This window comes from Poeciliopsis prolifica, unplaced genomic scaffold (assembly GCF_027474105.1).
Source record: "Poeciliopsis prolifica strain line A6 unplaced genomic scaffold, Auburn_PproV2 SCAFFOLD043, whole genome shotgun sequence".
NCBI classification, from domain to species: domain Eukaryota; kingdom Metazoa; phylum Chordata; class Actinopteri; order Cyprinodontiformes; family Poeciliidae; genus Poeciliopsis; species Poeciliopsis prolifica.
The window spans coordinates 3,162,481-3,306,659 of NW_026562418.1; the positions used below are offsets into that span (position 1 = coordinate 3,162,481).

The 144,179-nt window shown below is 40.8% G+C and overlaps 2 protein-coding genes across 4 annotated transcripts; one reads left to right on the forward strand and one right to left on the reverse strand.

The window, feature by feature from the left end:
* Nucleotides 1–28,845: 28,845 nt before the first annotated feature.
* On the reverse strand, nt 28,846–75,490 carry fam135b (family with sequence similarity 135 member B). Its single transcript, XM_055055877.1, has 20 exons — nt 75,102–75,490; nt 66,019–66,115; nt 60,359–60,438; nt 56,020–56,159; nt 53,474–53,544; nt 53,176–53,349; nt 51,550–51,676; nt 46,412–46,571; nt 45,339–45,388; nt 44,885–45,040; nt 43,565–43,638; nt 43,329–43,483; nt 41,405–43,253; nt 39,945–40,111; nt 39,759–39,850; nt 39,580–39,677; nt 37,261–37,412; nt 35,045–35,155; nt 34,322–34,435; nt 28,846–33,446 (listed from the first exon to the last, which is right to left on the reverse strand). Exons 2-20 carry the CDS (start codon nt 66,093–66,095, stop codon nt 33,241–33,243), a joined length of 4,053 nt encoding a protein of 1,350 aa, XP_054911852.1. The 5' UTR covers nt 66,096–66,115; nt 75,102–75,490; the 3' UTR covers nt 28,846–33,240.
* A 3,812-nt stretch (nt 75,491–79,302) lies between these two features.
* LOC129376260 (collagen alpha-1(IX) chain-like) lies at nt 79,303–105,558 on the forward strand. Of its 3 annotated transcripts, XM_055055814.1 has the most exons (38): nt 79,303–79,452; nt 82,259–82,344; nt 84,097–84,168; nt 84,567–84,696; nt 88,063–88,459; nt 88,867–88,947; nt 90,285–90,302; nt 92,304–92,393; nt 92,483–92,518; nt 93,663–93,734; nt 94,009–94,053; nt 94,141–94,176; nt 94,254–94,277; nt 94,385–94,438; nt 95,078–95,149; nt 96,247–96,285; nt 96,478–96,534; nt 97,705–97,758; nt 97,842–97,895; nt 97,994–98,047; nt 98,114–98,167; nt 98,246–98,299; nt 98,394–98,447; nt 98,531–98,584; nt 99,093–99,146; nt 99,885–99,929; nt 100,078–100,131; nt 100,228–100,281; nt 100,541–100,594; nt 101,003–101,074; nt 101,171–101,206; nt 101,289–101,333; nt 101,420–101,452; nt 101,688–101,834; nt 103,018–103,072; nt 103,163–103,357; nt 103,807–103,893; nt 104,892–105,558. In XM_055055814.1, exons 1-38 carry the CDS (start codon nt 79,424–79,426, stop codon nt 105,092–105,094), a joined length of 2,850 nt encoding a protein of 949 aa, XP_054911789.1. In that variant the 5' UTR covers nt 79,303–79,423; the 3' UTR covers nt 105,095–105,558. The 3 variants fall into 3 exon arrangements, with proteins under 3 accessions (XP_054911789.1, XP_054911791.1, XP_054911790.1); XM_055055816.1 differs by lacking the exon at nt 96,247–96,285; XM_055055815.1 differs by lacking the exon at nt 90,285–90,302.
* Nucleotides 105,559–144,179: the final 38,621 nt, after the last annotated feature.

A 144,179-nucleotide genomic window follows, 5' to 3' on the forward strand; every position in this document is an offset into this window, starting at 1 on the left:
AATGCAGAAAATGATTTGCAAATTTGAAAATATAATCGCCAAATTGTTTTTTTTTTCTTTCCCAACATTGTTTTCAACATTTATCTGGACCCTCAGCTATTGAGAAATTATTGATTTCTGGTGGCGCAGACTCTATCAAAGTTTTAAATTTGACCCAGTTTCAAACTTTTGGCTCTGACACATGTAACGCACCAGTTTGACTCTATAAAGCTTAATGGAAATGGACTACACTGTAAACAACCAGCTGGAAGTGCTGAGCTGAACGAGGAGCTTGTTGATGTTGATTCGGTTTTTGGAGGCGTGGCCAACCATTCAGGCATGGACTTCCTCCACTGATGTTGCTAAGGTTACAGGACGACTACAATTCTAAAACAGCGCACAAAAACAACCTCATTGTTCACAATGTCTCCTTCGGTTTTTTGATTGGCCTGGAATAAATTCTACTGGAGGAATCCAGCTCAATGGGAGAAATCCCATTTGGGAATGTTGAAGGCAGAAGATTGACTAGAATTGTGTAGGAAGGCGACGGCTAATCTCAACTCTGGCTTCGCACAAGGACGTTTGCTTAACCTCGTACTGCACACTACTTCCATTTTACTGTTTTTTGAAGTATCTGAAAATTCTAATTATGAGGTTAGCAGATGCTAATGCTGTTGAATTCATCTCCAGTAATGATGAAGGTTCAAGTCGTTCATGAATGTCACTCTCTGAATTGCACTTAGAAATGAGTATGTGTGTGGGTGTGTGTGTGCATGTGGGCGTGTGCATGTGTGTGTGTGTTTGTCCTGTGTGTCTTTGTCTTGTCCTGTGACAGACTGGCGACCTGTCCAGGCTTTACCCAAAGCCTCTTCAACTGGCGTTGGATAAAGACTGTTAAATCTCACAAGCAGTAAAAAATAATTGCTAAGGTTAATGAATGAAAACAAGGTGTACATTTGGCCCATACAGCCAGTCATTACCGGCTTCATTAGTTACCTTTATGGTAATTGCTTCCAACCTAAGTCTGATTTACTCATTCAACTGTTTTAAATTGCAAGCATTAGCCATCCACTACCATTCTCCGCTTCCCACTTCACACAGCAAGTTTAATCTCAAGCAGAATCAAAGAAACGTCATGCATTATGGAAATAGTCACCCTTCTTGTGCAGCAAAGTGATTTTAAAAGCTACCTTTCCCTTTTGCATTGTCGCAGTACAATGGCGATGACTTAAAAAGCAGCAGAGGAAGAGAAAATGCCAAGTCCATTAAGTGTTTACAGCTTCTGTTAAGAAGAGACAAAATCCAGCAGCGTTTGACGTCTGAATGTGTTTGTGTGAAAACCGGATCTTCCAATATTGATACAGAAATTTCATTGATATTTCATTCAAACTAATCAGGAGATGTGGGTTCACCAAAAACCCACAGAATTAAGAACAACTGACAGTTTTACCTTTAACCAGGACCTTGATGCCTACAGAAAAATATCTCAGTTTCTCTAAACGTTAACTAAAATTGAAAAAAGGTTAGCTGGTTTCGGGGTTAAAAAAACAAAGCAACATAAGATATATTTTACTCTCTTGTTCTTGGATGCTCCACCCCTTACTGATGCCGCCCTGGTCAACTGCCCATATCAAAAGTCGCCACTGTATGCACATTTTGAAAAAAAAAATGTTTTACTGTCTCAAACTAAACATTTTCCAGTTTACCAGGATTTTTTTACTCAGGTGTAAATGAATTTATGTAGTTTTAAACGCTAATTTAGAAACATCCCTCTGCAATTGCCTCGTGTGAAACTTTGAGCTCGTACACGTAGACATGCACATGCTGGCCGGCAACGCAACACAAGAGAGTTTTACGTTTTGTTGCCGTCGCGGAAAACTCACCTTTCACTGTCGTCCGACGCTCTGCTGTGAACTAGGTGACCTTCCTGTTCATCTCTGCGATGCAATATCAACGCAGTAAAATTTTCAGATTAATCGCATGCATTAAACATCATTAGGTCTTCATAAGTGCAGGTATAAAAAGTAACCTCTTGACGTTGAATATTGTGGGAGTTTTAAAGTCTGACAAAGACGACCGTCAAAAGTAGATCTCAGACCCTCCGTCATGGCAGTTTAGGTTGAAATATTAAAGGAATATTGCTCCTCTCAAACACCCTAAAGTGTTTGAGAGGTGATTCATGTGAATCGCTGTTTGGAAGAGCAAAAGACCACAAATCAGATGATTCACATTTGATTGAGGACGTAAGAGTGGCAGAGTTTTAAAGAATGAACTTGTTTTGGTGGTGTTCGTTTTAAGTGTCCATTAAATCCTCTCGACTCAGGAAGGGGAAGAAAAACAGAAGCGGCTTATTATGTATGACTGTCAGCAAAGTAGGTGTGCACAGACTCTTTAAAACGTGGCTTGCTCTGTAAGAAAGACGTTTTTAAGGTGTTAGAGGACACGTTCGACCAAAGTAGTGGAGTCAGGCTTCAAACCGTCATGTTGTAGGGGATTCAGGACATTTAACATCTTCTCAGAGCTTCTCACAGGGGAAAATGAAATGATATTCACTTTACCTACAAAGTTTGCAGAGCTATTATTTAAGCAAAGCATGTGAAGACTGTGCTGGAAGATAATGTGGCTCAGAATTTACTATGGCAAACAATTCATTCAGGAATTAACACTCCATCCAGCTAACGAGAAACCAGACATGATGTTTGGTTTGCAGGAAAGAGAAACATATCTAGCAGCGTTTCTGGGGGAGACATGACAGTTCTATTTTTAATAAGAGACTAAAAAAACGTGTTTCTTTGAAACAGTTCAGCTTTGATCGGGTTAGAGTTTGAACTAGAAGTGATTAAATGTGGTGTTCAAAACTATAAAATAGCCCTTTATTTTATTATTTTAGATTTTGAAGCAGATGCTAACTTAGCATTGCTAACATCTGGTTGCAGTATTGCCACAGAAAAAAAAAGGAAAAAAGTAACAATTTGGACTCACAAGCTTCTGGTTTTTCTCAACTACTGGATCCATATGACTTCAAAATAACATGCAGCACTGTGAGAAACCCACCTTGGAGATTCTTCTCTTTTTAGCTAAAACATTTTTCCGATGGCAATGATTGAAACAGACAGCAGTTATGTAACTACTTAAAATTGATTTGATTGTGCTATAAAATGAGGCAATGTAGCAGGGAAAGAAATAATACTCAGGCTTGAATCAACAAAACGGCAAAGGAGAAGGGTTAAGAAAGGTACAGACCTTCTGAACTAACCAAAACATGGTTTACCAAAGGGACCACAACAAACTTCCACGTTTTTCCCCAAAGCGACAGCCGACATTGTGTGACGTGAACTTCCCGTCACACAATGTCGTACTAGAATTTGGTGTGAACACCTCAGAAGAGCGTGTTTTTTGACTAAGCATGTTGTATGTCTGTGTTTATTGGATTGACCCGTTTCTAGCAAGTCTGGCAACCAACCAGTTGAACATTTTGCTGTGAAAACACCTACAGCTACAGATTCCAACATCTGAGTTAATCTGAGAGGTAAAAACCTGACACGCGAAATATCCACCGCATGACTAAGCTTCAGCTCCCAAAGGGAAGCAAGCGTTTCAGCTCAAGCTTTATCTACCTGGCTGATTTTTCTGGGGGGATTTTGTTGTTTATTTTCTAGCGTGGATTAGACTCAGCTGCAGACGTCACTCACAAGTGTAACCCTTCAGGTCATAACTCTTTTCTCCTACACACTTTAAACATATCTTTAAATAGTATGCATTGAAGGCCTTTTCGCCTTAAACAGTAATAATCACCTTTTACTTAACCTGGTTAATGTTTTACACTCACATATTGGAGGCTTGACACACGGTAAAAGTCCATGACAATATAGTGCACACAGGTATTTTCTGTTGGCTTAAAACACGCAATAAATGTAGCGTTTTGTTAATAACTGTTATTTACAACCACCAGTAAATGCATCAATTTGACTTGTCTGTACCTTACTAGTCAGTCAAGGGCAAAATCAAGTTGAAACAATTTGATTGGTTGTGATGGGTGAGAACGTACTGGAGGTGCATGTGTCCACTGCTACATACTGGCAGCCGTTCATGGACGAAGTTGGACTTAAGCTGCTGTGGACTGTTGTGTTTTTACATTTTTTGCTAACCAGGAGTTAAGTATTAATCACAGGAAGTGCTACAACTAAATATTATACAGTGGTTACACAAGCACTTTGAAAAGACAACTGCCAAGTTGTGAATATTGCATCCCACACTACGCCGTACTTTGCTTTCTGGGATGATTCCTCTGCTGACATTATCTTCCTGCTACAAGAACACGCAGCAGTTCTTTCTAACAGGCACTTTGAGTGCTCGCCTAAATGACACTGTTGGGGTCAAAGGCAATAAAAAAAAAGGCAGCAGAAAGTGTTCAGGCTATCAGTAAGTGATGCCGTTATGTGGACATTCACAAAGTGCAAGCAGGCGGAACCTTCATCGGCCGAAGCAACAGTCAGAGAAGTGACCGCACAGACGAGGGCAGCGTGAAAGCATAACAGAAGCTGGAGTAACAGAAGCAAGTCACTATGTGGAAGGCTTAATTCGGCCAGTATTTTTTTGGCTACTGTACAAACTCGGCACGCTGAACAGAAGAGCATTAAAGTCTCATCAAAGACAAAACAATTACTTCAAGTCCACATATCACATGGTTTTCAAAACAACAGGATATAGGCCAAAATACTGGCTGCGTTTCCATTACAAATTTGTGCAAAACTCTGTTGATATTGCTCCAATTTCAAAAAGCTCTTATTTCACAATTGCGGCATTTCCTCTAAATGAGAAACGCAATTAAAATCACATGTGAATAAATTTGTTCACGTTACAGGTCATTGGAAAAAAAGCATGCCGCCCCATCATCCTCCAACTACTTCCTGTCGTTTTCCTCCTTGTGGTTTGCGCCAGCTGCAGTGTCGCTCATGCAACTCGTGGGATACGAAAACCAGTGTTTTCGTTGCAACTTGTTGGAATAAACAAAAAACTCCCTCCTTCTAACTTTTTATTGAACAACTTGAGTTTTTTTTTTTCGAAATTGCCTTTTTTCCATTGAATGACAGCAGTTGGTTGGAAAAAAACAATCTTAAAGATTTTCTAGCTCTGTTCCTCTGCCTGGTATTCCTAAGGATGAAAAGCTTGGATACTATGTGTTATCCACTCACATAGTCAACTATCAAGTAATTATGTTAGGTTATGGAGATGCTGTAGATATAAAAAATAACTTAAAACAGTCAACTTACTTATCTATAATATTATAGTTGTTTATTTCAGCAAATGACAGGTTATTATGACCTTTTTTTTAATATTTTGGGCTAATTACACATTGAACCAATCCACTATTGTTTGCTATTGTTGTGACAGTTTTCTTTCTTTAGCATAAAATGCTTAAATTCCTCTTAATCCTCCATCTACAGATATTTGGAGTGAAGTTTGCCGTATGCAATTTATCTACAGTAGCATCAGTGAATCTGTAATCGATCTCATGGCGTCTTTAAGAAGGCCGTGGACACACATTAATCTAAATTACTGAAGCCTGACTCAACATAGCTGCACCTCAGGAGCCTGATTTGGCCTTTTGTGAATCTGATAAAGCCAGAATGAACTGATGGTGCTATGTCAAGTATGGTTTTATCTCTTTTTTTTGGATTTCTGAATCCCACTTTTGTGAACCAGCCCTCTGGTAAATCAAATCTAAAGACAAGGAATAAACATAATCTAACTAAAACTGGACAGAACTAAAAGTGTAACAGAAACAAGGCTAAAACAATAACTGGGTTTCTTAACCAATGAACATAAACCCAGAAAAAACAACAAGACAAGATCCTGACACTAACAACTTTCTGCTTTGTTTCTAATTTTCTCATATGTACAACTGAAGTTGTTTATTGTCTAAAAATTGAAGCAGTTAGTTGGATAGAAAAAACTAGTGCAGCAAAATGGCCAACTTAAGAGAAGGTCACATTAGCATACGGTTTCCTTCAGTTGACTCTTAATGTGGACAACTGAGGAAAGTAGAAGTGAGTATTCCCACTGATGACAGAAACATACTTGGCTGCTGCTAACATCTGACCAGTTCCAATTAAGCTAATCACACATTCCAGCCATTGTTCTTATAGGGGGGGATCATGTCCCATTATAAATATTCTCTTCTCCATCCAGACACTCAGAGATTCCCTGTAGGGTTAAAGAGTAAGTGATTAATTTGATTGGCTTTCCCCTCTGGCAGTACAGCCACAGACTTGGCGTGAGCGTTCTCATTGTGCCGAACAGATGGGAGCTGTCGTTGAACTACTGATGAAATATTATGCAAGTACAATCTCACCTCCAAGCAGAAGCCAAAAACACCATACACTCTTTTTTTCCCTCCCTTGTTCCTTTCTTTCGTGCATCAGCTCTAAATGCTGTCATTTTCCTAATGACCAAATATTTTAATTACTTTACATCATCTTAATCCCTGCTGTGCATGTAGAAACAGCAGGATGAATACAAAATTAGGGTTATGCGAGAACCTTACCGATGTAGTGATAGCAGAGCAAACAGTTATGTAGTTGAGTAAATAAACTGCTTTTTTTAAAACTTAAATTTGTGCTCAAACAAAAATAAGTACCTTCCTAGAAGTTGCTTAGTTATTTTAGCAGCACTATCTGTCATATTTCATAAATCCATAGAAATATCAGAAACTAAAGTAAGTGAAAGCACGCTGTGATACAATGTTTTTATATAGAAAGTAAACTGCAAATTGAATCTCATTGAAATACGTTATCTTAACTGATTGGAGAGACAAATGGCAGAATGTTGGTACAGAATGGAGACAGGAGCTAGAAATCAGGATTCGTAAAAACCAACTTGAAGCCTGGTGTGAACACCAACTGGACCAGGCTACTGTCCGCTGTCCTGATAGACTTAGACACACTACCTAAGTGGACTAGACATTAAACCACTGTTTTTATTGATTGTTAAATCCAGGAACATTTTAATTTGTAGTTATTTTTTTGGTTTATCTTCTCATGATGGGCTTGTATGATTTGGTTCAATTAATCTTAATATGATTGAAAAGTTCATCTTTGTCAAAAACTCAATTCACTAAGTGAAATATAGGATCTGAATCAAATGAATGGGTCTTTACAGGCAAAGTTGACATGACCACGAGAGAATTCAGCCATTTTATCCAGAAATGCATCTACTAGTTGCAAGCTGGACGTGTGCACTTCTAGCATAGAAATTGTTAATGTGGAGACATTTCTTTGATGAGAAATGTTATGCCATGTTGATATTATAAAATTGTAGAGTTTGATCCGTGGTATCCATGCCTCTCATTTCATGGTAAAAGTTTGTCATTTACCAAGAACAAAATGTTACATTTACTATTTTTATTCTTGCTGAAGCGGTTGCATAACTAATTCACAATTAAGCACATAACGTGAACAGAAATGTTTGTGCATTATTTTGTTTTATTTAGTGAAGACACAGAAAGGCTTTATAGTAATGTTTTATTGATTTTAAATGTAGGACATCCTTAAATAAATGTTTGATTTGTGCTTTTAAATGTTAAATAAGGAGATGCTACTTCTGCTTAGAACTTGATTTGATTGCCTTTGCTCCACCTTCATGTTAACCATTTTGTGCTTTATATTTTCACTAAATATGGTATGCAAATTAGCAACATGACAACTTCAATGTAAAGTGGCGACAGAGAGAAAGAGACACCTGCGTCTGAGCGTATCCCATTCATCTTATTTTAGCCCTGTCCTCGTTCATACTGTTAAATATGCATTAAGAAAGAATGGAGTCATTGAGTATATTTGGCGTATAAAAGATATGGGCTCATCATTAAAAATCCATGTAAGTCCTTTAAAGCTGAGGAGAGGTGATTTCATGCTTGGCTAGGTGCTACCCTCCACTGCCACAATACAAAAAAAAAAAAACCCGGCACCCACCAGAGAACACGGTCCGCATCAGACGGTGACGTCCTTCGTTGTGCCTCCTCTGCGCGTGCCCGTCCGTCCATCCGCCGGGCCGCCAGCCCCCTCTCCCCCCCTCCCCGTCATGCCCATGTGATGCTGGTGGGCGATGGATGTGGTGTCTGAACTAATGGAGCAGGGAGAACACGCGCTGCCTCCGACTGCGAGGAGGTTGAGGAGAGATCAGGGTGCTCTTGAAGCATCGCTTGGGCCGTGCGCGCTCCAACCGCTGTTCTCTGTCGTCCCGCTTCTTTTGGACGACGGAGTATAATTCACCAGGGGGTGGATTGGGGGGGGGATAGGTGTCGGAACCCGGAAAGGCTCCCCTTGGGGGAGTGTTTGAGTGGAACTTTTTAAAAGCACCCCCAACCCCTTGCCTCTTTTGTTTACATGCGACTTCGCTGCTCATTCATCAAGCCGTTGCTGGAACTATGCTGCTAAATCCGCCTAATGATACAAATGTGCCAAAAGAGTCCCCCTAAAGAGCATCTGCGGCTCCGGAACCATAAAAACATTTTCCCTCTGATTAATGTGGTATTCTTAGACTCATGGCTCTCCTTAGCAGACCACCAGACGAGATGTTCAATCAAGTATGCATGACTTGACCTTAATGGATTTTTCACTGGGAGGCTTGGGTTGGTTATTAGAGAACCAGCTCATGTGGAACAACCTTGTCCCCCTGGGAGGGGAATTACACCAGTTCAGAGGAAACCCACATTATGGCATGAGGAGGAAAAAAAAAGGGGGGGGGGGGGGGGGGGAAAGTGCCATTTTCCCTGCCTTCATACATCTTTTTAGTTTAAAATGTGCCAACCGGGTGATCGAGTAAGAAAACATACCTTGGATCTACGTTCCTTGTTCTTTCTGTTTACTTAAGAGTTCCAGCTGTTCCTACTTATTACTTTCAAACTCATCCGTTTCTCACAATGAAATCTCAAGTTTTGGATGAGCTTGTGCTCGCCTTGATTGACAGGAACGGTGCTGGAAGGAGCTGGATCACAATCACACTCTCGAATCAAATCAGTTTCATCGCACGCTTTGCTAAATTGATGACCATCCCCGCAACGCCAAGCTAGGGCTCTGATCATCAGGCTCTGTTTACCCCTTTCCAATTCATGCTCATCAGTAAATAAGCAAACAAAGTGGTCCGGTGTTGAATTAATTTCCTCCTCCAGCTGTGTGCTCTAATTGGGAAAATAAGCCCAAAGGTTATCAGCGCTCCGCCTGCCATTATTCAAGCACCTTGCAAACGCTCCATCCTCCCTCCCCCTTGGTTTCAACTGCATGAAAGCACGTCTGTGTTAGCATGTGGAAGTCTTTAAAGGGGCAGCGTTATGTGTTTTGAAGGCACATAGTGCCAGTTTAAAGCACAATCAAGTAACTATGTTGACTTTAGTTAAAAAATGCTGTTTATATCAAATATAGACTACTTTATAATTTAAAGCCTTACAATTGGTCCTCTGTCTCTTTAAAAATTCCTACTCTTTCTGGAACTCTGCTTTCAGAAAATTATATCAAGCTGTTTAAACCCCTTCACAATTTTTTTACCAGCATTGCCCTGAAAAGTATCTCCTAACACTTCTATGAGGTGTTTGCTCATTGCTGCTGACTAGTCTGAAGGAGCTGAATGGGGGAGTCGCAGGGCCGGGCTGCTCTGTGAGGAAGAATATCGCATGCTTGAAAACTGCAACTCTTAGGAGGAGCTTCAAGATCGAAGGCGGGGCTACGTGCACCAAGGCGTTTTGCGCGGCTGACTGGTTGGCATGGGAGACAGAGATTTCTCAAACATGCATGAAACAATGAAACAGTAAAATCTTTGAATGAACTTAGTCAAAAACCAGCTGGACCTTACAACTAGCTCACTTTATAAACATTTTGTCACCCAAAGAACCTGCAGCAGTCACTTCAATTTGATGAGTCATGTAAGAAATCATAGATATCCAGTTCTTAGTGTGACACGTGGATTCCGAGAAATTGAATTTCCAAATTTATCCTTCATGCAGCTAGACTTGTCGTTATGGTAACATGCTTCAAACTCAGTACAGACCCACTCACTGAAATAGAATATTATTGAAAAGTTCATTTATTTCAGTCCAGTTCATTAAGTGAAACACATTATGTAGATTAATTGGACTCAGACTGATGTTTTCAAGCCTTTATTTCTGGTAATTATCTGGAACAAAATGTTTAAGATTAAAATATTACGTCAAACCACAAGAATAAAAGCTTTTTCAAGGCCTTGCATTTTTACAGAAGCATGTAGACTCTCTCCATACCTTCATTTTCAACCTGGTGTATAGAAATTAGGCAGATCTGCTTTCTGCTTAAAAATATCTTAAAGGCAGGGTTACGTAAAAGATACTTTTATTTTCGTTTTTAGTTTGCAACACGTTATAATGTTATTCGCTCAAGGATAATATACCTGGAGTGTTGTCTTGATTCTTTCATATATGTGGCTCACAGAGTAGCTCCTTCAGACTAGCCAGCAGCAGTTAGCAACACCTGATGGAACTGAGCGTCTGCTGAGCTCATTATAGGAGCGACTTCTCAGAGCAGGTCTGGTAAAAATGTTGCTAAAGAAATAAAAGAGGAGAAATGTTGTAATGAGTTTCAGAGAGAGCAGCAGTTTCTTCAAGAGACACAGGCCTATTTTCAAGAAATTCAATTACGAAGTAAAATTTCTTCTTAGACATGTTTGATATAGATGGCATTTTTGTCCCATTTTTAAAACTAAACAGGAGATTTGAGGTGGAGGAGAACTTTTGTTTGCGTTGGGAAGAGTTTCGATCAAGTGGAAATCCTCAGTGCAGAGTAATTTTTTTTATTTTTCCAAAATTTTGGAGTTCACCTATCTAAAGTGAATTCAAATTAAATTCTCTAACCCCAAACTAAGCAATTCTTTGTTATGAACATGTTAGCCATGTCTCACGTTGTACTGTTTCTCAGAAGCGCCAATGACAGCACATCTGTTTTCCACTAACAGCATAAGAGACCACCCAGAATGGAGTGCATGATTTATGAAAAGAATTTGAGTTCGCTCACATTACATGATACAGATCAGAGACATGGCATCCCCCCATCTCCCAAATACCCGTGTCACTGTAATTATGCTCCGCAATGGTGCCAATGCATTTAAAGCAGCCGCATTATTACAGCTGACACCAGACTCGTCTCTTCATCACTTATTCCTCGCGAGGCAATTTTCCAAGGCTTCCCCGGACGGTTGTCAATTCGAAGCAAAATGGAAATTAGATTCAGTCGAGCCGGTTCTCAAATTAATATCTACGCGTCGCGTATGCCGGACAGCTGTTTGAAAGCCTCGAAATAAAGTACGGGGGTCTTGTTCTCATCTGTCCGACAAAAGTGGAGGGAAAAACACACGTTACACAGAATTCTTTTCTCTTTTTTTATTTCCTCTCCTCAGACGGACAACAAAAACATCCTGGATGGCTTTTACGGAGCCATTTATTCCACTTTAACATCTCCCACACTTTCAAGGGTCACCGAGGTTGCGTTAAAAGCGGCCATTAGCGCGGCTTTCAGAGACGAGGACCTCTTGTGCGGAGAGCTTTCTTCATCTGGTCCCGCTGTCTGAATACGGAGGCCTCAAACGTGTCATTATAAGGTTCAATTAGAATGCCTCCAAATAAGTGACCTCAACCTTTCAGAAACGCATTAACGCATTTGCTTTGTTTACGTTCCGCTCCGTGTAATTGCTGTTTTCATTATCATTTTGCCGTCGTGATGAGCAACGGGACGTGTGTCGTGTTCTTGCCGCATCACTTGAGCGTATCTTCTGTGGCCGCGCACACGGTCGTTCCTCTTCCTTCTTTTGGCCTCGGTTTTGTTTGTTTGTCGTGTTGGAGTCCACTTGCGGTCAACGTCTTTGCTTAAAAGCCTCTGATGAATAGGAGGATCGTGACCGACCCTCTGTTTTACAGCGTTATCAGACTGACGTGTAGTAATGGGATCTTCAATAGCCTCGTGGATATATAATAGTTGCTCTAAGTGATGTTTGTAGAGCAACATCACATTTACTTAAAAGAAAGCAAACTAAATACACTAAAAGGTGATCTGTGTTCCACAACTCTGGCTCAGGGTTCAACTACTAAAGTGTTACTAAATTTCCACATTTTGTCATTTTACACAGGGTGTCAGAGCATTCTTAAAAAGTCTTGAAATTAATGTACCTAAAATTAAAAATTTAATTTTTTTTCACATTTATTTACATATGATGGGGGAGTATTATGTTTTCCACATAGTGTAGAAAACATAACTTTGTGCTGTTATTTGAAAGCAAAATCAAGTAAGTGCTAACTTCAGTGGTTAAAAAAAAAATCATACTTATTGATAAGTATGACTTAAAAGAAATTTTACTTTATAATTTATCACCTTGAAATTGGGCCTCTGTCACTTTAAAAACTCCATCTTTTTCTGAAACTCTGCCTTCAGGAAGTAATCAGAATATTTCTCTTTCTCCAGGATTTTTCAGTCAGGCAAAAGTTTGAGTTGTGCTCAAACATCTTCATGGCGTTCTGTGACTCGAGGCGGTTAGTTACTGCTAACTAGCTGCTATTATACCGTTCCTAGCTAGTTTTTTGTCATCTACTATGGGTAAGTGCAATTTATAGCCAGTTGACTGGACAAGGTTTGTCTTTGTCACAGAAACATTTCTGTTACTGTCCCATATAATGCTATGTCACTTCTGTTCATAAAAGCCTGGCGAGTTAAAATGTTTGCGCAGTGCGAATAGCACAAAGCTGCTGCCAAGAGACAGAAAATGACCCCAGAAATGACAGTTTCTGGGGTCATAAATAAATCACTGCTGACCAAAAACACAAAATGTCTCACATTCAGCCTCCAATCAATGGGTTTCTTCAAATCAAAAACTTTGAATTCACGAATTCAATTCTGAAGGCAGTAACCCTGAAGGAGAATGTTCCTCCATCAGTTTGCAACCTTGAGCTAAGGCACATTGTACACCAGGACGATGATGGAAGCACACAGTGAAGTCCACCTATAAAAGGCTGCCAAAAGCACGACAAAAACTCCCCAACTACATGAGGGTTTTGAAGTGGCCTATTTAAAGCATAATCTTATTTAATCTGACTTTAAAGCAAGAGTATGCAAGTTTTTTGAAAATACATAGATTTAAGGTATGAGACAAATAATCTGAGAGAAAATATCTGCCAAATTCGACCACATCGACATCATTGATGGACGAAACGCTAAATGGCAGCTGTTGAACAACTCGGTATTGCGTTTAGGGGGCAATTACTTTTCCACATACGGCCATGTTGGTTTGGATAGCTTTTTTCCCACAATAGATGAAATTTTCATTAGAAACATATTTGATAGAATTTGTTTGATGATGTCTTGAAAAGGGTGCCAATACTTTTTCGAGGTATTATCTGTCGGGGAGAAGCTTGGGTTTACTGTTGTGCCTCAGTGGTTTTGCGGTGATGAAAGGCTCTTCGACACAATGACTGGAAAAGATTTGATACCTTTTAGTTTTGATTTATTATCTACCGTCCCGCGTAACTGTACCTACATTTGAGAGGTACATATTGTTCACAGCTCGACCTATCGATTTTTCTGCAGTTTAATGGATGGCTTTGTTTAGCAGTGAGAAAGTGAACAATTTTGCCCCCAGTAGCGAGCTGTTTAACCATCCCAAATCTATATTTCATTAAAACGATGACACGTCGCACCCCTCGCTCCTCTCCTAACTCCTGTTCTATTGATCTCCATGAGCTTGGGCCTGGCAGAGAGCAATAAATCCTCTCAGGATTGGTCTTTTTTCTTTTTGAAAAAGTCACCTTTTATTATACATGTAATGAAGCACCAGCATTACTCTGACAAGCAGGAACTCATTGTGCCATGAATCTCCATCACAAAAAAAAGTATTATAGGGCAATTTTACCTGTATATAATTGGAAGGTACAGCGTGTGGACGGTAAATACAGCCTTAGCAATGTTCTCTCCTGACATAATGCATGTGCTCAAGCTGAAGTATCCATCTCACTTAACTGTTGATAGCTTTCCTATTTTTTTTTCTGTTGACAAAAGCAAGGAGTTGATTTTCTTAATGTCTCTCCACTTGCACACTTTCTCTTTTACTGCAGTGAATAAATACAGATTAAGTCTGCGCCCAATAAGCTCTCGCTGTTTGATAATTCATGAAAAAGATTACCGTTATTGTCCCGGAGCACCCGAAGAAGGCGCCGGATGATTCCAGTGTCTAATTTGTCTGGATTTCCATCTCTCAAACAAACCAGATGAGTGTATCTGAGCAATTCAAAACGGGGCAAGGGAACGATTCAATCATGGAAACCTGTTGGGTTCCCATCTGTCTGCCTCTGAAGGGTAAACACACATGGCATTCGGTGATGACCTTATCCCTTCTATTAGGCTGCCTGTCCACTGACAGAGATGGATAAGTGGAGGTTTTCCTCATTTCATCATGTACAGCAGAGCTGGTTAACAAGGTGTCCTTGTTACTGTAGGTCAGAGCCTAATCTCTCATCTACATGTCCCACTGGGACTGACATGTGTGTTTGTCTGCTAAAATAAACAGTGCTTATTATCTGTCCACTAAATATGTAGAGTAAACGCCGCAATCATTTTCTAATGTGGAGTTGGTCCGATCACATCTCTCTGAGCAGCATCTTTCCTCCATCCCTCATCCTAATCTGGTTCTTTTGGGTTTAATCACATCAGTTGAAGTGAACACTTGGTTTACACCTAGTTTATATTTGCTGTTTCCTGCCCTTGTGAATTGAGACTTGCTCCAGAAGAGCACCCACTTTGGGCCAGTTCAGAGTGGCGTGACTTGGCTAGACCCTTCAGCCATTCATACACATCTGGTTGCAGACATCTTTGGATAGTCTGGTAGAGTCGGTTCAATTGGGGACCAAAGTTGCAAAATCTGTTACATTTTCAACTGGGTGGTTCACACTGCACTGTGTCATCTGAACCAAATCCTTTGAAAAGCTTGTTTACCCCCTCGTCTGTGGAAGAACCGCTAAAAGAACCGAAACAAAAACCTCTGAAGAAGACACTGAGCCAACTTCCTTAATTATGTAATGTAAACAACAATGGACTGGCATGAGATTTTTGTGGTTGTAGGATTTGGCTTGTCCTTGATAAGACCACAAGTTTTTTTTTTCCCCCATTTGCATTGGACACAGGCATTTGTTTTGGTTATATTTACGGAGAATACCCTGCGCTATTGTCTATTTCCTGCTTGTGGAGTGGTCCTCAGTCCTCTCTGCATTCACTTCAGCCAAATGAAGAGTTTGATTATGCCAGTGGTTCCCAAAGATTTTCTGGGCCCCCCTACGAATTACAATAAAATCCCCCCAAAAAAGAAAAAAAATCAGCTGGGCAGACACATCGTTCAACCAGACATAAACCTATACACATATTTTGTTTTCAAACTCCACTGAAGTTTATTACACACTTCAGGTTGAAACAAAACAAACTATAAACCACCTTTACAGAGAAACATTTTGTGTAATTGTTTTTTTTTTTAATTCATTCATCCATACCACTTCCTGCGCGCCCTCTAAAGGGCGCCCCCTACACTTTGTGAACTACTGGATTATGCATTCACATCTCCTAACAAATAAAAACCAGACTTAGTGTTGTATCGTTCATCCCAAAGTTTGGTGGGTTATTGTCAAGACTTAATGGTTTATAGTTTGTTTTGTTTCAACCTGAAGTGTGTAATAAAATGGTTTAGATCAAAGTAAAGCCAGGTGTCTTATATATAGACATGGCCCAGTCAAAGCGCAGATCTCAATGCAGTTGAAGACTTGAATGCATGGGCCAACGTTTTGTCACAGTCCAGCTCTAAATGAAGACAGTTTTGTTGTGGAACAACATACGACAGTTTACTGTTACGCACTGAAAGTCTCTGAGTAATTAAGAAAACTCTTGAGACAGAACTTGATGGATGGGTGACCTCTAGGAAGTGCTCTGCATAAATGTCGCAGGTACATACTAATCAGGATCACCAACTACGGTTTTTGGTTTTGAGTGGCACACTAATGAAATAAACAACCGTACATAACACAACATTTACACAAGGAGCCACCCAGACTAACGGATCATCCATCACTCGTCGGTCCGGGCAGATGGCTGCTCATACTGAGCTGGTTCTGGTGGAGGTTTCTTTCTGTTCAATGTGAACTGCTCCTTTCCGTTGTCGTCATGCATTGACGTGTCAAGATTGGCCTCTTCAACCACAAGATAGTTGAATTCCTCTGCTTGAAGACCCCAACATACTTCATCAAAAGCCAGTCAAAGCTCAGTAAAACACGACAACAAATTTCTGGCCAATCACACAACACTTCGCTCTGCCGGAATAGTTTGACCTGGTTGTGATATCGACTCACAACAGGCAGCTGCCTCTCTGTGAACAAAATTACGTCTCTACGTCAAGGAGAGTGGATTTTGGCACTTCTGATGAAGCACGAAAGGCAGCAACTGAACTGACAGGCGACAGCAGTCCAACTAATATACTGTCGTCTGATGCAGTGTCACATGATGTGTTACATCACAGCATGTGGATGGGGCACTTTTTACTTGCAGCAGACTTTGATGTACAGAAAAACAATGCATCGTTGCGCTTAACCCGAGTTCGGTTTTCTAGAGATTAGACTGTTCTTTATGCTGCACATTTTCTCTGCAGGCCCAACCCAGCTGCAGTCATTTCAGCCATGTTCATTGTCCTGCCCAAGGACGTATTGACAGACGGAGGAACTGAGTATTCACACACTGACCTTCTGATCGCCAAACACCTGAGCCAACACAACCGCACTCCCAGCTCCGCTGTGTGACGGCCAAGGTTACCGTGACTGATTCTCTTCTTCTTCTTCTTCTTCTTCTGCAGGCTCCTTAAGCTCTCTGAATGATAAATATCCCTCTGATGTCAGTTCATAGACTCCCGGCCCCCAGGAGAAATCGCGGCAGTGCCCGTGCCTCCACCTGAAACCCTGGCTTTGATTACAGGAAAGAGCAGGTGTGAATTAAGCGACAGCTACTGGACGACTTCCTGTGCATAAATGCATTTTGATTCTGGGCAAACATTGCCCTCCTTTGGCCCTCATTATGCAAACGAGGGGATTGTATTGTAGGGGAAGGCTGGGTATGGAGGGTGATGGAGATCTGTTTGCAGGAGGACTCTGTGCAGCCTGGCAGTCATATGCCGTTGATTAATGGACTAATGGACAGGCAGCCGGGTAGGGTGAAGTAATTTCATACCAATCACTATTCATTACTTAATGAGAGATGATGACTTGGGACTCTCTCTCCAGCTCAAACGGGAAGCAAAAGGCAAAGTTGATGAATCATAATAAAATAATCATATCATTATTTGCCTCTTTAAATTCATCGGGTCCAGGGAACGTAATTAAAAGGCACGGAGGGAAGAGATGGGCTATTGTCTCTCTCAGATAATCATTTTTAACAAAATAATAGGAGTTTTGTTTACAGCTGAGTCTGTCTCAAAGCTGCAGACCTTACCTGATGAACCAGAACTTCATGGACTGTGACAAAGCCCACATTTCACTCACTAGCTGCTTCTCGCCAACTTCAACATAGACGAACCAGGAAGAGAGGTTTAATGATTTTGCTTAATTAAATTTTGAAGAATTTTATTTTAATGAGAAGTTAATTCTACGGTTTGTGTAGCTGCTAATGAGAGGACTGTAACCTTAAAATAATCACACGAGGTGACATTTATTTGAGCTACAAGGACGAGCAGCTTGGAAAACGAGTGGAGTCCAAAATTATTCTGCTGCATAACGGTCCTATCAAAAGTATGATGGCATATTAGGGCCGATGTTTGTAGAAAGAAAAGTACATTTCTGACAAAAAAACGGAGATTGCCTTAGATAGAAAGCATTTCTATCTAAGACAGAACAGGCTATATTTAGCCTGCTAACAAGCTAAATTTGCCCGTTAGCAGTGGACAAATTTTACCCAACTGTTAACGTTTGCCCATGACTTTTGATGTTAGGAACTTTTCACCATTGTAGAAAAGCCCATAACCAGCTTTTGCTTTTTCTGTGATATTATAAGCAGAAATCTCAACAATTTGCATAACACACCAACATAAAGCATGTAATAATGGTAAAGTGGAAGGGAATAAGTATATTTTATTTAGGAATTTTAAAAATAAAAATCAGTGGTTGTTGACTTATCATGTATTCAAGTACAAATAGTTAGTATGAATATGGTTGAATATTTATTTCTCTCCTCTGTTATGCATATGTCTTATTTTTTTTATCTGTGTGACTTTTTTTCTGAAAAGGCCAATATTGATGACTTACTAACTTAGCAGGTTAAATAAAAAGAAAAAGGATCAAGATATACAAGTTATTTTGAAAGGCTTAAATACTCACTATTAATATTTCTACCATATCATTACATTGGTACTGGAGGAGTTAACAGTTTTCACGCTGACATTAAAGTGTTTATTTATTTTTTTGGCAAAAAATCCACATTCTGTTTGATTATGATTTGGGCTTTTTTTGCTTTTTTTCCTCTGCCGACTTTCCTCGATGAGATGTCAAAAGTGTTTGCGCCCAAAGTTGAGATCCATATGTCTGGAGATATTCCTCAGGTAAACATCTAATTAAACACGCTCTCTCATTTTCCTCAGTGTTGATCTATTAACACTGAACAGGTGCCGTTTGAGTTGTGAGATGCGTTCAGTCGTCTCCGTGATGAAAACTCTGGTTAAAGAACGAGAAGGGGTGCTGGGTTTGTTCTAAGAGCTTTATAGTGTATCTTGCATTCATTGGATTACTTTGTCTTTACACAGGTTAGTGTTCAACAAATATTAAAGCTGACAAAGCCAGAGTAATTTAATAAAAGTCTAAACTCTATACATATGTATATATATGTATTGCACATCAGTACTCTTTTCTGAGATTTTTTTTTCTCTCAAAAAGGTTTTTCTTTTTATTTCAAATGACTTTATTGATTGTCATTCGGGCGGAAGTGCTGTGCTCAGCATGAACCAGTCAAATTCTTTATAGAAAGCCGTGAATTACTGCTTTTAAAAACCACAGTAAAAGCCGTTCACGGCAAAAGAAAACGTTTAAAACGGTGTCCAGACCAAATGGAAATTTGGCAAACGGAACTATTGAGCTCAAAGCGCCACTTGCTTTCATGTATTTCTCAGTGTGTGCTTTATTTTTGTTCACATTTAGTCTTCATTTCGTTCTTTATTGACTGCAGTGAAATCACCGAGCCGAATCTGAGCAGCTATTGCTGAAGTTTAAAATTTTACCCAACTCCTAACGTTTGCCCATGACTTTTGATGCTGAGAGGTTTTTCGGAACTGGTCTGCTGCGTGAACAGCTTTCCTTCACCTCAAAGAGAGAAGAACCAAGCTGAACCAGTCGGCTGTTGATGTTTGTTCAATATTTGGAGGCGTGGCCAAAACAGACTGAACAACTTCTTTCACTTCCTCCGCTGCCATTGCTAAAACTACAGACAAACTACAATTGTAAAATGGCACAGAAAATTTATATCACCGTTCACAACTTCTATTCACGTAACCCTGATTGGTAGAAATACTAGCGGAGGAATCCAAGTCAATGGGAGAAATCCTGAATAGACCTGGCAAGACTACAGCTCACCATGTTCCAGGCTCTTCTGAATCTTGACTCAATCTTCCAAGATGAACACTTTTATTTCTCATACTTTGTTTTGACATTAAAATGTAATCCCGTCAGTCAGAAAGCCTCGGAGCTCCTTTTTATTAAAACCATTTCCCACCAGAACCATGGTCAGCATTTTCATGAATGCTCTGGATCATTTTTTCTGACCCACCCAACAGTGTTTTCACTTTCATCCTCTTCTGTTCTCTGACTCTGTGCTATCTCACGTGGCTCTGCATAATGAATCTGGGAGTGGTCGCAGCAGGCTGCCGTACCCGCTCCCTCTCAGACTGCATGATGTGAGCTCACTCCAGATTTCGGCAAGTCGCTGCGCTCTGTGGGGGTTCGACGAGGCCGATGCAGCGGAACGCCCCCATCATGTCTTTCCTCCTTCTGCATTCATGGAACATGCCTGCTACTCTGTCCATGCTGGAGTCCTGGCTGGATGTCTGCGTGGAAGCAAACTCTGACCTCATATTCCCAAAAAAAGGGGAAAAAAAAACATCTACATTTTGACCCAATATTTCAATTTGATGGCTCAGTAAGGCATTTCCCTCTGGAAATGGACACAGAATTCAACAGTTCTCCTCTCAGTCCGGAGGCGTTGCACCGTTTTCAGTTTCCACCCTTACTCCACATGTGCCATCGATTAAACGGCTCAGCGGCTTTTAAAAATTAGCTCAGAATCATATTACTTTTTTATGTTCATTAACAGGCTCCTTCTCCCTCTCAGTCTGCAACACAGGAAACTACGTCTTTGCTAAATGAGAAGGGTGAATAGCCAACTCCTCAGTTCAATTCTAAAATTTAATCAAGTTGCCAATTAACTGTACCGTCTTGGGAGACTACATGTTTAGAATTGATGGGTCCCAGTCGCTCCTCTTCCTCGTTAATGAGAGTGCAAGGCGGCCGAACTCTTCAGAGGATGACCTTCAGCTACTAATCTGCTAATTAACTTTGAATTAGACTTCAATGATTAGATATTTACCTGCACATGCTAAACTAAATATTTGCAGATTAATGTTGAAAGCATAAATAAAGATGAGCGAGTCTGCGTCCTGTTGTCGCAGACTCGCTGTTGCCCTCAGGATTGGCTGAAACACTGGCAGAACTTCTGCTCACCCATCTGATTTGTCTCTCAATCTGAAGGTCTAGCTGTGATCTCTGATTGGTTTGAAACAAAATCTAGAGAGAGAACTAACAAAATCTTCATAAACATGTTTTTAAGATGTCTTGCGATCCATCCACCGTATCAGCATACACAGACATGAGTACGGCATTAAAGGGACAGTGTCATGTAATTTCCAGGCATATACCATCATTTTATAAAAAAAAATTTAAAAAATCAAGTAATTATGCCACCTTAAGTTTTCAGAATGATGTCCTATATGTAAAATATGACTTAAAAAATGTACTTTGCAAGTTAATGTCTTGAAATTGGGCCTCTATCTCTTTAAGAAACTCCTGCTTTTTCTGAACCTTCGCCGTCAAGAAGTCATTGCATCATGGCTCCTCCATCAACCATTTAACATTTTTACCAGCGTTTCACTGAGAAGCAGCTCCTATAATGAGCTCAGCAGGCGTTTGCTAATTGCTCCTGGCTAGTCTGAAGGAGCTGAGTAGCGCCGTAGTGGGGGAGTGGTGTTCTGTGAGGTTGCCACGGGAAATGTAAGGATTTTTTTTAAGCGTGCATTTTGATGAGGGAATAACATCATAAGGTGATGTAAAGCTCAAAACGGCCCTTTAAGAAAAAAACGTGCGTCTGGACTGGATGCAGCGCCAGGGAAAGCGCTGCACTAAGCATGGCGGGCCAGAGACCATGTGATTTAGAAAGCAGATGCAGTCGGGTTGCACTTAACTTGTGCTTAACTTTTGGCCCTGTGACTGACTGGCCCCCTTCTAATGGCTTCTGAGACCAGAGAAACGCAAACAGGGTAAAATGTTTTCCATTTCCATTTTAATCTTTAGTCATACATAATCTTTTTCAGCTGAAGAAAAGTTTCACTTATTTTTTTAATTCTCATCCTGTAACACAGCCCTCAAAGAAAACTTTCCCGCGCTGTATTTGTTCATACCTTTGAAATTCAAATCTCCTGCCCTTCTCTCCAGTCTTCCTTGCATTGTTATGAATTCTTCTGAACCAATAAACCCACTGATACCTCATGATCATGACTTGTGCTTTCTTTGTTTGCAGGTGGAACAGACCTGATCTACTGACACACACACTACCTTTATGGATTTCATGCCAGGTCTGGCACCGGGCGGTAACACCAGACGCTTCGGGGGTTTTGATGAGGCGTGTGGATGAGACGGAGAGTTTAAAGGTGACTCAGCGCCTCGGGCTAGAAGTCATGTTTGCCAAACTATTTCAAGGGTTTCCAAAGAAATTCATTGTCCTGAAGGGAAAGGATGCCGCTGCCTGCGAGGCGCAAGGATTCCTAGAAAGGCACATTTACTTAGACTCTCCAGCACCACTCATGAAGAGAAAAACGCTACAGATTTAAACCAGGGCTGTTTTATACATTTATAGCTAAAGCTCTTTACCTTCTTAGTCAAAATGTACAGCAGGTATCACATATTTACTGTGCCACACAGTGAAAACCATAAACCAAAACCTGAAGGAACAAGAATCATGACAGACAGGCACCACAAATCACCACTGACTGGAATATTCACACACTGGACACCAAGCAACGTGGACTCTGCATCTTTCACTCTTGTTCTCATTTTCCCAGACCTTGAGTTCTGGATTTTATTCATACGCTACAATCATCAAAATCACAAGAAACAAAAGCTTGTAGTGAATCTGTGCAACACAGTTGTCCCGGTATTCTATTTTTAAAAATGATTTTGTTTGAACTGTTCTCTGACTCTGAGTGAAGTTCTTCTCATAATCCATTGGACTAAATGTCCCTGTTTGGAGCCGCAGCAGGTTCTGATCTGTTTGGAAGGATTTTCATGAAGTTTCCAGGAATCACGTTTGTGTGGACAACGATGGATGTACAAGCACTGGAAACTTCCTCTGTCCAAAGAGGTCAAGTCTCTCTGCGGGGAAGGTCAGTTCTTCCATACCAAATTTGCTCATGCACATCTTTATGGACCTTGCTACGTATATTGTGCTACAGTCATCTTACAACAGCATGAGCCCATCCCTCGAACTTTCTGTCAAAGTCTTTGGGTACTTTGCCAAGTCTACTGCCTCACACCACGATTCCCTCTCTACATTTGTACTTGACACGTTCAACAAGTGTCGGCCAAACATTTGTAGGGTTCCAAATTTTTGGACGAATATTTGCTTTTACCTTGTGACTTTAGGATGTTTGCGGATGGAGAGCACAAACGACACAAAGAGCAGAGAGAGAAACAGGATGTTCAAACCATCTCTTCTGTCACCATGGCCAAGGATCATACTTCTCCATACTCCCGTCTCTCTAACCAAACAGAAATTTAAAGAGGAGCGGCAAAAGCAAACGAGTTGGATTAGCAAAACTTGCCTGTAACTGATGATGTCGCCCAGAGCACATCCTGAGGGAAACCATCTGATTTGATGACTGGAGGACAGTCAGACTCCATCAGAGCCTGATATGTAAAGATGTTTTATCTTATCCTGATCTGGAATATGAATAAACACAGCAGTGACAACAGATCGGGATGCATTTCGGAAAAGCACACCATAAAGCACACCATATGCACTTGTGAGTGAGTGGATAATCCTGAGATACGGGGGGAGATCAAGGTTAATCTGTAGTTAAAAATGAGATGGATTGGGAACATATCAAGAAGTCTCTCTCGCTTCAGCATGTTTGCACTTTTTGCTAGTGCAGCACATTTGAAGTTGAAGGGCGAAAGTCATGATGACTTATTCGGGAAGCGCTGACATTCTTTTCCTTTCACCTTTGCTTCTCGGCTTCTCCCGTCCGTGATAGAGTGGACCTTTGCGAGGATCATCTATCATTACGTGGGATTACCATTTCTTTGCATGCAGAGATCTCGTGGGATTACAACGGAGATTACTTAACATTTTTAAAACCCACCCCGTCAGATCTGGCTTTATCTCTCCCGTCCAGCGGTTTGCGGTGATGTGCTGAGTCTCCGCTCTTCGTGCTCCCGCCTCGGTCGAGCCGAACGCGTGCGCGCCCTTCACTTCTACGGCTGCATTTGTTCAGCCAAATGAGCAATGTGTTCTTCACTCTTTACATTTTCTGACGCCAATTAGCTAAACAAGCTTTCAATTTCCCCCAAAGACTCGCTTGTTCTCCGCTCGAAAAAGCCTTTGAAGAGTCGAGGGCGCTGCGGCGCGCGGGAAACGGCAGATTTTTTATCAAAAACACTGCTGGGAGCCGAAACGAGTAACTGTGGAATCCATGTTCTGACTGTATCGCCTTTAGAGGACCAGACACATATACAGGAGCAATGCAAAACAGAATGAAATCCATCTGCTGGACCTGCTTATCCACACAGGGCCGCAAAGGGGGGCAAGATCCGGAACACAGATAGAAGAACGAAATGAGATTTGTGAATGTTTTCAGGATATGTAAAGCTGTTTCAGTGCATCGCTGGATATTTTGTACAATAGCTATTTATTATTCCAACTGCATCGTGTTGTTTATTTTTCTGAAGGTTACAATCGATTTTATTTCGGGGTGGCAAATCTACAAAGGGCCCAAGTATTTCAGGCATTTTGAAAACCACGAGTCATGTATTTTCCACTTCACAATTTCATGCTACTTTGTACGTGTGAAACACAAATAAAATACAACAGAGGAGTAAAGTTGACTTCCTGTCCACCACGTTTTCCACTTTCACTCAAGACTGCAGTGACTTTCATCTACATGTAAAGTGATTTGGTTGAAAATGGACATTCGTCATGTTACAGCATGACCACCAGCATCACTTGCAAATGACCAACTAGGAAAAGTCAACAAGAAGGAGAACTTACTGAAAAATACAGATAAGGATGGGATTTCACTGGGGACCAGATGTTTCTGGATTTAACATCTTTAAAATCAGTTTTGACTGAGCTCCCCGTCTTCTCGCAGTCGTCTCGTGATGCTGCAGGAGATTTGTGATCGTCATCGACTTCATGTGTTGGTTGTTTCTGGGAATGACTGAAGGAGCTACTGCACAGTGAGATGCAGATGATTTCCTGCATCCCTGGTTCTGTGTTGTTGACGTGCTGGAGACATGAGCAGCCTCACCCGTTGCCTCTGCAGTCAGAGTCTCCTGATCAATAACCACGGGTGGATCCCTGCACGGCTCTTCTCGTTCAGGCGTCTCTGACCTCCAGTTTTACATCAGATTAATTCACCGCTGCACATTATGCCGTATAACAGCTGAATCGTCATTTAAAGAGCACTGCGGGGTTCTCATATTGACAAAATGGCCTCATTGCGGAGTCTTTAAGTAAGGGATGGTGTTTCATGAGGGAGTGGCAGCGCCATCTGCTGGACAAAGACAAAAACATGGATTTTAGAGAATCTTTTTATTTTGAATACAGTAACTTAAACGTATTCATCCCACATGAAGGTTTACATATTGAAACACAATCTTCACTGTATTCTGCTTTGATTTGATGTGATGGACCAAAACACGGTAGTTTATGATTGTGTTGTGGATGAGCGTCATTTGACTCATGAATAATAGATAAATAAAACATCTGACATGTTTATAGATATTGCATATTTTTCCCCCTTTTTTGTATTTTCTTAGTTTTATTTCTCTATTTCTGCACCATTATATCAAAGCAATTTCCTAACCTGTGAACTTGTTCACTGCCATTGACAGTCACGCGAATCTGATTCTGTCAAGATAAAAGTCAACTTTTATTTTATACTCTGTTTACTTTGATATCTTGTGATATCCAAAAACACGAAATGCAATCCTAAATTATATCTTTAAATGTACAAACACATATTTATGCATCCGAACCAACAGGCAAGGAAGTCACTGATAGCTAAATATAGTTTGCTGCAAATCAATCATGATCTACAAAATTAGTCTTTTTTTTTATGTCAAAGTGAGTGTCAGTGTACCGTCACATGTCACACGGTGCAACGCTGATGGAAACGCTGTCAAAAAGTTTGACGCAAAACTTTTTACAATCTAATGTCATTCGGCTCTCGGCTGGGTTTGTAATTTGCTGAAAACGTCTTGTTAAAAGTCGATCCCGTCTCGACACTGATGACTCCATCTGCTCTGTGCTGTCGCAGCGCAGGAAGGCTGCACAAGTCACGCATGAGGAGTGAAGAGAGAAATGTTTTCATCGAAAGCTGCTTTCTTCCTCTTCTAATTCAGACCGGAGTCCCTGACAGGTTAACTGGACGGCTTGTTTGTACAGTACAGCTGATTTATGCGAAACAGAAATCTGCTACGCTAACATGAGTTTGTAGATCTTTATTGTTTCATCCTGGGCCAGACTTAAGAAAACAGCCTATAGGGTAGTTGAACAGGGACACAGGTTGTGGGGTGTGTCCAACATTTATTCCCTTTTTTTCTATAAATGTCTGTTTTGCCAACCATCAAATTACCTGGAGTGTTACTTGAATTGTACTTGCCTGTTTGAGAAATCCTTTAAGCTTCACATGCAACTTCCCCTCTCAGCTCCTTCAGACTAGCCAGCAGCGATTAGCTACACTTGATGCTAACTGCGTATCAGCTGAGCTCATTATAGCGGCTACTTCTCAAAACATTATTAAAGTGTTGATAGAAGAGCCATGCTGTGATGACTTCCTGAAGGCAGAGTTTCAGAGAGAGCAAAGGCTTTTAAAGAGACAGAGACCCAAGGCAAAAATCAGGAACTAAAAATTCTTTAGTCATATTTGATATATATATATATATATATATATATATATATATATATATATATATATATATATATATATATATATATATATATATATATATATATATAATTTTTACAACATCTCGATTGTGCTATAATCAAGATGTTCCTGAAAAATGCATAACACTTCCTCTTTAAAGTAATGAATTGGGTTAATTATCTTCATAAAAGTTTTGTTCTGATTTTGAAAATGCATAATAGAGATTTTTTTTTGTGCTGGAAATGAAGGGTGCCATATAGGCAAGAGCCATCGGTGCCGATGAAGTGAGCCTATTTTTAGACGTCTGCTTTGTATTTGATTGACAGGAAATTGCACAGACGCTTATTGAAGCCTTTTGGTTCCTATTTCCACCTCTCTCTCGGACTCTCTATCAAGACCACTCTGTTTTGGAGCTTGAAGTTAAAAGGACTCCTTTCCTCCGCTGTCTGCTCTACATAATAACACACCACACTTGTTTTTTTTCCTTTTTTTTTTGGAACGTGTGTACTTTGCGCAAACCATTAGTGTTGTCATCTTGAATCCACCGCTTCAAAGAAACACCTTTTAAAGTAAACATGGCCGCGACAAGAAGCACACTTCAGGCTCCCTCCACCCCTCCTTTGCAGGAACAACTAAACGGACGCACAGATGTGGCTCAAAAGAAGTCCAGCTCAGAGTTCCTCTGTCTTCCCCTGATGTTTAGGTGTGAAATCCTGCGTCATGGGAGATAATGAGACCATGAGAGATCCTATTACCTTCCAGCAGCAGACAGTTTCACGGCGGCAATAATTACTCCCAGTGGCGGCTGGCTTATTGACGACGCCTGCCCAGAGCATCACTCTGGGACTAATGGTTTCCATCCCTCACAAGGCAAACAGAAGAACGAACATCGCCTCAATCAGTGGCGAGAGATTCAATGACAAAATGCATTTCTCCTACCAAAGCGGAGCGACACATGTTAAACAAAGACATGTTGTTTGGTCTGTGCAAGCTCGCCTGTTGGAAGGCCAGCTTTTATATATAAATATATATCTATATATTTCAGCTATAGGATTTCTCTGCGTTTGACGATAACCAAATGTGAGCAAGCGACTCGCTGATAACTTGGAGCAAATGAAAGCCAGCTCTCTGCTTAGGTTGGTGGTGACAAAGTGATGTCTGGAGGCTCGGGGCGTCGGGCAAAAAAATGAGCTCCATTGATTTCAGGCAAAGGAGGAAAAATACAAGGAGAGGGACTCCGACAAGCCCCGGTTGGCTCGTGTGTTTCAGCATGTGGTGACAAATCGGCCACAGAAAGAGAAATTGAGTATGGATTGTTTGAGGGTTTGGGTTTATGGCTCCCCAGTATAACAAACATGAAAGTCAGAACGCGATGCAGGTCAGATGGGGTGTCGGTGGAGAACTGCCACTGGGTTTCGTGTGACTGGCGACTGAAGGCCGACGCTAAAGACAAGTCGCTCTTGTCCCACAAAGGTAGAATATTACAGCTGAGAGAAATCTGGCCTCTGAAGGGCAGGGAAAAGTCACATACTGTATCAGTTAAACTGACAGTATTATGTAAAATGTACTGTTTTGAGCTTTACACCAAGTTATGTTATTCTCTCATCAAAACATTACCTGGAGTGTTGCTTTGATCCTTTTACTTATGTTTGAGGAATCTGTCAAATATGAAACACAATTAAAATCACTGAATAAGTTTGTTCACATCAGTTATTAAAAAAACAAGCCGTGCCATGTCCGGCGGTCTTCTTGGTGGTTGGTGAGTCACATTTGAGCTTGTGATTTATATAATGTGAAAAAATGTTCTATTGTAATTTTGCAAAACAAGCCAAAACCTTATAAAAAAAAAAGCTTTTCAAAACTGGCATGTTCTCACTGAGTTTCTTTTCAAAATGTCAAATTATGCAATTATACGGTCAAATGAAGAGCAGCTGAAAAGCGAGGATGTTGTTAAAGGGTTAACAGAGGAGCCATGTTGTGATGACTTCTCGAAGGCGGAGTTTCAGAGAGAACAGGAGTTTCCTAAAGAGACAGAGGCCCAATTTCAAGACCTTAAAGAAATGTGATATATGTGAGAGAAATGAAGAAAACTTGAATTCATTTATGAAATGTTTACAGCCATTCTGTTAGGACTAAATGAAGAACATTGAAAACATAACCTCAGTGTTGTATTCTGGACTGTGTTGCTAGACATTGATTTTCCCATGATGCCACACTGCAGATGGTCTTTCGAAGCCCTTCGCATATTAAAAAGTATTTATTGGCAGATAAAAAATTTTTATTTACCATCACTTCTGGTAATTTTGCTCAAAATTGCAGAATTATATGCGTTAAATTTAAAGGGAAGTTAAATGAAGACTCAGGAAGGCAAAAATAAACGGAATGCAAAAGGAATGCTTTTTATTTTTAACTTCATTGGATAGTACTATGATATATATATACATATATATAGTATTTTTAATTTGTTACATAGAACACAAGCTACTTCAGAGTACATACAGTATGGTCAGCAACATATAAAAATATTTCAGTAATATTGGCACAGATGTAATACTATAGTTAAGTTCTACATGTATGTAAGTAACAAGAAATCAATGGAAGTTCCTCACAGTGACTTCAAACTTTTTTACATTCAGTTCAAACACAGGAAAGGTCGCCAGCCAACAGTGTAGAGAACACTTCTGTCACATAAATAATCCACGCACTCCAGGAAAGGCCGATTGAATACAGAGAGGTTCAAGTTCTGAAGGTTGACGGAGAAACTGAAAAGGATGAGCTGCGTTTGGGGAACACGTCAAAATGCACCATTAGCAACATCAGCGCAGTTTTACAGCCACTGAGCAGCACGTCGCAAACACTGTTTTCCACTGTCTGACCGGATTTCAAAACTATCTTCACGTCAATTTGTAGTCCTTGCGACAATTCACCCTTCCAACAGAGCAGGGAAGTGTTGTAGCTGACTTTGAAGGGCGCACTCGGCCCTTTTTTTTTCTCTGGATTTATTCTTAGTGGCCAAACACGTGGGACCTGGAACTCACGCAGGCTCGGGCCTCATCCAGAGAGCGCGTGTGTATCGGGGTGTGTGAGTAGCAAAATGAGGCATGGCAGCTTCGCGTTGTGGCGTTTTGAAGACGGTCTCTGCTTCAAAACGGCGGCCGTGCGAATGGAGTCTCCAGCTGCGTTTCCATTAACCGTAAAACGGCTCAAATCGAAACTGCGACAATAAATTTGCTTCACAGAAACATGCCAATTCAGAAAAACTTGTGTTCCTCCATAAGTTTTTGCACTAAGATGAGCTGTTTTTTTTTTCTGTTGTCAAAATTTTTTTTTCACGAGTCATGTTATCAGCAACCAGATGTTAGAGGTAATAACAGAACTGAGGTTGAAGATGATGCTAAACTTTTGTTTTTCAGACATCCGTGTCATTCTGCGTACCCGCTCCCGAGGAGGCGGGGCTTGTTGCTCCAACACCTGAATAAGACGTCTCCTCTGATTGGCTGATCGATGACGAGCGCTGAATTATTAATACATCTCATGTAAATTCTTACATCTGTCCCATCCATGAATTTTGAAAACTTATGGCGTGAACACGTGCGATTTTCATTTCATTTATTATTTAACAGAAATGCCAATTGCGGAATTATGTTTTTTGCGACATTAGCAGATTATAGACTTATATAATATAGATTTTATATATTATTATAGATTTGTGCATATCTGTAATGGAAACAGAGCTAGTGACTATCGCTGCCCACAATGTAACAGCTACTCCAATGAAAAATAAACACTTTGTCAAGTTATCAGTTGTTCTGCAAGACAGCCAACTTTTTGACAACAAGACGATGGCCGAACAGATGAGACCAGACTTTACCTCTCACAATAACCACACGGTACAACCTCCAGACCAAAAAAAGCAAGTGCAATTTTCTAACAGTAACCACACACAAAAAGCTGTTTGTATTTTTTTAAAGCTAGTAGAGGTTGATTCAAGGTTGTCAATAAAGTGCACTTGCCAACAAACCAGTGCAAAGGTTAAAATATAGCTCTCTGTATGTACATAAATACATTACGCAGCAGATCCGTGTCTCGCAGCGCTGCTGGATATGAAATGCCTGAGGAAACGTTTCCGTTTCCAGAAAATGTAAACGCAACACGACAGACATGTTGATGGACGGGAGTTTTCACAAAACCGCTTGAGAACCACATCGTGCAGCGCGCATGTAGCAAAGAAATAACAATAATAAAAATATCTCTCATTATGCTGATGACATTTTGATATGCATCATGATGATTTAGAAGACAACGTAGGTAAGTCGTGGCAGTTCATTCAAAATCATTTAAATTTCCTGAAAAATGAAAAGCAATGAAATGCTAATCTGCCCTTATTAAAAATCTGTGGACGTCAAAGGAGGATTTTAATCGAGACATTAAAAAATGGCTCATTAGGAAAATGATGGCTATTAGACCACAATGTTGTAGTAATTAGTCATGTTTCTTTCTCTCATTATATGAGCGTGATTATATTAGTGAGCCTGTTGACTGCCTGTTTATCTCATAACTAATAGAGATCCTTCACAATAGGTTGATCTCATAGCTTGGGGTATTCATGCTTCTACAAATAATTGGACTAAATAATCAGCTCAACTCTCTGTCCGAGCCTCAGTAGCTACCAGATGGACAAAATTGTTCAGATAAATACTGGAAGAGGAAATGCACAAAGCAGCATATTTTTGATAAAAGAATTTCAGAACCAAACCGAAAAACTTTCAAAAGTTTTCCAGATTTTGGGTTTTTGAGTGAAGCCGCCAGCATGTTAACTGCAAAATGTTGCGCTTTCAAAATGGCCTAAAAGTCACACTTAGGAGGTAAACACCAGGTGTTAAGAGTTGTACAGTAATACAGAATTTAATATAGCACTAAAATACCTTCAGAATGCAGTCTGTTCAGATTCGATACTCCTTCATTTATTACCTTCCCAAATCTAATATTTTGTTCTCATCCAGAATTCTTGAAGGAATCTGATGGATGCATTCAACCTGTGATCGATTTCAGTTTGTTCATGTCGATGGCAAACCAAGATGGAGTACCACAGAGTTTAGAGTTTGGATCACTTGCACATATAAATAATGCACATGGTAAAAGTATCACAGCATAACAATAAGGTTCCACTGTTATGCTGATGATACTCATCTATAAATCCTGATTAATCCAACCAGCCAGACTACAGGCATATCCTCATGATGGAAAAGCCTAAATTATTTTCACCATCTGCTTTTAGATTAATCTGTCTGAAGTTGTTGTTATCGGACCAGAGCTATAGAAAGTCAAAGTTACTTAATATGGATGGTGTTTAAGAGGCATAAATCCCATATTGTAACAGACTTTCTTTCATCTCTGGATCGACTCAGAAATATCCTGCTTCAGAGTGGAGAAAATTAAGTCCCAGCATTCACTGGATGCTTCACTTACTATGACGAAGTGCAAAAAAATTCAGTATAACAAAGAAAGAAAACTCCAAGCTTATTCAAAAACAGATCGAGTTCAGGTTCTTTTCACCGTCTTGTTCTCTTTCAGCAGTGGAGATGTGTTTTCTGGATCAAACTGGAGTTTGACTCAATCTAACTAAACAGGGCTGGTGTGAATGAACCCTTAGGTTGTAGACTAATAAGCTTTTTAGTCAACACCAGTGTCTGACCTTACAAATATCCTCCAGGCTGACATGTCAAACCATATAAATTAAGAACAAAAAAAAGTTCTCCCTAAAGTTGATTTGTGTCGAGGACTTTTGGGAATATAATGCATCATTGTTTGTGTTACCCAAAACTTTTGTGGGCTTTGGTTTCTAAAATGTTGAGTGTAACACCTGCATTCCTAGATGATTATGTCGTCAAGGGCGACATCATCTAGCCAAACCTGGAAACCTTGATATTAGATTCAGTGTTATTTTACTCCCTTGTAGTTTTCTTTTTAAACATTTTTAAATGGGCAGCTATTTATAAATGTGACTTCGAGAAAGGTTGCTAGCACTTTGTTATTAGTGTTTTCAGTAGCTTTGTTGGCTGGTGTGGGTTTTGATGAATTTGCTGATGAGAAAATGCAAAAGACTTTAGAAAGATAAAATCACTTTTTGCTCAATATTTAGACAACTGAGCCAAATGGATATGAGTGAAGTCAGTTTTCAGCTACAGGCCGTTCCACCTCTCTGCACATGGAACGATGTCAATGGAGTTCACACAAAGACACGGAAGTTCACATTTAAAAGAACTACTTACACCGTAGATACGTAAAAATAAATAATTTAAAACAATATATCTCTTTTGTATAAAGGAAGAGCTGTTTCCTGTGCAACATACTCCATGTACAATCATAGGGTTAAATGCCGCACATCTATTGCATTGGTTCTACAGACGGTGGGACGCTTACTGAAAGAATTCATCAACCAGCGAACGCAGAATGTTCTAAATGAGGTCTAAAGGGAAAGCAGGGGACACCGCTAGCTTCTGCCTGTGTTTCTGGCTGAGAGCGTACTCACAAGGCAGACAAAACGTCTCCCGTTTCTCTCTTCGTCGCCCTCAGATGTTTTGTGTTGGGCATCTACATGTCACACGCATCTGAGTTCTCAACAGGAACAGTCACAACACACTAATTCTTTCAGGACGATGGCTAACGAGGATAAATTTTTTTTTTTACATTCGTAACATGAACTGTACAGAGTAATGAGAAAACTTAAGACTTTCCACTCTGTTCCGGGAAGCTGTGGTTCCACTGCCTCTATTTGAAGTAGTTGAGCCCTGCCACCAGGAAGAATTTCTCCAGGAAGAGCTCAGAGTCCAGGACGGCGATGTGGGCAGCGCGGCCGATCAGGGTGTTGGCCGTGTTTGGCAGGGCGTGGAACACGTTCTGACGGATCAGGCGGCACTCCTTGGCCTCCACCACTGGCTGCAGGAGGTTGTTGATCATCTCGGTGTAAACGGGCCCTTCAGGACAAAAGGAGGGAAGATACAGTGAGAGTTTCAAAGAATAAGAGTTTATCTTCGAGGAAAAAAAGTATGCTACAGACATAATGGTATTTTTGTTGTGAAAAGTAAATCACACCAGTCCGGTTTACAGATTCTAGTTTGTTTGTCTACAAAGACTGGTTCGTTTACGGAGGTTTGAATGTGTGATCAAACTGTGATACAGAAAAAGAAAAGTGAATTCTAATCTGAAAAAACCTCGTTCTTGGTTTGGCTGAAATAAACTGATGATGTTTGAATGCATATGTGAAAGCAAAAAGCATTCTGGGTAATGTGTGTGTCCAGCCTGGCCAGGGCCTTCATGTGCTTTTCCATTGTCTTCATATCTCGCTTGCAGCTCAGTCTTTGTTTTCTCTCTTTGACTTGGATTCCTCCAGTTGAATTTATTTTCTTTTTAAAGATCTTGACAGTTGCGAGACACAAAAGTGGGTTGTGAGAGGGGGGACAGCATGCAGCAAAGGTCATCAGTGAAGCAAAGGTCTACATGCATGGGTCAGCTTTACAGCGTAAAACAACGGGCTGATTTTTTTTACGCTGAATTTCATTTCGTGAAGAAGGAAGTTGCACTTCAGTGTCTTCTTCAGACATTTCCTTTAAAAGTACCTTATTGATTTTTTTTTTTAGTCAAGATAAAATTCTGGATTTATAACCCAACGTTACAAAATGACAACACATTTGTAATTTTGCCTCTGGTGCTCCAAAGGTCCCCTTCTGTTCCACTTGAGGACCTGACCCCTCAAAAGGTCAGCAGCCACCACTGAGCTGCAGAATATCATAAACAACACATCCTCTGATAATTCAAGTATTTGGAATCCCTCAACATCGACACTCCTGACCTGTGGTCCGGTCTTTCAGGGCAGTGGTGCACATCTCTATCCTGGCTGAGTGGAACGGAACGTATCGGTCCTGCGGAGACGCCACCAACACCACGTTCTTGAAGTACTGCAGCCCTGAAAACCCACCAAAAAAACCCCCAACAAAACAACAAAAAACCAAAAACAAAACAAACCGAATGAGACTGCTGCTTGTTTGAGAGAAAGAGAGGCAGAGACAGGTAAAGAGGGAAAGAGATGGAGGAAGGGGAAGAAATCAGTTGTAAAACACAGAGTACAATCATCAAACACAATGACAGGCTTGATATGATAAAGCTGTGTGTTGTTTTTTTCTCTCTTTGGTCTCCTGTTGGCGTGCTTTTAAGAGAGTTCACTGTTGAGTTACCAATGACAGGGTTTTGGATCATTTTGTCAGCTCTAGTGGAGAAGTGAAAGAGCGGGGAGCGGAGGGGGGGGGTGTGTGTTTCAGGCTTATCTTCTTCATGCCTGTGTGACAAACCGCTGCTTTGTTCCGCGCTCACAGTAGGGAGGCCTCTCTCAGTTTGCTGGTGGAGGGTTTTTTGTGCGTGCGTGTGTATGTGTGGCCAAGCTGACACGCGGAAATTTGACAAACAAAAAAGGCGAGATGACAACTTTCTTTTTTCCATGAATATTTGAACAGAGGGCCTTTCAAGTGGCAGCCTGTAAAGCGGGGCCGTCGGCTCGCTGCCTTTGTTCACGTCTTACCTGGTTTCTGACTCAGGAGGTAGAGGAAGGTTTTCCGCGGATCGACGTGATCTCTGAAGGTGAGCTGCAGCAAGGATCCCGACTTCTTCAGCTTCTGCATTAACCACAAACCTAACACAGACAGACACACACACACACAAATAGAAAGAGAGAAAGAGTTGGAGAATATTCATTTTTGCAATTTTAGAAATGTCAATGTCAAACTTATGCAATATGTAGGCATTTCCATTTTGTGTGTACATGAGTTTGATTGACAGCGCTAAGACGCTCCCCCTGGCTCTGATTGGTTGTTTCTGACCACAGGTCGGAGGCTGAAGATCTCAGTTTTGTTTTTTACAAATTACATGTCTGATGATGATAGTACCGTCTGAACATAGTGACAGTTTTAGTAGCAAATATGTAAAAATAAATAAATAGAAAAGTTGCCTACTACAACTTTAAGAAGAGAAACATTGCTATGTGCAATGTACCAATGCATATACTATTTGTACATTGGTATTTTCTCGCTGGTACCAGTACCACTGGTACCGGGAAATAAAAGCTTTTTTTTTCCTGGAATAGATTCAATTAAGCTCAAAGTGCACCGAATATATTCAGAAACTTGGAAAAGCCAAAAATAGTTCGTATTCAAGCACTAGAGCTATTCGGTCTGGAAAATACACATTTTTAAATGTGATTCTACTGCTAAGAACTGTGATGTTTCAGTTAACCCATACTGTTCAAACTGTTGTTTCTGCCAGTAAACCAAATCTGTTTAACAAACATGTCAGGTTTGAACCTCCTAAGCAGGTAGAAGTTCACCCAACCGGATGAATACTATCAATACAGCGTCCAATCAGGCCAAAGCAATTACGGTATTACCGTGACGATTGCAATACGTTCATTTATTGCGGCAATGAATGAACTTATGAAACGTTGCATGTTTTTGTTGTTAAAAACAATACATGTTTTGCCCATATGGACCAGTCTGACTGAGAAGAAGGCAAACAATGATCCCATGAAGACAAAGTGTTTTTCTCCAACCATCAGTCGATCATTAATGAAGGAACATCTTGTGACGGATTTAGTTTGTTCTGCTGTAAACAGGTGGTCACATAAAAGGTTAGTACACATAAAAGATCCTCAACTGCGTCATTAAGCAGATTTATTTATTTGCTTTTTCAAAACATCTCGGTTCAGCACTGTCTGCTGTTAAGTTAGACTCGCACCCACTTTTGAAGGTCCAGCCTTACATCTAATGCATCAAAACCACAACTTCCAGTGAAAAAAGGTTTCAGTTTGGTCTTAGAGTCGAGAAACCAAATCAATCAGAAAATTTGAGTTCCTCCAGGGCTGGCTGAGGCAAAAGTTACCTTTTGCTGCATTGGAAAACGCCAAAAGGCCTCAAGAGTGCAATTTTGCGATCTTACGGAACAGATCCTTATGATGGCACCTAAGGAGGAGGTTGTGTTGGAGATGTTGACACAGGTGAACATCTGTTTAACTCACATGATGTTAACTTTAATGAATACGTAAGCTTACATTAATTTTGATTTTAAGCTGATTAAAGTGTATGTCAACTTCAGAATTTGAAATAAAAAAAAAAAAATGAAACTAATTTAATCTGTAATATTTTGTGGCATCTAATCTTACAAAGTATTCTGGTCTAGTTAGCAACCTTGAAATAAGAAAAAACTTAAGTAACTTATTGTCAAGATATAGGAGGAGCTTGTCATGAGTCAATATTTATTTAATATTGTCACAGTTATTACGTTATTCCACTTATAAAATAAAGAGAACGCCTCGTTGTAAGTACAATAATCTGTGAGTGGAACTAGTACTTGTCATCAATATTAAGAAATTATTTGCTGAAAACAAGCACCTATATCTTGCGGAAATGTTACTTCTGAATTGGTTTTGTCTTATTTCAAGTGCACTAAGATGTTTTCACCAGAAACTAGACCAAAAATACTTTGTAAGATTTTGTGTTTTAGCAGGTAACTGACCTAAAACAGGACAAGTTTGGTCTGATTGATAGTGAGACCGTGGGAAAGAAAATGATTGTCCTTGTAAATGGAGATTGTAAACATTGTTTTAAATTTTAAATTGGTTCACTTTCTCTTTTAGTTAACTGACATCTAAATATATATGTCAATAGTTGAAATATGAAAAATATTTGAACAATGGTGATGGTTCTGAGAACGTAGGTTCCTCCTAGAGCAGATTGGTGGCCTGACCTGTGCTGACCAAGGTGCTGTTGTTGTACAGCGTTCCCAGGTGTGGACCGGACAGAGAGAGGAAGGTGTGCAGCCTGGGCAGGTAGCAGCGGAAGCGAGGCCTGGTCAGCACTGACCGGATGATGACGTTGCCCAGGGAGTGGCCGATGAAGCTGCAAGTAAAAGTTGCTAGGTCAAATGTTTACTGAAATGTGTACTGAAGTTCTTACTTTTGAAATATTTCAGTATCAAATGTGTAACTGAAACCACCAGCGGTATTCATAGATAGAACCACTCTGCTACAAAAAAAAGCGTACGCCACCGATGGAAACTTCAGCTTTGAAATGCAATTAAAAAAAGATAGCTATTTTTATTATTCAAGAAAAGAAAATAGATACAGGAGAGACTGTTTTCCTTCCCACAAACAGCAACACTGGTAACAAGTAATACCACAGCATACTTTAAAACTGCTACGACAACAATTATAGGTACAATAAAAATGAAGGAGTAAATTTCCTCCTAAAAGCTCGGAAATGTTTAGATTCATTTTTCACGTTTATCCGCAAAAGCTGGAAAATAAAAACCCCGGACGGATGGCGCTGACCCGCGACGTCGCTCCAGGACCTCGATACGTCAGCGAATGGTAACGCAGAACGACTGACAACCTAACCGCTCTCAGCCGGAGGACACGCGAGCCAACAGCAGCGGGAAGCGTTAGCTTCTTCAAGCTGTTTCTGTTTGTTAGCTTAATTACCGTAATGCCGCGGCTCAGCCCGCCATCCCTCATTGAGACGCCAGCGCGCTCGCCTTCTCTCTCTCTCTCCCTGCTAACTGAACAGAGGTATAACGTTGAGTGAAGCAGATGCTGTTGAGGCAGTCCGCTGCGTTTTGGCTTTGACGCTCGCTCCCAGGAGAATACGTCACAATGAAGGAGAGTTGGAGAAACTTTTGGTGGAAACTCGCGACAAAGAAACAAAATTGGCACATTGGGGGCAATTAAGTGAGAAGACGAATAGCTTAATTTCATTAGAGCTCGGCAGAAACGTGCTGCACAGAGGAACGCGGCCTATCACGTGAAAGTCAGAGGCTCATTGGCAACGTATGATAAGAGCTTGTCATCCGTTTCCTGTCATTTGCTCATGCCGTGTCAATACATTATCACAAATTCAACAATTCTGTTCGTTTTAAGGTCTTGTTGAGAGTCAAAGTAGGACTCTGCTGCCATCTGCTGGCCAAACTGTGCTGGGTTGAGCTGTCATAGAGGGAGTTTTTTAGCAATGTGGTTTAGAGATGCAGTCCAATGTGGTAGAGTGAAGTGAAGGGAAAAATAATAAACGGTTGTTTTATTTTAGGAATTAAAAATTTGAATAATGCTCTTAAATCTTAAACTCTAAAATCCGGACCTTCAAAAGTCACCCAAAGTCAGACTTCTCTAGCAGTTGAAGTAGAGCTGTCCAGAATTAATGTGAAGTGAGAGCCGGCCTAATACAGGAAAAACCATATATATAGATATATATAGAGAAATATATATCTCTCTCTATATATAAAATTCTCTCTCTCTCTCTCTCTCTCTGTCTCTCTCTCTCTATATATATATATAATTTTGAGTTATCTATAAAAATATATATAGATATATATTTCTCACAATATGTAGATGGCTGAGCAAGGGATGTGAAAGAAGGTAGACTGCACTACAAAAACACAAAACCTTACCAAGTATTTTTGCTTCAGTTTCTGGTGAAAATATATTAGGACAGTTGAAATAAGAGACAACTAACTAAGAAGTAGTTTTTCAGCAAGAATTACAAGCTCGTTTTAAGGCAATCATGTCTTAATGTTGATGAAAAACGTACCAGTTCTATTGGCAGATTATTTCACTTATAACAAGAAATTTTTCTAGTGTTATTATAGAAGCAGTCTACCCATGGAACAAGTACTTTTTCATCAATATCAAGAAATTACTGATTACGCAATCATTTTGGATGATGATGATCTTCCATATCAGTTAGTCTTCAAACGAATCTGAAGAAAATTTTGCCTGTAGACACTGTTGCTGTATGACAGCTTTATATGACTGTCTCGACATGCTAATGGTTCAATATCCAATTAGCATAAACAATATTTCAAAGTAACATGTCCAGGATGTCACTACCAGTTTTCGGCAAGAAGTGCTAATCCACCTTATTTGCTTCTGCTGCCCCTTGGAATTAGAAGGTGGTGACTCTACCACTGAAAACAGCGTAGCTTTTACAGTTTTTTAATTGTAAAAAAAATTATTTAAGAAACCAAATGAAAGACATAAGCTCTCATTTCTTTGTCGCAATCCCTTAAGCCACTGACCTTATCCTGCCAATAGTGAGATTGTACAGCTGGATGTGCTGAATGATCTCATCCAGGAGTCGGTCAGTCATGGTGTCGAAATCTGCAAACGTGTCGGCCTGTGGCGAAAGACATGGCAGAATAAACCGATCTGCAAATCGGCTTGAGGAGCTTTGCTTCCCTCGTCGTCTAAAACGCACCTGATTCCGTTCAGACATTAGGAAGTCGAGCCTGGATCCCGGCAGGCCCAGTTCAATGAACGTCTTGACCAGTCGGAGGTCCGCGCTGTTGCCTGCAGGGAAAGAAATTCAGCTCAGGGACTTGAAGAAGTTCTGTCTGCTAGTAAGGTACATGTTGTCAGAAAATGAAGGCGCAAGATGTCTCACCGTCAAGACCGTGGACACACACCACTAGATGTATCCCGTCTTCAAACTCCTCGTCGTCCTCTTCAGGAGGGAAGTAGGGCAGATCTGACGCCAGGAGAGGAAGGTCGCTGTACAAGCTAGCCTGGAACTTCAACTCTTTCAGAAGCTCCTCTTTGGCTTTGTAGAAACTAGAGAAAAAGGAAGTGGCATTTGGTAGGAGAAAAAGGCATTATTCAGTCGCAAGCTCTGACATGAAACTATTGGTTATTAGAGCTGATCAAAACCAAGCCTTGTTTTCAACAGGCTTTGGCGAACATTGAGCAGAAGAAGCTGTAGACTGTGAAAGCCCAGCTTTCACATAATAATTGGAGACATAATGAAGACAGGGACTCTTCCAAACCTAAAAAACTGTCCCAAGATGGCGTTTGGAGAAAACGTTTTTTTAAACTTTCTCTCAAACTGCGAGAGAAAACCGCTTTAAATGTTGCTACTGAACTGGCAGCACAATCGTATTGCCCACTTCTAAGCAGAGCAAAGCTTCTAAGCAAAATTCTCACACTCACAAGTAAGCTCCTTGAAGTTTGGCCCTGTCATCCCGCCAGGTTACAGACTTTAGCCGCGCAGGAGTCAAAACAAATCCGATTGCACTTCCTAAACGCCTCGCTAATCATGGAGGATTTGTCTGCACATTCTTTGATGTGATTTAATACACTCAGAAGGCTTTCCTCCCTCCCAACCGCCATCTTCAAATTTGGCCCCACTTCCTTCTGTTGTGTTAGACTTTCCAGGTGGGCGTAACTGTAAGCGGATGCCAGTCTCCTTCTGCTGCAGATCTTATGAATCCAGTTCTGGTCTTTGAAGGCAGACATTCTGAATTTCCTTTTGGACATCAATTGTCTGTGCAATTACAGCTACAAGTCTTTTGGAGTACGTCTATTTAAATTGCACATTCAGAGTCATTTTTGTCTATTGTTCCTTGTTGCTCCACAAATTTCTTTTAAAATTGTTCATGGCTGGCTTTATAGCAAGCAGATTAATTTCCAGTCTGACAGATGATGTTTCAACGAAGGCAGGTTATAGTTTTCTGACCATTAACAGTGTAAACCGTTAAGCTTCCATCACAGATTGCAAAAACCCCCAAAAAAGCTGATATTACCCAGTTCAGAGAGTTATCTACCGACAACGCATTTATATAGAAAAATCAATTTTTGTTTTTTTAAATTTATAAACTCGTTAAACATCAGTACAAGATTCATTCTAGACAAAAAATATGAATATCTGCAAAACACCCACCAGATTTAAAAAGACTTAATGTGGGCAAAAGGTTTGAACATCATATTGTTATGCAGCTACCTAAATAAAACAACTCTGAACTGTCATGTTGTGTTCCACGTCTACTCTATCGGTGAGAAGCTTTGCCATTGTCATGAAATAAAAACAGAGAATTCAAATTTCTAACATCGTCAGAGATGAAAACTCACCTCAGCATCCGTTCATTGGTCTCCTCATCCATGGCCAAGGGGCTGAGAGAAGATGAGGAGATGATACCGAAGGAGCCCAGAGGCTGATGGGTAATAGGCGAGGAAGCCTGGCGAGCAGATATGCCGCTGACGGAGGGGGAGTCTCTAAGGACGGATGAAAACGGCAGACAAGTCGGGGCGCAGGACACAGACATGTTCACCACCTCCACCATCTTCTTATTCACAAAGGCCAGTCCAGAGTTAGGAATTTTTGAGGCCTTGGTCTGGCTTTCTAAAGGGTCTTTGTCACTCGTAGATGCGCCGCTGAGGTTAGGGGGCGACTTTATTTCCATGGCCCTCAGCCCTGTGAGGTCACTGGGCCTGACTGCGGTCCTGTTGGTAAGATCGTTGGACTGTGAGTGTTTCAGGGGCATCTGTGGGGGATCCAGATGTCTGTCCTCGACGCCTCTCTGCTCACTCTGGTGGAAACTCTGGCAATCATCTCCACAGCGACTGCTGCCCTGCTCTGCTGCACTTTTACACACACATGGTTTGCTCCCACATCTACAGGAAGCTACTTCCGATTCAAGGAGATGCACATCTTCCACTGAAGCGCTCTCTCCATTCATGTGTGTTTGACGGTTCTTTTCATCCCCCCGGTCGCCACTTGCCACTACGAAAAGCCTCTCTATGGAGTTTTGGGAAAGTAACATGTCAGACACGCCACTTAAGACCAACTTTCTTCCACAGGTCTCTGACAAATCCTGCTGAGAGTTTGAATTTTCTGAGCCCACGCTCCTACCAATGTGGTCAGTGTTTAGGCTTAGCTGAGACAACTCAGATTGTTCTGAATCCATGTTCAAAATGCACAAATCCTGCTGACACACTGAGCTTGTCCTGTCTTTTTCCAAACCGATTAAAATGTGATCTTCCTCCGCATCTTCTGGGCTGCTTATTTGCGGCGCAGAGACAGACTTAGTCAGTTTGCTGAGTTTCCGTTGTTGCTGGTCCTCCTCGTAGGGCAGAGAGCTAATTGAGGTGAGAGAGGCCTGTATGCCTCCACTTGGAAGGCTGCCGTTGCTCTCCATCCGCAGGCCTTCCAGACAGCTGCGATGGACTGGGTGGTCCAACACGATTTGTTTCGGGATCTCCCGCTCACTAGAGAAATCTAGAGAAGGTCGTCCCAGAAGCGCGACTTCCACGGGCCACGCCACCGAGCTCGGCTCGCTCTCGATACCCGAGTCTGAGATTACGGACGACGAGCGCTTCATGATCTTTGAGCTTACCATGCCTCCACGATGAGTCGTTTCTTTCCTGAGGTCTCCGGGGAAGGGAGGCAAAGCAGGACTCACGCTGTTGGGGGGAACATCTTCGCTGTCGTCATCCGTTGAATGATTTAAAGGCATAGCGACATCACTGTCCTCTTCAGTGTTTTTTTGCTCACTGGTTGTGCTATGGTTGTTACCATCACAAGGTACAGAAAAGTTTTCTCTTCCATTGAGAACAGGAGACTCTTTACCACTGTTGGTACAATCGGAGGAAAGAACAAGAGCTCCCTCTCCAGGAGATGGATCTGTAGGAAAGGGTTCATCATCAATGTTATGACTTTCTGCTGCTTCCTTCAACTTCTGATCGTCAACCATGGAATCTTCTGTATCACGCTCAGTGTGGATGTTGTTCTGGGTATCTATTACATCATTTTGCCTTTGACCCGCTTTGACTGGGACATGGACCGGAGTGTCTATGCATTCTTCACTATCCAAGGAATGCCGGGATAATGCTGGTGATTTTGCTTCCTGGCTGCTATGAAGAATCCGTTTGGGGGAGAATTCTTTGGTGGTTTCTTCTACTGGCACATGCAATACCGTTTCTGGGAGAACAAGCAAAGTGTAGTTAAGATAAAATCAGCAGCAAGGCTGGCATACGTCTGTAGAGCTTTTTCTACCTGTCAGCAAAGACTCTGCATATCTGTCCTCAAAGATGATGGGCAGGCTGTTCCAGTCTCCATCGATGTCCAGGCACTCGACGGGCAAAGGAGGCATTTTGGTCAAGTAGTCAGAGCTCCGCACTTCTGCAGCTATCTGGCCGTGCCTGTTGATTCTAAATAAGGAGGGATAATACTATAAATTCAACACTTTTCAACTAAAATGAAGCAACTTTCTGAAAAGGACAGAGACTCACAGTTCTTCCTGAAACGTCAAACAGATCTCTTTTGGGTGTTCGGTGAAGAAATATGCCTCTGAGAACCTTCTGACCTGACATTTCCAAAAACATGGAGAAAGAGAAAAAAAAAGAAGAAAGATTTTCACCTCAGCCAGACTCCGGTTTACTGTAATTAGCACAAGAACTGATAAAAATAGAAAGCTGAGTGAAATTCAAGTCCTGACAGCCTGTGCAGCAGAGCAAATCAACACTTTCTCTAATTAGAAACGCGTAAGCCCGAACAATAAGTGAGCAAGACATGGAGATCACCGGGAACACAGTTTCTTGTGTATTTCCTTTGACAGTAATTAGAAAATAAGTGTTAATTGAAACCCTACCTCTCCTAGAGAGAAGAGGCACGGCAGAGTTTTTTCTCAGGGTAATTTAATACAGAGGAAAACATGTTCAGTACTTTCAGTAAAATGAGGCAAAACGGTGCAGCAAAATCAAGTCCTGAGAGCTACTTTACAGTGAAGAGCATGCAGTGTTCATATTATGCAGACCAGCCATCGGATAGAAATGACTGGAAACCAAATTATCCTGCTCACATGGGCTTATGCTCCTGGGCACCAGCTGGCTTTGGATTTCCCACTTCCACAAAAAGAGCAGGAGTTGAACCTTTTCTACTGCAACCAAGAGCTTTCTGTTACATCAGGCTTTCCAGAACAACTCTTGCTTTTTATTTTGCATTACATCTCACTATGTCATTGTTGCACGGAGTTGTTTCTGTGACCGAGGAATGCCTTAGTTTTGGTCAAGAATTCAAACCTGTTTAAGTTTCCGATCCTTAAGAGTAGTGCTCCCCCTGCCCCACCTGTTGCTGTACACTGCCAACACTTCCCATAACCACACCCTCATCACACTGCTGGATGTCTGGCTTCCATGTACACATTGAAGGAGGACATGTTGCTATTGAAACACAAGGCTCTCTCATCGCCTTGCATCGATGAATCTGTCGATTATTCTGATTAATCGGATAAAAAACTGCCACATTCTACATATTTTTTATTTAACCAATTTTTTTGAGTCAGTATAATCCAGTCTCCAGTTAACAATAATTGATTACTAAATTAGTTGACGACTATTTCAATAATGGAATAATCACGACTAATACGATTAATCATTTCAGCCCTAATATTGCAACACATTTCACACAGTGACATACACAGTTTGGCATCCAGATTACCCAGGCTGGGTAGTTTTTACTTTGTCAAATGGGAACTTAATCTGACACGCCATGTACACCAAACAAATTCAATAAATTAAAATATTGACTGTTTCTCTTTGCTTGAGACTCACTCTAAGCGTGTGATGCTCCTGGGCCAGATAGGACAGGACGTAGGGGTTGAGCACAGCTGTCTCCAGGAAACGGCTCCACAGCGCAGCCAGCTGGGAGCAGAGCTGGCTCACGTCCCTGCTGATCTGTTCGGCTACCTTCTCATGGCCTTCCTGCAGCTGAGAAACACACATTCAGCTAATGAGGAGCGGAATGAGCAGGGAGTTCACAAGCAACGCAGCTTGAACCGCTCCATTTCCAGAGCTCACACCTACCGCCGCTGTGCTTCCTTTAATAAAACGTGCTAAAGACATTGTGTTGTTTCAAAAGTTTGTAGTTCAGTCATCTGCTGCATATATATATATATAGTCTCCAAAATCTAAATGAAAACCAAAACTGTTGATGCTGTTTGCAATAAGATGACCTACACTTGCAAATACCATCAAAATGAAATACGTCTTTTTTCCACAAACGTACCTGTAACTCTATGGAGAGCTGGTTTAGAATTTCCTCTACAGGCAGCAACTCTGTGGAAGAGAAGATATTTGCACGGCTTAGTGCAAAGATCATTTGTCCGTGTACCAGAATATGCTGTATTCTGGTACAGAACACAGCATCCATCTGTACTCTGTACCAATCTGTCTTGTCAAGTAAATGTCAAGACAGATTTACTTGACATTTCTCCATAGAAATGGATTAAGCTACTTTAATACAAGCCAAATAACTTATATTTGGCTTATATACTATCAGGATCTTGTTATAGTGGCTGTTTCAACATTTTAATGTCTGGTTTATAGTTTAATAAAGTTCGTTATTGTGTCATTTGAACACAGTTTCTGTGTTTTCCCCTAAAGCTTCAGACTTCCGATGTTCCTGAACAATCCAAAGCGTTGAAGCAGCCGGTGAACTCCTACCACCGTCCAAGACTGATGATCCACATTAAGCCTTTGTAAATCTTAATATGGTATCATACAATCGAGGCATTTTTCTTATTTTAATTCCAGAGCACTACCACAAAAACATAATGCAGGGTCAAAAAACAAAATTCTGCAAAATACAGAAAACATATTGAACATTTACTGCCTCTTTAACTTCCTTACAGACGCCACAAACTCGGGATCTCTTCTCTTCATTTATTATTCTGCAATAATTTCTGAAATACATTGCAAAAAAAAGAAAAAGGCTTTGAGACCAGAACAATCAACCAATCAATCAATGATCGGATTAAAAAGGTTCAATAAACATGTTTAAACCAAATGAAGAAAAATAATTTTTATTTTTTTTATCTTAAACTCAAAATGTACACACACACACACACACACACACACACACACACACACACACACACACACACACACACACATATATATATATATATATATATATATATATATATAACACAACTGCATATATATTTATAACAACTGCAGGTAACAAAGTTACGTGATTGTGCTATTAAATAGCACTACGTGCCTGGAAAATGCATAACACTGCCCCTTTAAAAAAAAGCAACAAAACTAGGTAAGCTCTGATTATAGTCAAAGCATCACCTGACTCCAGTGGAACCAGCTGCAGCTGCGGGATCTCCTGCCTCAGCGAGCTGCAGTAGGCCTGCAGCCCTCTGTGCGCGGCCAGCAGGAGGCGACAGAGCCTCCGGTGCCACGTATGAGCTCTCTGCAGGCAGTTTTCACTGGGCACATAAAAGCTTCCCTGCGGATACAAAGCACAGCACAGAAAATGTGAGCCGTTCAGCATTCACCTCTTAACGACGGACACGTTCACAGCCTTGCAAGCTCCACTGCAGCGTCCTGCAGCCAGCAGTTAGAACCATCCTGTTGTCAGCACCAAGCGCAGTCACGTTCATTATTTGGAGCAGGAATGGAAACAAATGGGCCTTAAACACACGGTGTGCCATAAAAGCAGGTCGATACGTTTCAATAGCATGTCTCCTCAGAGAGTTACCTTTATTGCTTTTAAAATGTTGCCGGAATGACGACTACAAGTCACTGCTTGTTTAAGGGAAGAGGAATAATAGTAGTGTGCACAGCTGATAAAAATAATAATAATTTTAGCTAAAACTGAGAAATTTTGTTCGTAACAAGAAGAGAAACCCAAAGATATATCCAAGATTTTCTCTTTGACCTGTCGTGTGGACTTTATTCCACCAGATGGCGCCCTAACAGAGCAATAAAACTGCTTTGTGTGCCTCACCAGACGAATTCACAGCATGGATTTATTTTACTAACACAAAATCTCATGTATGTCACTGAAATTTAACGTGACTGACCCTTCAGCAGTTCCTTTTCCTCCCAGCGCCTCAATAAGTGCATCACAGTGGCAAAGGTTTTTTTTTTCTTTTTTACATATTTATACCTAAAAATAACAGTATATGTCTGTTAATTTCTAAATAACTTCAACTGAAACCAAGGTCAGTGATCACCAGTCAACCTGCATATAATGCAAACTCTGAATAACTTCCACCAGGTCTGTCAAGGCCTCAGAGGTGGCAAGTAACAAAGTGAAAGTACTTTAGTAGATATTCACGTATCTGCACTTTACTTGGGTATTTATTTTTCTTAGAAATTTTTACTTATTCTCCTTAAATTTGAAGAGAAATATCTGAACCTACTACTCCGTATAATCTCGGCAACGCCACGTTATTTCTATGATGAAAACATAATAAGGTAAAAGTTGAAGCAAAAGAGGAAAAAACATATACTGGCGCAAACAGAAAGCATTTTGCATCATTGAAAGTAAAAGTTATTTGCTTTTTATTTTGTATTTAAGTGCATTTAAAAACCCATTACTTTTTTACCTGCACTTAAAAAATTTTTTTCATACAATCTGTACTGTCTTTTTCATACAAGTACAGTATCTGTACTTCTGCTTACGTAGAGAATGTGAATACTTTTGACTCCTGGTTAGTCAACTAACATCATCCGCTCTCTTTCTGAAGGAAAAGGAACAGAGTGGGCAGGAGTTTTAGCAGAGTTAGGTTATAAAACAACACAAACTTTAAACACAGCTACATTCATCATCAGAAAAGGGAAATTGTATTGAACAGTTGTAAACCTGCTGGATCTGACTGGTCAAGTATGGAGAGCAATAATCAGAGAAGCAGCCAAGAGGCCAATAGATGCGGAATCCATATTCTGCATCCATAAATCATGTGGACGCAGGAGTTCGATGACCTCGCTCCGTACTTTCAGGATTTCTTGAATCACTATTAAATGTGACCTCCACAGCACAGCAGTAGGTAATTTGGGGTAATGCAGAACTGCTGCAGAGACCCAAAGCTCAGGTTGGAGAAGATATTAATGTGTTTGCGTTGAATTCTACAAATCTGGCCTTTATGGAAGAGTGACTTTATGGGCAGAAGAAGGTCCTTGCTCAAACAAAGCCATAAAGAGTCTTGTTTGCTTTTCATCATAAACCATGAAGGAGACACAACAAAAATGTGTGACGTGAGGTAAAAACTCAACTTCCAGGCCCACATGCAAAGCATTTTGTGTGGCCGAAACCTAACAATGATCGGATCATGTCAAAAGCGAAATACGGTTTTATTTATATGGAACATTTCAGCAACACAGCAGCTCAAAGTGCTTTACTTGACAAAAACATAATAAATAAACACAAAGCATTACACCATAGTGTCAAAATAAAGAAAAGTTTCATATTGGAAGAAGCTGGTCTGGTCTAATGAGACCAAAATGGTCTCATTCTGGTCAACATGAATAACCCTAATTGAGGAGGCAGAAACAAACCACACTGTCCATAAAGTGAAACATGGTCAGGCTTTTACTGCCCTCCAACCACCTTGGTTGCTGTAAAGATATTTTACAGAGTATAATGGGCAAGTGTTTCAGGGTCCAGAGGTAGAAAACTGATAAAGTCACCAAAAGAGTTGCATTGACTGATTTGAATACACTTCACTTTAACTCTTTTCTCTTTTGAAACCATACTTCCACTTATGAGCCACTTCATGGCAAAACCACAAATCCTTACCAAGAAACCTTGGTCGAGTTTCCAGTGCAAACATCTTGGAACACTTGAAATAAGACAAACAAACCTACAACTATAACTTTTTAGAAAGATGTAGGAATTTCTTTTAAGCCAACAATTCATTAATATCGGTGAAAAACTACCAGTTCCCCACTGGCAGAGCTTTTTGACTTGTAGTAAAATATTTTTCCTCATGTTATAAGAGAAATAATATGCCAATGGAATAAGTACTTTTCCGTCAGTGTTAAGGAATTATTGGTTTAAAACAAGCTTCTATATCTCGCTGACACATGACTCGTAAGTTAATTTAATCTTATTTTAAGTCTACTACAATATTTGACTGGAAACCAAACCAAAAATACTTCAGATTTAATGTTTTTGCAGTGAATTTGTGTTGATCTTTCACATAAAAACTCAATATAACGTTTCTGGTTGTAACAGAGCATAAGAAAGCTCAGTGGACAGTCTCAGGATCTCCCTTAAAAACTAATGGATCAACACAACAGCCACAATACTGCAAAGCCAGGAGATCCGTGTCTTCCTTTGGTGGAGTTCTTCCCAAGGCCGTAATGTTTTAACAGCGCCGCCGCGGCTCGGCTCTGGGACTGACGGAGGATGTGCTGCAATTCGCCCCGAGCGAGTCAACTCACCGGCCCTGTCATCATACATGCATGTGCTCTGTAATTCCAGCTGCGCATCACACTCGAACCAGGAAGGAACATCTGTATGTTTACTTTAATATTTCTTTGTAGCTTTCTAGATGCCTGCCAAGATCAGTTCGAGAATGAGAAACAAAGAAAAACAGCTATTTTTTCGGATGAACTAGTCATTATATTACCAGCTTAAAATGCACCACAATGATATTTGATATTTCTGGGGTGTCATATATAAATGTGTATTCTGCTAAATAATCATTTAATAATAGAAATGATTATTTCAGACGCAGAAATCTGCTGTTACCAAGGCCATTTTGTACATCGGTTCGTGATTTTAGCATTGTCATTCAAAAAGGAGCTGTTGAAATTCTGATGACATTATGGTTTCGTTTTATTCAGCCAAAGAAATCTGAAACACATGACGGTTTCCTCCAGAAGGATCAGGGAATAATTACAGGACAGAGCCCGTGTTAAGAAGGAAAGTGATTAAAAAAAAATTTTAAAAATCGTAGCTGCGGGTTAAAGAGCCCAAAAATAAATAAAGGATGAGGGAGGAGCCGAAGTTCTGAACACATTTCACCTGCAGGTATGTGGTACGTGGCGCTTGTGAGCATAACTCGCTGCTTTGATCAAACCAAACCGCCCCCTGTGGCTTAACCAGAGCTTATTAAAGCGCCCAGCAGGAGGTGGGGGTGGGGGGTTAATAGGGTGAGGCAGGGGGCTAGCTCTGGAGCTCATTAGGATTTACAGTGCTGGCTGTGACGTCCGCATGCAGGGAAAAAAAAAACGCTACCTGCAGCTTTACAACTGTACTTTGAAATAATTAGAGAACATGCAACACACTGAGAAAAGTACAATATGATTTCATATCTGCGCTTGTTGCATGTTCTCGTTTCTAAATTCTGCTAACAAGAGCAGAACGGCTAGATGAGCGTTACCGGAGGAACCAGAAAGTCGTTTGATAATGTCTAATTATTGATCAAACTCGACATTTTCCTGTATATGCGATGAAAATCAACGACAACTGAATAAAAAAAATGGAACAAGTATCTGTTTACAAATCTATTCGTCTCCTGTGACCAAGAGACGTTTCAATTTGTTAAATTACAACAATCTCTGCCCAGGAAAGTCCAGAAGAGGCCATACTCAAGTGACCAGATTTACATTAAGTTAACAATAAGACAGTAACTGTAACCCTACCCATTTAAAATTTTGTTGCGCTTTCTTGCATAACGACAACAAAAAGGAAATCTAATTCTTCTATGGTTTCGAAAGTCTCCAAATCCCATCGCATTAAAGTGGATGCACTGAACCAGTTAAAATTTCAAATGAAAATCTAACTGATAATGCGTATTGATAATAGATGGCAAGTGTAGTAGAATAAGGTGTTTTTTTGTCATTATTTCTGCCTGGGTTGTCTTTAATGCCATCAACGTTTTGGCAAATGCCGCGTGCCAATGAATCAAACACCGTTAAATGTTGCTCCTGCCATGTGGCTCGACAACACAATGTGTGACCAAACCTGTAATACCTAAGATTTTTTCATTGCCATAGTGTGTGGTCTGTCCGGTTACCAACCAGGAAGTAGGTAACTGGATTGCATAGATGCTATAGACACAGCGAGTGTATAAGAATTAAAAATATTCACAGCAGATGTGCCACAGAAGCCTGTCACACTACTGCATGCTCCCTGTTGATGGCTACCATCAGTTTCAGATGGCCATGCTGAGGCCTGCATGCAGAGACATGTGGGTTACTCTAACATTATGAACAGACACATTGCTGCACAGTGGTAATCACTGCGTCGAACTTCAGAGCCCAAGCAATAGCAGATTCAGAAGCAGAATATGTGATTCTCAATCAGGATGATGCACTCAAGTCAGAAACCAAGTTCCAAAACTGTTACGTTTATGTCAGTGTTTTGTTCAATGCCTTTAAAAGAGACAGGCAGCGGAACACCTGGCAGACTGAGGACGACGTGTTGAGTGAGATATAATTAGCTTTGACTTTTCTGCAAAAGGTTAACATACCTCAGAGATGACAGGCTTGCAGTAGCCAGCTCCGAACACCAGGTTCTCCACAGACACAGCAGACGGGTCGCTCACGCTCTCAGGCGAGCCTTTCCCCAGCCAGGTGCCCTTCCCCGTGCGCGCAAAGCTGGAGAGAGAGCAGAGCGGACGCATGAATTGACTGGCAGTGAATGTGTGTGTGTGTGTGTGTGTGTGTGTGTGTGTGTGTGTGTGTGTGTGTGTGTGTGTGTGTGTGTGTGTGTGTGTGTTTGTGTGTGTGTGTGTGTGTGTGTGCGTGTGTGTGTGTGTGTGTGTGTTTTGGGAAAAGCAAACTTAATGATATTGTTTCTGGTTAGATAACTTCAAATTCAGTACCCTGCCATAATAGAAACTGCATTTTAAGCATTTCACTTCTAAAATCGTGTGTAGCCATGTCTGCGTACATTATCAATTTATCTATTGGTTGGCACAAGAAATCTGAATTTTAACTCCTTTAAACCCCCGAACGTCATTTCTGTTAAGAACTTATTTGTTTTTTTTTATAGCCGTCATACAGGAATCTTGTTCGGGTTCTCAAACCCAATTTCTTTGGTGTCTTTAACAGAAAATCCAAAGAAACAAAGCATAATTCTGCAATTTACTCGGCTTTGCATTACTAACTCACTGTTTGTATCGAAAAGGAGACAGATATTCAGATCATTTGACATCCCACTGCTGAGTGGTACTTATCCCAGTGCTCATGTGTGGCTTTCTGTCTAGCAGCTGTACCTTCAAAAACAGATACAGTAGATGACAGGAGACTTAATCACATCAAGCATACGCAGTGACCAAAATAACAGAAGCACTCGACCACACACGATCCGAATGTATTTGAACGATGAGGCGTAAACGAGCAACGGAGCTGGCAGTACGGATGAACTGGTGTTCTCTTGTCGGTGGCATGTGACGATCTTTTGAGTCAGGGTGTGAGCAGTAATTTGGCCAGGAAAGGACGGAGACAGTGGTTGCTGGGTCGTCCACACTTGGTTAAAGCTAGGCTGAAATTAGGTCAGTGGAATATTAAACTTGTGGAAGATGGGGGGTGACTGACCAAGCAACACCTTAAAACCCATCAGAACTCCTAAAATCACTACAAGAGGTGACCTGGAGGTTTGCTAATGAGGCTCTTTTGTATTCATTTAGAACTATGATTTGGTCGAACATGGAACACCTGCTTCCTATATGGCGCATTGTTCCAAAAGCAGCCATCCCAAGACTGACAACACAATCATCTACTATTGGTGTGGTCTCTCCTGTCTTCCTGGTTTCCTGACATTCCAACTGGTTCCCATGTTAAACCAACCCTCATGCTGAGCAATTGTCCAAACCCAAAATGCTGCTCCCTTCAGACTCCATCAGGCAATGCAGGCTGACGCACTTTTATGAGAGAACCCCAACGCCCAGTCGTCTTCACTTCCTGCTTAGACTAACTGATGGATGCTTGGTCACGTCCTCTGGAGACGGCTCCACTGAATTAACACCTCTGTGCAAATGAAATCATTTACATACCCACTGTCAGCTCAAATTGTGAGAGTACATTGGGTTTTTTTTTTTTTTTGCTTTGTTGCATTTTTTGTGAAACGTTTGCAAACCGTAATGAAACTCTACCTGATTAGCGGTTGGTGTAAGGCAACCAGTGAGGCATGCACGGAGACAGAAATGACAGACAAGTGGAAGTAGTCAAACATGACAGGGACGTGATGGTGAAGGCCTCGCCGCGGATGGAAGTGGAGCCTCAGGGTCCGACTGCTGATCAATGGGACCGTCACTATCTCTGCCAACCTGGAGAGATTATAGATGGCAGACGGAGTAGAAGGGAACAACAAATATTTCAGTATTTAATACTTCTCTTGGCCCGCTATCACCAAAAACCGCAGGTTTTAACCAAGTGAGCAGGAAAACCTACTGCTGCTCATTGTCGGTGAAGTGAAGATCCAACTTCAACTGGAAGTCCACCTCACTCAAGGCTTCCTCCAACTGCAAAACCCACAAAATCATATTCATGCATGATGTCACTCAATCATCAGAAATGATGAATAAATTATTTGTTACCAAGTTGACCACCATGAATGCACCTTTTTTACTCAACACACAGAAACGTGCCTTTCTGGTTGGCCAAACTTGCTTCGTCACTTCAGGTGAAGGGCGTTTATCGTTTATCATTTATTGTGATGAATGTCGCACAGAGGCTGACGTTTTCGGCTTTTTTTCTAAAAATGATGATTTTCCACTAAATTATAAAAACACATCTGAGATTAGAATATTACATTAGACCAATAAAAATATATATTTTAATACAGAAATGTGGGTTTGATGAAATAGAAGTTTAGTATGTGCTTAAAGGTTAATATTTTCAAAGCGTATCAATTTCAATTGGAGCACCTGTTCTAATTCATTAGATATGACTGTATTTAGAGGTATCACAGTAAATACACTCCTTCACAATTACACTGTGTTGGCCTAATAAAATGTTAAATGAAAAGCTGTTTTTACAGTGAACAAACAAAAGCCTGTATTAATTATGGAAGCAGCACTATCTTAAAGAAAAAAAAGGCTTTCCTTTTTTGTATCTCAGCAGAGTGCAAGTACAAATGTTTTCAGTTGTGCCTCGCATCGATGTTTAGATTGATCAAGCGTACGTTCGTGTGTCCGCAGGGGAAATGAAGGGCTATTTGTGTCTGTGCTCTCTGTGGCTCTGAGCAGCAGATGACCTCCGGAAGGTTAATGAGCGGGAAGCTCTCAGGAGGTCCCTTGCACGTGTCTGAGCCTCCACTTAAACTTCCACATTTGATGAAATCTCCTAAAATTAGAAGTGTTTCAAGAGGACCAGGGAAGCCGTATCAATCATGGAAGGAAAGGGTTGATGCGCCAGCAGCGGGGGACCTAACAGGTGATTAGCTCTGAGTAGCACCGAGCTGCCCACAGAAGATGGCTGCCTTCTCTCCAAAGCGGGCCGGGTTCGATCCTCCAGGATGAATCCACGGTGAAAACGGAAAGGACAGCACATCGATAGCTGTCCGCCAGGTTTACAGAGATGGTCATTGGAGCCGTAACGGCCATTCTGGGGCACAGACAATTAACATGCATGTCAGCTGAAGCGTATCAATTCCAGGAGGCAGATCACTGAACCCGCTGATCCTCGAAGTGGGTGATGCATCTCTTAGTAATAATAAAGGGCAGCGCTCATTTGGACAGCAGATTAGCTTTTCTAGCCTGCAGCTTTGCCCCAGTATTGACTTCCTCTCTCTAATTTCATCATCATAATAATTAAAGTCAAAATATTTTGAGGGATGTTATGTTTGACAGTTAATCACTATGCTAGTAGGTTCGGATCCAACTTGAACCTACTAGCATAACATAAGAATGTCATGATGATCACATTTATTGATCATTATTATACTGCACATCACTTTTTAAAACGGTAATCCACCAATCAGTTTGCTCATCTTAATGCAGAACAACGACCTTCATTTCTATTTACACAATAAGAAGCTATTTGTCTTTAATGATCCTTTTATTGCCACATCAATAACTAATATAATTTTTTAAACGGTATTCTCTTTTTTCAGTGTGTCTCTTTTCAATGCTTTCAAAACGCACAAGAGACACACAACAGCTTTGTTGTTGTTGTTGTTTCTGTTTGTTACATTTAGCAGCAACAATTGAACAAATTTGAACATAGAACCTATTTTAATATTGGACAAATACACTTAAAAAACAGAAATCTGTTTTCAAAATGATTGATTTTTTTCAATGGACATCAAGCAATTCAGACCAATTAATTGTCCCCCTTATTAAATGATTTAACTGTCGAGTCAACTTATCGCTGGTCACACTCCCGTCTGAATACTTGCTGCTGATCTGACATCATGAAGCGAGTCAAATGAGCTCAAATATGAAAAAAAAAACCCAACAAACAAACAGAAATCTAAAGAAATCCAGAAACAGATATGAAAGTGTTTACATGCAGTTCTGAGAAATACACTAATATAAAAAAAACAAACCTTTCTATTCAAATTGCTGTGTTTCTATTAAGATCGTTTATTTTCATAAATCCGATTTGCGCAATTTTAAGGTGAACGGAAACGCAGATTTTGATGAAATCCTGTGATTAGAGTGTGTTAAGGCTGAGAGACATTTCTATTGTAACATTTACTGCTACACCCTAAGAGGATTGTAAAGGGAAGAACGGCCTTTTAGCTTAATAAGGACACAGTAGAAAGCACCATTAGTTAATACTAACTGTATTTGTTTCTTTATCAGGATGTAAAGCAGGAGTCCACTGAGAGCTGAGGAACATTTAATAATGACTTTTTAATGTTTTCTCAGGAAAACAGGAAAGCAAACTACAATGTGATTGTTTTAACTGCTGTGCTGTATATACTCACCGTTTTAAATTCTACTTTGACTAGAAAATTAAGTGGGTTTTTGTACAGATAATGTGTGACTCACCCTTTCTCCATCCAGCAGTAGGTGGACTTTGAAGATCATGCAGTCGTTGACAGCAATCTCCTCGTTTCTGTAGAGGATCTGAAAGATCCGGCTGAAGACGCTGCCGTCGTACACCCCCATGGAGCTGAAGCTGCACTCTCCTGGTGGAGGACATGACCAAACGGCACAATAATTAGCAGCTTGCTGCTGCAGGGCGATCGTTAGCGCGCTCAAGGGCAACCATCAGTGTGCACAGTTCACATGTCAGGCCTGTTACAACTAACTAGTTGTAAAAAAAATAAAAATAAAGATGGCAGAATATTTCCTTTTGCTTTAAAGTGGACGTATTATGTGTTTTCCAGGCACATAGTGCCATTTTATAGTACAATCATGTCGCTATGGTATTATCAGTTATTCTAAAAGAATACTCTATATATCAAATAAGTCTTAAAATAAATATGATTTTGCAATTTAACGCCTTGAAATTGGCAAACATTCTGGGACATTCTGGGAGACAGACATTTAACATGCAACAATTCCAGGAGGCAGATCGCTGAACCCGGCTGAAATTGGGCCTCTGTAAAGCTCCTGCTCTTTCTGAATCTGCGCCTTCAGGAAGTCATCACAATTCTTTCATGACTTCCTGCACTGCACTGCAAAGGCGTAAACTCGTAAACTGCAGCTCTGAGGAGGATCTTTGTCCTCGAAGGCGGAGCTAGGTCCACCAAGTTGTTTGGCCGTTGTGATTAAAGGATTTCTCCAATATGCATGAAAAAAAATAAATAAATCAAAGCAGCACACCAGGTATGTTTTTGATGAGGGGATGACGTTATAACATACCGTCCCTTTAAAGTGATCTTACGTTTGACATTTCTGGTAATTCTCTTGCTGTTTGCATCTTTTCCTCCTTAACTTCTGCTGCAGAAAAAAAAAAAAAAAAAAAACTTGCTTCCCACTGTGAGTCCCAGGAGGTCTCAGTAATCCCCCCGCTGAGCTTTTGCCCTTTTCCGTCCCGTTCTCATTCTGCCCCTCTCCGCAGGCCTCCTCCCAACAAAGCTGTCGCTTTACCTGCAGCATCAAGCAGCGCGAGGCGGGAGCATTGATGTGCAGCAGCGCCAAATGTCAAAGACTCTGTGGTCGTGTCAAAGCTGAGATTTTCTGAAATGCCTCCTTTTTTTCGGAATCTATGACTCTTTTTTTTCTCCCCCAAGTGCTTCTTCTGTGCACTTGATGAAATTCTTTTCAATAATGCACTAAATGCTAATCTCCCACATTCCATTCGCTTAGGGGTGTGTGAGTCTTGATCTACATCATCTGCTGAGGAAAAAAGCTGATTTTCCCTTGATGCAAGAAAACATGGAGGACCTAAGCACAGAGACGAAGTGGAAAAATTACACCTTAAAGTGTGAAAAAAATATTACAGCATACAGCTGTAATTTTTTTAAAGGAGCTCGTGAGAAATAAAGCAACATAAAGAGGTTAAATCCAGCGAAAGAGGGACCAGAGGAGCTAATTACAGGTGAGTGGTCGCAGCCGGGGAAGGGAGCAGGTAGAAGCAACATACCTGTTCGCTTCTGATTGTCAGAGGAAAAAGAAATTATTAGGTAATAGACAAATGTATTAGTATTGAGAGAGCAAAAGAGACACTGTACCCCATTACTATGTATGCTTAACATAATAGGAAGTCAAGCTACTACCTTCATGCTTATTTTATCTGGATCTGGTGTGATTTTACTTCAGCAGAGAATACATCGATATTCACTGCAAGAACACAAAATCTTACCATTGTTTTGTTAATTTTGGCCTGGTTTCTAATGCAGGCATCTCAGTACAGTTGAAATAAGACAAAACTGTAAGTTACAAGTAACTTGTCAGCAACTTTAATATTGATGAAAAAGTGTCTTCACTTATAACGAGACATTTTCTCCATGTTAGAAGTGACATGATCTGACACTTGTTAAAACAAGCACCTGTGTGTTGCTGAAAAGTTATTTGTAAGTCTTTTTTGTTTTGGTCTTATTTCAAGTGTACCAAGATATTTAAACTAGAAACTAGACCAAAAGAGTTACTTGGTAATATTTTGTGTTTTTGCAGTGTAACTCTTCGATAACTCGACAAATTGGACTCCTGCAGACGTGCGGTGGCATTTGACCCCCACCAGCCACAGAGGACGCTGGAACGCGTCAGGCAGCACTTGACAGGGATGACGAGGGTCACATTGTGGGCTTCCATGAGGCTGAGTGGTAGGATTACGCAAGCGGCGGCCATGTTGGGCCGACAGATGGCCTGATTCTGAAACCAACGGGTAAGCCAGGGCACCCACACACACTCGGTGGAGTCTTTGATCATCCGAAGCGACGCCAGGGGTCGACGCATCGTGTGCCAAGCGTGACAGGAAGCCGTGACATCTGTGGACGTCTTCCAGAGACGAGGATCACAATCCTACTGTCAAAACAAACGCGTGGGCTCGCTGTCGGATGCTCCATCAGCCTTCTGGTGACATATCTGCTACTTCATCCATGATACCCGCTGTATATCTACAGCTAACATGAAAAGTTGTCACACCTGTGATAAAGTGCCAGGTTTTTGTGATTTATTAAAACGAGACCAAAATAGGGGAGGGCTTGATGTGGTTTTATCACAATATTTTGTGGTGTTTTTGTGATAATGATAAAAATGTTCATAAGAACTACTCATTACCTCTTTTTTTTCTGTAACTGTATGGATGTGACTGTATGAAATGGCAATCAAAGGCCCACAAGGGCAAACACTGCTCTTGAAAACCAATTTGAAATAAGCTTCTTTAGGATGCCAGTCACAGAAAGAAGTGTGATTTGTATAACCAAACTGCATAGTGTTTCTGTATTTCACCATATTTTCAAGTTTGTCGATATTCTCCCGGTGGAGAAATAAGTAAAACAATCCCAACAACGGCAGAGCCAGTTCTGATGGGTTTTAAACAGACATATTTGGAATTTATCATGACGACGACGGATCAAAAATTCTTGTCGCGGTAAGAAATCTATCTCGACGAATGATAAACGATGCGATAAATAATCAGGCCTCGACCAAAATAAACATTGTCATGGCAATTTCCTTCTTCAATGTGATCCATTACCTGTTCAGCTTAATTGTAAAACCAAAAAAGGAAAGAAAAACTTTCTCTTTTTGAAAGACTGAGGGAGAGTTAGAAGTTTTTTTCATTGATCTGGTGCAACGTTCTAATCTTACATGTTGTGTTTTCATCACTTCTAAGTGAAAAGGCCTCATAATTAAGAGAAATGAAGACTGGAAAACACTGATTTGTGTGTAATTCAAGTATGATGTGTGAGTCAGTTACTGAAATATAAGGATTTGAAGTTTAAGAGTGTAAACAACTTTCCAAACAGAGGGGTTTAGGTTATTATTTTTTTATTTATCTTTATGTGACTCACATTTGTGTTTGAAAAAAAAAAAACCCTGAAATTTTAACAGGAATGAGTGAAGATTTTATATCCACTGCACCCTCCCTTCAATGCTCTGCAGATTCTGATCCAATCAAACCATGATTCTGGTTTCGAGTACTGCGTTGTTGTAATTTATTTTTACTTCGGTTGGAAATGTTGGCACGTTTTGTTCCCGCACTACCGTGCGCACCAGGCCGGGTTCTGACGGTTTGGGGCAGCGAGACGTTAGAAACCAGTCAGCGATTCTCCACTGGAAATAATCTCCAGCGGACTATTCACCTACAACCGCTCTTTATTGTGCCAATACAAGGAAAACACCCAGTTCGTCCTAGGAGAGGTAGCGCATCTCTTGATGTTTAAACACTCAATACCCCAACAAACACAAATCAAATGACTCGGTAGTGGGGGAAAAAAAATAAAATCCTTCACACAAAATCCCTCTTTTCCCCTCCACCCCCCAGAAACGTCACGCTGGATTATTTCCGGTGTGAGTGTGGATGCTTTAATCCATTTCCGTGGCTGGAGAGCTGATTGGTGCATTTTAAATTCAGAATCCAGCGTGAGAGGAGTGCGCTGCCTAATGCGTGACCTTGTGAGGGGATCTGTGGAGGAGAGGACGGCTGCAGCCCTGATCCTCACTGTAACACACGCTGCTGTAGAGGATGTGAAAAACATGCTGGTTTAAGATAAATAAATAAATAAATAAAAAACCTCAGTCCATTTATTCAGACCTGCTTAATTTCGCAACCAGATGATTACTTTTTTTTGTTTGTTTTTTTACACCAACAATATGTCAAAGTAAAACCATTACAAATATCAAACTGGGAGCTAACTCAGAGGGCAGACACATCCCTTGTGTGCGTGCGTGCGTGCGTGCGTGCGTGTGAAGAGAAAAATCCAATATGTCGGCTCACCTGCATTGTCTGCAGTTGTCACGGTCAACCTGTGGGGCACTCGAGGTGAGACTTTCAGTGCTGCTCGTATCTGGTAGAAGCTGAGAAGACACAAAAACCCGGCAGTTAAAAATACATATAAACAAACAAACAGCGACACTTCCTTTTGATAACACAACACCAGGAATTGTTCCAGTTTTCAACTAAGATTTTACATACAAATTTATGTAAATTTTGGTACTGAAAAAAGCTGAAAACTACCTTTGGTTTTTTGGTTGTTTTTTTGGCTAGCTAGGCAAATGGCCTGATTCTGAAACCAACGGGTAAGCCAGGGCACCCACACACACTCGGTGGAGTCTGTGCATACAGAGGTTTAGCTCTGTATGCCAGAGCTAAACCTCTGGCCCTTTGAAATGCTGGATTCAGCCATATTCCAGCTTCAAAATGTGAAGTAGTATCAATAAGGTGGAGGGTGGACATTTTTGACACTGGATTTCGGACATCTCAATTTCAAAAATGTGAAATTTGGTCAGAATGTGGAGTTGTGCTATCGTAGTGGGACACGATCAAGCTAAGACATGTTTTGGAGAAATAGACAGAGAGCTTCAATTCAACTTAAAAATTTTAATATTTACACATTCGACATGCTGTTGTGTACCATTTCTCTTACGTCCAGAGATCTGAATGGCAAAGAAAGCCTTTAATTTAATTTAACGTTTAATTTGTCTGCTACCTGCTAAAAAAAAGGTTAATGTTTTAAATTATAGACATCCTGATAAGTGTTTAAAAAGGCTCAATGTCACATTTTGAGTTTGTTTACATAATATGAAAATATAAAAAATGAAACACTTCCACACTTTTAGATTACAACTCCAAAGTTTTATATATTTCATTTGATTTCATGAATGTCAAAGAGGAAGAATGAAGACGCTTTTTTGTCTTATAAATAGAAATCTTTTGAACATTTGTGTCCAGCCCCATGAGTCGACGCCAACTAGAAATCCTTTGAGTGTGTCTCTGCACATGTACACTGTGTGCTCACTAATTAGGGAAGTAAATACTTGAACATTCTGTTTGATTTTAATTTGGGCCCTGTCCACACTGCGTTAATTATTTGCAGGCTAAATACAAACATTTACAGATGACAGGGACATGTACCGGTGATCACTTATGAACCTTCAGCTCACCAGAAACACAAACCCCAGATGGAATACTATTGCTGCTGTTCCAGCAACAAAAGACAAACAAAACCTAAATCTGACTATGGTGGATGTTTTGCCAATATTTAATTATTATTGCCAGATCAGTAATTTGTAAATTACTTTAGCAAAAAAAAAAAACAAAAACAAAAAAATAGTTAAAAATTAAAGCCTTTGTGAAACATATTCTGTTTCTTTAACAAAACCTTCACCAAACAGATTATGACTCCACGCCTTGCCTATGATTAGCATGCATTTATTGATTTTTCCACAGTTCTTTATGATGTGGGCACTGCACTCACTAATCATGTGATCTTGCAATGATAATAAACTTGCAATATGTTGTGTTGGGATGACTGACATCATGCTAATCTAAACCCTGTTTCAGTTGGATTTGCTCTCTGACCTGATGCGTGCTAATTACCATCCCTAATATAAGTTAATGACAATGTATGTTGGATTATGGAAGTTTTAGTACTGCAACACCACTGTAGTCCTGCAATGTGAAAGAATTAACGGGTGACAATTTATCAGATGCATACATTTCAATTATTATTCTGTAGCCATAACAAAGTTTTATTTGCAAAGCAGCTGTAGAAGATCCATTAGTCAATATTTGGAAGAAACCTCTGAAACTCTGTCATGGTATTCAAACTTCTTAAAACCGTGGTAGTTTTTTATTTTTTGGGAAATTTGAACTTAACGCTTAATTACATAACAAATCCAACCAGTCTCCTGAGTTTATGACAAAATGTGTTCTTACGTTTACATCAAAACACAAGAAAGTGGGGAAAAAAAAGAAGAAAAAAAATCCTTTACTGTATTTACTGTTGTGGTGCCTAGTAGGCCAGTTACAATAAGCAACAAATCAATTAATCGCATGATAAAATAAAGTGAACAATAATTTCCAGGTGCACTCTCTTATTTGATTTGGTCGCACCTCTCTCTTGCTATCAAAGAAACAGAGCAAATTTGTACATTTTGTACTGCTCACATCAACTGACATGCTACTTAATTAATTTTTTTTTTTTTACAAGTCAGCTCAGTGAAAGATATTTCTCTTGTAGTTTAAATGAATGCAGGTGGGGCAGAGCTAATATCTGCTTTAATTCAAACTCCAACAATCGATGCTTGGAACAAACTGAAATATGAAAACTTGTATTTGTCGGGCAGGTCAAGTCAGGTCAGGTCGGTCCGTCTCTGGACACAGACATGGCTTCACTGTTCGGTAGAGCAGTCGAGAATGTCAGTCTGGAATAAATAAGGACAGCTTTTCATGGCCACATTAATTCACTATCTCCTGCAATAAATTGCATTAAATTCTATTATCATTCAGTCAACTCAATGATAATTTATAGGTGTCAGTTTCCCATTTATCAGTGCAACTCTGAACTGTGAATTCTGAAAGATCTGCAATCCTTTCTTTCTTTTTTTTTTTTTTTTTTACTAACCTCCTCTACTATCTGAGGGAAGGAGGCAGACTGTGGGAGCAGAAATATTACTTCACTAAGATAAAAGTACAATCGTGACGAAGCTTGAAGCTTGAGCATTTTTAATTTGGACTTGAAAAATCTACTTTGCTGAAGCCACAAGCCCGTGGCACTTTTTTTTTCATCTTCTTGCAGACACGTCGTGCTGGGATTAACAATCCCTTTTTTATCTAATGAAATACCAGAGAAAGAAAAGGAGAACTTGCTCTGTTGTCATTTCATTTGCTTTCATCTGAACCAGTTTGCATGTAATTTTGTTTTGGTTGGATGTGCTGTAAATTAAAGAGCTCCTCCAATTAACTGACTTTAAGGAAGTGCAAGGATTACACTATATGTGCTTATGAATTAGGCTATTCATATGCACATATAGTAGGTGTATATATTCATATGCACAGAAAGTCACATGCATTCGTATGCACATTTAAAAGACGTTCTCAATGCTTGATGTAAATGCCACATGCAGAAATGGACAAATTTTAGGTGTTTCGAAGGTGAAAGGTCATCCTAACATCCTGGTTGTCAACAAACAACTGCTTATGCAAGCATATAATTACACTATTCAGTCTAATTCTATGCTTTAATGACATGCCTTATTTGTCATTTTACATTATATTGAGAATTCCTAGTTGCACTTGGTGAACCGTTTGAAAGGTTTGTTGCAGTTTATGTTCACACGTTTCACCAAAGTAGTTTGTCAGTTGCAGCTTTTTAATGTTGATTGTTTTGCTCCTAACTGCACGGACTGAATAAATTAAAGTTGCGTTGTTTTTACATGTTTGACAAAGCATGTGAAGCTACTGGTGCATTTAAATGTACTGGTGCAGCACTATTAAATAAAGGCGTAATTTACTACATTTATGTGAGTTTAAAAAAAAGAATTGTTTTAAGTCAATTCAGCCATTTTTCTGCATCGTATCAGTATCAGCTGATACTAAGCCTCAAGTATTGGCATTAGAAGCGCGAGAAAGTGGATCAGTGCAGCAACAATGTGAACAGAAATCATTAAGTTTTCCATATTTAAAGAACAAGAATGTTAGTTGACAGATTTTCCTATACCAATAATGTTTCACTTGATATTCCTTTATTTGTGTTCTCTTCATTAAGAGATCCACAGAAAATTCTGCTGTTGACATGAGTTTGGCAGTTTGCAGTCAAATCAGCCCAGATCAGCAACAATGTTTACAACTGGAAAATCTACTCTTTTTATAATCAATGAACACATCATAGTAAGTAAAGATATACATTGGCATTAACATCCGTTATCAGCCAGTAATGAGGTTATTCTCAGCATATCATATTGATCCAAATTTCCGGTTCAAACTTTTACAAATGTCCCAGCAGCAACAAGTTGCCCTAAAAGTTGCTGTCAGTATCTACAGGTACGCAGACATCGAGAAGGTGATCCATTCTTTTCGTTTATATAAGCTCGAACAGATGGAGGGCAGATGGCAGATGTTTAATGCATGAATCGCTCAGTCATATCTGGAGCTGCTGCAAAGCCATCTTTGATATCTTTCATACATAACTCAACACAATTCAGCTACATTTCATTAATTCTGCAAATTCGGAAAGAGAGAATCCACTTCCCCCAGAATTCAATGAATCTCTTCCCTTCTACACGTAGCAGTAGGCAGCTGGCTAGCCCAAAAAAAAAAATGGCCACCACAGTTTGAGCTCGTTTACGATCACGAAATATGATAATATAAACAGTCATTGTGTTAAAACTGAATCAGTGCCACCAGAAAGCCATAGTAAGGTGACACTGTTACTGTTGAAGTACAAGCATTTGTTAGGTACACTTGAGAATCCCTCCAAAAATAATAATAGTTCAGACACCAAATAAACCTTCATAAACGCCGTGAGCTAACATCCTGGTCTTCCACATATCCGTTCTTTGGGACAGAGCCAATCAATGTGAAGGTAAAACGAATGCCGCTCCAGGATTGGCTGCTTTATAAACGCCAGCCAATAGCATGTTAAGTAGCATTGCACAATGTTATTTCAACTTCACAAGTTTCATTACAGAGGATTTTTGATATGCTCTTTTATGAAATCAATTTTCCAGGAATTATTTGGAGTCACATTCCACAGCAAAATCCGCAAACAGACGAATGCGTGAATTCTGAACCAATGCAGAACCACTTACTCTATGAATTTTTGTTTCAGTCTTTGGCAGACACACACTTTTACCTTGAAACTGTAGAACTGTGAATTTCATCGGAATTTTATTCTAAGAAATCAGACCAGAAGAATCTCATTGTGACTCATACCCATTTAATAGATACAGACTAAGAATTACTCATCCAAATCTTAACATACAAATTCAATTTATTTGTGTTTTCGTCATTAGCAGGGTTACAGAAGAGGGTAGAAATGAAAAAACACTGTTTGTAAATGACCAATGCGTCCAAAAGGTTTTTAAGTTTTTATTTCTTTGGTTCCCATTGAAGCATTCCGTGTTGCTAAGCCAACTAGCCACCAATAAGTAACTATGTTTATTAGTGGGACATGCTGATGGTGTTCTAATTAAATCCACACATTTTCACCTAAACATGCTGGCGTTTCCATGCACAAGTGCATGACAGCCGATTGTTCAGAGACTCCCTGGAAGAAACATTACCTATTTAAAGCAAAACAGAAAATTGAAATACACAGAAAAATGAGCAGATTATTCATAACGTCTGTGAAATCTTGTTTACATGTGGCCAGAGCCAGTTGTTATTAGGTTCGCAGTGGAACAAAGGAGTCTTTGCGAGGTTAATAGTTCAGAGTGTGTTTATTGGCGAGAACCTCTTGCAATTTTTGGTTTCTTCTTATTTGGGAGAACTAAAAGCCTAAAACATTTATAACCGTTACGTGAGTTATGGCCATTTGACCAGCCAGTTGGTAACTTTTATCGCTGTAGAAATGAAAATAATCCGTTAGCGTTTTTGTAGCGTGTGTCGTTTGGTGTTCCGACACGTTTAAAAGGCAACAGCCAGGATCCACTCACCCCCTCTGAAACAGATCCACATTGTGAAACTTGTGCAGTTCTACAGAAAACTCCAGCGTTCCCTGTACTTCAGACATGATCCAGTCCCACTCATCACCTGAGAAGAGAAGAACGGGACACAGATCAGGCAAACAGTAAAAGTAGAGATTGACTGATGGAACTTCTAAAATTAGCCTGCTTCATTACGTCTTCAGTCATCTGAGGTGGTGTGAGTCAGACCATCCATTGCGGGGGAATGAGAAGAACTACGCGGGCCCAAGATAGACACCTTGATCTTAATATAGCACCGATTATTACTTCTGGGATGAGATTTAATTATTTCTGTCAGGAAGAACGGAAGTGTGTGGTTGGCAGCTTCCCTGTGTTGTCCTCATAATGGAAGATAGGCATCAAAGAACGTCAGCCTTTTGCAAATGCGGTAATGACATCGCTTTCTTTTCTCGATATGAGTAAATGAATGAATGAATGAAAGAATGACTTATTCATAAAGCCCTATTTGCAGACACAGAAAGGTGGACGGATTTGTTGGTGCATTTCCATCTTGCTGAAATCATTTATTCGGAAAAGTCATTCGGTTAAAAGCAGTTGTGCATCTGCATGCGGGTTGTATCCGAATCTTTTGACACAGAGCTGTAAAGCCTGAATGCAGCAGCTCAGAAAACGGAAACTCATTCCATGAAACTCTGTGCGCTAGTGTTAAGGTAAGGCCACATCACATTTGGAGACTCTGATCCCAATAACACCCACTTCATTATAAAACATGCCACTGGTCAGTTTTACATCTGGACCAGTGGCATCATGTCATGTCGTCATGCTGGGGCCCTGAGAGCGACCCGTTCGTTTAAATGCCAAAGCATGTCATGGTTTCTGCGAAAAAAAATTTTAGACTATTGTGGCTACTTCCTTGTCACAGGAGGCTATCTCCATTCTGGAGCTAGCTCCTGATTGGACTAGACATTTGCCACTGAGTGGGTGGCGCTGGCAAATGAGAAGTAGGCTAGTTGCGTTAGCTGTGGAGAGGCTGGTCACCCACTGGATTGCCTTCTTCCTCTTCAGGCCATTAGTATTGCTAGCCTAGTATTTGCCTGCTGAATGGGAAGCTTCAATTGGAAGCCATATTTAGCTCTGTATGATACGGTATGTTTACGCTTGGTATCACCTTGAATTACAGTAAACGCAATCAAAAGAACACAAGTCAGTGGATCTAATGTATGTAGCATTCATACATACATTATAAATGTATGTATGAATGCATTCATACATGTAATCCATGCATATATCAACCGCGTACATATACGCGGTTGATATATGTAGCATTAGTATAGGCATCCCAATACTAATGCTAACCTATCAAACACACAAGCTAGCCTATCAAATGCTAAAACAAGCCTATACAATGCTAAAGCTAGCCTATATGAGCTAATGCCAGCCTATACAACTCTAATGGCCAGCAGAGGAAGAAGGCAATTCAGTGGGTGACTAGTCAAGGAATCATAGACATTAGCCTCTCCACAGCTAACACAAGTGGATGTTTTTCCCATTTGCTATCATTGATCAAATCAGTAGCTAACTTTGGAATGGATATAGGAAGTGATTGGCGTAGCTGAATTCAATGATTTTTAGATGCAAGAACATACTGACATGTCACATTTTGAAACTCAGCTGATTCATATTAATCCTTCAATAGTCCTTGAATTTGTAGATTTACATCTGACCGAGAAAAAAAACAACAAACACTCAATGTGCTTAACAGAATGACGCGGCTGGGAAGTCAGTGTAATTGGGTTCATTAGTCCCTGTGGAAAACGAAGCATGATTGTGTTTTGCAGTGCACACACCTTGTCTACAACTCTTATACTTCACATACAACAGCATCGAGAGAAAGTGCACGCTGAAAGCTGAGCTCCAACCAGTCAACGCTGACAGTGTTTACAACAAAGACTATCAAATGACCTCGCATTGAACGCTGTGAAATGCAATCCACACAAACACGGTCGGACGGGGTTGGCGTTCCTGCATCGGGCTGCGAAAACAGACAAGGGGAGTCATAAGTTGAAAGGAAGCGGCACTCAATAACATGTCAATAAACATAAATATAGTCCTGGCAGTGGAATACCTCGCTAAAGTATAGCTGTGCTCAGAGAGCTGATCTTCAGATGAGACGATTTGTTTTACTTCACCAGAGGAGAGTTGTAATAATGAAAGGGTTTTACTGTACAACAGCATCAACACCTGGCCTTTTCAGCATCAATGAGGTGCTTCACAAAACATCTTACACCAGCACTAACAGCTAGTCAAAATATTAAAGCCTACGTTAAGATCATTCAGTGATTTCGTTCCCACAGCAGAAATCGTATGAGGTAAGTAGCAGGAGAGAAGACAGATCTGTTGCCTTGAAGGTTTGGCACAGTTTCACAAAAAATTGTACGAGTGATGGTTTTGAACTTGTCTGCAACGCTGTTCGTTAAAGAGTAAAAGAAGTCTAACAACGAGCATATCTGCCTAAAAGAGACACTCGTGCAGCAACAGGTGGGGGAGGAGACACACTGCATCGCTATACAATTCACACCACAGAAGCAAACTCCAGTTTCTGGTGGAAGATATTAGCATGAAAATGCAGAGAAAAGTCCTTCTGAAGCATCAATTTGAAATTTTCTTAGATGATGTCGACCTGTCTTGTTCTCATGAATGCAGTACCGTGTCTCGTCTTGAGAGTGTTGTGTGTCAATACGCTCCTAGTCAGGCTCGTCGTTGTGATTCACAGAGAATCGTTTCTATTTTCGTTCTCAAATGTAAATTGAATTTCATCCTACAAGATAACCTGACCTAACCTGGTTTTAGTCCATGTAAGAATCTATGCTCTCAGTGGAATACATATGCAGACTGTTGTTTTAGTATTGCTACTCATGCTGGGATCTAAAAAATACTCTATCTTTTCTCCTTTGGTTTTAAAATGGTAAAAACATTTTTTACAGTAATATCTACAACATAGAATGATGTGATGCCATCTATTCACCAAAAAACACTAGTTTGCTGTTTTTATATTTTCTCCAAATGTAATTCAGATATAGAAATTGACCAGTACCAATTAGGAAGCAGCTTTACAAAAAAAAAAAATAGAGACTGTAAATTGATCACAAAGTACTGATTTCTGCATCTCCAGAATAAATAGGCAAAAAAGTAAAACACCATGTTTCACAGCGGTCATCGACCACAACCACCTACAAATAGCTAAAATTCATGATTACTTGAAACTCCCCATAAAAAGCCTAATAACTACCTACTTCAATAGTTTAAACACCAAACATATCTTATTATCCATCAACACACAGTGAAAACCGCAGAAGCTAATCTTATTTCCTCTCTTGGAGTGTACATTCAATCAGTGCCGAGGAGAATATGGTGCTCAATGATTGGCTGATTTGTCAACACCAACCAAAAGCATGTCAAGGACCATTGTGATGAGGGATTTCAGTCCCCCAACCTCCACTTACTATGGGCATGTCTTTGTGAATAGGCAATCGTTTGGGGTTACACAGACAAACAGAACAGAAGAATCCACAAACACTGAACTGCATAGGCCAGAGTCAGCAGTAGACCACCAGAGGCACAAAGGCCAAACTGCAGCCATTATACTTTCTCAAAAATACAGGATGGCTAAATCGCAAGAGGCGCATACTACGACGATGACTCTGGGTGTTTTCTCTTCCTTTTGCCAAAAGATTAACATATGAATCATTGTGATCTTTTGACAATCAGGTTAAGAATCTTCATAAACACCACACAGACATCTTGGAAGTTATGTCTGAAAGTCAAACCTTCGCCCGCCGACCCAGAGTCGGCATCAAAGAGCACTGCATCATCAAAGCAAAAACAGTGCCGTTCTCGGAAACAGCAAAGTGTTTTATGTCGACGCCGGTCACTGCGAGGTTTGGCCAGAGGCCAACGCTCTGTTCCCTGCTTCTGCTGAGTCAGCGGGCTGCTAGTGACAGCTGTAATGTCCCCAACCGTCACCAGATCGTTTAACGAGGGTACGTTTCCTCGTTGTTGATTCGATGTAAGCCTCCCTAATTGCTTTCCCGATCCACTGAGCTACACTGTAAACTAGCAGCCGGGGTTATCAGCTAGCTGCAGACACCAATTCATTATAAGGAGGGCCTCACTTCTGTCGCAGTATGTTAGCTTGGCAGTAAAGAAGGAGACACTGTGTACTTTGTTTAATATTGAGGCTCACAACCCTGGGGACCATCGGCCCCCAACCGAAGAAAGGACAAGAGGGACAAAGGCGGATATAATAATTGAAGGGAGGAAATATGTTGGAAATATAGCCTATAGATTTAACTAATCTACAGGATAGGTCTATAGAAATATTTAGAGAAAATGTATCAATACTGCAACAATGTGCTAGCAGCATCTTCTTTGTGAAATGTGGTTAAACTTTTAAAGTTTGTTTTGTCAAAAGAAAATGCAGCATTTCATCCCCCCCCCGTTTTGGAACACTTTATTCATCTTTGATGTACGAAACAGATCATCCATAAAGGATGACCTGAACCAACCTGCCTCTTTTATAAGGCAGGTTGGGAAGAAAAGAAAAAAGTAAAGAACCCAACAACAATGTTATTTGTTACCATGTAGCTCAGTGGATCAACTTTAAACTACATTAAAAGTCCATCTGGACAGACAAACAGAAGTAGGATGGAGAGATGTCATGAGAGTCCTTTCTGCAGATTGATATGATCCAGAAATGGCTGCCAAATCTGACGGAATCTATTTAATGTCCCTGATATTGCTAAAGATTTTTGGAAGTGCAAGTTATTATTTGTAACCAGTCGTTCCCTTTAATTTATTCTTAAATCTACTTTTAAAATAATAGCCTTTTCCGTTCAGTTATGTGTAGATTGAATTTAGTTGACTGATCAAAGCCTAACTAAATGCCTTTACGCTGAAACAGGTTGAGATTTATGAAGTGTTTATTTTATTTATTTAAAAATAACCCAAACTCACCAGCGATTCTACCTATCAGATTGTTTTTGAATCAAAACTGAGCCCCAGTGGGCCAAAGGAAGCGTCTCTGTCGTCCGTCGTGGTTGAGAGACGCTGGTGCATCAGATTTACAGAAGTACCAGAAACACGGTGATACAAAAGTTCCCCTCGGAACCCTGGCAAGTGAAAAGATAAAAACTGATTACGATTTTAACACGTTAATATCTATTAAATCAATTAATCAAAACTCCAGTTCTTGTTGGCTGTACCAACATCAATGGTGGCGATGGTAATCCTGTGTGAGTTGTTTTAAATAACATTTAAACATCACAATAAACATTTGTGCTAAACATGCATTCTAGATCTGTAAGCGTCAGTGGTTCTTATCTGAACATAAATTTATGTTTCAGATTCAGATAGGAACCTTTCAGAAGATCGTTTCACCTCTTATGAACGCTATTAATGCAATACAACTGGTATCATAAATGTGAGACCTGCTTCAGCAGCATGCTGTCCCATAAAATCCCTTCCTGCAGAAATCCAAAGTTGTTTTGAAGCTCCAATACAAAATCTGCTAAACCTGCAGCCTGACTAATGCTCCCATTCTGCTGTTTGTGCACTTTTAAAAGCTCAATCTTTTGGTTTTTCCTCTCCTTGCAGCAAATCATCAAACAGTAATCATTACAAAACAGCCATCTGGTATCTGATTACTTTTTAACGCATGCCACACACACAGGCGCACGCAGCTGCAGACACGCTGGCATTCCTGTGGGTTTCGAGGTCGCAGCAACTCTTAATTCCACCACCTTAGTGGAAGTAAAAAAAAATAAATAAATAAAACAAAGAAACAGTTGTGGCTGCCCTCAAGCTGCCCTCCCCATCCAACGGTGACATCGGCTCAGCTGGAAATGTCTGGCGAGGGCAGGATGGGGAATGTGACGTGTGTTTCCAGCGCTCAAACCAGGGAACAGCTCCATTTCGCAGCCATTATCACTTGAAGCAGCCGAACGTGAACGCAGCTCGGAGGGGCCAGAAATTAATCTGCGGCAGCATTAATCCATTCATTAACGTCCAACACCCTCTGCCAGCACGCCGAAACAGACAGAGGGCCGTCACTAAAAATAGCACGGATCGGCAGAGGCGACCAGCTCCTCTCTCAAAACCAGCATTTTTAAATAAATGCTGGTCCATCTGCCATAACGCGGCGACAAGGAGGGGGAGGAGGCCGACAGAGGATTTGCTGCGAGCGGCGAGAGAAAGAGAGAAAGAGAGAGCGAGGCCTCAACAGGAACCTCGTGAGCCCGGCCCCTGCAATCATGTGATGGCATAATCTAGCACTTTCTGAAATCCTCTGCGGTGAGTGTTGTGCTGCGTGTTGGTAAATTACAACCAAATCCCCGCGACCAGAGCTGGGCTGGAGTTGAACCGAGAGGTCAAGTTAGAGGAGGACATGACCCGGGTCTTTACGGTCTCCACTAGCAATTAAAACGTGATCAAAAGAGTTTATCATGCAACAACAAAAACAGAAACAAAGAAAAAAAAGAGGGGCTTTATAAAAATAGAGAGCTTCGTTTGTTAGCTCGGAGGCCCGTCGTGTTCCCCGGAGAGCTGCATGCGATCGCCGTTTGTTTTCACAACTCTGAGTCACTGGGAACTTATTTGTGCAAGAAAAAAAACACAAAAAAATCAAAGCATCTTCCATCTGTGTGCGCACTCTTCCAAGATTTTTTTTTTTATTGCACTACCTGCTTTATAATGATTCAGCATAGCACTCAACAACGAGAAACGAGTCAATGACATTTCGCCGCTCCAATGCTCTTTTAAAGGACTGCCAAAAGTCCCCAGAAAATTCTGCCTTCATTGCATTTCAGCTGATGACATCCAGAGATTAGCTTGTTTTAGTAAACAGCGTGGCGGCCGAGTGACTCCGGCCGTGTGAGTCGGATTTGGAGTTGAACAGAGATGCTGGAGGTACTTGGAGCTTTTGTTTTCTGCTCAACACCACATTGGTGCCTCTCCTGCAAATACCGTAATCTGCTTGCATCACCTTAAATAGCTATGAGACTTGCCATTCCACTGGTGCTTTGTGCAGTGTGAAATCATAATGCTCTAGCAAGGAACTTCTGTCTCTTTTGTCTTAAATGTCCAAAATACAACCAAACAAGTGATGTAACCTTTCCTCTTTTATCCACAGTTTCCTCTTGAGATGTTGTCCTCATTTTCTGCTTTTACTCCGGTGAACTGCAAAGACTCAACATCTGCGGACAGTTGAGGGTTCACAATCTAGTTTACCGATTGGCTAAATTTCCCTTGACAAATTAGTTCATTTCCCACAATCCAAATGGATACTAGGAATTTTGATGAGCTACTTTGGCGATAATCCCAGTTTCTTTAACATCAGGGTAGCCACCGCTCAACGGTCAATGTGGCATAGAGACACACTACGCAGGTCTTCAGACTGATTGTGTTGACTCTAAGTGTCTTCCCTGAGTACGCGTCCGCAGTCACAAGAACGTTCTTTTGTACGTCTGCATACGGCGGATGTCCACCTGGAGTAGGCCTTGGTCTCCGAAGGAGGGAAGGACACCTGAAAATGTTGGGGCAACATGAAACCGCAGCTGCGTATTTTAGAGAACAAATTTTCACACGCTAGCTAAGAAACCTTTCTTAGGTGGGCCGTGAGAGACAGAGACTTTGATGTTGATATTTTCCTCTGCCTACATCCCCTAGATGCCAGGCAGTTCAGATTCAGGGTTCAGTGAAATGATCAAAATTCGACCTGACATATTTTTAATTGATAACTGATCACTTATCGTAATAGATGCAGTTATTGTTTTAACGCTCTGCCCTGGTTTATGCCCATTTAACCCAAAAGGGTCAGGATAGGCGATAGGCCTAGTGTGCCTATGTCACTGGGCGAGGGGCAGGATGCGCCCTGGACACATTGCTGACATTGTGTTTCCAGCCTGACTCAGCACATTTGGAACCCCAGCAAAGTAAGTTCTAAAAAAAAAAAGGACTGATGACATTTAACCATTTCTGACGGAAAACCTTTTACTATTGGAAAACCACTATGACCGTCCCAGCAGAGCAATGCTGGACCAACAGAAACACACAACTTACGTATAGACCAGTTAACCTAATAGTCGTGTATTTATTTTCGGACTGTGGGAAAACAGGAAAGAACCCATGGACACACAGAGAACATGCAAACTCAATGAGGAAAACCCCCAGCTGAGGTTTTGAACCCAGGATCTTCTTGCTTCAAGGCAACGGTGCTGCCACGTATTCCACCTTTGAGCCCAAGTTCAGAGTAATCTTAAGACTTAAGAGGGCAGAGAAGCACGGAATCGTCAAGGTCTTGAGTATCAAAGTGGGAATGCCTTCCTTCATCCAGCTGACCAGCTTTGCCAGGCTACACATACTGGAAAAGGAGCAATTTGACTGTAAATATCTGAAATGAATGAGAAACAAGAAAAATACAAAACATCCTGTTTATATGGATTCTGATCAGTTGCCTTTTGTGATGTAATTGTTTACCATGTTTACAGAGAGGAGACGTTATCTTTATTTTATCGTATTAGACAGGAGATATCTAACGTGACTTTGACCGAGTTCCCAGAAAGATCTGGACTGTCCTTTAACAGGAATCAGCCTGTCTTTGGCTGTGCTGACAGACTGGAACAAAGACAAAGACAGCTCCTGACCTTTGTCTTTGTTTGCAGTAGACACCGCAGTTGTTTTATGTGACAGCATCAGAGGGAGAAAGTCAAAGTGGACAGCACACCCAGCGTCCTGAACTCTGACCGACACTTTCACTTCTTTACAAGCTAAACGATGAGTCAAATCGCAGTCCCTTGCTGCACTTCAGCGCCTCAACAACGCAGCTTTCACTTTCAAACTTATGCGCATATGTCCCTTGACGTCTCCCTTCGTTTTGATCATGGAACGTGTTCCCTCAACGTCCAAGCAAGAAGCATCGTGCAAGGGCAGGAGGGAGAGCAGCGAGAGGAGGACGAGAGTGTCACAGAGACAGAGACAGAGAGAGAGAGAGAGAGAGAGAGAGAGAAAAAGAGAGAGAGAGAGAGAGGCAGCCTCACCTTAGCAGCGATGTGCTGTGATGTCCGCAGAGGGTTCGGCTCCAGCTCCGAGCCTGAAACGGACTGAAATCGGTCTGTTTGCGGGGCGGACGGATGGATGCAGTGTTTATATCCCCGCTTCTCGTGCTTCTGATGCTGCTGCTGCTGTTGCCATGGTTATACAGTCACCCAGACCCTGTGTGTTTCTGCAGCCCCTGTCTCTCTCTCTCTCTCTCTCTCTCTCTCTCTCTCTCTCTCTCAATTTGGGAAAGTGCGGCAACGTCGCGGCGCGCGCTCGCTCCCTGCGTTCATCCCGACGTACAGGTTCTTCTTCTTCCTCCTCTCATTCCAAACGGAGCGCGTGCTGGTCGGTACATGTCGTAGTTAGCGGCGCGCGCGCGGGGCTCCCTCTGATTGAGAGCCTCGTGCGTGCGTGCGTGCGTCTTGATGCGCGAGGATGTGCGCGTCCGACAGGTCGGCGAGCTAACGTGACGTCAGAGCTTGACACCCCACCACCCCCAACCCGAGCTACCCTCACCACCACCACCTTTGAAGCTCGAGCGCAGCGTGCACGCGGAAATGACCACGCTGACAATGAGGAACAACAGCAGGAGTGTCGCGCAAAAGAAAACGAGGGTGTCACGTGACTTGGATGCCGCGACAGGTTGAAAGGAGGCAATTAAGAAGGAAGGTTGTGAAAAGAGAAAAGGCACATGATCAGTGGATGGAGACATGGATGAGAAGAAAGTTGCTAAACTCGCAGAGGTTAACAAAATTATCCAGGGGTCCAGGACTTGGCTCCCCCCGCATGAATTATTATTTAAAACAACTTGTATAAATTCAACTCAGCTTATCTTTGTTTATGCATTTATCTAAATATTTACTTCGCTGTTTCTTTAGCTCTTTGCATATTCACTTTTTACTTATTTATTTAGTTAGCTATTTATTTATTTAGTTAGCTATTTACTTAGGTACATGCCTATATTATTAATTTATCTATTATAGCTACTTACTTAGCTATTTATTTAGCTATTTACTAGCTGCTTACTTACCTACTAAGCTATTATACTATACTATACTAAGCTATAGGTACTATCTACCTATTGTGTTATTTACTTTGCTAGTGACTTATTTACTAACTTTTACACTAATTTTCTTTACTTACTAGCTAACTACCAATTTATTCAGGGATTCTCCCAGAGTCTATCCATATGAGTCAATAAAAGCAACATAACCACTATTTGTTTCTGACAATCAGAAACAGTGCATTCAAAATGCCATCTGTCATGCTTTAATGACTCCTCTCAGACTAATCACTTGTCACATAAATGGGGAAAGGGAGGATTATGTAACAAATGAATATAAATGTTCATGACACATAAGCTGCTGGCTGTGGCTACAGTGGGTCTGTTTCCGGCGCTGCTTTCCTCCAACCCCCCCCCTCTCCCCCCCCCATCGAGGTCTTTTTCATCTCTCGTTCTGCTGAATGATGTTCGCATACGCCAACGGCTGCTTTTCTCTCGGCATTTTTTGAGAGATTTTGTTTGGTTTTATTTTCTCCTCTCAGCTGCAAAGATCAGAGCAACTGTGTAGTCTGAGGTGCAGGCTGGCAGAAACTTCAGGCGTTGCACAGAAAGGTCACTAAGGAAACCCCAGTTCCATTAGTGACACTGCAACCTACACTGGTGCTTCGTGCAAAACTCACTTTTGTTGGGTTTCAAAGTTTGCTCTTTTAAATTTTGTCTATGTCTTTATTTGTGTGTGTGCTTATTTATTCTTTAAAAATAAATCAGTGCTTACCTTTCAAATAAACAACATTTTATTCTTAGGTGTAATGCAAACTACAATGTTTTTCTTCATTAATTCAATCCTTGATTAATTGCATTAATAAATTTTTTGTTAAATGTAGTTATTCAGGCCTGAACAGCAGCGCGCCAAAGGTTGCCTAGCAGAAAAAGGTTCCTGGGTTTGAATGGTGGTCTGGGTCAGGAGTGGACTGGTATGGTGTCTTACTGGGACTTTTCCTGGTGGGCTGGTGGTTCAACTCGTGAATGAGCTGTTGCGCTCACTCAAAGTGAACCGAAAGAAGGTAGCGTTGGTTGAAAGGTAAAAGTTTGTTGGGTTTTTTATGCGATAGCTACCACTCGCTAGCATTGGGCAAACACTAAGAAAGAAAAAAAAAATCATCGTAACTTTAAAAAAAAATTTGTATTATAACTAATCATTCATTACACAGGCTTACAGTTCTTGTTTGTCAGAAACTAAACTGGCTGCGGCGCACTGTTTTAAATTTAGTAGTTTGACGTCATGTGCGATCAGTGCTATGACCTCAGGGAGGTGGGCTCCAGCCCCATTGGTTCCCCACATGGTCAAGAAGATACACCAGTGGATGGATGTAATTATTTAGGAATGTCTTTCTCAAACCTATTCATTGTTACAGTATGTTGTACACCACACAACATGAGCTGTGCTGTCGTTGCAGCCATTTATATCCTCTGTAGTCCAACACAGTTTGAAAGTAAAAATTTCTCTTCAGGTTCCTGTACTTCCATCATACCTTCTCAACCATTTGTGCTGCGTCCTTAAGACCATAACTCACATTTCCACAGCCATTTTTTATTTTTTTTTACTTCGCCTGGAGGGTTTACTGTGGGTCACAAGAGTTCGAGTCATGAGGAAAGCCTCATGAAGGAACATTCGCAAACTGTTTTCTCCCCGTCTCAGTGAGAGAGATGCAGGCGCTCTTAATTATCTGGCTTAGAAACACGAGCGCTCACCCTCTGACTGTATCAGCTTTCCCATTGGGGTGTAGCTTTACAAACGGCCCAGTCTCACTCCGTAACATGATTTAGGCATACGTTTTAACATTCAGCGGTTAAAGCTGCGGGATGAAACTTATTTAAAAATATAAGTTTAATTTTTTACTTTTTTTTTTACATGTCAAAAGTGTCACAATGTATGGTAGGAGACAGATACTCTGTGAAAAGATAGATCTCCGCCACCTCTCTGAGCCACTAGTTTCATCTGAAGAGATGCACCTCTCCTGACCAAAAACAACCAATCAAAGCCAGGAGGAGGGCCTTAGCGCTGTCAATCACCTTGGAATCACCTTTCCACCATTTGCTAAATGTGCAGATGGTGGAAAAACAATTTACCGATATAGGAAAACCGTTTATCTGCGCCATCAGTGGCTATACTCACTAGCCTTAGCATTTCTGGCAAACTCTTCAATGGGGAATACTCAGTATTCCCCATTGAACAAGGGGAAGGAGTGAATGAAGGTTGTGAGCGCTGGGTATGCAAGTGTGATTGACAGCAATAAGACCCACCTCCTGGCTCAGATTGGTTGTTCCTGATTAGCACTGGGAGTTGGGAGAAGAGCTTGATTTTTTCACAGATCATTTTTCTCACATCATACTGTCACAACATAGAGACAGTTAGAGAAAGAAATACTTCTTTTTTTTTTTTTATAAAAGTTACTTACTGCAGCATTAATATGAGCATCAGGGGCTCTGTTGATTTTGGTGTCATTTGATTCCTACTAGAATTTCCCTCCCTTTAAAGCAAAAAACAACTTCAGAGAAATTAACATCTGAAAGTGGTTCCTTCAGTAGACGTACTGACAGAAAAAAAAAAAAAAAAAACAGAAGATCTTGCGAGAATTGTCAGAACGGTTGCAAATGCCGGAGAAATATCATAGCATTAAGGAATCTCACTGAACATTTTCCATTAGGACGTGAAATTCCTCCTAGAAGTCTGCCTGTGGTCGTCGTTTTACGTTCTCAGATCTTCTCGAGAGCAGATCAAACGCCGCAGGATCAATTACGCGACCTGCAGCGTACAGAAGCAGCGTGTCTCGTCTCCTCTAGGCATCTTCAGATAATAACAAGGCTTTCCTTGTGTCAACACCACCAGCTAACATTCTTCTGCTTCACTGCTCAGCATACGTGATTATGAAATCTGCTCCTTTCTTACGGAGAGGACGATTATCTAGATAATTATGCAGGTGGGGGACGTGTTATTAGGAGAAACTTAATAGTGTTCCTATAAAAAGTCTTTGGGGCTTCTGCAACTTTTTTACGTGTTGGTAATAAAACCCAAGTTGCCACCTCCTAAAGAGCTCCTGGCCAATGGGAAACCCTTGAACAAACTTTTATGTGGCCTCTAAAAACCCTCCACATCCCCGTGCACCACTTCTGTCAGCCAGTCCTCATCATGCGCAGGTAGGACCGGCTTCAGGGAGGGGGATTTTTTTTTTCTGACATCCGCAGCTCCTTCAGTTCCTCGCACCTTACATCCCAGAGAGCGTCTTTGCCAAGACCGACCATCAAAAAATTGGAAGCATGGCCTTCCACTGCTCTGCTTCGAAGAGGTAAGTATCTCATGCCGAACTTCTACCTCAGGATCTCTTCTCTTAACAACTCCTGGTTCTAGAAACTGTCTGGTAGCAACAGTTTACTCTTCTGTTGCTGCCAAAACTAAAAAAAGATTCAGCTAAAATCTTAGAATATCTGTTCATACCTTTTTATTGTAATCACCACTGAGCAGTGGCATGTCTGACTCCGTTAGGAATTCTAGATATTGGTTAAGGTTGGACATGCCCGGAGGGTTGGGTTGTTCTCAAACTTGAAGGAGCAACAAAGGGGCATCCCAGAGTTGGTGTCAGTAAGTGAAAAGTACTTTACACTTTCAGCGATGCCAGGAAATTATGTAATGTTAGGCAGTAGAGGAGCAACTAATTTCTCCTGATCAGGTGAAACAAGACACTTCCACAAATCAAGCAAATGCTTCAGTGATGATAAACTGTTTCAAATAATCTCTAACCAGTGCTATTACACAAGAGATTTTGCACATTGTTTCTGTTCTCCTTTATGCAGTTAGCTGTATGAATTAATAAAATGAGGAAAAAAAAGCATTAAGCATTATCTTAAGTCTGAATAGTTCAGTTAAGCAACCAGATGTAATCTTAGCATGATTCTATTTCTTTTTTAAGGATGACAGGCCAGCTATGGCCAAATGTACAAAATCTTTGCTCTCCAGAACAGTTGTATAGTAAAAAAGGGACTGTACAACTGTCCCTTACTGTAGCATTAATATGAGCATCAGTAATTTGCTTCAATTTTACAAGCAAAATTGAAGCAAACTTAAATTTTGCTTGTCATCCAAATGGAAGTAAATCTCTGGAAGATGCTGATAATTGGTTACGAATAGGTTTCTTGGTGACTTCAGTGATGATCCAGTGTCATGCTGACCTGGGATCAGATGGTGAATCTTGGTTCCATAGAGGTCTACTTGTTTCTGCTTCTTTGAGACCGTTTCATAGGTCAATGGGTCTGAGACAGAAACCTTGACATCCTTCATAAGAGCAACACTTTGCTGCTCAATCTGGGTTGTCTAACTGACAACTGAAGGGACATGAAGGAATGATTTCTGGGTCTCCTTTGGGCTCGCATGCTATTGAGGAACGCCTCCTGGGTGGCTCCCTTTGGAGACGTCCAGATGAGGAGGTGGAGCAACTGCTCCCATCAGACTACAGAGCTTCTCACCTCATATTAAAGCTCACTGACAAAGGTCAGGCCAGCTGCTTGTAACAATTCCATCCCGTAGAGCCATAGGTGAGGGTCAGACAGTCAATCAAAAAGTTCACTTTCTGGTTCAGGTCCTTCATCACCACAATATACTAAAGTAGCACCCACTGCTGCAGACTCAATCCATCTGCTGTTTCATCCAACTATCATTTGAGAGAAAGACACCAAGATTAAATTCCTCTGCTGTTGGCAGAGATTGACCCGCAACCTGAATGGAGCGTTCCATCTTTTTTGGGTCACTATAAAGGCAGTTGGGATATGTTAGGTATATCTCATTCATGTATAAAAACATTTAATTCAAAAAAATGTTTTTATTTTTTCAAAGGCGGTCCATTTCCATTAAATAAATTTATTTTTGTAATTACAATTTGCGTAATTTTATGGTAAATGGAAACCAATTTTATGGTAGGCATGTATAGACATACATTTACTTATACAAAAGTATTTTTGTACTTTCAACGTATTTATAATTACATCAAGTAAGATATGTAAACAATAAGATAATGTCTTTTTATGCTTTACCAGTAGCAAAACTTAAGCATATTGTTGCTGAACTAAACACGTTTGAGTGTACAGGAGACGGGTCCATATTAAAAGCTGGACAGTCTTGCAAGCTTTAGATGTGTTCTTGTTACATCACACCTCATTGAAATAACTAAATCATTTCCTCAGCCTGTTCCCCTGTTGGTCATCAGCAGTAGCCTGCTAATGATCAATTTATTTAAATTGGCTGGACTCAAGCAAGGAAATATCTTAAAACCTGTACAACACTGGCCCTCGAGGGCCCAAATTACCAGACCCTTACTTATATATATTCAGCTTTGAAGAAAGATTGGGATTGAAGGCAGACAGCCCTCCCACTGGGTTTCAGAAGATGTTCTTTTAAGGTGTACAGCAAAACAACTCCACCTCTGAAGAGACTTACCCTTTAGTTATTCTGATGACACTTCACTCACACACCATTCACATATATGCACCCACTACAACACCTCCCCTATTTCTTCTATTTCCCACAGGATAAGCTGCAATTTCAGCCTTTGGAAAGGAGTTGTCGCTATTAAAGTCGGCCTTCCTGGTGATGGGTTGGGATGAGTGTGGAGAGCTGTCAAAAATCCTTCAGCTGAAAGGAAGCTAAAGGAAGACAGTATCAGAGTGATGATAGAATTCTACACAAACATATGTTTATTGCTAAGACAGATTACACAGGAAAGCCGTGTGACTATTCCTGTTTTTTTGACCCCCATCCACCCTTACATATATATCAACGTACTTGCCACAAACTTTTTCAATTTAAACAATGAAGTGTGATATTGTTGCTTATGTTGGTTCAAGTAAGAAACAAAAAAAGTTATATCTTCACGTGACATTTATTTGGCTTCTTTCCATTTACTGGAGTTAAAGGAAGCACGGTTTAAGCGATGGTGGGAATCCTAACTTTCACGCGCCAAGACTGAGGACCGAGGTCACTGGCTAAGTGCCGCGTGACATTCCTGCGGCGCTTTATCGATTCAGATAAAAGGGAAAGTGTCGAGCAGGTGAGACAAATGGCCGACGACTGATTTTTTTTTTTTTACTGCCGTTCCTCAACAGGAAGCAGCAACGCCATCCATCAGCGTCGACGCGCTCCCTCCTGTGTGTGGCTCTTCTTTCCCACCTCGCCTCGCCGGCTCTTGGACGTGAGTACAGCCGCCTTCTCTCAGCGCCCATCCCGCAAACTGTTCAGCAACCCCCCTCACCCCTTCCACCCCCAACAAGGGAAGGTAAAGCTAGCGCTGCTGCCAGGTCTATCTCATTATTAGAGGACACGAGGGCCAGAAATAGCAGGCAGTGCGCTGCTGTGTGTCACAGCATTAAATCAGATTAATCCTCCTCTCTGGTAACCACAGCATATTCCGTTTCTCTGTGCTCGTTCCGAGGCTTGGCAAAATCCAACATGGACGCGCCAAGAGCGCCACGCGCGAGCGGCAATGCGTCGGGCGAAATCCGCCTCATTATCACGGCGCGCGCGCAGACTCGTACAGTATATGGCGGTTCATCTCCACCTCATTGCGCTAATGACTGGTTCTCTGCGCGTAATGTCGCGGCAGGCAGTAACTTTTTTAACAACTTGAGGCTAACATCCTCAGTCAGGTTGTAAAGTGTTTTTTGCGGCGGTAAATATGGGATTATAAATACCGCTCCACCGGTTTATCTCGTTTCTCAGCAGTTTGTGCGGGACGGAGGAAGGGCTTCCAGATGTGCTGTTTTCATGCTGATAGTTGTTAACGAGCTGACTCAGAGTGCTGACTTGATGAGCTCCCCCCTCCCCATTACCTCACAACAGGCCTTAATTCCAACAACAACAACAAAAAGAGTCAATAATCAGCAGATTCAGTTTCACAAGCAGAGTGTGACGCTCAACTTGATATATGTGAAGCGTTATCAGAACATGCTTTTGGTTTACTTAATTTGTAGTTGACACTAAAATGGAAAAGAAATGAGAAAAGAAAAGGAGAAAGACAGAGATAGGACGAGAGGAGAGACAGGATGGAGTCAAGGTCCCAAAAGCCTGCTAATATACGGCAAAAAAAAAAAAAAAAAAAACTCAAGAGATCATAGCAACAAACAAAACATGCATATACAATAGCAACAATTATATCAATAAAAAAACGGCTGGTGATAAGCATATTCAATCAGGAAGTTTTTAATGACTGGTGCTTTTCTTCTAAAGAGTCTCACCAGTTAGCGTCACTGTTATAGCATCTACCACCATCATCAAAACAGGTAAGGAAGAACTCCCACTGATGAGCAGGCAGCAGAGCTTGAGGACGGAACAAACTAATAGCAAATCACCTTAAATCCTATGAGACTTTAAGGTGACACAAACTTTCTCGATTTATAAGTGGAGAAAAGGCATGGAAACCCAAACAGGAATATGAACAGATTCAAGTTCTTAAGATAATTCTTGTGATCTTGTTTGCTTCTCCCTTCCCATCTATAGCTTTACCCACAGCTTGGGAATGATTGGACTCAAACGTTGGTCTCACGTGTAAATGTTGAAGCCGTTGCAACTCAAAAGGAGCCGTAATACTTCAGTATTTCTGCTGAAATGTTGAAAAAGTGGCTTCTGTTTGCTGATGCCAGCTTGCACATTCACTAAAGCAGAATCAGTCTTTTTTTATTTTTATTTAGTATGATTTTGTGAAATCTTCCAGGTTTGTTAGTGAAAAACACCCAAAAAAGAAAAAAAATATATATCTATGTGTCTTAAATTTCTGTAACAGAGCCTTGCATTAAAATTGCAAACCAGTGCATTTTGATGGGAATCCCCTTCGACATGAAAGACTTTGCCTTTCATTTAGCTGTCTCCTGGAATCAAATGTGATTTTTGTCAAACTCGTTTATAAACAAGACCAATGTCCTCACTGTCTTTCTGTTTATGCCGTCAGAATTGGACCTGAGCCGACTGGACGGCGACACCGTCTGCCCACCGATAAGAAACGGACAAGATGACCTTCCAGGTAAAGAAAAGAAAATCAAGAAGAAATACAGTAGGCAAAGAAAGAGCAGGTAATTAAGTCACAGAGCCATGGTTGGCTGGCTTGCATTCAAGGGAATCTAAACTTTCCACTTGAGTTTTACAGAATTTTTGTGAGCAACTCAGCAAGCCTGTGACTGCTCACTGCAGCAGTAATGACTTTTCCAAAACATCTGTACGCAATTGCTTGGCGGTTTCATTAAGGACCTTAATATGGCCACGCTTTCTTTATATAACAGGAAACATGAGCAGTTTCTTACACACCATCTCCATTTTTGATCTGAAAACCAAAGATAACGCAAACGCGGAGAGCGCATCTTCGCTCTCTCCGGCTGCAAAGGCATTTCAAATTCCTGACATGCCTCCTTCTCCTGCCAACAGGTTTCGATCTGATCACCCAGTTCCAGCTGGACGTGATTCCCCTGAAAGGTGTGAGGAAGGTGGACGGCTCCACGCCCCTCCAGGTGGCCTACCGTCTCGACAGAGAGGCCAACTTTCAAATTCCGACCATGTAAGTACAGTACGGGAGGCTTCGGAGGAAGACATGAAACCGCACGAAACGTGGAGCGCACCACGGCGGCCTCCCGATGCAGGTGGTGCATTATTACAGGCGCAGATGTTACAGTGTGCCGAGCAGGATGTAATTGGTGGAGGCCAAAAAAAAAAAAAAAACATGCCCAGACGTTTCTCGGCCTTCCTCACTCACATACACAGCAGAGCAGAATGGTTTTGTGTGTGTGTGTGTGTGTGTGTGTGTGTGTGTGTGTGTGTGTGTGTGTGTGTGTGTGTGTGTGTGTGTGTGTGTGTGTGTGTGTGTGTGTGTGTGTGTGTGTGTGTTCTCCTTGCTTGCCTTTGCGGTGATAAATTAGCTTATGGCGCTTGCTGAAGGTTTTAGAATAAAAAATGAAATAAGTCTGGTTTCCTCTGCAGGCTGTAATTAAAGGTTTACTTTGCCATCCTGAGTGAGCCTGCTCTGCTATCCTGAGGCCAAGATGAAGGGAGAAGCTGTTACTGAGAAGATTTGTCATTCTTACACACACACATTTGTATATATATATTTAAACTCATTTTAAAAGAAAAATTAATCATTAACGTACAAGACGAGCTTAGACGACCTTCAAGCTTTTCACCATTTTAAGTATTGAAGTTTTTACACTCTTGTGTGCTTTCAGTCACATTCTTGCATCTTTCAAAGTTCCTATTCAACCCTCTTAATTTGATACTACAAAATTAAATTTAAGGCAGCCAATTTGCTTGCATAGAATTTCATTTCTGAATAAAGATTCTCAGAAAATGTTGCAAATCAAACAATGTCAAAAATACAACAAAACAGAGCAGATAAGTCAGAGAGAAAGTTAGCAAGAAGACTTAAAGCCGGGCAAGGTGATGAACAAATACTAACAAATGAAAATGGAACGACAACTCCATACATATCGAAATTTGATTATCCCACTAAACTAATCAGGTAAGGGAAATTAAGGTTAGTTTTCTTTAGGGAAATGTAATGAGAAATGAGGCCCTTGGTAAATCTGGAGGAACTTCAGAGATCCAGTGGAAGATTGTGCCAACAGAATTAGTATTAGTACTAGCCAATCTGAGGGTCAGTGCTTTGCTCAGGAGTGCGCCCCCATGTGGCCATGTGGAAGCTGGGACTGTGAGACAACCACTCTTCCCACAGGAGCCTTTGCATTACACAAAACCAGCCTAAATTATATAGAACAAGTTATACTATTTGGACAAAAGAACTTTACTGACAACCCTGGTTAAGTTGTGAAATCAAGGGTTTTTTTCCCAAATATTTCTGTTGCAAAGACTGAAAATCATTCATGCTTCTATTACAACACTCTTAATTACTGCAATTCATTGCATGAACCATGGATCAATCTTGCCTGATCCATGGTATTTTTAATTACTCTCCAGAGTGATTAAAAATACTGCAGGAAAACGGAAACAAGATAATATAAGGGCAGTCATAAGGGCTGCTTGTATATTATCGGATTGATCTTAAGATTTTTAAAATAGTTTTAAAAGTTTTAGCCCTGGCTTATCTTCAGGCTCCTTTCTATGTCTGTTTTTGATCCAAATAAATATCAGTTTTTATACGTTCCAAGAACCAGACTTAAGAGCACCTTCTCTCTCGCTGCTTCTAACTTATGGAAACACCGACATTTTCATATTAGTGCATCTTAAAATCCATCTCTATTCAATGACCCGACATTATAACTTATATTTTTCAACTGTTGTGTTTTATTCTTGAGTCTTATTTTATCGTGGGGTTGTGATCATTGGTGCAGACAGAAGCTGTTTTGTGTAGCGATTTACTACTAAATTGACAATATATGATGGAAGAAGCCCCAGAAAACACTAAAATTAAAATCTGGTCAATCTGGTAAGCATTCAAAATGGCATACAGCGCTCATGCTCTTCATCCAATCTGACTGAGCTTGAACTATGTAGCAGCGAGAAACTGGTGAAAACTTCTATCCCTGTCAAGAGGCTGTGACACACTTTTGAAAAATAAGAGTACTTTTTTTACGCTTTGAAACAATACAGTACTTTCCGATGCCTCGTCATTTAAAACTTGGGGCTGTAATGTGGCAAAAAGGGAAAATTTAAGGGGTGCCAATACTTTTACTTAGCTATGCAAATTTTTAGCTCGCGGTTTTTGTGCTCCATTTAGTTTCAACTCGCTGATTTCTGAACATAGACCTGCTTCTTGGATCGAGTATACGCCGAAGATTTTAGCAACGTTACATAACCAAGGTTGCCTTTGTTTGGACTAATGTTAGTTTCTGTATGCCAGCTTTACTTAAGAGGCTGTTACGCAAGTCACTGGCACCCCTCACCAATGCCACTCAGGCCCAGTGCCCTGAATGCAAATGCCTCATTGTTATTCCTCTGCAAAGTCTAGTGGTACAGGCAATGCCTCCTTAGCTTAGACTGTTCTCCTTCTATCATTGACTGCTGGGCAAGAAGCGCAGCATGCTTCCAGACTTTCTGACCTCAGGCAACACTTGGTAGAGAAGTTTTCATTCATTATATTAGGCTACAGGAAACTCCTTCTTTTATTGCCTCGCCTCGTTCATTTACGACTCAGCAGAAGTTCGGTTGCGGTTGCCATTCATAAATTTACCACCGTGTGAGAGGTTGGCTTGTCAAAAACACAGAGAGTTCCTGACTGTTCACCAGGTCTGCATGATGTGGCTGATTTATACACCGACGCTCTTTTGCTAACTTTTCTTTGAATGTGAAAGTCAGAGATGACAGGGCTCAAAGTTATTTGGATCAAAGTCTTGTGCTTGGTAGTTTTGCAGAGAGGTACTCGTTTTGAGGTCATGAATTTTCTCTGACATTAAAGACTGTGAGTTGTGACACCACCAGGCACCTTTGAGTACCATTCATCAAAAAAAGTCTCCAGGTGCATTTCCATTACAAATGTGTGCAAAACTTTGTAAATATTCTGCTAATGTCAAACTATTTTGCAATTATGGTCGACCCATTTAATAAAAACACAATTAAAAACACGTGAATATGTGTGTTACCTCAAAAAGTCATTAAAAATTATGCAGCACCATCATCCTCCTACTATTTCCTGTCATTTTGTTCTTTGTGGTTTCCACCAGGGGCAACATCTGGTTGTTGATCACCAGATGTTGACTCGTGTGATGCGAAAAAAAAGTGTTTCTATTGCAAATTAAGTAAATTTCGATACGATTAAAAAATATCCCCCTTCATTCTAGCACCATGAAAAACGAGCTGTATTTGAAATTGGCTGATCCCCATTAACCTAATTTATTTGCAAAATGTCAAATTGCGCAATTACACAGTTAAGGGAAACCCAGCGATCGTCTCTTGATTTCTTCACCTTGATCTGCAGGCTCAACTTTCCTCGGGGTTTCCCGAATGAGTACTCCTTCATGACCACCTTTCGCATGATCAAGAACACAGTCAGCAAGGTGTGGAACGTCTGGCAAATAGTGGACGAAGATGGCTACAAGCAGGCTGGCCTCAGGCTAAACGGTGACCAGCAGGCCCTGGAGTACTTCCTGATGGGCGCGGATGGGAACCTGCAGACCGTCACCTTCCCCGGCCTGTCTGTGCTCTTCAACACCAAGTGGCACAAGGTGATGATCGGTGTCGAGCGCGACCAGGTCACGCTGTACGTGGACTGCCAACCTGTGGACCAGAAACCCATCAAGGGCAAAGGACCCATCAACACAGAAGGAGACACGCTGATTGGCCGGCTGGATGCTGACCCCGATGCCTCTGTTGTGGTAAGCCCCAGTCGGACACCGAGGCGCGCTGCGTCTAATCGAGTGGCTTGGCTCCGCTCTCAAGCATTGTCAGAAAAACGTCTCTTTCTGTGAACAAATGCATTCAGCTTTATGTGCAAGCTGAGCTATGCTATAATTTCTAAAGTGCTGCTGTCACAGCAAAACTGCTCAGCTGGGTTCCAGACGGTAGAAATGGAGGGAAATAACTTTATCCCCGCAGAGAACTGCATGAGTAGGAAATCAGGAGCCCCTCAACAAAAGACTACTGATTCTGAACTGAAAAGAAACAACCATCATTATGAATGATCTCATTACCCTTCTTTATCGTTACAAAATGACCCTATTATCTAACTGAGGATATTCTGTAACATTAACATCTTTGTTTTTTGTTGTTTGTTTTTTTTCAGTTTGAGCTCCAGTGGATGTTAATCCACTGCGATCCAAAGAGAGCCCAGAGAGAGAGTTGCAATGAGCTTCCTGCAGCCGAGGTACCGTAACAAAGACTCAGGTCTGCTCAGTTCCACACTCACACAGGCAGCACTGGCGACAGTCAGGTGGACATAAAGATTCTCATTTCCACAAGATGCAGAGGTTGAAAGTGATCGCATAGAGAGCCAAACCCGATTCTGGGACACAGTCAGAACACAATAAAGATGCATCTTTATCGACATGTACAAGATCACCCTTTCAATATCGGTAAAGAAAACCTTTTGCATCTCATTATTTTTGAAATGTGGACCTAAGCTGACCTGCCAAGAACACATTTAGCTTGAATCCAAATGTTAGTGTTAGCTTAACCAGCATTGTGCTGCTTTTCATTCGACCACAAGGTCAAAATTTGAATCCAAGATGTTTGACCACTTTTGGTTAAAAACGGTAGCTCTCACTCAAACTGGATGTTTTTGTTTCTGGAGTGGGCCATACAGTAACTGAACCTTATTGTGCTTTCAAACACTATAGCAGCATGTAAAGTTTAGAAAATTAGATGTGTATGCCTGATTCATTGGGATACAATTAGACAGCAATTCGAATAAAAATACTTTAGCGCTAGCAAATACATTTACTACATTATGACCCTCCATCTTTGAGGGTCGTTGTGTTTAATTATTGTGTTTAAAATTCCGACTTGAGATTTCAACCCTCAGGATGCTGATCTGATGAATTATATTTCATATCTTAAGGATCACAAATCAGATGTACAACTTGAAAGTGATGTAATATGCTGTTGCAACCCCCTTCTCTCCGCCATCATCTCAATCATAGACGAAGATAAATGTCATCATAAATATAGTTTCAATTATGTACCATTTGAGAATTTCATCTTTCATTTCAGTAGCGTCCTGAAATGACACAAACACACACGTGTGGACACACACCACACACAAAGCAATATAGCGTTCATGACATTTATGATTAAATAATGATATCTTTTATTTCTCTGTGGATGAAGAACAGCTATTAAGATGTCTGCCTCCAAGACACTGACGTAGCTCACAGTGAAAATGCCACTCTGCCGTCTCACATTTCATCCCGTCTGTGGCATTATGAATCAGGAATCATAAATCCATTTTATTCTGTCACACGTAATAAAATGTAAATGACTGAAGCCTTAATAGACAGAAAGGAGCTGTCCAGATGCGCTCTGCTAGCTTTTCAGGCTAACATGAGGATTGTAGATGTAGACTTTGGTGTTTTTAAATGACAGCATGATAATTATTACTCACCCCTATGAATAGGAACACATGCGCTTCTGCTGACACTTTGGTGAAGGTGATGGAGTTCTTCAACTAACTTTCCTTTTATCTGATTTCTCTTGCTTCTGCAGATGTTTGCCAATGCTGAGGTATTTATTTTTCTACTCTTCCTTCTTTTTGCTTGGGATTTAAAACCGGTCAGCTGTTTGTTTGTTTTTTATTTTTTTGGTGCTATGGTTGCCTAATCGCCTCGTTCTTTCAATTTGGTGCCTCTCTGTTTCAGCATTACTCACCGTTAATATAATCCGATGATAGCGTAACTTGCAGATATTTTTGATGAGCTGACATAAGGTAGAAGCAGCTCTTAAAGGTATACACAGCCCCGCTAAAGTGGCAGGTAACAACGAGACCATAATGAGACATTTCTGCTTTACACATTTATAGATGAAAAAAATAATAAAAATGCAACAACCTGGTCGTAAAAGTGTTTCTGGAGCACCTTTTGACAAAATTTTAGCATTCAGTCTGATTTAATGGGAATCTATCAGTATCATTGTCACCTTCCTAAAACAATGACCTAAGTTATTTTTTTGCCAAAAGTGATTTTTTTGCAAGACATCATCCCTTTTTTATTGCCAAAAGATAAAACAAAGTCTTAATTTATGGGATTAAGACCTCTCATTAAATAAGACTGAATAAGTCGGAGAACACACAGTTGTATTCTCAGTGACTGGGAGAAAATGCCGACAGCAAAACATTTTTCTTTTCCAGTATCCATAGCAGAACATATTTAGCTTTACTGGGGTTGTCAGGTGAGGGCCTGGCAACCCAGCTAGGGGTTGCTAGTTAGCATGAGGTACCTAAATAGTGGACCTTTAAGAAATTTTGCATAATAGTGGACCTTTAAGAAGTCACAGTTTTACTTTTTAACTTAAATATGGCACAAGTAGGTTTGGATGTATTTTTCTTCTCAAAGGTTTGTGGCAAAGTCAACAAATATTTTGAGCGATCCTTAAGCCACAACTTTTTTTTCTTTGGAAGAAAATAATTTTATCTAGCAACCCAAACGTGGATAAGACACCTGAGTGAAGTTGGACAACCCCCCCCCTCCCACTGCTTCAGCTGACACAAAATTGGTGTCAAACGTTTTCCTTTGTGTCACTGTCATTGTGAAGACCTTAATAGTTGTTTCCAGGGGTCATCAAAGGTCAACCAGCCAGCCCACTTTTACCAAATGAAAAAAATACCCCTTCAGTCGACTCTTATTGCAGTTTCTGTTGTGTGAGTCGCTAGCAATTTAAAGATATTAATAAATCCTCACAAAATCATTTACAGAACCAGATTTCATAAAGTATGAAACAGAACAAGAGTAGCACAGTTAATTTCTATGACCAATTCCTTTTGATTTTGTTCATGTTGCGGTCGGGGTTAAAAACCTTATTGACCCCGGCACAAGCAAGAAGAAATGCAGCACGACGTCGATTGACAGCATGTACTGTTTGATTTTGTGAAAACGGACTGACTGATTGACCTCTGGTGACCTCTGGGAAGGTTTGTTCATATCCTTACAAATGAAAGGGGCACAAAGGAAAGTTTTTGCTGCACAAAACTGAACTGTTTTGACAAATCGCCGGAGCTCCTTTCCTCCCAGTGTTAGTCCGTCTCTCCAGCTATCAGTTGGTTGAACTCAGGGGGGGAAATGTCGGCGTAGAAGACGGAGCAACACGCTAGATTCTTGTTTTTAACACTGTATTTTGGACCGTACTAAACTCTTCCTTAAACCTAACAAGGTAGTTCTACTAAACCTAACAAAGATATTATTTAACCAAGAACTCGAAGCAGATATTAATAATGACCTAAACCATTCTTGATGAGTTTTAACAAAACAGCAACATTTGATTCCTTAGCAATGGAGCTATTTATTACGTTTCTAAGAGTTTGCTACAATTCAAGCATTTTGTTCTATTAGATTTAATAAATATGGCACACGGTTAGTAAAAACAACCCAACTGTTCCTCATTTATTGATCACTTCAAACTGATTTGAGACACATATATATATAAATATCTTTCTTTTTTTTTTTACTTAATAACTAAAGTAGCAGTTGCTCTTGTGACACATTTTCAGACTGTTCTTCTTTTTCCTCTCAGCCTGACAAATCTCTTCAAGGTCCACCAGGTCCCACTGGCCCTGAGGGGCCCCGAGGGGCCCCAGGAGAAAGTGGCAGGGATGGACGAGACGTAAGCATGTCTTTCTTGAGTCGAGACATTATTCAGAGAACATGGCACTCCCGTGTTTTTCTGTTTTGACCGTGTTTTTGACCTTCCAGGGTTTTCCAGGGACTCCAGGGATTCCAGGTGCTCCTGTAAGTGCTGAGTAAAAAATTGTTTATTGACAAAATTCTTTTCTTGAAGGTTATTCATGCATCTACGCGTTTGTTTTACAGAACACCTCGGGAAAACTGTTTACGTTGCTTTTTCTTTTTTGTTGCCTGAGCTATTAGTTTGTGAGCAAATTTGTCAAGCAGAAATTTTCACCAGATAGTTTTCTTGTCAGGCTAGGCATGATACTACTCTCCTAAAAGATCTCTTTTTGTATGTCCTTTGAATATATTTAGGATAAAAACGATTGTTTATGCAGACACAAATACAAACCAAATTCTATGCCACTACTAAATTAGTAGTTCATTATAGGAGCTGCTTCAAAGAGCAAAGCTGGTAAAAATGTTGCTAAAGTTAATAGAGGAGCCATGTCATGATGACTTCCTCTTTTAGAAAGAGCAGGAGTTTCTTAAAGAGACAGAGACCCAATTTCAAGGTGTCAGATTTTTTTTAATTTGACATGTACAGTATTTTTCTAACAACTCAAGTTACTTGATCGTGCTATAAAATGATACTATGCTCCTTGACAACATAATACTGCCCTTTGAGTTCAGAAGTCGACTTAGACTTTGTACTGTTTGATCTATGCAGGGTTCATGTCTACTGAGATCAAGTGTCACTAAAGTGAACGCTGAAGGCGTTTGTTTCCACTTATGTTGAACAAAAATGGATGTGACATGGAAAAATGTCTTATAGGTAGGGGAAAAAAATCTGTAGATTTTATTCACATTAAGGCATTATTGACTTAGAACAACTTAGAACATATGTTACTGAAAAGTTACGTTTTAAGTTAGTTTAGTCTCATCTCAAGTATCCTAAGATATTTGCACGTAGAAATTGGACCAAAAATACTTGGTAAGATTCTGTGTTTTTGCTGTGCGTCTTTCCCTGGATGCACATTTTCACAGCTTCTCTTATTTCAAATTCAGTGTGTGTGACTGAAAATAACCGGTACTGTTATTATTATCAGCATAAGACTCCACAGCATGAGCTCCTTCAGACCGAGCACACCCCACCTTCCATTGATTAAATGTTTACCAGCTCTGCCTTTCTGTATCTTAGCAACGGTGCTGGAAGATGCAGGAAGCAGATAGGACTGTTTTTATTCTTGTTCTCTCTGTTTGCCAGGGCAGCAAAGGGGAGAAGGGGGAGATCGGTCTTCCAGGCCAGAGAGGCCTCCCCGGACTTCCAGGATCTCCTGTGAGAAACACACACACACTCCGCACTCACACACACACGCACTCTCTTCATGTACCTGTCTGGATTCTTGTCTCTGTGTGGGATCAAACGAAACTCAGCAGTAAAGAAGTTTCTCACTTTAGACTCCAGATCACTTTCGTCTAAAACGCGGGAGGAGTGGAACGTCTTTTTATGGTTTTTTGCGTGTGCAGAATGTGGGAGTGAGAGTGTGTGGTACGGCTCAGTGAAAGGAACAGCAATATTGATGTGTGTGTTTTCTTTTTGCTGTCTGCAGGGTCCCATTGGTCCACTGGGTCCCAGAGGACCCGTAGGAGAAAGAGTGAGTCAGCAATTCAATCATCTGAACATCAGTTAGAAGAAGAACATTGAGTTTAATTTTGCTGATTCCTCATTGGTTTATTTGTAGGGTCTGCCTGGCTTTCCCGGACCCCCAGGTCCTCCTGTAAGTGGGGGATACTTGACCCATGTTCAGAGCTTACACACTGTGGTTCTACATTATGACTTCTTTGTCTTCCACAGGGCCCAGCAAGCGAAGGACCCGCCGTATGTACTCAGTTTATCCTTTTAGTCCAGTCATGAAATCTAATTTGCAATTATATCTTCGTATCTTTCTAGTAGTGGTTCCTTTGCGTTACCTGATGTGTTTGCAGGGTCCACCAGGGAAGCCAGGAACCCCAGGGGATGAAGGCAACATCGGACCTGAGGTCAGATTTTCACTCTAATTGTATCTTGTGAATAAAATCAACAATAGTCCTAACCTAGCTGTTTCAGGTTAGGACTTTACTCTGATTTTTGAGTAAAAAACATGACCAAGTTATAGGTTTACAAACCTGACAAAGTCGTTTCAGGCCTAACCCTAACAGAGTAGATATGGAAACATTAGGGTTATGGTCCAGACTGCAGGTTTGAACTACATGTCAAAGGAATCACCAGGGAAATGCTTAATTTAATATCTACCCTTTTATTTACCATATAAATGCACTTGCAGTTCACTGGGATAGATTTAAATAAGAATATAGAAAGACAGAACAGTTAAAGACACTATACAAACTCGTTTTCTATTACATATGTCTATTTAAATTGTTCATAACTGAGTCTGATTTCTGTTGTCACCTGTCGGTAGAATATAAAAAAAGTTAAAATTGTTCAAGTCAAGTCATGTTGATTTATGCAGCAGCTACATGGTAAAAATACAACACAATCACAAAAAAGAAGAAATAAGTCAGACTAGTTCAGTCCGTCGGTTCAGTGAGCCAACTTAACTGCTGACCAGAATTTGACCAGTTTTTTGCTGTTATGATTTTATTATTTTTTTTCTCACTATGTTTGCTTGGGAACTGCAGGGCCCACCTGGACCCAGAGGAGGAATTGGCACTCCAGGGCCTCCTGGGCCTCCTGGTCCACCGGGGCCCATGGTAAGAACCAAATCTAACCCATGTTGGGTTTCATATCAAATGATCCTGTTTTCCAGCTGATGCATTTTAGATTTATTGTGTTGGATTTTTCTTTTCAACCTTCCTTACTTCTGATTTGGGATTCTAAACGCTGATTGTCAACCTTGGCTGACTATGTTTGGCAACTGGGCTGCTAAACAACACTGGTTTAATTAGGAGATTCTGAGAGAGAGTACATGTTGTTTTTATTCTGTGAAAAGTCAAAAGTACGGAGCCCTATAAGGAACATGGGGAATTGTTTTTCTTCTTTTGCGTTACCTCACAAAGGTATCACACTCACTAGCAGTAAAAACTATGTTCTCTCGCAATAGACTAGCAGATACCCCTGGTCTGTCTTACAGTCGCAGTGACAAATGTGCATTTAAAACTGAACATATGTGTACAACTTTAAACAACCTCAGTGAAAACGGGCAAAAGTATTGAGGGAAGACAAAACACAGGACAAGAGAACACATAGAACTGTAAACTAACAAAAGTAATGCAAGGAAACAGACGTTTTCTGAGGGAATGTACAAACACTGGATGTACAAACACTGGATGTACACACACTGGATGTACACACACTGGATGTACACAGACTGGATGTACACATAGTGAGGGAATGCAAACTTATTGCCCTTATAGGGCTCCGTAGAAAAGGCCTATTGCAAGCATAATAAGGTAGTCACAAATCAATATGTACAGTTATTAAAATCCCTACCTGATCTGAAATGTTTTGGTTTGGTGAAAGTTTTAGCCTGAAACTTGGCACCACAAAATACAAACCATCACAAATACAAACCAACTCATTCTATACTATATGAAGCTTTTTACCCAGCCAGGGTTGACAGACAGTTCACCTTTAAGTGGTGCTCTAATAATAAATAATAAAAATAATAACCTGTCTTCCTTCTTTGAATAATTGGTTCACGTCTTCCTAAAGACGTGAACGTCTTTGTGTGTCAGGGTGTAAGGATGTTGCATGCAGTGTTTTCTTTTCACACGTTCCCGTTGGGTTTTCATGTGGTGTGCTCATGAGAACGTAAGGCTGCTCTAGATGTCGCTCTGCTGTCTTCTAGGGACCGCCCGGTGCCAACAGTGAGGGGAGTGGGGAAGCTGTGAGTGTCTCACTGTCTAACACACAGCCAAATGTTTCCTGGATGCATGACAATTAGAGCGGTGTCAGCAAATCTTCCATCAGGATGAGTCACTGCAGTGAACGTGGATGTGCAGCTTTGTGAGAGAAACATCTCTCTCTCTCTCTCTCTCTCTCTCTCTCTCTCTCTCTCTCTCTCTCTCTGTGTTTACAGTGTCCTGCCGCCTGTCCTGCTGGACCTCAGGGACTCCATGGAGTGCCAGGGATGAAGGTGAGGAAGGTCAAACAGGACGGGAACATTTAAAGTGGTTTCCTTCTTAGAAAATGATGCAAGTGATTCAACAGCCAAGATGTTACTACTGACAGAAAAAAACAAAGATGATAGAAAGTGGAAATGGTAAGTTTTTTTTTCCAACTACAGCAAAAAAAAAAAAAAAAAAAGACAATATGGAAAATAATAATGAAAAAAGGTAAAGCAGACAGTCCTACATCAAATATAGTGTGAAACTGCATATATACTTTGTTCCATAAATGAGCTTGAAATGCTATGTGGCCAAAAAATGATAGACTGAGACCAGCCAATTATTTGACTAAGAGGATGATGGTTTGTTTCCAGCAGATCTGTCACAACATCACAGTTCATAAAAAGTTGTGTTGAATCCAAAACTCTTCTGTAAAATCACCAACGACAGTTTTCCCAAAGCGGCACATATGTAGCCACTCCAAAGTAGGCGGGACTTGTTGCCTCAATAAGAAGCCCATCTCTCCTCTGATTGGCTGATAGATGATTAGCATATGAATACATCTCACATAACGGTTTACATCCATCTCCACCATGATTTGTAACAACTTGAAGAAGCTAATTCATGTGTTATTTTCAATTTTGCTTCTGATATAATGGAAATTGTGAAATTGTATGCTTTCTTTTTCCACATCTGCAGAACATGGACGAAAATTTGTAACAGGAACTCAGCTTATTTGGGCACACAAATATTTATTTTCCTCCAGTGCCTTGCAGGATGGCATCAGAAATTGACCTGGCTTCCACTCACCCAAACATCCAATCATTGATCCGCCTGTTTCATTTGTTCAGCTATCAATCAGTTGGTGACAGATGACTGAAGTGAAAAGTCAACTGCTCACTGTTCTAGAAGACAGGAATGGAGGAGGGTCTTAGCGCCGCAATCATTCTTGTGTATGCGCCGGTCAATAAATCCTCATGATTTTGATGATTCCTGCACTCTCTTTGATTGATCGGTCCGCCAGTAGACATTTTTAGATTGATGGGTGATCCTTAAGGAAATCATTTCTACTTTATTGGACCTTTTCAAGAATAATCAACTTGACTTCGGTCTCGTTGGTATTTTGTTCTTCAGGTTGATTTAAAAAACAACAACTGTTTCCTTAAAAAATAACTCCGCCTTTCTTTTTTTTCCTTTAGGGACACAAAGGACTCCCAGGTGAGCCTGGAAAAGATGGAGAGCCCGGAGAGAAGGTACGACGTAAATAACTCTTTATATAAATGACTTCATTTAAGTCTACTGCTGTTGTAGCTTAATTGTAATTTCATTTTTAAAGGGTCAAACTGGAGAAACAGGTCCTCAGGGTCCACCAGGTCGCATGGGAGATGATGTAGGGAAAACATATTGAAAAATATATCATGATATAGTGCAATAATGTCATGAAATCAATACACAGCAAGCTAACCATGTAACTATTTGTTATTTTAGGGGCAAAGAGGACCAATTGGAGCCCCAGGGACCGCCGGAGAGAAAGGAGACAGAGTGGGTTTGTAGCTGATGTCTCAGATTTGTCTCCGTCAATGCGACCTGACTCCCATCTTTTCGCAGGGTGCTCCTGGCTACAACGGTGTCCCCGGACCCACCGGCCCACCCGGAGCTCCTGTAGGCATTCTGACCTCCTGTGACCTCCTGTAAGACATGAAAGGTCAACATCTGTAGCTGACTGGTCTCTGTTTTCAGGGTGTGGAAGGGGTCAGAGGGCGGCAGGGGGTGCCAGGGCTGAAGGGCGACACTGTGAGTCCTGAAGTTTAGCTCAGAGAAAGAGAAAAAAAAAAAACTGTCTGAAAGGGGAGAAAAAAATTGTTTGGTATTTAAATATTTCATTAAGGGAGCTGTGGGACCTCAAGGACAGGCTGGTGTCAAAGGAGAAAAGGGAGAAGTTGTAAGTATGTTAATATTTGAGTCTATTTGTTCCGCTTGGTCGTTTTAATTCATACTTCTTACTGACCTGTCATGTCACCACAGGGCGAGCCTGGCAGAGACGGGATGGATGGACTTCCTGGAGATAACGGCACCAAGGTATCTGAAGTCTAGATACCTGTTTAGCACACACTGAAGCAGAACTATCATTAGTGTATTCCATGCATCACATTTTGATTTTGATTTCAAAAATTTACAGCGTAAATATACTTAATATTACTAGTTGCTTTGTCTGCACCAATTGTGATTCACTCACCTTTGCATTCCAAATGCTTGAAGAAACTCACATGGGGGAGGAGTCTTTTGAGTAAATCAGCTGACCTCTTAGTCACTAACTGAGTCTTGAACATATTGGAAAATGTTCATAAAAGACAAAAAAAACGGACTTTATCATAATATAACTCTTAAAGTGTTGCTCCTTTGATCCCAATAAACATACACATATGTATGTTTGGTATCACCTTCATACCAAAATAAGAGACATCAACTGTTATGCAATTCTGAAACTCGAAATGACACGATTCAAACATATCGATAGAGATGTTAAGAGCCTTCATGTGAAATGATCAACTAAATGCTCGTTGGTACTTGCTGATGTTTTCAACAGGGAGAGCCTGGCGCACCAGGAGACGTTGGTCTTCGAGGGATTGTTGGTATACCAGTGAGTAAACGTTCATTGCGTTTTGTTTTCATCGCCATATTTTAATACAACGTTTGAGGATGGTGTTAGTTTCAAAGACCATGGTAAACATCAATTGGTTCTATGTGCATTTCTTTACTGCAGTGCTCTTTCGACAGCATTTCATAACCCTGGCATTTTATGGGCACACACATTATGAAAGATGTAATTATTTACTTATAAAAATATGCCAGATGATAAAAACCTATACTGCAACCACTTCCTGTCACTTTTGTCGTCTTTTCCGCCAAAAGTCAGAGTCACGTCTCTTACATCAGACGTAGCTCGTCTGATGTAAGAAAAAGTGTCTCCATTGGAGTTTCATAAAATACAGCGATTTACACGGTGTTGAAAAATCACTTCGTCCTTGCGCAAAGAACTTTGAAACTGCAGTGTTTTCATTAATCAAGGTTATTTTCAGAATTCCAATAGTGAAGGGAAGTACAATTAAAAATGTCAGTAGCTAACATGATAGGTCATGTTTTCTTAAATGACCTATCATGTGAACAAACTTATTCATGTGTGATTTTAGTTGCTTACTAAAGCAACTAAAATTGCTTACTTCATGGAAACGCCGCAATTGCAAGATTGTGCTTGTTTGACATTAGTGGAACATCAAAGTTTAATGCACATTTGTAATGGAAACGCAGCTGATGTTTGTTCCCATCGAGACAAGACTAAACAAGTGAAATTTCTTTTTGTACAATGTCTTTATCTCAGGGGTTGCCAGGGAAACAGGGATTAGCTGGACCCCCTGGAGAAAAGGTAATTGAATTAATCATCTTTTTCATAAAGCGTGTTATCTCAACCAGAATTTTATACTTACCACATTATCCAAACTCGTCCTTGAGGTTTAGGCTAACAGAAGAGAGAATATGTCAGACTAATTCAGTCATTTGTACTGTGGACTTAGGGCGAGACTGGTTCTGAGGGACCCATGGGGCCAGTTGGGCTTCCAGGAAAAACTGTGAGAAACAGTGTTAATTATAACAGACTAAATATGGAAACAGATTTATTCATCTATTCTTTTATGTCTGCGAACTGATTCTTTGTTTTGATGCAGGGGGGGCCTGGAAAAGACGGAGCAGATGGGAAACCAGGAGAAAAAGGATCCACTGTGGGTTTTCTTTGGCTTTTGCTTTTTTTCTCTCCACTGTTCATTTCATGTTTTTCAGTTTTCCCAATAGGATAAAATTGCTCATTTTTATGCACACTTCAAGTTTATTACATTTTTGAGCCAAAGGCAATTTTCCAGTGTGTTGGACAACAGGGATTTATTTTGTTCCATACAATTCCATTCTGTTCTATTTCTTATCAGTAATGCTAATAGGATTTGTGAAGTGAAGATGACAGTTGAGTTGTGTTTCAAAACGCAGGGCGAAACAGGAAAACAAGGGCCAGCGGGGGTTGCAGGTCCACAAGGAATTCAGGTGAGACCCGTGTCATTTCAAGTTATCTCTAGGTGGCAGTGTGTTAATGCTGCTTCATTGTGTAGACATCAGCGCAATGATAACAGTTTGAACGCCCACTATCTAGCTAGCTAGCTCACTACCTAACTCGGCTAGCTCATAATACGCCTAGCTAGCTCACTACTATCAATCAAGCTAGTTCTCTGTAAATACATATGTCAGTACAGTATACATTTCAAATAGTGAATTGAGTTGAAGAAACAAACAGTTTAATAATTTTCTAATTTGTTTAATGGGACTGTGCTGTGTGTGAAATACTGGTAATGTAGCTTAATTAGTAGGAAAGCACCATTGTCTTCTAAATGGATCCAATCATTCATCACATACCTTATGTGTCCTGTACATTTATTCTGAATTTTCATTTACCAGGGTGTCAAAGGAGATAAAGGTGCCACTGGAGCCAAAGGGTTCAAAGGTCATACGGGGCACAAAGGTGACCAGGTGGGAGAAAGAACTATCTTTTTTTGAGTTACTCCAAAAATCCTGAACACAGAGGCACATTCAACTGAATATTATCGCTTTAATTTTATTTTCTAGGGACCAACTGGGCCAGTAGGGCCAAAAGGAAGTCAGGTAAGGGCCATTATGATACAGTTTCTGTGAATGCTCTTTCTGGTATTTAGTTTCACGTTCATCATGTGGCCTTTTCAAACAGGGTGACCCAGGTACAGCGGGAGACCCTGGTGTAAAGGGAGATCAGGTATTACCAAGATACATTTTTAATAGATGTTCACTGTAGATCCTGTTGGCAACTAAAAGATGACTTTGTGTTTGGATGTGTTTCAGGGCCCTCCTGGTGTTACTGGCGTCAAAGGAGAGGTGGGTAGAATTAATGTTGAATGAAAATGTTACCTGGTGAGCTTTTGACATGGAATGAATCTACCCAATAATTGCAGTATTTAACAGTCAAACATTTATAACATTCCAAAGTCCTTTTACTGACGTTATACTGTCCATGGAAAGCAGACTGGTTTATAGTAAAAGGAACAATCTTACCTTAAATTACCTGCTTTCATAAGTACAGCTGACTTACAGCTTCATGTTTTCATACTAGCGCGGGGACAAAGGTCAAAGAGGCGCAACAGGAGCCGAGGGGAGGCCCGGTCAGCCGGGACATGAGGGTGTTACGGGTCCTATGGGAGCACGAGGACTGGAGGGAGAACCAGGCATTCCAGGACCAGCGGGTCCCAGAGGGTTACCTGTAAGAAATTTATGCAACTTATAGTTACTGTGTTTTTTAATCTTCAAGAGCTAAGTTCTTTCATACATTTTTAAAAATAAAGGGACAAGATATTCCAATCAAACGTTCCATCAAACAGCGTGTTTTATGGCATTAGATGTTGCTGTAGGTATTGTGAGGTTTCCTATAAGTGCATTGCTTGTCATACATTTATGATTCTCTACACTAAAGGAGAGGTTATTCAATCAAACACAAGGTGATAAAATAACAGCTATAAAAGAAAAGGTGGTAAAATAACAGGCGGGGAAATACAAGGTAATAAAATAAAATGTAATAAAATAAAAGGTGAGGACAGGAGTTTGAGGCCACTGCCATAGACAGAGGTGAGAACATACCTGAATCAATAAATTGAGAATGTTGCTTTTTAACATTTGGGTCCTCAAACAGCAAACACACCATTGCAGACTAGGCCTGGAGATGATCTTCTCCAGGTCCATGGTCCTGTAAGACCATGATCCAAGACTTGCAGGAGCTTAACAACTGTTGGGCCACTCCAGTGCATGAATGGGCCCCTTTGTGCTTCCAGACACCAACATAAACCCATCGTCTGCTATAAAGCAAACCCTGAGAACTTGAAATTCTTAACCCGACACTCTTCTATCCATGAGTATGGCCTAAAATCATATTAAAAGAGGAACCGACCAGACCCCGGTAGATTCCAACTCTCAACAGGGACTAGTTGACTTTGTTAGAATGCAAATAAAACTCTAGTTTTGTATGTGCAATGATTGGACAGCCCTTGAAACCAAACCGGGAGTTCCATGCATCTTCTGCTGCAACCCTTAAAAAGGACTCCAGGTACTTGGATGTAGGCCATCAGAACAAAAACAAAACTCCCATGGTCCCTTCAGCAGTTCAGTGAGGGAAATTATCTGGTCCATAGTTCAATGGCCAGAACAAAACTGACCCTGTGCTTCCATGACGGGTTGGAGCTTCCTGTCTATCACCCTTAGAAGGGTATCTGTCCTTATCAGGGGGTAGTATCAATGTATCAATGTCTGGTATTCTGACCCAAGAGCATCAGCCCAAATTAGAACTTAGACTTACCTCTGAATTGGGGCAAAAGACTTGAAACTTGACTTGTGAACACCTCTGCAACACAACATAAGGTTAATTGAAAAACATTGGTCACTTCATTTCACAGGGCCCAAAAGTGAGTGATGAAAAGCTTCGAGAAATGTGTTCAGCAGTCGTTGAAGGTGAGATTTGTTAATTTCTTACCTGTATAAATTAAATATGCTGAAATCAATACATGAAGAAGGTGAATCATTTATTCTTTGTCCTTGAAGAACAATTAGAGGAGTTTATGAAAGAGCTCTTGAGAAGGCCAGCAGCCCTCAGTACTCCTGGTGCACCCGGACCAGCTGGACCTCGAGGACCGCCGGGACCAGCTGGGGCTGCGGGAGCAGCAGGTGTTCCAGGTCCGATGGGTCCAAAAGGTCACCCAGGCTTCTTTGGCCTTCCTGGTGCACCTGGAACGAAAGGTCAGTGCAGTTTCACAACCCATTCTTCTCATCTTGCGCAATGAACTACTAAGACAAGTTCAGGTCTCTTACCTTTTACCAGCACAGTTATAGCTGTGGTAAATCTACATTTTCTTCAGTTCTCTTTCTTTCCATCTTTGTTTCTAATACTCCGATTACCTTTGAGAACTACACCAAATGGGAATTTCTTAAAAAGAGCCCTTATACTTTGATAAAGCAATAGTTAGTAAGCTACATAAAGAAATCGTGTTCAGAGGAAATACAGCAAAGAGTAATAAGAGCTTTTCTACTATTGCTGTCCTCCAGTCCAGGTCAAGTCTCCATAGTACGGAACTTAAACTCATACAGGGTTTTGCCGTCCAATGGGTGCTGGTTGACTCCATCAAAATCCACTTGATCAAGTTAAGCTTTTTTGTGTCATCTAATCTAAGTGTTGCTCCATTCTGCAGGTGAATCTGGGCAAAAGGGAGACAAAGGAGACAAGGGAGAGGACGGAGTGGGAACCAAAGGAAGTCCAGGGGTACCAGGTGTACCAGGTGAGACTGGTTTCCTTGCAGAAAGCTTCCGGGTTAGCATGTCACTCAAAGAAACAGTACTGCTGAGATGGTGCAAGATGTTTAAAAATGCTAAACCTTATTTCTGCAATAAGGTTTAAACAGAGTCCAGCTTTGTGTAATTTACCTTTCAAAGGTACTAAAACATGCTCATTGCATGGTGATTGTTTTTTTGTTGTTGGTAGATCAGCAGTAGGGAGTGCATAATGTAACTAAAACAATGTGTGGGTTTCAACGTTTTTAAGGTGAAACCCTCTGTGCCCGCTGTACTGTGATGCCCTAAATAAAATCCAGTACAACCTAATGGTTTCGGAAGTCACCCAAATATTAAGCAGAGTCCAACTTTGTGTAATTTAACTCCAGACATAGAACATACTGAACTAGAGATATTTTCTTCAAAGATGTACAAAGCTGTTACCCCAAAAGTCGAAGTGATTCTAGACCAGATTTACTGAGGGAAAGGAGCCGGTGTGTCTGAGGCCACTGCTACAGATAGAGGTCAAAGGGCACAGCATTGAAACAAAACAACAACAAAAAACCCCAGCAAAGTTAATATTTTATTAATATAATATAGTTGTGGTTCATTAATAAAATAAAGTAGCAAATTTGTAAAAACATTTTTATAAAAAATAGAAATACAAAAATTATAAGCATTCTTTTACAAATGTTTTTATATAGTTGGCACTGGGAGGAATTTTTTTTTTATAGATTGTCTGCCTCATACTATATGGTCACAACGTAATTACAACTTCAGAAAATATGTGAAAACATATTTTTTATTACAAAAGATGACACACTGCAGCTTTAAATGAGCCAAAGAGTCACTTATGGCTCTGGCAGATACAGGCTGCTGAGTGTTGCTTTGTTTCGGTCAATAATGTTTTAACGCTTCTGGTTGGAACGTGACATTTTTGCAAAGTATCCATTGCATCGAAAATCATAGATTCCACATTGATCGATGATTATTTTATTATATCCAGGTGCACCGGGTCTTCCTGGCGTCGGCAAAGATGGCCAAAACGGCGAGCGTGGTGAAACAGGAAGTCCAGGCGTCCCGGGACCTGCCGGTCCGAGGGGAGCCTCGGGACCGCCCGGTCTGTGCGACCCATCTACATGTTTAAGCAGACTTCCACCTCTCTACATGGTCAGTGGAAAGAAATCGTCCTCGCACAAAACCCACTGAGACACCCAAAGCACCGTGCTACGGACCTCATCCAGACAGCGGCCATGTTTCGGGACTCCTCACAAACCCAGGCTGTGCGCTTTATTTGTGGGAGTCTCGGTCATGACTCAAAGAGACACTGAGAGAAACGGGGTGAGAGGGGGATAACTGCACAAAAACTGTAAAGACAACCTAGCTTTAATATTTTCAGAGGGTGATAAGTCCTTCTAAAGTTGCTGAGCAGCTTCTGTGTCTGACTGCCGGCCTGAAGGCCTGTGACACAAACACCAGCAATACCTATTGACCTCTGCCATTCAGTAAAGACTTGTCGAGACATTTAAAAATCTATTATTTCCACTCCTTCATGCGCGTTGGCCCGTTCAGAAGCGCCGGAAAAGATGTTCCTCAACTCTGTGCTCCCATTGATTTGTTTGGCCAGCTGTGTCGTCCTTTTGAAACGTCGGAATAAAAGTGTTACGTTCTGAGTGTTTGCACAGTTAACAAATTCAAACAGCCAACCTGTGTGTTTTGCCGGATTGTACTCTCCTTGACGGAGCCGATTACCATCCGTTTAGGATGACCTTGCCCCCACAGTGGAACAGTCTCAACATTAAAATGGTTTTGTGTTTAAAAAGAAAAACGAAGTCCCCGGATTTTTACAGATATGCTGTCAATTCAGGATGGGATTAGATTGTTGCCTGGTTACAAAGCAGAGCTGACATCATCTTCTCTTCCCTCTTGTTTGCGTATGAGGAATACATTTACTGATCAAATATGACCTTTAAGCAGTCTGCTGGAGGGAAGCGAGCTTGGCAGCTGTTCCGAGGACATCCCTTCAAATTTTAACAGTTCGCATCATGACTCGGTGACAATGAATTCAACATGGAAAATGCCGGACTGTGCATTTTTACCCAATGCACAGTCCGGCAAGGTTTCACTTGGGAGGAGTGACAGGGCTCAGCATTAAAAAGAAAAAAACAAAAAGATGCTCGATTTCCATCTCTGACATGATGAACAATTAAAGAACTTTTGAAAAAAGATATAATACCAATAGAAAACCCAAAATATAACTTTGGACCACGTACAGGAAAAAAAAAAAGAAGAAAGCCACTCAAAAAAAAAAAACACAGCAGAAGCTCATGTTACAAAATGAATTATGTTCCAGTCTTTATTATACACTACAGTACAGTTTACAGCTGTCTTCTGATAATTACATTATGCTACTATTTCAAAATATCTTAGCACCAGTTTATAAGGAGAATGGGAAAATGTAATGCAATAGAACTCAAAAATATATTTGTCCAAATTAGGAATAATTTAACAGTATAACTTAAAGTTTTGCTTTTGGGAAATGCAGATATTAGCATCTAGAAAACCACAAAGTTGTGATATTGACCGTTGAATAGTAAACAGTAGACAGAGAAGCAGGTGTTGATATCTAATTGAAAGATCAAGTCACTGCACACTCATGTACTGTATGTCTGACTTCTCCTACATTTAAAACTTCTTTATTACCTTTCATAGAAGAAAGACTTTATCCACATCAGCTAGCTAGCATTTACAGCTGCTAACCATGAGCTACTCTGAAGGCAACATCAATCTCATTTATTAGTTTAAAACAAAAAACATCATTAAAACGTAAAGACAAAGATAAATCTTGGCATCATAGTTTGCTTAGGTTGACAAACTAACGTAGTTTGTTGAGGTTTATATTGGAAGCTAAACCTTCGCAGTTTAGATGCTAAGGTTAGCTAAACCTGCTACCTTAGCTTGGCGCAGTGGTAGGTTTACAGCAAGCTACTTTAAGCTAATACTTTGAGCTAGCTCAACTCCAAACCTTGTTAAGAAAAGCCTACAAAAATGAAAGTCTGTGAATAAATGTTTGATGAAGCCTTTGAGATTTAAATATTTCTTTTTAATCAAACTTGGGTATTTGGCTGGCACCTAGCTTTCATTGCAAAAGAAACCACATGGAGAAAATACTGAAATTTGAGAATCACTTTTTAAAGCTGGCAAGATAACGGTAGTTTCATTAGGATACAAATTAAAAGGAAAACTGCACACATTTCTTACCTCATACCATATGATTTTGTCACTTATTCCTAATTTGGAACAATTTAGTAATTTAAATATGACTAACTTTTAAACTCAGTTTATTTAGTCAAGGCTAACAATTAACTTTGACTGAATAAATTGAGCCAAGCAGTTTATTCAGTCCTAGCTGTTTTTGAGTCAGGGGTTATGTATGTGATGTTTTGGGTTAGGGTAAGGGTTAGGCTGTAGAAAATGAATGGAAGTTAATGTAAAGGCCTCACAAGACACAGAAACTTGACTCTGTGTGCGTGTGTTTCTGTATGTGTGTTTCCTTTATGACATGTCATTTGAGTCTTGGAGCATTTCATAGGCTGGGCGTTCAGTCAGCCCAACTGCATGTGCAACATCCAATCTGGCAAAAATCACACTTTTCTGTGTGACATACAGTTAAGCCACTTCCTCTCTCAAAAAAGCTTTGGGAACATTTTTATGCATTGACATCTGTGGTGTCACGTAGCACCTTCTGTTCTACTCCACCAAAAAACTCAAAATGCAAAGGAGGGAGATTCTGAACGGTTAATTGGCAGGTTAATGTTTCCGGGTTGTTCTGATGCAGTGATGAAATGTTCTGCTCATGGTGTTTCATTTAAAAAAAAATCCTCAGATTCTTGTTCCCATGTGTGGCATATTTTTAGTTCAGAGGGACACTTCAGAAACGTGCTATATCACTTCTGCGATTGTCAAGAAAAGTCGCAATGTAACACCAGATTGCATACATATCCTGTGAAATCCGGAGGCCTCGGAGCTGCGTTTTTACATTCTTAAGTCTCTACTTCTTTACATCTCAGGCTAGATTTACATATATCCAAAAGGTTTGACGCACAATGAGTCATTTTGCTAAAGCTATTCATTACTTTGGAAATTAGATGTTCGCCGGGAGAAGAAAGCTCTTACAGCAAAAGTGTTTTTTCAAACTACTGGAGCAAGGCTTGAGGAAAATTGGGCTTTCACTAAAGACATTAAAGAGTGAAACAGCTCTTCTATTCTGAATTCTGAATAATCAAAGCGCCAAGCTGAGACACCTGATAGGATTCAACTAAACGGGGAACGTGAGTCAAGAAACCTTTTAAGAAAAGCGAACACTTCCATAAATCTGCATGCCAGACAGGTCAACAGATACTTCTGGGGCGAGTAAAAGTACAACGCAATCATTCCGATCAAATGGCTGTATGTGCAGCTGTGAAGGTTTCTAGAATGCACACGAGGAGACTTAATAACACTGCTGCTGGCATCGAGACGAGGAGCGCACAAGTGAGGTGTTCGTCACTCTCCGCCCACGCACGATTGCTTCTGGTATTTGCTTTATACCGTCTGCACCCACCTTCAGCAGCAGAAAGAGACAGAACTTCCATGTCTGAGTAAGCACCATCTGACTGGTGGAAGACCCATGGCAAGAGATATACTTAGCAAGCAGCGAGTGACGCGGCGTAGCGTGGGCTGTGATGGGCTGCGGACAGAAAAACCCTGAAAAAAAGCAGGAAGTGTCAACTTTATCGTCCCATACATGTTACAGAGAGAGAGAGAAAAAAAAATTGGTTAGCTGCCCTCTTTGCCCCTGATTTGAAGTGTTCCATGTTGCCCCTCCTCCCCTCCCAATCCCGAAGCCTGATAGCAGGAAATGAAGAATCTGACCGGCAGCATTTGTTGCTTCAGCCCTCCATAGCGAGGTCGATTCGAATGGAGAAATAAAATGTTCTTGATTTCATATGACTGAACAAAGTTCATAAATACAGTCATATTCTGTGAGTCTCCATCTCCTTGTTACCCCTTTATGTTTTTGGTGTGGGGTCTCTGGGCCAGGCTAGCGTAGTAGGCGCATTGGCTGGGATCGCATTGGCCGGGGGGCCCTGGAGGTCCAGGTTGGCCATGTGGGCCGGGGTTTCCTGGCTCTCCCTGGGCTCCAACCTGACCAGGGCTACCGTCTTTGCCATATCCCGGTAGACCGGCTGGACCTGGAGCAACGACAGGAGGAATTATACTCTACACTGGAGCAGAACTCCTGAGAATGAGATGAGCAGTGAGGAATCTGGACCTTACCTATGGGGCCGACAGGGCCCTGCTCCCCTCTCTCACCGACACCAGGTTCTCCTTTCTCTCCTCTTGCTCCTTTATCACCTAAAAGAAGGAATAACTTTCAATGGCTGTGTTTAAATTACACATATGCCCAAAAATGTGTTGTAGAAAAAACACAATTTTGCAATTGAGGTGTTTCCGTTAACCCTCTTAAGAGACGGGGCCGATTGGACCCCACAAGATTTTTACTCAATGCACAGTCCGGCAAGGTTTCACTGACCCAGTGTGCGATTTCACAAGGTTTTGTTGTGTGTGTGGTTTCGGGAACTGACAGTCTGACAGAACAGCCCCACCGCTTCTTTGATATCCGACTGTGACTTTTGCTGCACTCCTCCTGTGCATCGCACTAAGACCGCAGAAAGCTTAAATAAGAAATGGATGTTAATAAGTTTAACACGATAAGTGTATAAAAAAAGTATGCCATGCCATCGCCCTCTAATTTCCACCTATTGTTTTCTTCTCTGTTGTTTCCATTTGTGGTTTTGCAAAATAAACCAATGTCGATATGGCCAAAACAAACCAAGCTGCTCATCTCAGTGCCAAAACTGTTTATATAAAAACAAACTTTCCTTTTTAAATTGTCATGTTTCAATTAAGCAAATTTGTTTTTGAAATGTCACATTGCACATTTATATGGTCAGTGGAAACCCAGCTAATGTTACGTAACGATTCCAAACTCATCAAGTGATTGCTGGTTTATGAAAACGAACAAGACCTCAGGCAATAGCTGTGGCTTCAAACTGCTTCAAAAGGTTGTTCATAAGGTGCCAGAGACTTCAGGCAGAGATTATCTCAGTGGTCAGTGTTACAAGTATTACTGTTTTGAACTGCATGTATGTGAGAAGGCCGTAAATGCAATACTTATGGCACTTGCTTACCTTTAGGACCCATGGGTCCCCTGGGTCCTTCTCCACCATTTTGTCCAGGTATACCTGGCTCTCCAGGTGGACCTTGTCGACCAGGGCTGCCTTCTTTACCTGGAAGGCCTGGAGGTCCAGGACGTCCCGCTGTACTCTTCACATGTGCAGGCTGGATCTGAGCCATGAGGTAAGCCATTTTGGCTAAAGAGAAAAAGCAGAGTGAGCAATTTCCTAAATTCTCAATAGAGACACCATAAATTTTACTTAAAGAAAATAAAAAGACATTCATTAGCTCCCAATGTCTAACGTAGGCAAAATAATTGCCTCCTTACCTTCTAATTGTTTGGCCAGCTCCTCCTGGACAAGCCTCCTCATCTGCTCCAGTGACACTGACTCGCCCTGAGGCAGCAGAGATGCTAATGAGTCACTCATTTGTTGACGCCATTTGTGATTTTTACTTCCATTTTGCTTCCTGGTGAAAGTCAGTATATATTTCTATAGATATGACTCACTCTGGGTCCCGGGAGACCAGGGTTTCCTGAAGGTCCCTGAGGCCCTGGGGCTCCGATTTCACCTGGTGGTCCTGACATTCCCATTATCCCTGTGTGGCCTTTTCTACCTGGGGGACCGGGATTTCCTGGCATACCAGGATCTCCAGTCTGTCCTTTTTCTCCTTTTGTACCGGGGTCTCCCTGATTGATAAAATAACAGTTATTAGTAAGCAGTTCAAGTTCAAACACCTCTCAAAATTACACATTGCAGAAGTGAAGGCAGAGAAATATGTCAGGGTTTGGTTTCAAAATCTGTGTTTGTAGAAAAAGTCTAGATAATGAATACTTAGGTTTCTTAACTTAGCACCATGAATCATTAGCCTTTATATTGGTTATCATCCGACAGTTGATATTTTGGGGTCGGTCAGGAGGTTTTGAGTTAGGAATATTTTACATAAAGTAGATAGCAGTCTTTCAATAGCAAGCCTGCCACTTATTTCTACATATCGCACTACGCAATATGAGCAAGACTTTTTCTTAATTTTATCATTGAATGAAAACTCTGAATTTTGATCATTTTAGATCCCCCGTTCCTTAAGAGCAAACTCACCAAATTTCAAATCAGTTGATCAAACCTTATAAAAGGAGTTTGATCAAATACATAGGTGATAAACTGTTTGTTGTGGAGCAACAAGAGCAGTGGTGCAAGAAATATTTGGGAAGTTCTGTAAGTGTACCAAATCTCATACCTCTACTATGACGTAAGCTAAGTGAGAAAGGTGCTATGAAAAATTCCGGACGGCACTGTTGTGCTATTTCCATATCAAATTTCGCAAAACCCTTTAACATTGCATTCAATGTAGAATATTTCATCCCAAGTTTGATGAGTTTATATACTGTGGTCTTCATGCTCATCTTAACCTCAGTTGGTGTGAGCATTAAAAGAGGATTGAATGTTTTGTGTCCCCTTCTGCTGACTGACACCTTTGAATAATGACATTGCTTGATCTTTAGAAACCTCTTAGTCCCAAGTTGCAATCTGTGTTAGTCTAGTTTCAGCTTGGGTGTTAGAAGGTCTTCATTACAAAATGATTTTTTTTTTTTACAAAAGTGTTCAGACTCTTTCTTCCATCCAGTGTGTGATCTATGGCATTTGCTATTGTGATAATAGCAAATGCCATAGATTGAACAAGCCACGCCCACATAGCACACAGCATGAAGTTAGGCTATCCTCTAAATTCCATTGCTTATCATAATTTATTATTCCTTCAACACAAAAAAATAATGTTCCCAACTATTGTTTTCCCATTGAGGAGGCTCTGTGTGCCTTTTTCGTCCACCGTGTATTCTTCTATATCTGGCCGATGCCTGAGTCAGGATTTTCAAAGCTGACTCAGAGTCAGCATCTTGGACCGATTCATCTCGTCTGTGCGTTGGGCATTCTGGGAGTTTTGTAGTCCTCTCTAAGAACGTCTTATGGTTGTTTTCGCACAGAACTGCCTCTGATTTCCAGTCCGTGTTGGGGTGAATGTCCCTGAAAGCTCCGTTTCTGTTTCACTTGCCTTTGCTCTCATTCGCTGCTCCTCCATCACAGATGAGCACAAAGCTGTGTCAATATTTTACTAATGTTGGGAAGTTTTCCAAGTTTCCATGAAATAAGAGGCACAATTAAAATCACACGCGTAATAAGGTTGTTCGTAAGATAAGTGATTAGATTAAAGAGACATGCTGGACCCTTGTCCTCCAGCTACTTCCTGTCGTCTCTTTCTCTTGTGTGATGTAACAAGAAAAAAGGCAGCTCAGTTTTTGATACGGCAAAAAGCTGCTCCTCAACCTAGCGTCAATTTTTAAAATTAAAAAAAAAATTGTTGTGTTTCTGTTAAGTACATTTTTTAAAGAAATGTTTGATTGCGCAATTAAGCAGTCAAAAAAAACATGGCCATTCTTACCTTATCTCCTCTAAGGCCTCTATCTCCAAGTCGACCTGGCATTCCCTGTAAAACGCAGCAGACAAGCAGATATATGAATGAACTATCCAGAGGACATTTTTTTTTCTTTAATGTAGTTCTCATCAGGACTCCTCACCTGTTTTCCTTCAGGGCCAATGGGGCCGGGTGGGCCCTGATAATCAGAAACAATTGTGTGATTAATCTTAAATTGTTGGTTCCTGCCAACCTAAGATAAAGTTAATACTAATCCAGAACTCACCGCAGGTCCTTTGGGCCCGCTGAAGCCTGGTAACCCGGGGTTGCCTGGCTCTCCCTTGTCTCCTCGCTGACCCTGTTGAACAGCAGAGATGTGTCTGTCCGTCACATGACTCACATGCACGATATTGTACTTGTGTTCAAAAAGGATTCGGTGAGATTACGCCTTAGCTACACTCAGCTACGCCCCGGATAAAAAAAAAAAAAGTTAAGTCCCAGGAGAAAATCCTCTGGCCAGTGCTCAGAGATTAAAACTCATATTTACAGACAACATGCAGAGCCGAGGACAAGCTGGTGGTCTTTCTATCCAGGGACAGTCACCCACTTTCCAGTCAGTAATGCTGGAGTGACATAAAAGGCCGGTAGGACTATGTCTTTTCCAGCCACACAGTGCTGTTTTATAAGACAATCAAGTAACTATATTGACTTAATTTGGTGTAACAATGTCAAATATGTCAATTATGACTTAAAAGAAATTTGACTTTGCAATTTTACGCCGTGAAATTGCGTCTCTGCCTCTTTAAAAACTCCTCTTTCCGAAACTCCGCCTTCAGTCATTATGATTGATCAAATTGTTTATGATTGTTTCAGGCCTTTCAGAAATGGAGACACGTGTGATTGTAGACAGTTCTGTTTTATAAAGCATAACAAATATTTGCGACGTTCATTTAAATCCAATTCTAGCAAAATGTGAAGAAAAGGAACAGAGTTGAACAATTAACCTTTGAAAACATCTTTTTGTAAATATTCGTCCATCTGATGAGGATCCCAAGTGAGAATTCCTCATATCTACGTTCGATTTATGCTGCAATAAGTGTCCTTCAGAGCGTTTAGATGCGTTCCCCTCCCATCCCCCCCCCCCCACACACACACACAACATGGCAACTCCTTCACGAAATTCAAACAGCGACAACAACAACACAAAAAAAAAAGCGCCTTGCTTTTTATCTGGCCTCATCAAGATGACGTAAACTTTGACTTGTTGATAACTTTTTGGATGATTGTTCAACTTCGTCCTGGATAACAAAGATTTTCTTCTCTTCTCAATTATTTGCAACGTTTATGAAGCGCACCAGAACACAAATGTCTGCCGTTGAATCTGTAGGAAGTTACTCACTGGGGTTCCAGGGAATCCCGATTTTCCAGAAGGTCCCGGCTCGCCCGGCTTACCCTGGAGCGTAAAAATGAAAACACAAGTGAAGCTGACGGTGATGAAAAGCTGGAGAAATGGCCCGAGGGTCAGTTCTTACGACCCTGATCTTATCGATTTGCGTGACTGTTGCCGTCGTCTGCATCAAACACTCACCGGCTCTCCTCTTGGTCCAAGAAGTCCCTCGGGGCCAGGAGGTCCTTTGGGGCCCTGCAAAACAACTATCAATGTTTTCAATATGTCCCGCTTTTTAATATCATCCTTTCATTAATGTGAAAACCTCTATGCTTCAAGTTTTAACGACATACTTGTCTAAAAGAGCATTGAGTCTCTCCAGCCTAAAGGACCTACAATTGGTCTGTAGTTGGTTAAAATGATGTGATGCAGAAAATCCTATCTACAATTTATATGGATAATAAAATGGAAAGTGTTCACCAGAAGTATTGTATTTTATGTTTTGAGATTTTTTGTTGTTGTCCTCTTTCTGCTTTAAGTAATTGAGAGTCTGGAAGAATTGGCAAGCGTTTCCCTACGTTGTGTTCAGAATTTTTATGAGTTCTGATGATTCGCCCTCATCTTTGCCGGCCTTGAATTCGCTGCCCTAATTAGTTTCTTGCATTAGATTAAAGTGGATTGAAAACGTTTTCACATTCCCGAACATTTTTCAAATCTTGACAAATGTCAGTTTGTTTTTCTTTTACTTTTACTTTTTTTTGGTGGGGGTTTGGATGTTATTTATTGGACCAACACAAATTAGTGCATGTATGTACAACGCACTGTTTCCAGAAGCACCTTCACCTGCACTTTCATCTATTTTGTCCTTTGATATTTACCTCTACTCGTTTGCACATCTGGGCATTATTAGCCCATCCTAACTCAGATAGATTGGACAAGTAGTGCCTGCGAACATCAATTTTCAAGAGTGGTCACAGATTCAGCTCTGTACTTTGACTGGGCCACACTGCATGATTGACATGAGGGGTACAAGCGATTGCCGATACGTTTTCACCCAGGAGGAGTTGCTTTTCGTGTTCTGTATGTGTATGTGAATAACTTTTAACACCAGCTCTACTGAACAAAATTGTCCAAACCTCCTTTCCCGGTTTGCCGTCACGTCCTGCCGACCCGGGTTTCCCATCCTCTCCCTGCGCGGAACATAAGGAAAAACACACAGTCAACAAAAAATAGCCGTAACAGTCACAGAACAGCGGCTATATAAAATAAATCAGCATTTAGTGAAACCTTGAGCCAAGTCCTCACTACCAAACATTGCCTATTAAATTTTACCTTCAGGGTGATAGTGTGCAGAGATTTTCACCTGACTGACAGTTGACGGCAGCAGCTAAGCAGTGCAGTGTTTATAACTACGCTTTGCAGCGTCTCTAATAAGATATCTGCAGTGTGGACCGGCGGGGCCCGCTGCAGGGCCCGCAGCGGGGCCCGCAGGCTGGCCGCCGCGCAGCCGCTCCCTGAGAATCTGTCAGTAATGAGCGGTGCCATTGTTCATGTCTCTGTGGCTCCAAGCTTCCTGCTGGGGTGTGCTGAGCTGTGTTAGTGGTAAAGCAGCAGGTGTGCTGCTTCTTCTAAAGGAGGCATGTGTGCGTGTGTGTGTGTGTGTGGTGTGTGTGTGTGTGTGTGTGTGTGTGTGTGTGTGTGTGTGTGCGTGTGTGTGTGTGTGTGTGTGTGTGTGTGTGTGTGTGTGTGTGTGAGTGTGTGTGTGTGTGTGTGTGTGTGTGTGTGAGTGTGTGTGTGTGTGTGAGTGTGTGTGTGTGTGTATGAAGAATAAGAGCAGGTGTCTGACACAGTGCACCGTGACATCACAGTGCTGCACAGGCTATTCCTGGCTTTACATCGTTGAATAGGCTACAATCTCACTGGGACGCAACTTTAACAATAGTGAGAAACAACAGACTCACAGAGACACTGGGGATGTTTTTTCATTACAAATGTGCGCAAAACTTCGTCCATGTTCTGCTAATATCGAAAAAAAAAACAATAGGACTGTGCAATTGCAATGTTTCCATTAATTAAGAAAGGAAAATTAAAATCACATGTGATTTACGCGATAAATCATGAAGAATTTGGGAAAATTGTAGTCAGTGATTTTACAGCAGAGCTATAGATTCAACACATTGGAATGATAACCAACTTTTATTAAATGAATGAGGCTGTGAAGGTTCTGGTGGAGCCAACAGGATATCATCTGAAAAATCAAACCACTTCCTGTCTGTTTTTTCTTTGTGGTTTTCTACAGTAGTAACTTCCGGTTGTTGATCGTGTGACGCAAAAAAAAAAGTTTCCATTGCAGTTTTGCAAAACGCATCCATTTTGGTACGGCAGAAAAACAACCTTATCCCAGCGCAAAAAGATTTTTACCAAAAAATGTCTTTTTTTTTAATTGGTTTGTTTCCATGAAGTGCTTTTACTTTCAGAATTTTTATTTGCCCAGTTCCACAGTTATTGGAAACTGACCTAGTGCTAAGTCCTGTCATAGGTCTAAAAGTCATAAAGCTCATTAACAAAGCTGAAATATATGAACTAGCAGCTAACTGTTTGCAAGTATATTTTTTACAACAATTAACATGAATAAACATGAAGCATTATAAAGATGGACATATTTAGTCTTTATGGTTAAATAAAATCCACAACAAATCAATGTTTAAAACAAACTTCTGCATCAAATTGTTGGTTTTACAGTTGATTTCAGTTGGTTTGAGTGCTTCATCAAAAGGCCAAATTCAATGTTCATTCTGCAGTCCTGTGCAGAATGTTAATTTTCTTTTTAAGATCTGCACATAAAAAACAACTTTTACCTTTTCTCCTGGAGGTCCAGACTCTCCTCTGTGGCCCTTGAAGCCCTGGGATGAAGCGGAGGAGGCAGAGCGTTAGTCGTTTGGCGCTGTGGAAGCTTCTTCTATCAAATCCGATTAGTGTTGCTTACTTACAGGGAGTCCCCGGAGTCCAGGGTTTCCTGGAGGTCCAGGTTCACCTTGCTTCCCCTGGAAGGAAAGAAACAAACGATAGAAATTGTGTCAGTAGAGCTTTATGTCTGTGTACACAATCTAGATCATTTTTTTATAGACGGCATTATACCAGATGTTCATTGGGTTAGTTTTGCCTACTTACAGGTTCTCCTGATTCACCTGGTCGGCCATCTTTTCCCATTTTTCCAGGCTGACCCTGAATGTTTGCAAAAATGGTCATTTAGCATCTTAAGCTTGTGCAAAAATATTTTGTCACAACATAACACATGAAAATGTTATTTTCCCTTACTATCAAACCGGGAAGACCCGGTGGTCCTTGGATTCCTTTGAGTCCCTCTTTGCCCTGGAGAAAACAGACACGCTGTGGTCACCAGAGAAAAACAAGAAATTATTAATAGCTGCTATTACAGCGTGTGCTGGCTGACCTACATGCTAGAGGCTGCAGAAAATGACATATGGGAAATGAACATTCAGAGAGGAGAGTACAGCAAATGCTGCCTGACCTTTTCTCCAGGGGGGCCTGGGGGTCCAACCTGGCCAGGCTGGCCATCGTTACCCTATAGAATAAAGATGTGGTGTCAGTGAAGGTCAACGGAAATAGGAAACCATGCTGGAGCGCCAAATAAATGTGGCCTATTTACAAAAAATCTCAAATGTCCATGTTCTGTAAATACTGATCACTATTTATAAAAAAGCTACTTACAGGAGCACCCATTAATCCTGCAGGACCTGGATGGCCAGGGGGTCCTGGATGGCCCTGTGATGAAAGCAGCAGTGGTTACAACACAGCTGCCCAGTTCAGCTTAGAAAGATATTCACAACTTTCTAACTTTTCCACAGTTTGCTACAATTACAAAACGTCAAGGCCTTGGGAGTTTACGTGAGAGACCAACTGTTGTGCATGACTGCCAAGCAGAAAGGAAATGATAACATGATGTTTACCTTTTCATACAAATAAAATCTAAAAGGGCCCATAAATCCCATCTCACCAACCCAATCTGTCTTCACAAATCACCTAATTAGTAACACCTATGTGTTTAAGTTTATAAAGATCAAGGAAAACACCACAAAGGTCAAAGAACACACCACAAAGGTCAAAGAACACACCACAAAGGTCAAAGAACACACCATGAAAATTAAGGAATACATGGGGCTTAGGTTACAAAACAATATCCCATTCTCCTGCATCACTGAGATGATATGTGTCTGCTGAAGCTAACAGCCTTAGCTATTAGCTTTGGGAAGCAGAACTTCTCTAAACTTCAGTAGACGCTTGGAGAAGCAATCAAGAGGTTCGTGGTGCACTCCACAAATCTGGCATTTGTGAAAGATAAGCAGGTTGATGAAATGAATCCATTAAAAGGCCTGTTAATTATTGGTCGATACTGTCTGCTGTTACAGCTGCTCTGGTCAAACAAGGTCATTGCAATTAAAAAATAGCACTTCACACAGTCTCCATGGTGGCACCATCATCCCTTAGGGACAGGTTTTATCAGGGAAGTTGGATGCATCTAAAATATAAGAAATTAATGGCCCGGTCAAAGTCCAGACTAAAAACACATTGAGAATGAATACATGTACAGAGCTGATGGAGACCGTTAAATATCTGATTTTAGATTGTTCTGTACTTACTCGTTCACACTCCTGCACAGTTTGTCCTTGAACGAATTTCACATTGTCTCCTGCAAATCTCTCTACTGTAATACAGAACAAGCAACCGTTTGTGCCACACTTTACTTTTTCTGTGACAATCTGTGTTGCAACCACCTTAAAGTACAAGCAGGCGTTCATTCTCTGCTCAGTCAGAACGAACTCGCATGTCCAGTTTGGTTTGACATTGTTGTTTTCAATAAAGAGAAACTCATGTCGCCCAAAATGTCTTTCAGCTTCGGTTGCAGTAAAATAGAGTTCAGACTCAGTGAACAGGCCATCAGCATTTTATCATTGTAAAAAAAAAAAAGAAGCATGTTTTCTGTCCACTTCACAGTTATGCAATACTTTGCTTTGTTCTACCAGTTAACACCCCCTCCCCCCTCCTCCCCCCAAAAAACACAATATGTGAGAACTCATGACGAATATACCTTTTCTCCTTTGTCTCCAGGACCTCCAGGAGGTCCTTGATCCCCTTTTATGCCCTGTGGAGAAACAAATAAAAAAAGCTTAAAATTGCTGAAAAGGAATGTGTTCAGTTTCGCTAGAGATCTTGATACCATGTCACCTAGTATATGAATTTTCTGATTTATGATTAACTTGTTAGATTCTCCCAGTGGAGCAATAAGACCGAGGCCACTGAGTAAACTTACCTTCACGCCATCACCTCCAGGAGGCCCCGGAGGTCCGGATGGTCCAGAGGGCCCCTGTAATACCACAGAAAACCATCAGTCTCTACGCAGGCAGACATTGCAGCGCGCCACTGGTGGGTTCTAATGGGTCACCGTTGCTCCCCACAGAAGGCGCGGCTAATGATGCAGACAGAGCCTTGCCATCCGTCACAGCGATGGTGACGAATGATGCAAAAACTAGGACCTCATTCGTCACAGAGTGAATTTAGTGAAGACGCACTTTATAACACATCTCTTAAAGATGTGAAAAGGTACTATAATAGACTATAAATCGCCAGGAAGAACTTTAGAATAATGAGACCAAGGGTAATGGCTTTGTCCTTACCGGGTATCCATCTTGGCCATTTTTTCCAGGAGGTCCCTGGTGTCCTTTATCTCCCGGGACTCCTGGTAGTCCGGGTGGTCCGGGTGGACCTGCGGGGCAGTCTGAGCAAATATCCTAAAGATGCCACAGACAGGTATGTGATGAAGTGGTCAGCTAGGGAATCCATGTGAAATCTTTTCTCACTAATGGCAGAGAGACTCCTTACCTTCAGGTTTAAGTCGGATAGATCTGCTGATTTTCCCTGAGAGGCAGCAAAACGAAAACAGTCATCAACAAAACAAGATTAAAGGTTGAATTCAATGGGAATATTTATTCTTATAATAATTGTTTAGGGATAAAAAAATAATGCTTTTGTCAAGTAAACTCAGTCGGTTTTCTGTCGCAGATGATCATGCAAATGATATTATAAGGCAAAGTTTTGAAAAAAGGATTTAATTTTATTAAAGTCAGCTTTCAAACTTGACAGTCCAGTAGACTTGCTTCTATTGGGAACCAAAATTACAACTTTGTTACATTTTCAGCTGGTGACGTTTGTCAAACGCATCAAACCCTTTGGGAAACCTGTTTAGCTCTTCGCCTGTTGTGCCGCTGCACCAAAAACACTTTTTCTTCACAAAATGTAAAGAAACATGTAGTGGTGTTAGGTTTCAGTTGTAGGATTTCTCTTTTGTCTTTGGTAAAAGACCATAAGACATTTCTCCCGCCAGTGCTGGCGTTTGTTTTGGTTGTTTTGGTTGTATTCACCCAGAATTCCCTGTTCTACAGTCTGCTTCCTGTTTTTGGCCTACTTGGTCTGCTGGGTATTCATTTATGCATTTGAGTCGCACCAGAGTTCACTTCTAGTGAACCGGGACCTGGTTTTTCAGGTGGACCAGAGTTAACGTTTTTGGTCTGATTGTGCAATCCGGGCACGGTATCTCCAAAAACAAAACATCATTCACCACTCTGAAGAAATTCAACATTTACTCGTTCCTTTAACTTTGTGATAAACTGATTGACGGATGGACACAATTTTTGAACATGGAGAATAAAGCCTGGAAATGTACGTTTTTATTTGACTGCTTCTTTTTCTGTCCCTATTTACAACCTGTAGAAAATCCTTACCTTTATTTCTATACTGTCCAGAATGTGAAGAAACCATGATTCAGAGTTGAACCACCCAAAATAAGGTCACATCACAGACGTAACCAGCTAAAACGGGAGAATGTTACTCTGCTCCGCAAGGAAACATCGGAGAGCCCAGAAAGGACGGAATGGGAAATGCTGTACCGGTCTGCAGTTTTACTCTCTCTGAAGAAAAACCTAGATGATTCCTTGAGTCACAGCTCTTTGAGCTCTAAAATGAGAAAACCTACAGATTGAGTCAGGAGTGCAAAAGCACATAACATGCAAACTCACAGGCTCTCCTTGAGATCCCTTTTCACCTGGCCTTCCTGGTAAACCCTTAGTTTGGAGGAAAAGCAACAAAATTACACTTTTAAATTAGGGGTTATCTGCCAAATGACAAAAAAATATGTACATCATCCAGGAAATTATAAAAAACCAGCCATGCTAGATCAAAACAACATTTCTGCTGTGAAAGTTCCCATTATTCTTTAGCTGCTCGTTAGAGTTAAACTTACATTGTGCCCCGCTGGACCTTGAGGACCTGCAACCCCTGGTTGGCCTCTCAGCCCCTGAAAGACAGACACACAAACTGAAGAAAGACAGCAGAAAGACAGACATACTCTCTGATCTTCATCGAGTGAATAACTACCGCAGGTCCTGGTTCCCCATTTTTCCCTGGAGGTCCCTGCAGAGACAAATATTGGAACATGTGGATCTTCAGTCCACTGAAGGTGAATCATTCCAGCCCGGAATCATGTTCTTACCTGAGGTCCCTCTTTCCCTTCCCCTGGAGAGCCCCTGTCCCCAGGTAATCCAGGGGGTCCGCGTTGCCCAGGTGGGCCCTTGGGAAAAAATAAATATTCTTTATGTTTGGTTAGCAATGATAAAATATCACAGTATATTTAATGTGGGACTGAAGACCAACCCTTACTCTCCACAAGAGGAAATATACCTATGATTATATGATAAGTTTACCAAAACAAGATTTTCTTGCTGTAGACATGCAGGCTACTTGATTGTCCACCAGGTGGTGCTGTAAGCTATACCTTTTGGTGTGGAAGTTGCATCGCCAGGAAACGCATTCGAAACAAACTTTTCCCATTGGGTGTTCAAATGACACCGAGAGGCGGCACAGAGACGTAATAAGACATCTACTTTCGACAACGTACTGATAAATGTCAGATTCTTCAGGGCACCGAGGGACAGTGAAGCTTTCAGTGATACACAGGACGGCTAAGCTAAATTAGGATTAGGAAATGTTTGGAAGCCTTAGTGTTACTATAGGTTTCTACTATGAGTAGGCTTTTTTTATTTTTATTTTTTATTTTTTTTAAATCCTTGCTAAGCTAACTGCTGAGATGCTAAACATGCTAGGTGCTAAACAAAGTTTAATATGAACCCTTTATTCTCGTAATATCACTTTGTTCTGATCTTACTATCACCTTATTGTGGTAATATTGTGACTTTAATCTCACATAATTAAGACTGTTCTCTTTTCATTTTGAGTTTACTGTCATACGACTTTAATCTATTTATACGCTGACTTTTGCTATCACTTTATTCTAATTTTCTCATTCTTGTAATACTATCACTTTATTATTATCTTTATTATTATTATTATCATTCTCATAATATTATGAATTTACTCTCTAAATGAGCCTGGCCATAACGTTCAGCTGTACGTTGCCTTGTTGAGACTAAATATTCCATTTCCACACAGAAGGAACGAAGGATGTGGGTGAAAAAGTTGCTACTCTTGACAACTCAATTAACAAAATGTTTTTAAATCACTGCACCTTGACTCCAGGTAGACCTTGATTCCCTGGCGGTCCCGGCTCTCCCTGTTGGGTCACAAATAAAAACAATCAAACTGGTTGCACTTATCAAATAACTTCTTTCTTCCTTCTTCTTTTTTATTTATTTTTTTAAATCAATAACTTGAGCTTGTTGCCCAAATTTCCGTCAGGGCGTGTTGCTCCCGCGGGGCCTCGCGGCGGCGCCTGGCAATAGTAAAACAGCAGAAGGTCCGCAGGCCGCAGCCGTTGTGCTCCTGCGCTGGTTTAATGCGATGTGTCATAACAACGTCCTTCCTGTTTGCGTCCGCCTCGTCAGCAGGACAGATGCACGTCTGAAGGAACGTGTTGTTGTGTGCAACTAAATCTGACGCTTAGGCTCGTTTTCTGCAGAGACGGGTGTTTGTGTTGCTGTGTGGCTCAACAAGCCCCCAGATGTTTTACAGGGAGGAAACATGTGGAGCACAAAAAGTTCAGAAGTGCAGCATGAAATATGTTGACATAATTTGACTGTGGATTAATGTTCAGAAATTGTTCAAGAAATTGCTGACTTGTCCGCCTTATTATTTATTTTGAAAAATACTTTTAACATTAAAAACTCAACGTTAGTACATTCCCTTGCAAAATTCTTCACATCCCTTCATATTTATTACACTTTTTTTATGTCAAAATGAATTTCCACATGTTTTATTAGGATTTCCTAATGCAGATGAAAACATTGTAGCATTTAATTAGTTTCCAATTATTTGTATAAACACGGCGGACCCCCAGTATATTCATATTTTCTTTGGAAGTATTTTTTCACGTATGTGAACCATGTCTGGACGGTGCGTTCAGGGACATGTGTAACGTTCAAACCACACGACACTCTTCAAAAAGTTTTATTTGTCATCAGAACAACCAACTCCACAATGTTTGCTTTGACTCAGTCTGAAAGCTGGACCTAATTTCACTTCATTTCATTACTGACTCTCTAACTAGTAAACGACAATTACGCTGAGATTCATCGAGGCGTTATATATAAAACGGCAAATAAATGCTGGATGACTCAGCAAAACTGAGGCAACACTAAAATAACAGACATCCACTGATGTGTGTGAAACCTGAGGATGAGAAGGAGCCATAAAAACGTCAGTCGCGACCATCAACTTGACGTCAACTCGGCAGCAGCGTTCTGGCAGCAGCAGCTTTGTGAGGGTGAATTTAAGTCCAATTGACAGTTTATGCTGCAGTTTATGAAGAACCTGGTGCAATTCCAGCCTCTGTGCTGCACCAAACAAATCATTTGATTCATTCTTTGAAATTACATTAAAGATTATGGAAAGCAGCCAGCTGAAGACTGCAAACCCACATTGATAACCTGGACCCGTTTTTTTTAATTTAAAAAGTCGGTTTCAAGACTCTGGCTGCGAGAGAAGAGCTGGTGAAAACATGTTTTTTTGGGGGGCGAGGGGAGTTTCTAGTTTTTTATTGCACAGAGCAGCTGAACCCTCCCAGTCAGCTGACTGGTGGAACTCCAAGAAAATGAAATAGAGTTCATCACAGGGCTGTAATGAATCACAATTTGTTATATTGTAATTGAAAACCATGGAAAATAAGCAAACCGTTCAATTTAAAAGCTCTTTTTGCCTCTGACTTATTGAAAGAGCAGACATACGAGCTGATGTGGAGTCGTGATCCGTGAAGCGGAGGGGCGGGAATCGATTGATGTGGACCGGAGTACGGAAGTTGGTTTTGCTCCTCATGGAAAAACTTCCAGAAAAGTGCAATATCAGAAAAATGAGACAAAGAGCAATAAATGGCGCAGGCATTTCTGTGAGCTCTAAAACGTATTTTTCCCCGTGATTTGACAGTTTGTCGCGTTTAATTGACTCACATTTCTGCTGATCTAAAACTGAAGTTTGAGGTTCTTCAGAAGAGCTCACAAACATTTCTGTAGATTAGAAACTGAAATTTGATGTATTTTTACCATGTATCTCACATATAAAGTAGAAAACAGGGAAAAAATGTTCAAACTTAACAGAAAATTCACGTTTCTACGGTGCATTTAGGCTTTTTTGACAGGTTTCTTTTTCTGTTTTTACAGTGTACATTTACTACACTGTAATAAATGTTGTTGGAGGAAAAAGCACAGATATGCCAGGATTTCTACTGCAAGACGCTCTTGAAACCCTTGGAAGAGGAACATGTTGCTGTGACGATTATTAAAAGATTAGCAACCAAACAGATTTTAAGAGTGAATAAAAATGACATAAATGGATTAAATATCTTACGTTTTGGCCATCTTTGCCCTTCCCAGGTGCTCCAGGAGGTCCAATGATACCAGGCTCTCCAGGTGGGCCTCGGGAACCAGATTGTCCTGGTTTTCCTTGCTCTCCCTATTAAAACAGTTGAATCAAAAGAGGAAGCGAGGTTACTGTCTGCTGTGAGCTCTGACAGGGAATCAGGTGCTCCAGATCTATTTATTGCGTTGTTTTATAAATTCAGAGCAATTTCCACTCTGATGACTGATTTTCATCCCCGACTCAAAGTTCGAGAGCCCAACTGTGACATCCGCTAAGAGATAACACACATCATGGCGGGTGAAACGGGGAACTGGAACGTGATGTCGTAGTTTGAATGCAGAAACGCGAAAGAACCCGGAGGGACAGTGAGCGCTGTACAAAACGAGAGCAAACGGTGGACGTGTTCTGCATCGCTAACGTGAGAAATCCTCCCCGCTGCTGATGTGGCGAAACAAATTCAAGGACTGCCAGAGAAACAGAGGACACCCAGCCGAGACGCAGCACACTCACCTTATCTCCTCTCTGTCCGGCTGGACCCGGAGGCCCAATGATGCCTGGAATACCCTGTCAAAAAAATGGGTTGCTTTCAAACTGAATCGATTTTCGTGTTGGAAAAGAGAGTTGGAGTAAACGTCAAAAGCCATTTACCACACTTCCTGGCGCACCGCGTGGTCCCTGGGATCCTGCCGCACCAGGTGGACCCTGGGAATGAGCATGAAAGTGATGACTATATGATAAGAGCGCATTTTATTTCTCAGTGTAGGACTTATTTTAGCCAAAACAGCTTACAGGGTCTCCTACACGGCCCATCTCCCCTGTGAGTCCGGTATCACCCTTTGGACCCTAAAAAAACAAAAAACTAATCAGAAACAATTCATACAAAATGATGGAGCGTTATAAAAATACGGGGTTCGTACAGGTGGTCCTGGTTGCCCTTGGAAACCTTGTTCACCAGGTAAGCCTCTTGGACCCTGAAGGGAAACATTACATTTTAGCAGATCTGCATGGTAACAATTACAGCATCTCTAAATAAAAGGCATTCTTATATATGGAGAGAAAATGGTGCCATTGAAAAAGATAATAATAATGATTGACATGGACATAATTATTTCATAAGTTATTTATCTAATGTATTTTGGCACTCTTCACTCTCCTTACAGCACAGGAACATGGAGTGAATTGATTACATCTTGAAATAAATATATGTCGTTTTCAAACAAAATCAAAACATTTAATAGAGGCATATGTAATTAATTCAAAATATAATTGATGAATTCTGCATTGTCATCTGATTAAATTAGTAATAACCTGTTTAAATAATGATTTCACAAGTTATTTTTTTTGTAATTTGACACTTTTGACCTGCCATACTCAAAACACTTTCGTTGCTTTTCATCCACACCCAAATACAAACCAGATAAATATAACCAAATACAACACAATAATATGCTCTTCTCAAATGATGATTAAAAAAAAAAAAGTTTTTATTGAGAGAACAATCTAAACAAACAAAACTGTCGAAAAGTTTTCACGCCCTTCACCTGTAAACTGCCTGCGTCGCCCTGGGTGACACCAGGTGTTTGGAACAACTGAACCGTCACATTGGAGCAATCTTTGCTTATTCTTTCTTCCAAAATTGGTTCATTTCCACCAAACTGGAGGGATTTGTCTGAGTGTGAAGGACCTGTTGAAGGTCATTCGGCAAGATCTCAGTAGGATTAAAGTCCAGGCTTTTGACCAGTGGAGCCCAAAACCTTCATCCAGGTTAGTATTTTTGAGGCATCTTGCAACAAAAAGCGAGTTGTTTGCTTCAGCCCGTTTTCATCTGAATATGTTTTCAGGTAAATCTGAGAAGGGCTTCTGTGTTCTTTCCAGTCAGCAGGGGATTCGGCCCTGGAACTTCCTCATGGATGCCAGTAATATCTGATCTCCTTCTTTGTTGTTGAGTCGAGACACTGACCTCACCTGAGGACAGCTTTATTTCCCCACTTTTGCATGACTGCGTTTAAAATAAGTTAGGATTCTGTGGAAACGTCTGTGGAAATGTTTTGTCACTCATTTCACTTAGCATATGGGTTTGTTACGTAGAGAGTGAAATATCTAAAGCCTTTATTTCCTGTCATTTCGATAATTATAGGATTATAATGATGAAAACAAAGAAGAGCCAAAATCCATGTCTCAGAAACTTCAAATATTAATATGAAGTTGAATACGGGAAGCTCATGGTGTCAAACCGTAATCAGCTCATCGACTCAAAACACCTACAAAGTTTTCTGAGCCTTTAAACTACGTTTCCATTACAGACGTCTTGCTGAAATTACGCTAATGTTGAAAAAACAACATTTTGCAGTTGTTATGTTTCCACTAGATTCGAAACGCAATTCAAATAACTCATGAATAAGTTTGATAAGTCATTAAAACACATTCCTCGCCATGATCCTCCAACTGCTTCTGTCTTGCCAATAAAATGCAAAGACGTTTTATTGGCAATTTATTGGAAGTTTTATTTAGTCACGTTGACTCATGTGACGTGAAGCAGGTTTTTCCATTGCAGTTTTGTGATGTAAACCAATTTTTGTACAGCCAAAAAAAATTTAAAAATAAAACTACGTCTAACTAGTGCCAAAAGTTTTGATCAAAAAACAAGTGTGTTTCCACTTAGCAAATACATTTTCGAAATTGCACAACTATATGGTCAGTGGAAAGGCAGGTAGAGGGGATCAGCAGAACGACTTCCGGGTAAAGCCGGCCGACTCATTAAAGGCACATTCACAGAAAGTTTAGTGGAAGTAAAACGTGTGGTAGGAAAACGTGGATAACCTTGAGAGGATTGTGAAATAAAATCCATTTGGTGGAACTTAACGAGGAGTGGACTGAGTCAGAGGTGATAAAACGACCTGGACTGTTGACCAGTGGTTCAGAGTTCCCTTTTCAGACGAAAGTAAAGTTTGCATTTGATTTGGAAATCGGTGTCCCGGAATCTGGAGGGGAAGATGAGAGACACCAGAAGCAACAATGCAGATGACCTTTTGACCTTTATGGATCTAACCTGAACTTCCATTCCATCTCAGAAGAACTACGGCGTAATTCATGCCAAGTTAGACCCAACCAAACACTGAGAGCAGAGATATGGATACGCTTTTGTTAATGTAACATAATCATATGTGATTATGTTATTTTAAAGCTTCAGTAACTGATGTGCTAAGTTGTCATATGTTGACAAAAAATCTCTGCTGACATCTAGTGGAGATATGAACACATTACCAAATGTGCTTTTTTACTATTTTCTTAGAGGAAAGGAAGAAAAAAAAAAGTGAAAGAAAAAAAGCATCACCAATTCTCCTGGTTTTCCTTGGTCCCCTTTCTCCCCCTTTTCTCCCGGCTTCCCCTGTGAGGCAAGAGAGCTGAACGTCAGCGGCACAAAGTCAAAGCAGAGAAGCGTTTTTAAGTGCGAGTGTCTGCTCACTGGCTCTCCAGGCTCTGGGATGACATTAGCGACCTGTCGACACAACGCATCACACAATATGGTGACTCAAACTGCAGCAGAGGCTGGAGCTGCACATGGAGAACGGCGGGTGGTCGACTTACGTTTCCTGGAACCCCGGGGATTCCCCGTGGTCCAACTTCACCCTGAGGCCAGAGACGGTATGTTAACAGAGTCCGCATGCTGACTACCTGAGTGTGGCCAGCGCAAAGCGACAGCCACAGCGGCCATCTTGTCGCGTTTCCCAACATTTACCTTGTCACCCTTTTCACCTTTTGGCCCAAATGGTCCCTCTGTTCCTCTTTCTCCCTTTATTAAGAAAAGAAGAAACAAATAACTGAGTTCCCACATGTTTCTGGCACATCAGTTTTAAATATACAAAAGGGAAGTTTAAATGTTTTCATTCTATTGTCAAAAATATTGACTCCCCTCAAACTTTCCTTTGTCACAACTAGAGACGATGTTTACAAGATGACTTCAATTGAATTCACAAATCCATATGATGTGACATCACACACTCGTCTAACCAACTGCCCATGTAAGTCAGCCCCGAGGAATAGAAACGGCGTTCCTAGATTGGCTGCTTGGCAAACAGCAGCCAGTCGCACGTCAAGCAGCAGAACACGCAGGTGTTTGAGGTTCCCAAGCTGGATTTTACTTCAAATATTTTAGATGTTCTCCATGAAAGAGTCTGCAAAACGGCACATTTCTGTGAATACTTAGATTCACGTTCCACAAAAAAAGTCTGAATACTTAAACACAAACTGCTCTGCTGTGTTTGTGTTTGAAATTCAATCATAGACAATATGCCAGGTAAAAGTAAATGTGTCACGGTGCAGCAGTCGACAGCAGTGAACCAGTGCTGGTGGTACATTCTGTTCCATTGGGCCTGCGCTCCAAACTGGGAGTAACAAGAAACTTAAATCAACTGCTGGAATTGGTGTTTTTAGTGACCAGGCTAGTTGCTGTTAGCATCATAACTCCGGTTACATATTATCACAAGTAATTTTCAACCTGATACTGCAGATGATTTATCTGGGCTTAAATAAAGGGTCTTTCATTCAGTTCCAATCATTATTTCAGTGTTAATTCCTACCGGAGTCCCTCTGTCTCCTCGTGCGCCATCAGCACCCGGTTGACCCGGGGCCCCAGCTTCTCCCTGGTAAGAAATTTACATAACATGATGAGGCACACTTTCTGTTCCAATGAAAGTATCTCAGGTCCTAAATAAGAAAGGGTCTGAACTCACCCTCTCCCCTGGGGGACCTCTTGGTCCAGGAGGTCCTTCATCACCCTGCAGATAAGAGACATCGCCACCAAAATGTCAGCATTGCACATGGAGAAGATATATGCCTCCCCCTGGGGTCACACGTAATGCGGCTTCCCTCGGTCTATGTGTGTTACGGGGTTAGGTGAAGTAGTGGTACCTTAGGTCCGGGCTTTCCAGGAAAACCGTCTGCTCCCCGTTCTCCTCTGGGCCCCTTGGAGGACAAAAGATCAACATTAAAAGAGCAGCCATTTAATCGCAAAAAGCTCTTTACAGGTGATAGGCAATATGCCACACGTAAGTTCAGATTCAAAATACGCTGATCAAATGCTTCACTTTTGGAAAAGCATTTGCTCCATGCAGATTTCACGTTTTGTTTTGCTTTCTTGTGACGTTGAAATGTTTCAAAAGCTAAAGAGATCTGACAGTCACAAGATGACAGTTCTGTGTGTCTGTGCTCTGATTTTCATCCTCAAAAGCTTTAATGGCTATTTTTGTGTGTGTGTGTGTGTGTGTGTGGGGGTGGGGGGTGTGTGTGTGTGTGGTGTGTGTGTGTGTGTGTGTGTGTGTGTGTTTCCATGAGCGTTTGGCCATTAGGTTTGGGTTTTAGGGTTGCTGAGCTGTTTAAAGATTACAAAATGGAGCAAAATACATGTCAAGCAGTAGATGTGACACAATCGCGATCAGGTGTTTGAGGCTTGTACTGACCACAGAGCCATCAGTGCCTGCAAGACCATCCAGGCCGTCCTTCCCAGGCATTCCCTTAAAAGACCATGAGATAAATGGTTACAGTAGCTGAGGACGAACTCCAAACTTTTAGTAAAGGTTAAAAAAAACAGAATGACATGTTTTTAGGATTACAAATTGAACTCACAGGTTTTCCTGGCTCTCCTGGTTTACCCGGAAATCCTAGTTCACCCGGTAGACCCTGGGGAAACACAAAGGAGATACTTTGATATCCATCAGTTGTGTCCTGTACATGTTTATTTCCGTAACAGTTTCAGAAGGTGATGTTGAGGACTGATTTTAGCTCATCACTTACAGGCTGGCCCATTGGTCCCGGTCCCCCCGGTGGGCCCGGCGGACCGAGCGGACCCTTGAAAAGAAGAAAAGAAAACATTGTTTGAATCGATATTTCATCATGTACTTGACCATTAAATGTGATTTTTAATTTTTTTTTATTACAACATTGAAAAACAAATATAACACCCAACAATCATTCAGGTGTAAATTATTGAGGAATAGAAAGTAAACCTGTAGCTTTTTATGTTTCAGGACATAAAGATATCCTGGCTTTAATCAAGTCATAGATGATGATGATGAATTTTTGAGCTGCCTCGGCTGTCCTACAGTAACGCCTTCCTAAATCACTGCATCAATGAGCAGGAAATATGAGAACCACTGTAGCCTGGGTAGGAGTAGCGCTGACGAGCCACTAGGGGGCGGCACGTAGCAGATGTTCCCTGCTTGGTGTTTCTACCCGCAAATAAATTTAGCACATAATTTTGCACAATTCGCCACTCATATTTTTTTTTTTTTTTTTTTTTTTTTTTGTCTATGTTCCACTTATTGAAGCAAAATGCTAATGGACCAAACATGTTGCTGCTACTTATTGAATTAACATGAATTTCTCATCATTCCCTATAAAACACTGCGACTGACGGTCCAAATGCTACTAACAGAAATATAATTAATCTGTGCATTTAAGCCAGTTTTAGTTCGATGAACAAATGTTGTAATTCACACTAAACACAAGCTACTGACAGGACTTTAGCTGACCTTAACACATAAGTCAATATTAGGTACTTGAAGAAGCTTTGACATAACTGTGTAACGCCAATTCATTTGATGTAATTGATTATAAAACAGGAAAAACTCGATTTATAGTGGATTAAAGTGACAACGATTAACGAACATCAACTTTTTAGAGAGAGCATCAACACCAGCCAGATAAAATACAATGCGCCTGATATTTTTGGACTATAAGGGTTCAGCATATCAAAGTCTTTGTAAACCATTAGCATAAATTCAGAAAAAAAAGAAAAAAAAAACAGCAGCAGGAGGATATAAAGTAAACAAAAATTTGTGCATATCCATATAGTAAAATGTAGGCATTAGTAGGTCCATTGGGACTATTCCGTAATTCCTAAAGTTATTTTGTCACATTTGTTATGAAAGGGAGGAAATTTGTGAAATAAGAAGGATTTTGTTCCTACTGGAGGTCCGGGAAGGCCGTCCACTCCCGGCAGACCGTTTTCACCTTTCTTCCCCTGAAAGGAAACAGTTTGGATGAATAGAATCGAATTAAAAATAGAACTTCGAAACATTCAAAAAGGTTCATATCCACCAGCGACAACTCCTGCCTCAAACCACACAGGGAATCCTGTGCAACTGTTTATACTTTGGAGGTTTTAGGAAGCCACTTCTGAAGAAAGCAGCTTTTATTCAAGAACCATGAAACCTGGAACAGTCTGATGTAGAATATCAAGAAGTTCTAAGTGACACCTGCAAGTTTGTCCGTTTACATCAAAGTTGGGCTTTTCTGTGTGAGGTGTGGTGGTTTTCCCGATGCCACACAAGATTGACTCCATGCAACTTGTTGAGTTCTTTTTGTAAGAAAACTTTAAAAAATTAAATGAGGAACAGAGCTTAATGTACAACTGTGTGATAATCAGGATCTACTGGAATCTATATATGATTGAATTTAAATGACTTTTTTGGCAAACTGCCTCAAAGTTGTGAATTAGAGCCATAGAAAAAAAACTGAAAAGAACTGAGTTGAATTGAATGATGACGAGATCTATGGTAAAAAATACTTAGCAAACAAACAAAAAAGAAAACTGGTGTAAACTTGTTACATTTTCTCCGTCTAACTGTAAAGTTTGTTTTTGACACCTTTTCACCCCAAATTAAGCAATAAAAGTATGTTTGATTCATGCTGATATCGTATCGGGTCAATATCGGCATTGTCCGATACTGTAAGCTGTGATACCAATATTGGAAGTGAAAAAGCTTTTTCCTTTTACTCTTTCAAGTGTTAAAACGACTCAATGCCTTATCAAAAGAATTAAATAAACAAATTCTGAGAAGCACCAATCAGACTCGGTTTAATTTTGCCAATTTTGATGTGTATATGATAAACAATGATTCCAGCTGGAGTTTTCACTCATCACAGCAGGCAATTTTGCTAATTACTGAATGCGGTTAACCAACATTTATTACCTACTGTGTTTTTCAGATTAAGCATTTTAGAATGTCCAACCAGCAGTATTGGACGTGGTGACCTATGGCATGCTTTCAGTTCCTGCACAGCCTCTCAGAATAATAACAAAACACCACATGAAGGTTGTTTTATCATCAATTTAACATGGGATGTCTCGGTGGGATCAAAGCAAGGCCTCTCTGGAACTTGGACTGTCCAACTGAGCAGCTGAGGAGTTTCATTCCAACACCCTGTTACTGATGAGTCATTAACAGGCTCATTATGTCTTAATTTCCCTCCCAAAACATCAGAAATGATCTTGTATGTCATTTAAACATCAAATTTCATCAGTTAAAAGTTGTATTCTTGCATATTAAGAGTTTTTTTTTTTAAAGAATGGTAATCATTTTTAGCTTAAAATGAGCATTTTTTCTGGCTTGCATTCTCTTCACAGATTTTCTTTCAAAATGTGTTTTTTGTTTGTTTTTCTAAGCAGAGCTATTGCACAAAATTGTCTTTTCTTGGTGAGCTCACAAAAATAATTCTTGTGTGTTTTAATGTTTTCAATGTTGATGAAGGTCACTGATTGAAAGTTTTATAAGACTGGAGAAAATCCAATATTGGATATTCTGCTTGACTTAACAAGCACTACAGCTTTCAGTTGTCACAAACTCCCTGTAAATACATCAATGTACAGAGTGATTGCTGATTAAAATATTCTAATTAAGAGCACCGACAACACTCCGTGCCATAACAGAGTTTGGGTTTTTGGTTTATTTCTGACGACAATCTGAAAAGTCCTTTTTGTCTTTGGACAGAAGCACTTAGCATTCATCTTTGGAAAAGCCAAATACTTTGTTGAACCATAATATATACTTAGCAAGTTCATATAAAATCTTCATTTTTGTCCAAAGTGAACATACTTTGTTCTACTATGTAAGAACAAAGTAACTTTGTAGTAACAGTAATAACATTACTAGATGATGTAGTAATAATTCTGTAATAACATAGTAATATGTTACATGATAACACTTATGTGGTTCATTGATATTACTTTTGTCAGTCTTGCTGATATTGCTGAAAAAGAATATAGATTAGGTTTTTTTGTGAAGCCTATGTTGTGGATTTCCATGCAACTCTAAAACATTAACCCTTTTCCTAATACACAATGCAGACATCTCGATCCAGAAAAGATTTATGTCTGCATGTGAAAGTAGCTTAGATTACCAGATTAGCCACATTCAAGTTCTGGGTCAAAGTCTTACCATTTGGCCAGGATCGCCGTGCTCACCAGGCAGACCCGGTGGACCAGCAGGACCCTGAGAAACAAATTATCATTCAGCGTTAATACAGCCTGAGTGGGATATAAAGTCAATAGTGTTTTTTCCCTTGACATCACAAGCCAGAAGCTAAAAGTATTTCTTACAGCTGGTCCTGGACGACCGTCTGCTCCAGGAGGCCCAGGAGGTCCAGGCTGCCCCTGGAACAAGAGCAGCATATGAGAGTATGAGCTATAATAGAGAATCATAAAAACATAAACTAAGGTGGTAGAGAGGTACAGGCCACTGTCTGGTCCCACTTTTAAAATGCCACTTCAGAGTTTGTGATGGTACCCAATGCTAATCTTAGGTAGCAGGTATTTGGTTTTATTGACTTAATAAGCCCTGCAAAAAACTCATTGGGGAAATTTGTGTTCACCTAATCACTAGTTTAAGCTCACGATTTCCATCAAAACTAAAGGACTGACCAGAAGCCATCACTGGTCAGCATGTGACTCAGTGTGGATGACTGAATGAAGAGTTAAGTGCTTTGGAGTCCTCTGGGCTTGATGGAATGCTATAAATACAGGCTGTTTACCATTGGTGCACACCATGCTAACTGGTCTGTGCACACCATGCTAACTGGTCTGTGCACACCATGCTAACTGGTCTGTGCACACCATGCTAACTGGTCTGTGCACAGCCATGCTAATTGTGTTCCAGCCAGAACAAATGTTTGCATGGAAGATAAATTCTTTACTAGTTATAGTCTCATCAGTAAAGATGTACTTGCAAAAGGTTAAAACAATACCAGTAATCATGAGCTACCATATGCTAATTTGTTATAATTCCACTAGAAAGTGATATTTTTTTTGCATTTCATGTTTACAATTCTTCTGTCTTATTTTTCATTTGCCTTAAAGTTTTGACAGACACTCACACTCAGAATTAATTTGACTCATTTTTAAATAAAATTTCAAATAGTATTAGCATGCCTCCAATGTTTGTAGCTTTATTTTTATGTACTGTAAACGATGTCGTAAAATGCACAAATACACATGCATATTTTGTGAGATCTTTCCATAATTATCCTACTCAGCTGCACGTTCTTTTGTATGCTACTTTTGATAACTGCTCAATATTTCATGTTAGAATTTTGTCCTTACTGTACAATACATTATTCTTATTTTTTTATATACATTTTAATAATGCTATCTTTGTGTGCCCAACATTATGCTTTATATTATCCTCTTCATATGCACAAGGACAAAAACATGACTCTAAAAGTCATTAGCTTTATTTGTTGTGACATGACTATGTTATTTATTATTAATAATTAAGCATAGAAATCTGCTATAAGTGAATGATAATAATATTTGTGTTCATGAGCCAAGTGGTTGAAATATGTTTCTTGGCAAACAGTAACTCACCCTTTCACCTCGTAGGCCTTCTTGTTGCACCTTTAATAGTAAATAAAAAGTAAATACATAAATTATCAGAACATTTCAGGTAATGGTTACGTTTACATTTTAAAAAACATTACTGCCAGAAAAGCCGGACAACTCACTGATGAGAAGCTTCAAAGTTGGATTGTGTAACTTTTATAAAAATATTTTGACATATTTGCAAAAACTGTTATTATGTCCTGACAGTGTAATATCAGACAGATAATCTATGAAAAGATCGATCTCCTTCACCTCTTACCCAAGCAGCTATTACTGTATGAAGAGATGCACCATTCCTGACCACAAACAACCAATCAGAGCCAGGAGGAGGGTCTTAGTGCTGTCACTCATCCTCATGTACTCGCTGTTAAATGTGCTAATAGCAGAGGAAACCTGGCTTCATTAGTGACTAACCAGATTTAGCATTCAAACAGGCTCTGCTAGCTGCAGCGTAGCAGAGAACAAGAGGCGAGGGAGCAGAATGGGAGATGACAGTCTCACACAGAGTGTAATTGACAGCGCCAAGACACGCCTCCTGGCTCTGACTGGTTGTTTCTAGTTATGACTTTAAGGACTAGGAGAATCCAGAGAAACTTTTGCATTTTGCCGATGATCTGTCTCATATTACACTGTCACAACATAGAGAGTTACAACGTGTAAAATTTTTATTCTTTCATTGAAAAGCTTTAATCACATCCTAAATAGCCGTAACTATTTCAGTCTTCTGATTATAAATATAAATGTAAATCAAGCTTTTTTAAATGTCTCCTTGATCCTTATCAGAAAGTGGGTAGAGCACTGACTGCTCAGAACTGTTCCACAAACCCACTTTAAAAAAAAAAACAACCTCTCAACTATTCCATTCAGCAATAACTCAAACACTCTCAAAGCTTAACCAGCCTAAATTAAATGACAAATCAAGAGTCCTACTTCTCCTCTGAAACGTGTTACTCCAAATTGTTCACCACTGCAGACATTTTTTTTTCACTTTGCTGATACTCACCACATCCCCAGGTAATCCAGGAAGTCCTCTCTCCCCCTGTGGCAGAGTTGAGGCAAGAACAAACATCATCAAGATGGAAAATACCCTCATATAGCAATGTGATAATAACAGCTGCTACCGTAATCCACGAAATGAGTCATGTGTAACTGTGTGCTTATTGTAAGCTGAAGCAAAGTGGGACTTGTGGTTGACGTCCCCTTGTACCCCGGCGGGACTGTCTGCGCGGACCTTCTGATGTGTACGTTTAGCAGGGTGTGGTGTTACAAATGTGCATCACTGGGAAATCATCAAAGCCGGTAATTACAGACAGATCGAAATGAACTCCGCTTTTTATGTTCTGAGACAAACGGAGCGAGACGGGTTTTGATGGTGCAATGAGGAGACTGAGGAATGTCTGGTGAGCGCAGACTGTGAGCTTGGGAAGCCTTGGAAGATATCCAGTTTAAATCAGTCTTATCAGCTCCACTTGTTGGACATTGCGCTCATGACGGTATCCTCTTTTCCTGAGAGTGGGATGCGAAAGGCAGCGGGAAGATGCGCAAACCTTGTTGCCCTTGATTCCGTTTGGTCCAGGTGCTCCAGTCAGTCCTCTCAGACCCTGAGGGACAAAAAAAATAAGTAAATAAATAAAAAAATCAGAAAATCTAAATTAAAAACCTTGATCGCTGGATTAAACTCACATCTTTTCCGGGCAGTCCGGGTTTTCCTGGCAATCCGTCTACACCCGGAAGACCCTAAAATGTAAACAAGGCTTGTGTCAAATGTTTTCAAGCAGAGCTAGGAGAAAATAGTTTGATTTATTTAATGTTACGTTTACTGTGTTACTGTGTTACGTTTTTATGGTGTAAAGCACTTTGAACTGCCTTGTTGCTGAAATGTGCTCTACAAATAAACTTAACTGGACTTCTTATGTTACAGTTTTCAAAGAGAAATTAGGAGGGATATTATTAAAACCGACTGTAAATAGTCCAAAGTTTGTCTTTGAAGTTTTAAGTTGTGATTCCAAAGTAAAAATTGTGACTGTATTTTAAAGGTCGTACAATGTTGCTTTAGTCTGGATTTATTGATAGATAACGCTGTGATGATTTTACTGCACAATGCAGGGAAAGACAGCTTTGTACCTTCCATCTGTCTTTTCTTTACGTTTAATTTTACTCCAAGCATTGTTTTTAAGACAAATCCATGTCCAGATTGTGAAGAAAAAAAAAAACAAGACAGTCGATGAAAAGCATTTTATAGAATTTGGAAGTACACAAAAGCAAATAATCTGCTAAAAACAGCATCAAAGTGTTTCACCAATAAAAACTGGTGATCAAAAATTGGCCAATAAAATCTCAGCTCAGTACAATCCTTGGTGATTCGGGGGATCCTGAAACTAACACTTCGTGTGACCTGAAGGAAGGAGTTGGAAAAATGTCAAAGTGGAGAAAAAAAAAAAAAAAAAAAAAACTTAACAAGATCCAAGTGGGCTGTTAGCTTTTTGGCAAGAAAAGTGAAATCAAAACAAGTTTAGGGTCGTTCCTAATGAGCACATAATGTTTCCAGGAACAAAGTGGGAGTCATTAATCTGAACTAATATGTGTGGCAAAAACACATTTCTTGGTTTCAAACATCGGCCGCATGTGTCTTAAAAACCGCTTGTTTCCTTTATCGCTTTACAGAGGAAAGTATTTTTCCAGTAGCTTTCACCAAAAGGAAATTGTTCAATGACTGACTGACTGTTTGGCTCGCAGACAGATTTCAACCTGGCAGCTGTGAGGCTCCCAAACCTTTCAAACAGCATCCTGCAACATGGCAAAACAATCATTCTGTCATTCTGACCTCTGAGCAGCCTATAGAAGGGATTGTTATAAATTGCTCGTATGCATTTCGCCTGATGATGAAAAAAGACAAGTTTGACAGACGAAAATAGCGTACCTACGGACTTTTGAGAGGACATTCTTACTGGAGTGAAATCTAATATCCAAACAGCAGCAACATGCACAGAAAGTTTCTCAAGGAACGCTTCAGACATCAACAAAGCTCCAAACGCCCCCGCAGTATTCCAGACAGGAAGCATGGAGAGTGAATCAAGTGAACTCCATCTGTTTGCACAATTACGCCCCTCAGTTCTTCGATTCCTCCGAGGAGAAAGAAAAAAAAAACATGATCTCACCTTCTCAGAAAGTTCCATCTCTTATCGAGATTTAGAATTTGGTGGAGGTAAAAAAAAAAACCGAACTAAAATCACGGTTTTAATATCGAGACATGCTGGGGGATAAGCTGCACTGTGAAGATGGGTAGCCGCCGGAAACGGGAAGAATACGAGAGAAGAAGCGAAGGATCCGCTTTTAAAAGTTTGGACCCGTGTTAACTTACACCAGCTCCTGGAGTTCCTTTTTCTCCTTTCACACCAGAATCTCCCTAAAACGAAACAAGTGGATGGTTTTCAGCTGGAGTACATTCATCGGCAGATTTCATCTGATGGAGGTGAGGCACGTCACTCACAGAGACGCCTTTCGGACCGGGCGCACCGGGAATTCCTGCATCTCCTTGGATTCCCTGCAGAACATAAAATGAACAGTTATGTTTGCTGGACTTATGAAGTCACTGTCATTGCAGTTTACTCTGGTGACTGACTGAAAACTGCTGAAAGAGAGTTTAGATTATATGGCAAAATGAAACTCGCCTTGAGCTGCAAAGAATTTTCCAAACATGAACGAAAGTATTTCTATTTTCAGATTGTAAACCAAACTGAATCATCAAATGCAATAAACAAAATATTTTTCAAGAAGGATGTGAGCATTTTCTGTAAATGTGGAGAACGAAGGAGGAAAAGTAGCATAGTGTGAAGTTTCTTTCACTTTCGATCCACTTTCTTCAATTTCGATAAAGATACCAATATCGATATCTGAGGTTTAGTATCGGCCGAGTCGATACAGAAACACTCTTCTGGATTGACTTAAAATGTTTCTTTTTTTTTTTTTAACGCAGACATAAATGATCAAACATTTAAAATCAACTTTAATTTATTCCGTGTGTGGAATTAACAGTCAACATAAAAAAAATAAAGAAGATGAAACTGACAAAAACAACAGGTAGACTACTTTGGTTAAACATGTAACAAATTCTTTCAAATTGTTCAGAAATGCAACTACACATTCTAAATATAATGTCAAATAAATGATAAAGCACGAGACCACAAAGCATTGAACTAAACAGAATATATCTGTCCTCATTGATCAGGCACAATATCATGACGGATACAGATATTGGTTTTAGATCGATGCATCCCTAGTTTTACTTGTAAAAGCTTGTCGATTGTCCCATCAAAAACCAATGCAGATCGGAATCGTGAACTCAGAAATAGGAAATAGTAAAAGATTCCCAACGCCAACAGATTACCAACCTTCTGGCCGGCTGGACCCGGTAACCCTGCAGCGCCGGCTCTGCCTGCTTCGCCCTAAACACAAGAATCAAATACATTCTTGAAGCATATTCTGAAACCTTGTACTTTTCTTTGTTTTAAGCAGCATTTAAAAACGCTCTACATCTTACTTTGTCCCCTTTGTCACCAGTTAGACCATCAATACCAGGAACACCACCGGTGCCCTGCGGAACAAAAACGGATGTTTGTTTATTACCAGACCACAACTTTTTAACCCTCGGAGTGAGTAATAAGAAAATGAGGCCTCCTTATGTCCAGGTCCACACCTTCTCTCCCTTTTGTCCAGGAGAACCTGTTAACCCTATAGAGCCTCTATCGCCCTGGAAACAGAAAATAAAAGTTCAGACAGATGGCTCAGTCAGACACAGGCATGCAGACCAAGGCGAACCGTCGGGAACTCGACCTGCTAGTATCACAGACAGCTGAAGAGGTTAGAAACACGTACATGAGGTGAACGGATCACACAGGAGAACAGAGAGTAAAACACGCAAAGTCACACGAAGACAAACAAAACACTTTTGAGTAAAGGTTGGACGGCCAGAGTGTGTTGAAAGCTTGACCGAGACCCACTGTGGTCTGGTCACGCGTTCGAGCCCAAGACTCAAGGAACAATAGCTCCCCATTGTCCTCGCAGAAATGCATTGTGGGATTGCTCGCTGATGTCACCTTCTGCTCCAGAGGAATTCCAAAAAGCGAGACCGGGTGAAAGTTAATGGCCCCCAAATTACACGGTACGCCATGCGTCTTACCACACCGCAAGACTTCCCTGCGCTTTACAAGTCACAAACGGTTGCCCTTTAATTATTTCAGGCTCATATTAACACACAGCACTTATTTTAATTGCCAAGATTCAAAGACTCAAGCAAAAGAGGCGTCACCTGCAGCAGGGAATCACCTGCTGCAGGTGATAGACTCAAACCCGAGTTATAATAAACACAGAACACGTCAGAGGCGCCGCATGTCACCAGTTTAGTTTTCGTTATTTCTTTTCCCTTCTTTTCTCTGTTTTAGAAAAGTTCACAGAAGCAAATTGCAACGTTCTTGCAGAGAAAAAAAGCAAGACAGACGGTGAAGCAGAATGTAACCAATAAGTGCGAGCGCATTGAAGCTCAATTTAATGCGCTGCTGTCAAAGCAGTAAAGTTTTCCCAACAGGAAGGATGGATAAAAACGGGAATCAAAAGATACGTTTCTTTTTTCGCAGCAAGTCAACTTTTATGTGACAGAAAGTAGAGCAGAATTGTGAAATTGAAGGAAATCGATCAAAGTTTCTCCTCTCTTTCCCCCCCCCAGAGGAATCTGAACATGGGTGGATTTCCTCATCAGCTCCAACTCTGACAAATATTTTGCAGACAATCTCAATGGGATTTAGGTCTGGGCTTCGACTAGGCCAGGGCTCCAGTAGGTTTTCTGGGCCTTCCACAATGGCTATTAAGAGCTTCAGCCAAAAATGAAAAAGAAACTGTCAATGTTTTGAAACAGAGACATAATAACAAATGCCATTTGTTAACCTTTTTCCGATTTTTTATTCCAAAAACGGCAAAATTTTATCAGGTATTTTGGATCTAGTTTCAAATGCAAACCTCTTAGTGCACTTAAAATAAGAAAACAAACTTACAGATAACTTTTCAACAAGATATAGGAGTTTAAGTCAATATTTAGATGAAAAAAAGGTAGTTGCAACATAGGAAAATATCTTATCAAAATCACGACCTAAATTTCATGTCTTTTAAAATCTACAAAGATATGACTGCTTATGGCATTTCAGTCTCGATGCTGATATCAGAGATGTTTCAGATACAGGCTGTTCTATTTATATTTGACAAATTTAGCGCTACGTCTCTTTTTATGAGGAGTTTAATGTTTAATGTCTGTTTAGAAGCTGATTGCGGTGCGGCAATAAAAGTCATGTAAAAGGAGGATGTGATTTTCTGTCAACTTCACAGTAACGCAGCACTTGATCCATCGCATAAAATTCCATTGAAATACATTGAAGTTTGTTTCTGCAATGTCACTTTGCATGGAATATATGTATATATAAAAATACATTTACACGCACTAAAGCACTAAAGAGCATGTCAGGAAGAGCTGGTAGAAAGAATAGGCACTGGAAAGTTTTTGTCCGCATGCGTTTTATATATGTAGGACTCAGACAAACACATGTATGTGTTAGAATGAAACTCATGCTCAGTCTGCATGCCAGTCCAGTCCACTTACCTTCTCCCCTCTGTCGCCTTTGACAGAGGATAGTTTGCCCTGCAAATAATTAATCGATAGGGATCAATTATTATCGAGGCTGAAAGAGAAGAGGAACAGTTGGAAGGCATGCAGTGTGGAACGACTTCAATTTGCCCTACATTGTTCAGGACAGCAACACGAAGCCGAAGCTGTCATTTTATCGAACGATATAGTCTAGCTGTTTTGTTTTCATTTGGGAAAAAATAAATAAAAAATGCAGAAGTGAAAGTGCACACATTAAAATTTTCATACAGATTCTCCTCTTTCCCCTTTGATGCCCGGCGGCCCGACGGCACCTTTAGGGCCAAAGTCACCCTGAAAAAGGTAGGCACATTCACACCGTAAGAAGGGACATAACGACGCCTGTTGTTGTGTCTCACATCAGACTATGAAACTGCGGCGAGAGATGACCTTGTCACCCTTAAGCCCAGGAAGACCGCGCGCTCCGACGTCTCCCTGTGGGGAATAAAAACGCTGTGGTCTCCTGAAATCTTTCAAATGAAGGATTCCCTCTTACACATGGCGACTACAGGCGGAGATAAAGCGGGACGTTGCGTTACCTTGGTCCCCGGAGGGCAGGAGCAGTTTGCCTGAGGGCCTCTTTGCTGCTCTGCGCTTGTCGGTATCGGTGTGGGGATCGGCACAGGGGGGGCCTCGGTCACGACCTTTTTAGGGCACTGAAAGGATAGAATTGATTACAGTTTGTGGCAACTTATTCCTAGACATTGAATATTCAGTAGCAAGTATCAGTAGCAAGTTGATGCTTTTGCACAGAAAGCATCAACTTCTTTTCTTTTTGGATGCTGTATATATAAAACTAACAGCTCTTTCACAGTGGTGCCCTCAAGGTGGGAACAAGGGGGCCATAGGCCCCTCTTGAAAGATCTTGGCACTGGACCTTCAGGTCATAGAAAGGTATACAGACTATCTTTATCACATCAGAACATAAAAATAAAACCTAATAAATAAATGTGAGCATTTATGAAATTCAACATAAAATACAAAAATGCTTACATGAGGTGTCACAATCTGGTTTGTCGGGGTAGAGTTACATGGTAATTTTCACATGACTTTTATAAAATTAAATAACCTTCCAATAGAATGGAAAGCAATGCTGACTTTGTTTTCACTTTAAGGAATTGGTTATAAGATGATTATAACCACAGATGTGTACTTATTTCTGTTCAGGAACCTGATATGATTTCTGGGCATGGCTTTTAATACCGGACAAACCCCCAGGTAATTTATTGCATCACTCATCAGCATTATTAAATGAATTATAAATTAGGGGGTTTGAGGACAATTAGTTAACTTTTTTGAAGTTCAAAGGATTTCTCAAACATGCATAAAAAATTCAAGGCAGCACTCCAGGATGAATGGTCATTTCATCCTGGTGAAATGATGGGCTTCCATGATGGTGAAGCTCCAAAAAGTCAATTTTCCATAATGCTGTCCCTTTAAAACAGTATCCATACAATAGTGACCAAGTGTGTGTGTACATGGAGTTCTACTTACCGGGCCGGTGGGGAGATCACAGCAGGTCTCCAGTTCTGCTTGTTTGGAATCACAGTAAATCATCATCCTTTGGAGGTCAAACTGCTCAAACACACACAGGCCGTTAAACAGATCAACCTTTAGGAAAGAGAAAGCCTGCAGAGAACTAAGAATTTACAAATAGAGGCGGGTACACACGTCTATGGGAACGCTGTCATACAGTCTCTTGCCAATCACCGTCTTCCCCTGAATGTCTATGTCTTCTCGGTCTTCGATTGGCAGAGTCTGGATGTGTTTGCAGTCCAGGTACAGGGCGACAGACTTTGCTTCCACGCTGAGGCCGATCTTGTGCCAGTTGCGGTCGAAGAGGTTGTCCACTTCAGGATTCTTGAACACAGCTCTGACGGCGTCTTTCGTCAACCCGACTGCATTGTACTCCACGGCTTTGTTCTCACCGTCCAGACGGATGGACACCTGGAAGACACAGGAAAGAGACGGTAGTTCAAACACAATCAGCAAGCGGTTCCTCAAAGCATGATTTCTATCCCTCTAAATTGGGTAAAGTCATTGTACATTGACA

Bases quoted from the DNA above. Each gene is read 5' to 3' on its own strand.
- LOC129376260 (XM_055055814.1), top strand. From the start codon at position 79,424: ATGGCCTTCCACTGCTCTGCTTCGAAGAG. The intron at 92,394-92,482 runs GTAAGCATGTCT...TTGACCTTCCAG, and splicing joins GTGGCAGGGATGGACGAGAC to GGTTTTCCAGGGACTCCAGG. The intron at 97,896-97,993 runs GTAGGGAAAACA...TTGTTATTTTAG, and splicing joins CAGGTCGCATGGGAGATGAT to GGGCAAAGAGGACCAATTGG.
- fam135b (XM_055055877.1), bottom strand. From the start codon at position 66,095: ATGTCTGAAGTACAGGGAACGCTGGAGTTTTCTGTAGAACTGCACAAG. The intron at 45,389-46,411 runs GTGATGCTTTGA...TCTCTTCCACAG, and splicing joins GCTGGTTCCACTGGAGTCAG to AGTTGCTGCCTGTAGAGGAA. The intron at 43,639-44,884 runs GTGAGTCTCAAG...TGGAAATGTCAG, and splicing joins AGGAGCATCACACGCTTAGA to GTCAGAAGGTTCTCAGAGGC.